This window comes from Petaurus breviceps, unplaced genomic scaffold, assembly GCF_028583685.1.
Source record: "Petaurus breviceps papuanus isolate PSGF00001 unplaced genomic scaffold, PetGlider_PUasm1.0 38, whole genome shotgun sequence".
NCBI classification, from domain to species: Eukaryota; Metazoa; Chordata; class Mammalia; order Diprotodontia; family Petauridae; genus Petaurus; species Petaurus breviceps.
This window is the reverse complement of record NW_027186304.1, coordinates 92,238,620-92,382,798: the sequence shown is the minus strand read 5'-3', so window position 1 is coordinate 92,382,798 and position 144,179 is coordinate 92,238,620. Positions and strand designations below refer to the sequence as shown.

The 144,179-nt window shown below is 37.4% G+C and overlaps 2 protein-coding genes across 6 annotated transcripts in view; both read right to left on the bottom strand.

Moving 5' to 3' along the window:
• Positions 1–6,207, bottom strand: part of ZC2HC1A (zinc finger C2HC-type containing 1A) — a 153,287-nt gene extending 147,080 nt beyond the window's left edge. Inside the window, exon 1 of one of the 2 annotated variants that reach the window (XM_069100158.1) lies at positions 5,874–6,207. The gene's annotated coding sequence lies outside the window, so the exon portion shown is untranslated. The remainder of the gene's footprint in view (positions 1–5,873) is intronic. The other variant, XM_069100159.1, reaches the window with a different exon arrangement.
• An 18,864-nt stretch (positions 6,208–25,071) lies between these two features.
• PKIA (cAMP-dependent protein kinase inhibitor alpha) lies at positions 25,072–109,389 on the bottom strand. Of its 4 annotated transcripts, none has more exons than XM_069100155.1 (3): positions 109,169–109,389; positions 30,812–30,989; positions 25,072–26,904 (listed from the first exon to the last, which is right to left on the bottom strand). In XM_069100155.1, the coding sequence occupies exons 1-3, from the start codon at positions 109,181–109,183 to the stop codon at positions 26,825–26,827; spliced, it is 273 nt and encodes a 90-aa protein (XP_068956256.1). In that variant the 5' UTR covers positions 109,184–109,389; the 3' UTR covers positions 25,072–26,824. The 4 variants fall into 4 exon arrangements, with proteins under 4 accessions (XP_068956256.1, XP_068956255.1, XP_068956258.1 ...); XM_069100154.1 differs by lacking the exon at positions 109,169–109,389 and adding an exon at positions 108,483–108,625; XM_069100157.1 differs by lacking the exon at positions 109,169–109,389 and adding an exon at positions 108,239–108,393.
• Positions 109,390–144,179: the final 34,790 nt, after the last annotated feature.

Sequence of the window (144,179 nt, the reverse complement as noted above, 5' to 3'; positions counted from 1 at the left end):
TAGGAACTTAGACTGAGAAGTAGGAGACTTGTTAAGACACAACAGCCTGTCCGAGGTGGGATTTTTTACTATATATAAAGGGAAAGTTGGGAAGCCATTTTATGGCTGTCATCTTTTGAAATAGGCCTACCATTGTGCTTAAGGGGGACTAGATTTCTCATTCCCATAGGACTGGAGAATTCCAAAGATTGTATACAGATCTGTTTCATGTAGGAAAGTGTTGAGAGAACCAGCAGCCATATCTACTGCTTTTTTGCTGCAGTATCTGAGGTCTGGGTATTTGTTACTCTAGCTATCTGCCAAAAGATTTATTTGGTGCCTCAAAATATGATTCATACATGAACTACCTTTCATTTCCCCGGCATGCTGACAGACTTACTATAACCACTCATTTGGAAATCATTTGCTACTTTCCAGTCTCTCAAAATAATCCAACCAAAACCAGAAGAATTTTTCATTTCACTTTTATGCTGTACCTTTTAGTACATTTTCTGAGTACCTGCTTTCTCTCATCAGTTAGAACTGGATTTCCCAACTTATGTATGTTTCCAGAGAGCCTGAGAAGCTTGTCAAGGAGAAAGGGGGAATATTTGATAAATAATTATATTGTCCTATTCAAGTATTCTAAAAGAAGTAGTATTAGTGAAAAATATACAGATTTTTTTAAGTCAATAAAAATTTAACAAATTTGTGATGCTAAAAGTGTTGATATGTACTGAATATTTTTCTTTATGAAAATTAATTGATATCTTAAGTTTTTATATTCATATATATGACAAAGTATAGAGTATATTACCTTTCATATTGAAAAAGGACTACACTGAGGGGTGGCAAGGTAGCAGAGTGAGTAAGAGCACTAACCCCAGTGTCAGGATGACCTGGGGATCGAATCCGGGCTCAGACGCTTAGCATCTACCCAGAAACACCTGGCCATGTAACCTTGAGCAAGTTACTTAATCCCAGTTGCTTAGGGGCGGACAGGTGGCTCAGCGAGTAAGAGCACCAGGTCCAGGGTCAGGATGACCTGGGAATAAAATCTGGGCGCAGATACTTAGCACCACACCCAGAAATAACTAGCCGTGTAACCTTGAGCAAGTTACTTAACCCCAATTGCTTAAAAAAAAAAAAAAGGACTATACTGGAAAGAATTTAGTGAAAGTCCAGGGTTAAAAGGACCCAGAAATATTGGTAGCCCTTACATTCGATAGTAAGTTCATAAAGTTAGAGATTTTATCCTATAGCACTAATAATAATAGTAATTCACCTTCATGTTATACTTTACAGTTTATAAAACACTTTTCAGTACTATAGCCTTGCAACATAGGTATTATACATATCATTATCCCCATTTTCCAGATGAGGAAACAAGGTTCAAAGAGATTAAGTGATTTGTCAATAGTAAGCCAGAAAGTAAGAGACAGAGCTAGAACTTTATAGGTCTCTTGGCTATAAGTTCTGTTCTGTTTTTTCTTCTTTGGTTACTGCATACCACCTAACACACTGCTTTGCACAGAGTGGACCCTTAGTAAGTATTTGTTAATATGAGTTCATTGATGTGACTTTGATCAAGTCAAGAATAGCAGTATGTTTGCCTGTTGCCTTAACTCCTATTTTATAATTATCCTGGGAGCTTGAGTTACAAATATAAGGGCAAAAAATCCCTACTTGTAAAGAGCTCACGTTCTAATGGGAGAAATGACAAGTATATATAAAAAATCTTTAGTAGAAATATAATTAAATAACCTTATATGCACCCAAATATTTATTCATTGCAAAAGTTTAGCAAAGAAATAGAAGTGAGGTAGATACTCTTCAAACTGGAAATGACTTCATACGGTGTGAGATATGAATGTAATGAAGTAGTACTGTGCTATAAGAAGTGATAACTATGACTTGTGAACTGATATAAAGGGAAGTAAACAGAATGAGGAAAATGATCTACAAAATGACTATGACGACATAAAAGGAAAGAACAAATGGGGGAAAATAAGTGAGAATGGATGCTGCTAAATTTGAAGACTAAACTTGTCCCCAAAGAAGAGATTTGAGGAAACAACACACACACACACACACACACACACACACACACTCTCTCTCTCTCTCTCTCTCTCTCTCTCTCTCTCTCTCTCTCTCTCTCTCTCTCTCTCACACACACACACACACACACACACGCATACATACACACTTTTTAGCAGATATTGAGGACTGTGATTATGGAAAGGTGCATATGTTGTTGTATGTTATCATTAGGTGAATAGACGACAATTGGAATATATTTTTATTTAGTCTCCCCAGCCTAAAGCTCCTTTTAAAATATAGAGTGATAAATGTCCATCTAAAAGCTCATCCCCTGGGAAGAACCAAGATTTTAAATGAGTCCAGTTCTGGGCAACACATTTTTGAAAGAACATCGACAATAACCAAGTCAATTAATCAATCAATTAATTAACATTTATTGAGCACCAAATTATGCCAGGCACTGTGCTAAATGTTGGGGATACAAAAAGAGGCAAAATATACTCCTTGCCCTCAATCTAATTGGGGAGACAACATGCAGGATAAAATATGAGAATTGGTTCAAGAACCTAAGGGTACTCAGGCTAGATAACAGAAGATTTATGGAGGGGTATGATTACTTTCTTCAAATGAAATTAAATTAAACAAAATGGTTTTTTTTGATACTATATTAAAAGGTGCTGGGTCAAGTGCCAAGAATACAAAGATACAAACAATACAGTCCTTGTTTCAAGGACTTTATAGTTCAATAGAAAAGATATAATGTATGTACAAGTATGATATAACACAGTACACAAAGACAAAGGGAGATGTGTGCAAAAAGTATTATGAAAGGTGAGGGAGCACATAGATCATGGAAGCTCCATGGAAATTGTGGCTCCTGAACTGGAATAATAGGATTTCAAGAGATAGAAATGAGGAAGGAATATTTGAAGGATAATTATTATCAGACTTATGTTGCTTGGCTTCAGATGACAAAAGTTTGATCAATGTGTGGTGAGACCTGTCAGATCATCCACTCTGACTTTAATCAAGTGTGAGAAAGAGGAACATTTATAAAAGTTGCTGTGGTTCCTTATGGCCAAACCATTCTTGGTACAGTTCAGTGTGGGTCATTTTAACTGTAGGGGGTGCACTCTGCAAGGCTATGGGGACCACACAGTTTTATTAATGATTCAATGAAATAGGAAAGAATCTCAGCTAGTGCTAAAAAAAAAAAAGATTCAAGGAACTTTATTTATACAACCATCCTTTTGGGGCTGACTGCCTGACTTTCCTACTCCTTCTCAGGTAGACTTCTCCCCTTTAAGGCTACTCTTAATGTTCATTTTAGGTCACCTGGATAAACAGGTGACTGAGGACAGGGAAAGAATGCAGTGTGTTTTCCACAAGGTCCTAGATCTTCCTAACGCTAGCCCTGCCAAGTGGTAAAGCTATATAAATCAAGCATTGACCTATAGAGCATTAGCTCTGACATTCATCAAGACACCATGTTCAAGTACAATTCCTAAATCACCACAATTGCCTTGAATATCTTTTACACATCTTCCGCAATACCAGTGGAATAGCAAATCTTTTGAAGCAGCCATTTTCTTGGGAAACACAATACCCTAGTTACTTTCTCCACTAAAGCTGTGTCTGTCTGTAGTTGTTGGAATAGAGATTTCCTGCCCAAACTCTATTACTCCTGATTGTCTATTTTTCTTCTTGTGGTAATTTTTAATAAAAGCTATGGCCAAAAACAATATTGCCATTTCTGCATATCAGACCACCTTCTATCCCTGGTGTGAGCTGCAACAAGGGAATGACCTTGGAGCCTGTTCATTGACCTGAATCTGGTATGGATATTAGGACTGGAAGATGCCAAAAGGTGTCTTATTTCTTGTAACAACAGCAGACAACTGTTGGAGCAGCTGGGATACAAGTTTAAAACTTGTTAAGAATAGCTAGAGTATTTTGAATCCCAGCATCATATAGCCACTTGTGGATTTGTTAGGAATAGAAGTCAAGTCAACTCAAGCCCTTGGATTCTTGGAATGAATGGAAACAAATCCTCCTGTCCCCCCTTTCTTTGGAATGTTAATATGTGCAGATTCAAGTATTTTCAAAAGCTCTAAACCCAAGCATTGACGTAAGCATTTGAAAAAGAGAAGCCATTTCAGTAGCAAAGCCGTGTCCAGTTTCTCATCTTTGGGTGAGGCACACATAGCATAAATTCAGTGACATGTGAGAACTAGTCATAGCTGTTATGCTAGCATATCTGTCAGGGTTTCAGGATTGCCAGTACATGGACTGTAATAATGGATGGACATTAATATTTCTACAGTGTGAAGGCATGACTTCGATGGACTTGGCACTGGTGACAGATGAGGGTGACCATGAATTACTAGCATCTGCATTAAAATGATATGATTTTTCAGGCCTTAAACCTAAAAATACAGATCTGAGCTACAGGTATATGAGTTTTGTGCCCTAGAACTTTGGCTCTATCCAAGTTTGTCATTTATCAAGCCAACTAGTGACACTAACAGTCACAGAAAACTGCCATCACTGATTTGTTTTCAATTTTTAAAAATCAGACCATTTTGAGTGCCATGAAAATCTTGGAACACGATACTTACTAGATTGTCATATAAGTCTTCCTCAGTCTAGGCACTGTTTTCTATCTACCCTGCCAGATTGCCTCTACTGTTGAAAATAAAGACTAGAATAATTTACTTGTCTCTGCCAAGTTATAATCTATACCTGGGACTCACTTCATTGAAGCGCTGTCTACAAATTCTGTACCATACTTGGTCTTTTTCTTTTTTTCCTTTTTTTTTTTTAAGCAATCAGGGTTAAGTAACTTGCTCAAGGTTACATGGCCAGGTGTTTCTGGGTGGATGCTAAGTGTCTGAGCCTGGGATTCGATCTCCAAGTGATCCCGACACGGGAACCGGTGCTCTCACTCGCTGTGCTACCTGGCCGCCCCGCATACTTGCTCTTTTTCATCATTTAAATAACTCCTAGAATGCCACCTTCTTCAAGAAGTTTTCACAATCTGTCATGAAGTATTAATAACACTGAAATTCCATTTCTGTAATTTTGAAATAAATGTCTTAATTTAATTCAACAAGCATTTTAAAGTGCCTACTGTGTGCCAAGTATCAAAGATACAAAGATAGAAAAAGACATGACCCCTGCCATTAAATAGCTTATATTTTTCTGGAGGATACAGGATGTATACAGATAAGTAATTACAAGCTGGAGAGGTTGTTAATAGCTGTGGAGGAAGGTGAAAGGAACAGCTTTATGTACTCTAAGTCTATGAACCCATTGTAGCAAGTTATTATGGGGTCTGATCTCACTTGTAAGATACCTCTCAGCATGCTGCTTAATTGGTTGTTGTATTAGTTTTATTTCTCAAGCCATAAGACATTCCAGAGGCATGAATGTATCATTTCTTATTAATTAATACACATATCCTTTTTTCATAAGTACTGAATTAGTTGGCTTGGGTTCTTACCCCAGTTTTTAGATAGCACTTTGAAAATAAACCAGAGAAACCTTTGTTGTCAGTATTAGTTACTCATATAAATTAATTTATAAGTTTTGATATTATTTATTTAATATCAATTTATTTATTATAATTAATATTAATTTATAAATAAAATTAATAATAAAACAAAGCCAACATTTTTGCCAGGAGAACATTTGTAAGCCATAGTCACCTCAGATCCTTTTTATAATAATAGATGTTTTTCTTCACTCCTAACAGCATAATTTCACTATTAAATTTTCTCCAGGTTCTGATGAAAGTCTATTAAGAATTTTCCCATTCTTGTGAAGAATAACAAGTAAATATGAAGATATTTTACCTGCCATAGTAGTCAGGAAACTCTTCTTTGTTCTCTCTGTAGTCATCACACAAAGTATTCTTTCCAGAATAGACACTTATAAGCTGCCAATTTCTCACAGACTCTTCATAGAATTCTTTTTATAATTTTTCTTTATAACCCTAGTCACAATAACCATTTTGAAGAGGAAGAGATTTCTCTTCACATCCTACCTTTCTCATAGATCAGAGATCAAAGATAAAATACCCTCATGACTCCAGAGAAGCATTTCATAACAAGCCGTTTTCAACTGATTTCAAACTCTCATATCTGTCAGCTTTTTGCAATATTTAATTTGAATCTTAAAGATATAATTATGGTATTTATACTCTGTATGGGAGCCTAGTAAAAGAAGTGTTGTACTATGGGAACTAATAAACAGGTGCTGGGATAAAGATGTTAATGTACTTGCATGACACATTACTAAATGACTCACTCATACACTTAGAAAATGGCATATTTTGACCAGATTAGCAACCTGCTATTTCAAAATATGAGATTACTGCCTAAAGTGTGATTAATTTGTTTGTTTCTTAGGGCAGCCAAACCACAGAATATTTGCTGTCTTTTTATAAGAAAAGTGATTTGATCACATAATGATCACATAATTCTGCTTAATGTTTTTGGAGACAAGACCCGTGATTTCATTGATAAAGAAAGAGGTTCTCAAAATTTTAGTCTCAGAGCCCCTTTACACACTTAAAACTTATTGAACACCCCAAGGAACTTTTGCTTATGTGGGTTCTATGTATCAATATTTATCATAAGTTAAAACTGATAATTTTAAAAATATTTATTCATTTAAAAAACAACAGTGAACCCATAACATGTAAATACAAATAGCATATTTTTATTAAAATAATCACATTTATTAAAACAAAAGAAATTATTAATGAGTAAGTAGTATTGGTTTATATATTTTTGCAGATCTCTTTAAATGTCTGGTTTAATTAAGGCAATGGGATTCTCATATCCGCTTCTGAATTCAATCTGTTGCAATATATTGTTTTGGTTGAAGTATGTGAAGAAAATCCAACTTTACACAGATATGTGGTTGAAAAAGTAAGGAGTATATTAGTAGGAAAATAATAACTCTAATATTATTATTAAAACATTTTTGACCACATGGATCTTCCAAAAGGGTCTCAGGGACCCCCAGGAATACAGGTATCACATTTTGAATATTTGTGGTATAGAGAATTCTTGGTGAGGAAATTTCCTACTCTATAAAGAGATAGTTGTTTGGGGGCAACTAAGAAGTTAAACCACTTGCACAAAGTCACATGACCAATATAAGGTCAGAAGCAGGACTTGACTACCTAGTCTTTCTGACTCTGGCACTAGTTTTCTCTCCAGTAGCCTATGTTGCCTCTTCCATTTAATTTTCATGACCTAATTGCTATAATCTTCCCAAGAGATAAACTATGGATTATTTTCTTTGCTGCAGTGCATTTCACAAGCACCATCTCAAAAAAACTGTCAAATTCAAGACTCAGTTACATTCAAACCCAAGTACATTTTCACTTCCTATCTAAATATGATTCAAGCTATATTAAAAAAAAATTCCAAAGGGCGATGCCCACAGGAAATAATTAAATTCATATTTGCAAAATAAAGCCTAAAATTTTAAAATGTTGTTTCTCTTTTTCATCTATAAGAGCAGCACTTCAGAAATTAGCTACCTTCTGATGTCACTAGTTGGAAAAATTTTATTAGTTAATTATCCCTCAGGGAATTGGTATTTCAGCAATATCTCTGGCATTTACATGATAGTAAATAAAATAACTGATGCCATTTTCCCATCAGAGCATGTTTGAAACTACACAGAAGGTTTTAATTTAAAACCAAATAGGGCCCTCATTCACTAAGAATGTCTCAAAGTTTTTGTTTTTCTTTTTTTGTATGGACATGTGATTTCATCAGTACATGTAAGTCCCACTGTAGAAATTTTTTTGGCAATATGTTGTCCACTCAGGACACTGAGAGGTTATGTGACTTGCCCATGGTCATACAGCTAGAATGTTTAAGAGGGAGTGTAGTAGGGGTCTGATACAATCCCTCACTTGGAAGACACTAGGGAGCCTGGTTCCAGAAAATTATGATGGTTTTATAGAAAATCTCTGCTCTCCAATTTGGAGTATAAAGATGTTATGTAACTAATTCTGTTCTGTTAGTCACATGGTTGAGAGGAAACTTTTTAATTGTTTTTAAACCAAAAGCTTTATGTTTGGCTATAGAACTGGAATTAGGGTGAATTTAAAAGGCTCTAGTAAGGGCCTGTCCCTTTATCCCGTTCTTCCATTCCAATGAGAGATACAATCATGAAATGGACAGACCTCTGGCCCTTTCCATCTGATGTCAGTGTGGGACCCATCAATACAGGGCCTTTGTCCTTTGCTTCTGTGTTTATTCCTTCCTATTAGAAGGTTAAAAAAAAGAGAGATTGGACATCAATCAATTAATAAACATTTATTAAATGCTTACTATGTATCAGGTATTGTACTATGACTTTTTTTTTGGTCTTTTGAAGGGCAACTGGGATTGAGTAACTTGCCCAAGGTTACATGGCTAGTTTTTTTGTGTGTGGGTGTTAAGTGTCTGAGGCCAGAACCGAACTCAGGTCATCCTGACTCTGACCCCTGCACTTTACTCACTGCGCCACCTAGCCGCCCCCTGTACTATGACTTTTTAAAAGATCAGAAAGGGGAATCACCAGAATTTGGGATCTAGAGTTTCTATTGGGATTTACTGAAAGCCAGGCTGTGAGGAGTGAAGTCCTAGATGACCTGACTGTCCCAGTTTAGCAGTAGTAGAGATGCAGATTTATCTACCCATTAGACATGCTGTATTTGGAAGTTAATTTGCTATATAGAAACCACATTAAGTCTGTGTTTAATATCTCCAGGGCCTAAGATGGTATATAGGAGAGTGTAATTCTAATTGTTGAAGGGAAATATTTGTACTTCTTGCCGTATCTTCTCAGTATATACATATATATATATATATACATGTATATATATATATATGTATGTATATATATATATATATATATATATATATCTTTGATGCTATCTGGTTAAATGAAACCACAGTACTAAACAGTGTCAGTTATTTGGGCAACACATCAGGATGGAGACTCAAGCATATGGCATTAGGTAAGAGATACTCCAACCTTTCAGCAATGCTTCCAGAACCTGGAAGATTGCCCTTCTCATTCTGGAAGAATGTGGTCAGGACATTGATTTTATAATCTCTATAACTATCTTAAATCCAGTCTACCAGGTTTCCACTGCTTCTCTATTATCTGCATTCAAATATTTTACAAAAGTCCTAGAGCAGATTTTTTAAATTGGAATTTTAAGAGTTCAAATAAAGTTCTTTTTTTATTTGGGTATTTGCTTATAGGCTCTAGAATAGGTAGTCATTCTTACTGAAGAAATCACCCTAGTATTCAACACTAATCTGCTCTAAGACAAGTGATACTTTTAAGTCTCCTAATTAAAGCAGTATCAGTCTGGCCAACTAGACCCTTATAAGCCAGGAGTAGTAAAGCAACCTATGTTTGTGATAATGGACAGTAATAATTATGAACTACAGAATCATATAGAACTTCCAGGCCAATTGGAGAAGCAGAGGTGATATTTGTAGCTAATTAGCCAAGAATCTTTCAAAGGGCTGTCAAGTAGAAAAATGATTATTCTCCTTTCCCTTGACCTCAGAGGGCAGAGCTAGGATTAATAGGGAGTAGGTGGAGAGAGGAAGATTTCAGCTTAGTACAAATAAAAACTTCTTAATAATTTATAACTGTCCAAAAGAGAGCATGCTAAGTTGGGGGCTGGGTAGTGAGCTCCTTATTCTAGAAGTTGTTTAAGTGGTGACTGGATGACCACTTGTTGAAGAAATCATGATAGGGGTCAGGGATTCCTGTTCAGGTATAGGTGGGACTGGATGACCGCTGAAGTCCTTTCTAGCTTTGAGATTCTTTGTTCCAAGGTCAGATTTATTCAATGTTTGTGTGTGTGTGTGTGTGTGTGTGTGTGTGTGTGTGTGTGTGTGTGTGTGCGTGTGTGTTTGTGTGTATGAAAGCTTCAATGGAGGTCAAATTAGTTAATATATCCTGACAGATAAATAATCTGTTGTAATAAAGGAGAAATTGTAGAAATATTGAAAGTCTTCTCCCTCACAGAAGTTCCCCAGCACATTTTATGGACCCTTCTGTGCAGGATTTATGGGAAAACATGAACAAGAATTGCATAGAGTTGAGAAGGTATAGATGGGTTGTGTTCAGCATTGTGCAGGAAATGCCTACTTTGAAGTACTGAACCATGCAGTTTTCAGTGATGCCCATCATAATTGAATTGACTGCTGCTGTTGGCTTTTTTCATTCTCTGACCAATACAAAACCATCTCATCTGTAAAGAACTTTATTTAGTCTAATAAGTTTATTAGGCAAGTTTGAAAACAAGAGGTATAGATTGCATCTACTTACAGAAATAATTATGGCCACCAGGAGGCAGCTATATATTGCTTAATATCATCACAGAATTGTACATGTGTAGGAACCTCTGAATGAAAATTCTAATATCTAATTCTAATCTAATCTAAATCTAAAATTCTAATATTTAAGGAAAATTCTGCCTTTTGCAGATGGTAAAATCAAGGCCTGGAGAGGTTATGAAACTGCCCCTGAATTATACGTACAGTGATATCCTATTTGAAATTTATGAAAGATTTATTTTTAAGTTGGCACAGGGGTGACTAGGTGGCACAGTGGATAGAACACCAGGCCTGGAGTCAGAAAGACCTGAGTTAAAATCTGGCTTCATATACTTATTAGCTGTGTGACCCTGGGCAAGGGCCACTTAACCACTTAGCTGGGCAAGTCACTTAACCCTGCTTGCCTCATTTCCTCATCTGTAGGAGAAAGAAATGGCAAACCTTTGCCATTTCTTAGCAAAAATCTTTGCTAAGAAAACCCCAAATGGAGTTATGGAGAACTGAACATGACTGAACAACAACAAAATGATTTGAATTTCACAAATGATTGAGACATTCATACAGTTTTTTTTTTAAAGAGTTTTATTTTACTACGGGGCAAATTATGTTAAAACTTTCACTAAACCAAATTTTAATGAAGTATTTTGGTTGACAGTATCGTTTTAGTTGAAGGCAAAGCAGAAAACCATTTTCTATTTCAATTTTTATTACTAGAAGTCTTTCTAAAGTAAGTCAGCATACTTTCCTGCTTAGTGAGTAGAATATATTAACTATAACATTTCTCTGATGATTCAGGACTTATATCTACTTTGGGGTCACCATTTTCAACATCATTTAGGACTGACCAATACTATAGGTACAAAAAGAATATGAGATCGGGTTGAAGGTGGAATGATCAATGATGTACTCCTATTTCTTTTTTCTTTTTTTCACCGAAATAATTTTCAACTTGTTTTGTTGTGATTTGCTTGTTTCCCTCTAAATTGAATTGAAAAGCAAAAAAAATCTCAAGTATTGAGGTTATGTTTGGCTTGATTTTAGTTAATCCAGATTTTGTTGTAAATAGTTTGCAGGTAATTATTCAGAGGGAAAAGTTTTATTTTTTTTTCCTCCATGCCCTCTCAGTTATTTCAACAAGTTATATATATTTTTGTTGGCATTTGTTGGTTAAAAACAACAACAACAACAACTAAGATAATATTAAGGCAAAGCCTGCAAAATATTTCTCCGATGCTATTTAGCAATAATGTCATTAACCTATTATAAGCAGATCTCCACCAATAAAATTCTACTGCATTAAGGGTTAGCTGATAGACACTGTGGGCCCTGCCTAGCCCTGCTCAATGCTCCCCTCTGTAACTCTGTAGCTCTCTTCTGCTCAGCACAGCCTTGGACCCCATTGTGAGCCTTTGTTCCTCAGTTGAAGGTGTAGTTTGATAATTCTCCAAATCTGGAAAAAATGACTGCTGCTTCCTAAAAATTATTCCACTTCTTGCAAATATAGTTACATACACACATGCGAACGCACACACACACACACACACACACACCTTCCACAGAAAGACACTGTGTGGGTTGTAGCTTTGCCATTATCATGTGAATATTGTGAAAGACTCCCACGTGACATGAAGGGCAGAGGGTATGCTTTGGGGGATTTCTTGCTTCTCTCTCTCTCTCTTGTTACTTTCATACAGGCAATCTATCACTGCTGACTCTCATTGCAAGCATGCAGGCTTACAAGGACCAAAAAATGATGAGATTTATTTATAGATCATAGCAAACCCATGAAGTTTAGAACAGAGCTTATCATGAACCTGCCCTCTGGCAGACAGTGTGCTGATGGAGATCGCAGGATCCCAAATCTAGAGCTATAAAGGACCTTCTTGATTATTGTATCTAGTTCAACCCCCTCATTTGATAAAGGAGGAAAATTAAGCCCAGAGAGGTTGATTGCCTTGCCTACTATCACATAAGCAGTGTGCACTCCTTCCCACTGTATCACAAATACCATCCATTGTTTTTTAGTAATAACCTGGGTAAGGATCCTGGATGGTGTCTCTAGTTTCTCAGCAGTGAGTCCTATTGAGGTTCTTGCAAGCCTTGGAAGAGGAGGTCCTCATTGGTGCAGCACAGTACAGCTTTTTCTCAGTTTATGGGCTCTGCTCTTCCTTCAGTCCTCCAGTTCTCAGGAGGTAATACTTGTCACTTTCTTCCACAACTCAGTCAGTGGGGCCAAGAAGTATGGTATAGGTCCTTAGGAAGACCTCTCTTCAGAGACTAGAGATATTCCTGAGCTCCCTTGCCATATCTGGAGATACCTACACTCTCTGCATCCATCTTTAATGCAAGCCCAAAAAAGGAATCCTGCTCTGGATGTTCCCTTGAGCCAAAAAGCCCCTGCCAGGTTCTGGCCTTAAATAAACTTGCCTAGAGATCAAGAGCACACTTTCCTTTTCATTTCATAAGCTGGTTTCTGTGCTCAGTAGCTGGTGGGGTAGGCTAAACTTCACCACCTGGCATCTCCTCTCCTGCGGGTCTTGAGTGGTATATTTTCAAGCCACTATCAACATCACTCAGGATCTAGAGATCAGTAGAACTCTTAATTTCTACACTCATTGTTCCTGGGGCCCACTGAGTTGGGGTATTCTAATGACAAAAATTAAGTAAAGTCACTACAATATTTTGTTTTATTTTTTAAATTACAGAGATGATAGGATCATAGATTTTAGAGCAAGAAGAAACTTCTGAAGTCATTAAATCCAACTCGCTCATTTTATAGACAGAAAAAGAGACAGAGTCCTCTTACATTTTATATATATGATTAATAAGTGTCTGAGGGAGGATTCAAACTCAGATCTCCCTGACTCCAAGTCCAGGCCTGTATACACATTCACTTAGAAAACCACATATTAACATTGTTGTTCAGTCGTTTCAACTGTGTCCAACTCTTTGTGACCCCATTTGGGGTTTTCTTGGCAAAGAAACTGGAGGGGTTTGCCTTTTCCTTCTCCCACTCATTTTGTAGATGAGGAAACTGAGGCAAACAGAATTAAATGGCTTGTCCAGAATGGCACAGCTGGTAAGTGTCTGGGGCCAGATTTGAACTCAGGAAAATAAGCCTTTATGACTCAAGATCTGGCACTCTATCCACTGTCCCCCCAGCTGCCCCATATTAACATTATCTATGCTCAGTTCTACTTTATTTGTTTTGTTAAACATTTCCCAACTACATTTTAATCTGGTTTGGGGTTCCTGGGGAGTATTGCAGGCCCCAGTGTGCCGTACTGCTCACATGTTTGACACCTCTGCACTACATGTACAAAGCCCAACTTTGTCAGTATTAAAGTCACTATTTAATTGTTCCCTTTTCTCTTACTATCAGGGAGATGCCCTCTATACTTGGTTTTACCTCATCAGCTCAGGTACCTCATTTCTGTAGCCCAAGGACAGTCTACCTCAGTGCTCTTGGCTTGAATCAATGGCACCTAAGTTCAACCAGACTGACACTTCAATTCCCTATTATACTTTCAGGTTGCCATAAAGGCCTATTTTAAACTTTTATAGTGAAAATCTTGGATTGTATGTGCCATTTATAATATTGTACCTATGGTAGAGTGCCCAATTTTATTTATTCTTGTGTTTTTGTGCAGATTTTATATAGTTATTATGTGAATTCTTCACTCTCCAAGCTTGGTGTAGAATTTTTTTTTGGGGGGGTGTAATTATAGTTATTCATATATAGAATGAACACCACCAGTTGGTGCATTCTCTATCAACAAATCAGAGAAGAACCATAAATCAAATAGTAAAGGTTTTAATTGGGAGAAAATAACAGGGCAAATTGTGATATGGGATAAGAACCAAACTTGTGATTTCACCAGTATGAGGAGCTCCCAAAGGAGGAAATTCCTTCTATCAGTGGAGGTCAGCAACTTTTTTGCAATTTATATTCTTAAGAAAGTTGCCTAGAGCACTGGGAAATTAAATGACTTTCCTGGGGTCACATAGCTAGTATTTGTCAAAAACATAGTTCAACTCAGGTCTTCTTGTCTCTGAGGCCAAATCTCTATACACTATCTATACTGCCTCTCCAGCTAAGAAAATAGCCAGGGAAAATTCATGTAGTGGGATCATTGATTTAGAGGTGAAAAGTGGTTTGCAGATGTGAAAACTGAGGCCCAGAAAGGTTAAGTGACTTGTCATGGACACAATGGTGGGAAGTAGCTGAACTAGGGAGACTTCTCTCAGCTTCATTTTTCTCATTTACATTGAGAGCCTCTCAAAGCAAGTCATGGTGTATCCCCTTTTCTTGAAATAGATGCATATTAGGATATTGTTTGCCAGGGTTTCCAAAGGACCAAATAAAGAACCCCATTCAGGTTCAGTCTGGAACATACAAGAAAATGAGGTACTTGTGGACTGTTTCTGCACATCCAGTTCAATTCTGAAGCTAAGAAGACTAGTCCTAGTATGACTTCAGTTTGGAGAAACTCTAGCTGACAGTGGTGGTTTAGGGCCCTAAAAGATGCAAGTTGATCTAAGAGTTTCTAGAATCCACAAGGCCTCCTGAGGTCAGGGTGAGTTGGTGAGGATACAGCCCTAGTGGGTAGCTCCTGTACCAGAGGTAAGCTGTAGGGAAGAGGCTGTGCAGACCTCTGGGCTTGGCCTTTGTTGTGGGAGAAAATTCAGCCCAAATAATTGAGAGGTTTCTAGGTTGTCCAAGGGGAAGGTTGTGAGGCAACACTGTTAATGTTCTCTAAAATTTCTGTCCTGTGCTCCAATTCCATCAGGCCTTTCATAGTTATAGCTCTGGGTAAGCCTAAAAATAATCTACATATCCTGGGAAGGTTATATTCTTGGTATGGTCACTAGGTTGATGCTATTCAGATTTGTAGTCATCCTAACAATTCCACAACCAAACCAGCTTTGAAAGGGGCAGGCTGGAAGCATCATGTCCTATAACAATCAAGCCATCTGACCCTTTTGGAAGTAGAACACTGACCAGCCCCTGACAGAATAGCTGCTGAGATGGCCTCTCTTCCCCTCACCATGGAATCCTAGACCTTTAAACTCTTATATTCCTAATATGTTTTCAAAGAATGAGCAGTGAAAATAATGGAATACTATTGTGCTATAAAAAATGAGTAGCAGACGGACTTCATAATACCCTGGAGAGACATATAAACTGATGCTGAGTGAGGAGAGCAGAACCAGTAGAACATTGTACACAATTACAGACACATAGGATCTGTGAAGACTAACTTTGATAGACTGGGCTCTTCTCAGCCATGCAAGGTTATAAGACAACTCCAGAAGACTGATGATGGAAAGGGCTATCCACATCCAGAGAAAGAATTACAGAGTCTGAATGCAGATTGAAGCAAACTACTTGCTCTCTCTCTCTTTTTCATTTCGTTTTGTTGCTTCTTTATCATTGTTCATTCCATTGGTTATAATCCTTCTTTACAACTTGACTAATGTTTAATTTGAAGATATTTGTAGAACCTATATCAGATTGCATGCCACCATGGGTGGGGGGAAGGGGCAGGAGAGGAAGGGGGAGAAAATTTGGAACTCAAAAGCTTGTGGAACTGAATGTTGTAAACTACAAGTAAACAGATAAATTTTTAAAAAAAAGAATGAGCAGTGAATCATGCATTCTATACCATGTGTTCCAGTCTCCAAACTAGAATACCAGAGGTCAAATCTGGGAAGAGCTAAGCCATTTGGCCTTGCTCTCTTTGGGGCCATGAAACCTCATCATAACCTCAGTCATTTTCTGTCCTGCCCCTGGCCTGTTGTTCCACTCACCACCTTTGTGAACTCCCAGGCCATGATTCCCTTCTCTGGTCAACATTCCTTCTCTATGTGTTATCTCCCCCACAAAAATTAACTTTCTTGAGGACACTCTTGTTTTTGTATCTGTATCTTCAGCACTTAGCTCAGTGCTGGGCACAGAGTAAATGCTTAAAAATGCTTATTCATAGACACAAAAGAAATGCTTCTTGCAGCTGTTGCACCTGGCACATAGTAGGCACTTAACAAATGTTTGTTGATATAAATGCTTGTTGACTTGAAAACAGGAAAACAAAATAAAATCATATTTAAATGCTTTCTTGCTTTGGTCTACCTTCTCTGATTTTTTTAGTGAAGTCACACAACTTTGTATTATAGTAATAAAAGCCTTTCTAATCCAGAACCTCTTAAACCTTTTTTTTTTTTACTTCATGGACCCCTTTGGATATCTAGTATCTTTCTAGAGGCAACTAAGTGGTACAATAGATACAGCGCTGGTCCTAGGGACAGGAAGATTTGAATTCAAATCCATCCTCAGACATTTCCTAGCTCTGTGTCCCTGGGCAATTTGCTTAACCTTTGTCTCCCTCAGTTTCTTCAGTTCTAAAATGGGTTGTTGGGAGGATCAAATGAGATGATATTTCAAAAATGTTTAGCATGTAGTACATGTGCCTGCCACACATATAGTAGGTATTTGGTAAATGGTCTTCCTTCCTTCCCTCTTTTTTTCCTTTCCTCCCTACCCCCTCCCTCCCTCCCTCCCCCTCCCCTCTCTCCCTCCCTTCCTTCCCAGAATATCTTTAAAGTCATAAAACAAAATACATTAGGTTACAAAGGAAACCAATCTATACTGAAATATTGAAGTCCTCTCTCTGTGTCTCTGCGCCTGCCTCTCTTCTCTCTCTCTCTCTCTCTCTCTCTCTCTCTCTCTCTCTCTCTCTCTCTCTCTCTCTCTCTCTGTCTCTCTCTCTCCCTCCCTCCCTCTCTGCTCAAGGACTTCAGGTTAAGAACTTTTGTTCTAGTCCCTCAATCTATGATGCTGTACAGAATTAGCTCTGGGAGAGGGCCTTTTGTAGTGAGGTTCTTTAGGTCAGAATTGTTTCCATGGAAACAGTTTTGTGCAGTGTTACCAAGCTGTATTTTGATTTCATCACAGGCTCAATAATGAGGATAAAAAAGTCCTCAAAAATAAAATCTTTTCAAATAACATCTTTTTTGAACAATGAAGTGGGGATAAGAAGTACAAACTAAAGAACATAGAAAGTAAATGTATTAAATGTTTGTTGTTATATGATTATTACAACAATGAAATGAACAAAAATGAACAAAATTTAGCACTATGCTAATAAAGAAGTTATTCAACATTCTTTTATTAAGTACCTGTTATATAGTAAGCAGTGTGCTGGGTGCTAGGGCTATAAAAGACCCACCTTCAAGAAATTTGAATTCTATGGGGGGAGGGGCAACATGCACATATATAGCTATATTTAAAAATGCAAAGCAGATATAAAGTATAATAATTGGATTGGGCTAGAATGAGGTGAAAATGAAATTTGTTGACTGGCCATACACAAGTAGTCATTAATGGCTTGATAGCAACTTGGAAGGAGGTTTTCAATGGAGTGGATTGGAGATCTGTACCTGGTCCTGAATTATCTAACAATTTTATCAATGACTTGGGGGAAAAAAGGCCTAGATGAGATACTTCTCAAATTTCCAGATGATTCTGAGCTAGAAGGGAAAATTAACACATTGGATGAATTTTAGGATTCAGAAAGATTTCAACAGGTTAACATATTGAAGGCATTTACTATACCTGCCAGAGTTTTCTTGTTTCTGAGAAATACCAGGAGACTGCAAATAGGTGTTCAGCCTAGGACCAGGACCCAAAGCAAAATGATGAAAGAAGTACAGCAGGCAGCACAGGACAATGGAAAGGATTTGGAATCAGAAGACTTGGTTTCAACTCTTGAATTTGTTCCTTATTCTTTGTGTGGCCTTGACTAGGTCATCCTTTCAGTTTCAGTTGCTTCATCCATAAAACGAGAGAGGTCAAATCATCTCTAAAAATCTCCTATGATTCTAGTTTTGTTTTCCTATTCCTTTCTTACCTTATACCAGGGCTTCTAACTTATCCCACTCTTGACCCCTTCAGAGGTTCTTAAACCGTGGGTCTCTACCCCACTGTTCCGACTCATCTCTAACGTGACCTATCCCCACCCCCCTTTAAATAAATATTTTATCTCTTATACCTCTTTAATTTTCATAGTGTTTAAAATAATAGCATAATTTGACAATCTTATCTAAGCTGGGAGAGGGCTCTTTGAGAAGGTTACATAACTATGCACTGTTCTCCTTTCTTCCCAGGTAATGCTTGTATTTTAATAGTGTTTCCATGGAGACAATATTCCTGATCTTGTTAGACCAGATTAATGATGGCAGAACTTCAGACCAGATGGGAGAGAAAGGCGATATCGCAAGGAAGATGATGGGGAGTATTGGATGGGGTTGGTACAGAGGGACGCATGACAACCCTTAAATCACATTTTGTAGGTAGCCACCTACTCCACCTACATATAGAGCTAACCTCATCAAGGGAGCCACACCCTGTTTCCCAGAGCTAAGGCTCAACAAGCAGGCTGTGCCCTGAGCTTGGCATAACAACAATCCTTTGCTCTCTGGATGAACTCACCCTCTAGCAAAGTGTATTGCTTTGACCAGCTCCAGGTGTTCACCAAGGGATTTATGATTTTCATATTAATCAATAACTGTTTAGAGTTGTTGGAGCTTCCCCTATTTCCCAGAGACCTGAGAGTCAGAAGCAGGTGATGTGCTTCAGCCTAAAGTCATCTATCACATCTCTTGGTGTGCTCACAATCCGTTTCTTGTAACTGCCAAGTGAACTGAACCAGGTGCTAACCTCCTATTCTTGCCACACTAACTCTGGTTCTGTACCCCACTGAATGACCCTTATGCAACTTAGAGACTGTTTCCATGGGACCCAAGAATGATTATGTTGTGATCCAGCTCCCTTGTGGTTTTATTGTATAAAATCCCTACCCCTGTCCCATTTGTTTAAGTCCTCCTACTTGGGGGGTGGGGAGGGCATTGCTTGTAAGCATTTTTCTCACTCAGAATTTAACTATATTGCTACTTGATTTCAGACATATCTGTCTTTGGCCTGCTTTGGTTGGCTCTGGCCATTCACAGGTTAGAGGCCAGCTCCAGTCTGGTTAACAATCCCATATCTGCCTTTTCCTCTCTACCTTCACTGCCTTCATTTCCATTCATGTGAATCATGGCTATCATCCATGCCTAGTATCTCCTCATTTGAATCCATTCTACACAATACCACTAGATTAATTAGCTTAATATGCAACCATAACTGTGTCACTCTCTTGTTCAAACATCTTCATTGACCTTCTGTGGCTTCCCAGTAAAATACTATATGCTCAAGGCCTGATTTATCTTTGTAGGCTTATCTTTCTCTGTTTCCTGACTGTTCTATTTTCCAGTCAAACCAGACCTGTCATCTTTCCCTGAGCATAGCTCTTGCTTTCAAACCTTAATCCAGACTATTCAAACACATTGGAACTCCACTTCCTTTACTATTTGTTGAGATCCTATCCCTATTTCTTGGTCCATCTCAAATGGTGCTTCCTCAAAATCAGACTAAATTCTCTGATACATTCCCCTCACTGTATAACATGACTTTGTGCCTCTCTCATGTTGCCAGTCTGCTTTTATTTGCATAGAGTTAAAAAAAGGGATTTCCCTGATCATCTTGAATATTTTACAGGGTGCTGAGCCTTTGGAACCCTGACTGTATGTCACCATTTGGAAATCAACTGATTGATTGGCTTGGATTGTTATAAATTGATTGGGGGCTGAACTCTTTGGCTCAGACTGATGTAGATTGGAGCCACTCATTTGTGCTGCCCCATAAAAAGGAGGACAGTGGAAAAGCTGACCCTTTTGGCCTCTTTCTTACTACAGGTCAAAGACCAGAGGTCTTTGTGTTGGTTTTGGTACTATCCCCCCCACCGCACCCCCCGGGGAAACCTATATATTCACACTATTTCCACCCCTCCCCCCAAACAAATTAAATCTACCCCAGAGGCCACAGGGATTATAAAGCCAGATCTGGAAGGGGATGGAAGCAGCAAGAGTGGTGGTGTGGAATATCCAGGCTTTGCAACCCAAGTCCCTGTATTCTGAATGGCTGAACCCCATCTTGGAGAGTGACAGAGGCATGTAGCAGTAGAGTATTCATTATTACATAAGTGTTTATATGGGAACTGAGGACCTTTCACCCATATCTGTGGAGACTATGGCATGAGCTATACTAGAACTATATTTGCAAATGTCTCATAGGGAGTTGTGGTTGGAGAGAAAGTATTTTTCTGTAAAATGCCTGTCCCTCTTTAGCATTTCTGAGCTGCCCTGTCACATGGAGTGATGATAGATCCAAGAGTTCCAGTCCCCAAACCTGGGTGATCAGAATTTGGTGGGATGGACTAAATCCAGATGGTGCCCTCTCACAGGATTATTGCAGATTCACTCTTCATGATATTCTGAAGATCATCCCATCTGAAGCTCCAGCAATATTTCTGACTGAATCTCTTCTTTCCCATTTTGCTTGGGAGTTGGCTACGACCCAGTTGTGGGGTGGGGGTGGTTGCTATCCTTATAGCCTCCTTTAGCATATGCCTCTCCTCCTAAGTTTTCACTCTTGAGTGCTTTAAATTAAGGCCCCTCCTGACTCCAGGGCCAGTGGTCTAAGAGAGAGAGAGAGAGAGAGAGAGAGAGAGTGTGTGTGTGTGTGTGTGTGTGTGTGTGTGTGTGTGTGTGTGTAAAACATTACCAATCAAGGTCTATTACTTTCAGCATTGGATGTTGGGTCGAACTTAAAAGAAAAAAGCCTTCCCTTACATCCTAATGCTTATAGTACTAGCTTTTCATGACCCTCTTCTCTTTTCCAGCTTTGACACCCAGACTTTTACTCTCTTAAGAGTTGACTCATTGGGTGGCTAGGTGGCGCAGTGAATAGAGCACTGGCCCTGGAGTCAGGAGGACCTGAGTTCAAATGCGGCCTCAGACACTTGACACAAAAATCTAGCCCTGTGACCTTGGGCAAGTCACTTAATCCCAACTGCCCTCCAAAAAGCAAAAAATAAAAACAAGAACAGAAAACAAACAAAAAAAGAGTTGATTCATTAAGAAAAAAAATAAAAGATCCTCAACTTGAGAATGAAACTTTGAAAACATATTATATTTCTTTCGTCTAGGTAGAACCTGTCCTTACTAGAGTTTATATTCTGTTGGTAGAGAAGCCTGCCTTCCCCAGGATTACCTCCATGCCATGAGATGGTACCAGAGAACTTTAGTGAAGAAATTAGAACAGGGGGTGTCATAATCAGAAGTGATACAGGACAGTGTTCCAAACCTATCACTATACTCCAAGTGTGCTTAATGAGAGTGAATTGTTGCTAAAGCATAAAAATGTATTCTAACAGATATTACCTGGTAACCACCCTAGCCAGACCAATTTTCAGAATCATATTGTTGCAAAACAAAATGACTTTCAGCGTTTTTGTTTCTGTATATGCCCAGTTACGAGTTTTGTATTTTGAGGGAGGAGGATTATTTAGGGGGTCTGAACAAAAGTAAAAACGGTAAAACAGTATTGGTGATGTCTTTTGCCAGAGCTCAGTGTTTGGGAGGCTCTGAAGAAAAGTGTAGGACAGGACAGAAGAGATACTAGGTTGCCTACCAAACTGAAGGTCTACAGAGCTGTGGTGCTGACCTCATTGTTGTATGCCTGTGAAACCTGGAGAGTACACCAGCACCATTGCCAGGAAACAGTATTGCTTCCATTTGAATTTTTTAGGAAGATGGTTATGATCATCTGGAAGGATAATGTACTAGACACTAAGGTTCTTTCTCAAAAAAAAAAAACTGTCAACCATTCAAACTCTACTGCAGAGAGCACAACTCCAATGGGTTGGCCACATTGTTAGAATGCCAAATATATGTTTGCCTAAAAGACTATTAAGAGAACTCACACTTGGCAAGTGCTCATGTGGAGGTCAGAAGTGATACAGGACACTGTCAAAGCCTTCTCTGAAGAACTTTGGAATTCATTGCATGATATGGTAGACAAACCCGGCATGGCATGCTCACATCACAGTAGGCACTATGCTCTGTGATCAAAGTAGAATTGCAGTAACTCAAAAGAAAGTGATATGCACAAATTTAGAGACATCACTGAATGTTCACATGGACTTTCTGTGCCTAACCGGTGGTAGAGTCTTTGGAAATACTGTACCTGGAAAGTATACTGCCAAGATAAGAGAACTGATCTAAATCATTCCGTATTTCTCCATTTACTATAACCAATGGTTCTACATTGTGCTGGTTTGTAGAGAACCTGTGTTTTCTTAGTGTTGTTAGGCCAAAATTAGCACAAGCAGGAGGGAATCCATTCATACTTGCAAACAAAAAGTTGCACATCAACTCTTTCTGCACTTTAGTCTTGGCCTGCAGCCTTTTCAAGTTAAGTAATTTTTTATCATGGAGGCAGAGGAGTTCCAAAAACCTGTCTCTGACAGAAGCAGCTAGGAGCTGACAGGTGGTGGCCTGCTCCCTACTTCAAGTAGCAGTATGTTCCTGTGATTCTTATATGTGTTATGTGCTTTCTACCACCTACAAATTAGTTAACAGATCAATTTTAGGAGTTCACACTTACTGGTGTTAATCTAAATAACTGAAACCTTCAATTTCTCCTGATAATTTAAAAATGGGAGGTATACAGAACCCCTAACTCACAGGCTATGCTCAGGCCTTCATTTGCTTCCCAGAATAACTAATCTGCATAGGATGAAGCATCTTTGGGACAGCATGCCTTATGAGAGAAATAAAATTGAGTTGTAAAAACAAAAATCTTGCACCTCAAACACATAAGAACTTGTTAATTGATTGCTCTGAGGACTAAAGAATTCAAATCCACGTGCTGGAATGGTTTGTCAATGAATCAAAATACAACCCTTTGGGAATAACATAAGGTTTTTCTTTTGGCTAAATATGCAGGAAATGAAGGTATTATTAAATTTTTTTTTCTAATTTGGGGTCTAATATTGGATAGGAGTATGGAACAGAAAATACAGGATGGGATCTTGAGGAGATGAGATATCATAATCAGTCTGCAGTGTAAGATTTTTTAAAAAAATTAATGCAACTCAGTGAGTCTGCAATGTTAATTTAAAAAAAAATATGGCACCACATACAATCCTCCCTTCATCCCTATTACAGGCACTTAAGGCTAGTTCTGGATTTTATAACTTGACATATGTAGAGATCTTGAAGTAATTTAAAGGAAAGCAGGGTGCCTAATGTGCACTGTAAGATTGCTGTATAGGCAATCTTAGAAGACTGTCCTCATAAATACATACCCTGGCCCCCTCAATTTGAAAACTGCCCTCTGTGATACTGTCTTTTAGAGGATTTGAACCTTAACTCTAAAAGGGCAGATAATCTGAGTCCAAAGGCTTCTGCTGCTTTCTGATAACCTACTGGCCAAGGGCAGCTGCAAAAGCCCTGGGTGGTAAGCAAGATTTTATAGCAAAAAAAACACTGAGTTCTCCCACTTAAGTTGCTTTTTAGTAGATGGTATGAGAACAGCAGCAGAGCTGAAGATCAGAAGATAGTTGGATATACTCAGGAGACATCCAACACTGAACATGTCCACCAAAGGGTGCGGAAACACAAAGGACTCAGATTCAGCAAGGACATCACTGGATGATTTGTAATATCAGAAGCATGAATTATCCCAGTAACATGTGTGCGCTGGCCATCGTATATCCCCTCCCCACTGGTGGTATGGTAAGCTGTAGGGTGACAAATCTTTCTTGTTTAATTAAATATCTTTTGCTTTGAAGTAACATCTCCATTGGCTGGCTGGTAAAACAGACAACTTTAGTGGGGGATTGTCAGGTATATACAGCATTAGATGGATAATCAATACCTGAAATGTGATTTGAACTTGGTAGCATTTAGGGGTTGGAGCCCTTGGTCTTGGCAACTATACAAAGGTTAAAAATTGTCCCTGTTACTTTCCTCCTTCCATCCTGTCAATATATTGTGACCCTCAGTGGCCCATAACCTTACTAATCTATCCCTGTTAGCTGACTGTTTATATACGTGCTTTAATCTAGATGTAGGCCTATAAAGGTGGCTTATAATAAATAACAGTAGTAATAAATGGTGACCTCACAAATTCCTTTCTATGTATGGAAGTACAGATTATTTATTTGAATTTGAACTTTAGACTTAGCTATCTAGTTTTTGTTATTTCCTTTTTTCATTCACTCATTAAGACCCCCTCTCTTCCCTAGACTGGAAATGTAGTGGCTATTCACAAGCCTGATCAGTCCCCTACTGATCTGTAGGGAAGCTTTGACTTGCTTTTTCTAACCTGGGTTAGTATGGCCTACCATAGGCATGATCATTTCCCCCTATTCCTAGGGGTTCATCATGTTGATGTTAGGCTTATTAACCCAGTTCACTTAGCTCTACAGAAGCTCAGGAACTCCTCAGCTCAAGTGATCCACCAGCCTTAGCCTCCCCAGGAGCAGGGTTTATAGGTATGTACCGCCACACTTGTCCATATTGTGTTGTATGTTTTCCCCAGGTATATGAGGGTTAAAAAAAAAAGATTAGAACTTTGTCGTCACCCCTTCTCCAGTCATTTGGAAAATACCATGAAGAGTAATGTATATATACTTATCTTTTCTGTGACTATACAGAAAGCCTAACTCCCTGACATGCTCATGTTAACAGATGAATTGTCCTTTAGGAAGAGAACTACCTACTATACTCAGCAGTGAAGTGAAGGTTAAATAGATTTTTTTATTGATACAGTACTTCCAGCTGCCTGTCATTTTTTCCAATCATTCATGAACCAGAGTCATACTGCTGGTTTCTTATTTATTACCACTAATAAATGATTGTATAATACTGACCAGAAGGGTTACACATCTCACAGAAAACTTCCATGTGACAAGCACCATGATATGTACTGTAGAAACACAGCAGGGGCCATAAACAGTATTAAAGAAGTTTTGTTAACCCAATAATGATGATTATTACATACCAGAAAGCAATCACACTAGTTATTAGTAAAAGTTTACAAACATTAAAAAGTGCATAATAACATCTGGAGCCATTGAGGCTTGAAAAAAAGACACCACTTTATCTTAACAATTTAAAAATCAAAATGAAACCAAAAAGGAAAAAACCCAAACAAACCCCAAACAGCAGGGCTTTACTTATGTGATTAGTGTCCACATGATTATGATGGGATCATTTCTCCACTTTTTTTCATCTTTACACTGGGAGGTGGATTTTCCCCCAAAAAAATCAAAGCAGTAGCACAAACCTATACTTTAGCAACAGAAAATTAGGTCCTCCAGAAAGACACATTTCCAATTCTTGGAATGACTTTTCCCCTCTCTTTTTCCCTCTCAAAAGCTTAAAAGTGATCCTAAAAACTCAAGTTTTAAAAGCTTCTAAAACTGGGAGAAAAACATGAATTGATATATTGATTCCCAATTCCTGAAGAAACAGCTAGCAAGGGGCAGGCAAAGTGGCTATTTCAAATATGATGGGGGACCACATACATTGCATCAGGATGATATTCACATTAATGAATCCCTTAGGAGGCCTGTGTAAAATGGAACAATGCAACAAAGTGTTGATGAGTTTAGCATTAGGCCAGATCTGACATTTTAATCCATCATGTGTACACCACCACATTATATTTGGGGGAATAATAGAGGGAAGGAGAGTGTGAGGTGAGGTGAAAGGGAGATGGGGGGGAAGGAAAGAGAGAGACGGGGAAAGGGAGGGAGGAAGAGTGGGGGAGAGAGGGAGGGAGGAGAAGTGAGGGAGAGGGAGGGAGGAGGGGGGGAGAGAGGGAGAAGGGGGGGGGGAGAGAGGGAAAGAGGGGGAGAGAGAGAGAGAGAGAGAGAGAGGGTCTTTTCACAAATAAGTGGTAGAAAAATTCACAGTAACATAAAATCTTTTTTTTTCTCCATAAGCAAGGGGGGCAGTGTTGAGCATTTAAATCATATAATACAAAAACATTGTAAATAACAGCTGTAAAACACAAATGCATGGTTCTAAAAACAGTGCTTTCTTTATGATTCTTTTTTACTGGGAGAATAGTTTGGCCAGAGATTTTTTTTTAAGCTCTGAGGATCACTTTAACCTTTTGCAAATAAACACAATTAAATCCTCTGACATTATGAGGGGCCATTTTGCTACAGGAAGAATCATCATCTGTTCGTGCTACTTTCTACAAGCATTTCATCATGGGATCAGGTGAAAGGATCCATCCGATGGAGATGTCCCAAGCTTAGCCATGCCAATTCAACCACTGCTAATGACAGAGGTAGAGAAAAGTCTGTCTGCAGCTGCTTTAGCCTGTGTCCCCATTTTTAATAGGACAATGAGCAGGTTTCAGCAATGCAGAACAGCCATTTTTTCTTTCCTCTCCTCTTACTTATGGAAATACATGCATTCCAGTCAGGCCTTGAAGGGTGAGAACGTCAGCAGCTGTGTCTGTAGGGCCGGGGGAGACATTAGCTATCTTGCTTGGGTGCTCCCCCCTGGTTCTCCCCAGTTTGCTCCGGTGGGTTTTTCTGCCCATCTCCATCTCCTTCTGTAAGAGACAATGATCAAGGGAGAAAGGGACAATTAAAAATGGGGGCAACATTTATTGGCAATTAAGATAAGATACTGATATGACCTTTCCCTCCTCCACCTGAAAGAACACTTTGTATTCCTTGTAAGCGCTTATGTTCCATTTTGCAATGGATATTGTGTCATGTTTTATATTTACTTACTAGAATGCAAGCTTCTGGAGGGCAGGGACTTTTCTCCCCCCAGCCCCAAACACAGTGTACTCTGCACCTAGCAACCTTTTAATTAATGGCTGCTGAACTGAAATGAAAAGCAGCAGAAACCCGGGAAAAACAAAACACACTGTGCTTGGAGATAAACTGAGAAGACTTCAAATCTTCAATTCTAGTCACGGTGCTTTTGCTTGGTAAGCAGCCAATCATGAAGACAATGGCTTAATGTTTCAAGGACTGGCTGGTTCTGATGTTGTGAAATGTACCATGAACTCTGAACATCCTCATTCAAAAAACAAGGCTTTAATTAACTTTCATCTTGGAATGGTCTTTCTTTGTGCATATATATATCATATGGCCTGGGTAAATAAATGGTAAACTGAATATTTACTTTATGAGACACCTAAAGAGCTATCTCCATTTTCCCCAATCTATGGTCATATGTTTTCTAAGCAGATATCAGAAGGCATGTGATGTCTGACTTAATGTCATATTTTTAAAAGCATAAGAAAAAACTACCACCACCACCCATTATCTTTAGGATACAGTGCTAATCCACCAGTGGTAGGATTTCTGTATGGTATCAAGGACAAATGGTTCTTAGTACAGTATTTAAGAATAGAAAGGGGGGCTGGGGGTGGGGTGGGAATTTGCTTGCATAGAATCACCGTATAGGTTTTATTACTTCAAATTTAAAGACAAGTGGCAAACTTAATAGGACACGATCACCTGACAGTTGACCACTGGCTTAAATGAAATGGGCTGTGATTTTAATTCAGCTTCCAAAGGACAAATGCATAGTCACTGGAACAGCCTCCATGGCAACTGGCACCCTCAACAGCAATTTTATCCAATGACTTAGGAGCTTTAGACACTAAATAATTCTCTCTCCAAAGCAAGGACATCATAGTACAGGCTAGAAACTAAAGGACTGTATTGCTCCATATAAAGATTCTATCTTTTCCAGATATTTTGCTGGGATTAAAACTCAAGTCCAGTTTGTGTCAGTTCTATTTTTCAGATGCCTATATATAAAATTTTACCTTTGAAGAGATCCTACTTTGGAAATGATGTTGTGACTACATGCTAAATGATAGAGTTAAGTGGAATGGAAATGAAAAGTGTCCCTGAGCAAGTCACAGTTTCTGAGAGCTCCAGTTTCCTGTTTTGTAAATATGGGGGTAACAGTAGTATTACATTTCTCGTAGTACTCTGGAAACCTTGGAGCAATGGTGTCAAACCCAAATAGAAATGGGGGTAGGGAAGACTAAGCTATACTCAAGGATCCCTGTGGGGACATATTACTTGGTTTTAAAATGTAATGTGATCGGGGCAATGAGGTGACACAGTGAATAGAGTACCAGCCCTGAAGTCAGGAGGACTTGAGTTCAAATTCAGCCTCAGACACTTGACACTTAACTAGCTGTGTGACTGTGGGCAAATTACTTAACCTCAACTACCTTGCCTTCCACTCTCAAAAAAATCAAAACAAACAAAAAACAATGTTATCTATGTTTCATTATCTTTTTATTTATTGTATAAACTATTTCCCAATTACATTCTAGTCTGGTTTGGGCTATATTCTGTACTGTTACCTGCTGAGTTACTATCAATTTGTGAAATCTCCAATTTACTAGTGTTGCAGTCTAAAAGTTCATTTGCAAATGAATTGTTTAAAAATCAGAATGCATTTCTCCCCCCAAAAAACAAGTCACAGACTAGAGAGTTCCCAAGCCAGCTAGCATCTATGCCTAGAATGTTTTCCTTTCTTCCCTTTGCCTCTTAGAATCGTATAACTTCCTTCAATGTTCAGTTCACATGACATCTGTTAATGAGGCCTTTCCTTATACCCCTAAGACCAAAACCTGACTTTCAAATCACCTTGTATTTGTATAGTGTACACTCACATCTATACCTGTTGTCTCCCCTGAAAAAAAAATCTATCTTGAGGGCAAAGACTATTTCATTTTTATCTTTCTATTCCCAGTACTTAGCATAAAGTGGGGGCACATAGTAGGTGCTTAACAAATACTTGTTGAATAAACCTGAAGGATAGCATTCTATAACTTTATTACATCTAGATCTAGAATCTAGTTATAGTGGTATGATAGAACCTTCATAATGCCAACGTGGGTTCCAAAGAAAATGGATAGATGGCAGGTACTTCTGAAAGTAGGTTTGGGGAAGCTCTGTCTTTCAAATGTCAGGTCATGGAATAACTACTGAAAAACTAAGACCTCTCATTCCATTTTTAATTATTTAGGAAGCTTTTTGTCCTCAGTGACTATGAAGCTTTTTGTAACATGGAACAAAATATTCCTTGCTGAAATTTCTGCCCATTACTCCTACTTCTGATCTCTTGGGCCAAGCAGAACAATTGGTCACACAAGCCTTTCATATACTTGAAGACCATTACTGTGCCTACATCATGTGTCTACACATCCCTAGTTCCAACCACTGATCCTCAAATGGCATGCTCTACCATGTTGGTTGCCTATCTGACCTCCACTAAAAAAAAAAAATCATTCCTAAAACACAACACCCTAACCAACCTCTCTAAGTTGGAATGTACTCCCTCCTCACATAAGTCCTCATTTTATTCAAAATTCAGCTAAAGTGCCACCTTTCCACATAAAACCCAACTGCTAATATCTTCCCTAACTACCTTATATTTATATTATATTAATTATATTATATTTATATTATATTACCTTGTCTCTCTGTCTCTCTTTCATACACACGCCCACACACACAGAGTCATTTCCTCTGATAAGATTGTAGCTCCTTGGGAGCAGAAATGGCTTTATTTTGTCTTGGCATCTTTAGTGCATAGCAGAATGTCTGATACATAGTGGATGCTTAATAAATGCCAGGTGATTGAATGATTGACAACACAGATATTTATATAGAAGTGAACATTAATAATGAGTTTAGGTCTTTTCTAGACCTAGAATTCTCTTGAGCCCTACGAAGTTCATATGAATATTGTGTATATTGTATGTAGTTCATCAGGTGGTGAAATGGACGGAATGCTAGGCCTGGAGTCAGGAAGACCAGAGTTTAAATCCAGCCTCAGACTCTAGCTGTGTGACCCTGGGTAAATCATTTAACCTATACCCTCCTCAGTTTCCTTAATGGCAAAAGAGGGATAACAGTACCCATGTCTCAAGGCTGCTGTGAGGATCAAATGAGATAATATTTGTAAAGCACTTCAAACAAGGACTGGATGGAACATACGAAGAACTTAATAAAAGCTGTTCCCTTTCCCCTCTTATGCTGAGGATTCTTTTTCTGGCATGGACTGAACTAGACAGCAGTGATGGTAAGTTCCAGCTTTGAGATGGTGATTCTGGGAATGGAACCTTCCCCCAAAGAGCATGCTGTCTGGATTTCTATTGCTTTCTATATATCTGTATATCTGGAAAGTATATGTGTGTGTGTATATATATCCAGTACATCAATACTGAAAAAATATGAACTCCAAGAATTTAGGTTCTGATGAATTGGATGAAAGGTCAAATCACCGTAATTATATATTCACGTGTTACTTTTCACATTCAACAAAGTTCTGTGAGCCATATTTCAATTATCCCATGATATATGTGTCTGAGTTGGCCTGACAATGACCACCATATTTGACAAATTCCTCAACTTCCCAACTTTTAAAAAAGATTCCTTTCCTTCCTCCCTCAAACACACATGCACATCACTCACCAGGCTTGTTGATATCAAGGTCCGATAGCTTAAGGGAGACATCACTGGTGTTGGTGGTCGAAGAAGTCACGATGATATCGTGGATGGCATTCCTTCTACCGGTTCTTCCCGAAGCAATAAAATCTGCATACGTAGTTTCCACATCCGTCATTGCTAACAAATATCCACATAGCAGTGCCTATAGAAGACAACAGTGAAGATGAGTTGAGTATATAAAAGGCAGTCAGTCACATGTTCAACTATTGTCCTGCAGCAACATTAGCTAAAAAAAAAAAGATTCCTATTTTAGGTCTGTTGTAAGACTTAAGTGCTGTTTGCATATTTGGCCTTTTTGCTAAGGGCTGAATGATTACACCATAAAATTTTTAACCTCCTCTCTGATCTCAGTTTCCTTACCTGTAAAATGAACTAGATGTTTTCAAAATTTCCCTCCAGCTATAGATCTTATGATTCTAAGGAAAAAAATGTACAAAATTTTCAAAGTAATATCTATTTCTTGAGAAAAAAAGTAATAGAATGTGGCAGAAATGGCACCGGACATGGAATTAGAAGGCTGAGGTTACAGTGTCTTGTGCTTAACAACACTGTGATCTTAGAGAAATCCTTTAATCTCTTGGAGATTTCCTCATATGTAAGTGAAATAGTGACAATACCTGCCATAGAGTCAGTAGCAGATCCAGTATTAGATTCCAGTTCTCATGATTCTCATCCTGATGCTCTCTTTCCACTAAACCAGGGGTCAACAAACCTCAGCCTGGAGGCCAAATCTGGCTGGCTTCCTGTTTTTGTAGGCCCTCTGGCTAAGAATGTTCTTTTTAAAAAAAATTTAAATAAAGTTTTATTGTATTAAAAATCTAAGAATCATTTTTACCTCCAGGGCTGCACAAAAAATAGGCAGAAGGTTCTTAGTGTGTTGTAGTTTGCTGACCCGTGCATTAAACCAATTAAACAATGTACTTTTTATCTTAGGATTTGGGCAAGATTGTGAGCCTTGTTCTTACAATTTGTGATTTGTTCACTTGAATGAATTTAAAGAATACTTTTATTACTAATTTATCTAATTTTTTTTGGTCACTGTATTCCCAACCACAACACAATAACTTGCATACAGCAGGGGTTTGATAAATATGCATTGAATGAGTTTAAGACACCACAAATGTGTATCTGGGGCAAATGCACTAGGTTTCTTATACCAGTACTCTCAAGAAGACTAAAAAGGAAAAGGGATATTAGAAAATTATAGGATCATAGGCCTAGAGCTTGGAAGGGACCTCTGAAGCCATCAAATCCAATCTCCTCATTTTATAGATGAAGAAACTGAGACTCAAAGAAATTAAGTGATTTTCCCAAAGTCACTAAATAGTAAATATCATTTTTCTTAGGGGTTTTCCCCTAGGAGTTTTGCTATTACCCAGTGTTCAACAGGCCAACTCTATTGTCAAGGTCCTGAGCCCATAGAACAATGTTATTTCTGTAGCTACTTTATATGGTGATAGTAAGATTTCTTGGCATTTCACAAGATCCTCATATATAGCAGAAAGAAGGAAAACATGTTCCTTAAAGGTAAATGAATTAAACTACAAGAAAGGGGAGAGAAATGCGAAAGCTATCTTGGTGTCTGTTCACATGGTAGATCTAAAGGACAAAACTTTAAAAAGAGATCATATATAGAGAGCTGGAAGGTGCGTCAGAGGTCATCTAAATCCAGGCCCCAACACAGGCTCAGGGAATTTAACCCACTTGCCCAATATCACAGAGGTAAGTAGTCAATCAGTTGATTAGCATTTATTAGGTGGCTCAATGGATGGAATGCCAAGCCTGGGGTCGCGAAGACTCATCTTCTTCCCAAATTCAAATCTAGTCTCAGACACATACTAGCTGTGTAACCCTGGGCAAGTCATTTAACCCTGCTTGCCAAAACTCGAGAAAGAAAAGATAAACCACCCCAGCATTTCTTCCCAGAAAACCCCAAATGGGGTTATGGAGAGTTGGACATAACTGAAAAATGATTTAACAACAACAAATGTGCTAAGCAGAGCCTCAATTTGAACTCCAAACTGGCACCTTTCATGCTGCACCTCAATTTTCCATCCCATGTTGAGATCAAATTTTAGCATAGGAACGAACCCCAAGATCACTTCATCCAGCTCCTGTCCCGTCTCATGTTGAACTATATTATCAGCAGAGGAAGAAACTTAAAGAACATCTTATCCAATTTTCCTATTTTTCAGATGAGTAAAAATGAGGCTCAAAGAGGTTAAGTTCACTTGACCAAAGCCATAGACAATGAGGTGGAGGCAGAGCTGAGTTTAGAACCCAAGTTGGATCCATGTTCAGTGCTATCCATTCATTTTATTTTACTGTAATGCACTCCATTTAGGAAATGTTACATTCTGAACTCTAGTAAGAGTCGCCTCAAAAGTGTGAGGAAAATTCATACCAAAAAACTTGATCCTCTCTCATAAAATGAATGAATAAAGCATTTATCAAAAACTTAATTTGTGCAAAGCATTGTGCTAAGCACTGGGGATACAAGGCGAAAGGCAAGAATAGTCTCTGCTCTCAAAGAGCTTACATTCTAGTGAAGGGGACAACACATATGGAAGTTTTCAGCTCCAAATCAGATGGAAAGATCTCAAGGGCCTCAGGTACAGAGACAAAGCAGATGCTAATGTATTTTCTTAATGTCATTTCCTCTGATAAAATCAGATCAGTTTCTAATCTGGAACCATCTGACAGTACCAAGGATTTTCGTGACAAGAACTTTCTTCTCTGGGTCTCCAGTAGCTGTGAGTCTAGGGTCTGTAGGATACATCTCCACTGGGTCTGCTTCTCAGGATCATGGCTGGGAGCATTGGTCATTGATATTCCCAAGGCCTCTAGAGTCAAGGTCTTGGTCTGTCCCCATCAAGGTCTATGGGAATATGGTGGTCAAATGGTGGTGATGATTTGACTTGTCTGGCACATACTGCTTCCCATTTCTCCATCAAGATGCCTTGTTGATTCAGCTAGGCTGGCTATCCTCTCCTGTACTGCAGTTGGTTGAAAGTTGGTGGGCATGGCTAGCCTCTTCTCTACAGGAGTTGCTTCTCTTAATGATGTCTGTGAGTGTTTGTCTCAGAGTCAGGAAGACTTGGATTCAAGTCTTTAACACAGTGAAGTTGCAGGGCAGGTGTTGATCTCCCTTGCCAGGAGCCCCTTATACTAATGAAATCACAAGTTTGCCTGAATTTACATTATAAATGTGCAGACATATATATACAAACAATTCATGGCCCCAATTTTAAATGAATTCTCTAAGCATAATGGTATGACTGACTCCATCAGGACACAATGGCATTAGTCATACCGTCCGTCCCCCTATTTCTATACTTTTGTGCCCCAAACAAAACAAAAATGCAAATTACTCTCTTCTCACTGACTTATATAATTTTTAGCCCCCAAATACCCAAGTCATAACCTAGAACACCTGCTTCTAAATCAATCTCCTTAATGTAAAATGTCACTATTTTTTCTTCCTTGTATTTGGCATTTCACATCACCCCCAAACCAAGTGAACACCTACTTATATCTGAATTAAAAAATGATTATGAAACAGATAAAGGAACTCAGAATCACAGAATAAGGTAAAGAAAAAGAAACAAAAGGGATAAAGCTTGGGACAATGATAGGCCTCAAAATTACCTACAACTACATATTCCTTTGGCCAAGAATTAGCTTTATAACTAGCTATAACTGCTTCTGAGGCAAATGTGTTTGGGTGTGTAAGGGTAAGTAGAGAATGCGCAGCTGTGGGGCTGAGACCAACCCAACCCCAAATTTCAATGGAATTGGGAGAGGTCAGTGGGAGTAGCCGGATAAACAGGTCTTTCCCCCTTTTGTTTTCATCTTATTCTCTTACATTCATTCTAATGTGTCTTTTGAGACCTTCAAGCTGTTCTAAATAAATGAAAAACAAAACAAAAAAACCCGCACACTCCTCAGACTTTTTTCTTGGTGCATTCCTCCCACATCTTCACATTCACTGAAGCTGGGATTAAATTCTAAACATAACTTTCATGTGCTTTGCCTATATGAGCAATAAGCTAGCTGGTGATACAGAATGGTTGATACCACATAAATCAGCATTATCCATGTGAATGGGGGAAAAAAATGAATCAGAAGGGATAAGCCAAACATTTATATTTGGTTTCAGAACACAGACCACCCCCAACACACGCCTTTTATGCAATGTAGTGATGAATCTCTTCCAACTGAGCTCCACTGTGAATGAGGTGGAGGCACGGACACAGCTAAATCTGTGTTTTTATATACAACATACAGTGAACTTTCCTTTTCATCACCTCTCAAGGCAAAGCATATCAATTATTAGACCAGCACTTATCTTGCTGATGGCTTCCTAGGTGGTCAATTCTTCCCGTTCCCCTCCGTGAAGTACCCTAAAATCATTTCGTTATCTTTCAGTCTTTTATGTACACTTTTCTTCTAAGTTGATGGTGGGCTGGACATGCATGGGACTAATAGTTTCCAAACTATTCCATTTCATTTTTAGTCAAAGAGCTAAATCCCAGTTCTTCTAGTCAACTGTATGATCACCAGAGATCCTGGCATAAGAGTGGCTCCAACTGGGTATTTGGAAGGTGCACTACAAGTATCTAGGTATAAAAATAGCCTTAAGATATTTCATTTCCTGTTGGTTTCACAAAACAATAAATAACTATATTCAGTGAAACCAAAGAAGTGACATAAATAGCCTGAGCTAACAGAAAACCTAGAGGTTTCATTTTAAGAGTAACAATGGACAGTTTTCAGTGTTCCATATAAAAAAACCTGATCCATTCAGGCAAATGAAGTTAAATCTATATGCTAAATTCATATCAGATCTATCCATTTGATTATGTAACTGAAAAAGGAAACCCAAATATGCCTTAAAATGTAAAGTGTTCAAATATATTGAAGAATACATTTCTTTTGTACATAATGAAACAGAAAAGATTACATAAGTACTTATAGTGTGACAGGAACGAGAAAAATTTGCTACTTAAGAATAAAATAATTTTGGATGCAATTTTTCATAAATCACACCTTCCCAAATTATAATCTAAAACTCTGATTAAAATTCAAGATTAAAACAATAAAAAACTTAAATTTTTGTTTTCATTCTATTAAGATGTCCTCCTTCTTCCCCCAAGTCCCATGAACCAACCTGAGAATCTGTGTTGTTCAGGAGTCTCCTTCTGTTTTATGAGGAATTTTTTGTCTCATCTTCATAATTCTAATCCAGTCCTTAACCAGTTTATCCCTTTTTCAGACCCTTACTTTTAATTAGCTGAGAGGAGAGCTTAAGTTTGGATTAGCAGTATCTACATATTACTGTTGTCAAAAGAAGCTAGGAAAAAGGAAGCCTGTAGTTGTCTCCTAAATATAGCACATTGAGTATTTTGGTATAGATGTCTCCAAGACCTTGAGGCCTATGAACGTTCTAAACTGAGTTACTGTAGTGACAGCTGGTCATATGCTAAATGCTGATTGGCTGAAGGCTAATTTTGCTTCAGAAATGGAAACAAATGAAATGAGAGACGCACTTAGAAGGAATGGATAGAATGCAACTAGCCTGCATTAAAAGTTTCTCTAATAAGAAACAGTGTCATGTGTTTTGATCAACAAAATCTCCCCTGCCCCATTATTATATCTTCCAAAGTATTGCTCTTCAACCCTTACTTGAAGTCATATAAGTCATTTTTTCATTGTAGGGAGTCTTTCAAGAATTTACCTTGTTTGTTGTTTGGTCCTGCCTTGTGCTTAGGTATACAACGTTTGATCTAGAATTCAATAACTTTTTTTAAGATGCCAAATCTATACAATATTTTCCAGACAACAAATGAAAATGGTGTGGAATAAAAAAATGGGTGATTATTAAAGTACTTATTGGAACTGTCTTGTAGAATGAGAAACCAGGATAGAATCATAGGACCTAAGAACTGAGAGGGACCCCCGGGATCATCTAGCCCAATCTTTAAAGGCAAGAATCGCTGGTGGTAATCCAGCCTGTACTTGAATGTCTCCCTCCTCATAGAATCTGTGTCATGAGGATCCAACAAGTATGAATACAAAATAGATAAATCACTTTAGAAAAATTCTGTCCAGCAGAAAGATGTTAGCATCTCAGCATAATAAGCTTCTTCAAGTAGAATCTGCTTCCATAGAATTCTAAAGATGACAACTTGACTCTCCTTTAGAATTCTTTGTGGGAAGATTTTCTGTAGATACTGACACCTATAATTGGTGTTTCACCTTCCCCCCAATAAAAAATACCAATATGCTTCTTTTCACCCCTGATTTTGTCTAGACTTTTTAAATATTTCAGCTAAAAAAGGTGCCAGCACTTGACACAGGTAAACAGTTCCCCATCCTCTCTGATTACTCACCAACTGGGCCCCATTCATGACTCTGCTCATGCTGTCTCTCCCATACATCATGTTTTCTCCTGCTCTTCCTACCAATTAATGAATAACCATTACCTCTTTTAAGACCTGGCTCAATGTACTTCTGTTGGATCTCATTTATTTTCAGGAACTTCATACTCTGTGACTGAAGACAAGTTCATGATCCCTTTATAAAAGGGCTAAAATCTTTCAACTGTAAGCTCAGACCCATAAAATAGCAACAGTAAGTATAAATACGTGCCATTTGTATAGTACTTGATAGTACAAATAATTTTATATTCATAACTTGTTTAGTCATTATAGCAACTCTATGAGGATGGGAGCAGCTATTATTATAAATATTTTACAGTTATAGAAACAATTTGAGAGATAGTAGGTACAGCTGGAACTCAAAACTCCATCTTAACCCTCTAAGTCTTACCGGTAATATTTTTCTACCATAGCATCCTGTCTCAAGAGTCAACAGAGGACTCCAAACCTCACTTCAGCAAAGAATACCCAGCTATAGCAGGCATATTTCTCTTTGCTCTGATACCCATTAAATACATAGATGTCTCCAAACATCTTTGGAGGCCAAAATGTTTTAATTAGGACTTTAAAGGTAATCTAGTCCAGTTCTTTTATTTTACAAATAAGAAAATTGAGGAACAAAGAAATGACTTAACTACTAGAGTGTAATTTAGTTAGTAGCTAGTTGCAGAGCCAGGGCCATAATTCAAGTCTCTTACTCTGAGTCTACTAGTCTTAATATTATATTTAAAGAATCTTTCTTTTTCTTTTGGGAGGGGAAAGGCAAGACAATTGGGGTAAAGTGACTTGCCCAAGGTCACATAGCTAGTAAGTGTGTCAGTTGTCTGAGGCAGAATTTGAACTCAGGTCCTCCTGACTTGAGGGCCAGTGCTCTATTAACTGCGCCACCTAGCTACCCCTAAGAATCTTTATTTTTAAGAGAAAAAGGATCATTAAAAAAGACTCTACTTTCTCCTTTTACTGTGAAAATATCAAAAGATCTAAGAGTTGGATGTGATCTCAAGTATAATTTTATCCCATACAATCCAACCATTTTTAAGCACCTATTTATATCCCTAGTAGGAAGCACTATACCTTACACAAAGGCAAAAAGGAAATCTAGCCCCTGTTCTGGTTTAAGTTAGAAAGGGCAGATACCACACTGATACAGTTAAGTATACATTTGAGAAGGAAGGAGAAAGAACTAACAACTAACAATTAAGGGAAAGTCTTTCTTCTCCAAAGAAGTGGAACATGAGTTAAATTTTGAAGGAAGCTAAGAATCCCAAAAGGATATGGGTGAAGGGGAAGTACATTTCAGGCATGGGGGCAGCCTGTGCAGTCACAGAAATGGAAGACTAAATCCTTTTATTAATTTAATAGAGAAACTGCTAATTCCATTAGTGGAGAGAATTTTTATGCCTACATCAATCAAATAACAGGTCTGGACCAAAAAAAAAGATTATAACTAAGATAGCAATAACTTTTTGGTCAGCTGCATCAACAGTGTTTTATATTGATCTTGTATAAATGTCAATTATGATTATTAGTCCTTGCACAGAGCTCACTCATTTTGAATTTAATTTACATGACAACCTTCACATTTCTCTGAAAATGATACTTATCAGATACATTAGCAGTATCAAAATAATACCATACAACATTCCCAGTTCTGTCATTAATTTGCTGTAAATGACTATGGGTATTCATTTCCTCAAATGCAAAATTAAAAGGCTAGAGTAGCTAATCCACAAGGTTCCTAATAGCACGGACATCCTATGAGTCTATATTAAATAGTCTAATGTAATTATCTTAGAATGATTATTTGTAAATTCCAGAATTCTCACATTCATCTGAATGAAGATTATTTCTTACTTTTCTTTGAAAGTTTCCATCATCTATTTAAGGCCTCTTTAGTAATAAACTCACAGAGCTATCTGATGTCTCACTCTTTTAAAGATTTTTTTTTACATCATCTATTTAATATTTCAAAGACTTCTTAAATAATTGATCAGCTAATCCTTGCAACACCCCTGCCAAGTCAGTCAATTAGCAGAAGGAATACTGCTGGTTGGCAAGTGACAAGCAACATTACTTGAACATTACAAATGAAAAAACTAAAGCAGAGAGAGGTTAATCGACTTGACCAATGTCTCACACAGTCAGTGGCAGGTCTGATGTCAGAAGTGAAGTCTGGCTTTATCACCATTATCATTCAAAGAACAGTAAGTACTATAAACACTTGGTACTTTGAGACTGTCTGGGAACGAAGAGATCAAACAGGCCAAAGCCCTCATTTTACAGATGATCGGTGATCTCAAATAGCAGATTTGTTTCACAGTTTATATCACTACTCTAGTATGCTATCATCTAGGTATTTGTTTTGGTCTACAAAGACTCATTAGTTTGATTCCATCATTTTAACAAGGGGACAAAGGGCTGCATAATATGTCTTGGAAGTTCTGAGTGTCTAACACTGGGGATGTTTGAGATGGTTGAGCCTCCTTCAAGAGTTCTGAAATCCTAGAGTATGAGTTTTTTTGAGAACTCTCCCAGAAACACATGTTTTTTTCTCTTGTTTATGTTAAATGTAGTATCTAAAATGACTGTATTTCCTGCGAGTTCATTTGAATTAAACTTCTACTATGTGGCAGAGTGCTATGCTAGGGAGTTAGGATTATAGAGATATAGTACAGTTAGCCCTTGAGTGGCTTACAGTCTAGCAGGTGAAGGTGAGGGGCACATAATGAATATCCAAAAATAAGTATGACGTAAGGTTGTATGTGATAAGAAGCAAAGATGTTATCCAAAATATTAGGAGAAAAGTTGAAAAGAGATAAATTATTTTCAGGTCGGGGGACAGAGAAAGGATTGATGGAGGAAAGAGTACCTAAGCAGAGTTTGGGGGAAGAGAACGCACTTCAACAGGCCAAAAGGAAGAGGGAGAACTTTTCAGGCATGGGAGAGTCTGTGTAGGCAGGGTAATTCATGATGGGATGGTAGAATGGCTAACAATTCACTTTGGCTATAATGCAGATGAAGGGGAATCTTATGAGATAAGGTTCTAATAATGGAGAATTATAGGCTCCCATAGATTTTTGAGCTGAAAAAAACCTTACCTTAACCTTACCTTAGAGGCCATCTGGTCCATCTCCTTCATTTTACAGATGAGGAACTGCAGCCCCAAATGGGGAAGTGACTTGCCTAGTTTCACACAGCTAACAAGTGTCTAAGGTGGGTTCTGAACCTAGGTCCTCCTGATTCTACATCACACCCTCTTATCTACTATACCATGCTACTGTTAGAGGTGGAAGTGACATTAGAGGTTCATCTTGCTTCAACTTCTTTTTTAGATGAAGAAACTCAGGCTTTGAAAGATAAGTAATGTATCCAAGAAGTACCCACAGGTAGGAAAAAACATAAAGAAGATTGGGACCTAGGTCCTCTGACTTCAAATTAAGTGTTCATTCCACTATTTCCACATGCTTACATGGCATAGTGCCTTAAACCTTAGGCAGTGGAGTTTGTATTTGATCTTATAGGCAACAGGGAATTAAGGAGTGATATAGTCAGATCTTAAAGAGAGCTTCGTGGAAATCAAGCAATGACAGCGGCCTTTGAAACAAAAAGAAAAGACGTTGAAATGGTGATAGTAATACTTGCATTGCCTATCACACAGGGTTGTGAGGAAAATATTTGCAAACCTTTAAGTGCTATGTAAGCATTAACTTCCAATAATGTTACCAAGAGGACAGCAAGCAGTTCTAGATACAGGTGGCAGAAAGTTGGTAGAGATGCTGGTCAGGGACTGAGAAACATCTCCAGGGATGGCATGTAGCCAGGGCTATAACTAGGGGGAGCTAAATGGGGCTCTGCCCTTGAGAGAGGAAAATTTGGAGAGTGCTCCTATAGTCCTTTAGCAACAAGGAAACAACATTTGTCATATTTCTTACAGGGTCTCCATTGACTATGTGTTTTCAGTCCCTGTGTTCAGGGTGTTATGGGGTCTCAGGATGTGTATTGCTATTCCTAAGAGCCAGGAATGTTGGCAATTAGTGAGTGAGGCTTGCCTCCCAGGTAGGGGGTACTAAAGGCAAATGGTCCTTTTCCAGAGTATGGATATGTTGGGTGTGGGTGCTTAACCCAAGCTAAGCATACCCTGTCCTCCTGACAGGACATCCTATCCTGCTGACGGATGGTCCAAATTCATCTTTCCAATGAAAAGAAAGGAGCACCATGAACCAGTGTGTCTTCAACCTGCTATGTGCATGGGAAGAGGAGGATATTTGGGTGCTGGATCTGCTTACAGTAAGCACTGCTGCCTTCCTCTTAAAAAGTTGACCTGAGGGCTCATTTGCTGAATGAAGCTTGTTTCCTTCCTCCCTAATAGCAAGAATTCTTATACCATTGAAATCTTCCCAGAATTCAGGTGAACACTGATAGAAAGAAATGAACAGTGTATTATTATTCATTTTATCACCTTACTATTTGCTTTCATCTCCTACTTTAAAACTTGTATTTGGTGCCTCTATCTCTGATTGTTTCTGACTGGTCAGTCATCAGGCTATTACGCATGAGGGCATAAGGCTAGCATCACATCAGCATGGGAGTCCAGAGTAAGAAATTATCCATTGTGTTAACTTCATATAGCAAATTGTCATCAAATCTTTACTATTTCTTCATAAACTGTTATTAAATCTTTCTTCTCCAAAAGGGAAGTTATTATTTCTGGAGATAATTTAACCTGATAACCTAGAAAATTCTCTATCCTGGTGGAGATGTATGTATTCAGGTTGGTGGCTGAAATACAGGTGAAAGTTAGAAGAGATGCTTAAAGCTAGGTGAGTGTACAAACTCTCCAAAGAAGAAAATACAAAAAGAAGCAGGGAAGAGTCAAGAATTCTTGGGGATCATATGGAATTTAGACAGAGGAAAAAGGGAAGAGAAATTAGTAAACAAAGATACAGGGGAAATGGTCAGAATGCAGACCATTGTGTGGACAACATGTGTAGGGCTTGCTGGATCCAGGGGTGGCTTGGAAGCTAGGATGGAATCCACAAGACCAAGCAAGAAGATGAACCAAACCATACCTTCTGGTAGTGAAGCTCAAGAAATCAGTACTATGACAGTCTAGATAAGCACAGGGTGCTAAATTAAGCACAGGTAGAAGTGCTAATTACTCGGCCTATAGCAGCACTACTTGGACTGGATGCCAACCTGGCTCATTCCTTGATCACCTCAGTGGGATATGATGACTCAGCCTGATGGTTGTCTGTGTATTTAAAGAGAAAAGAAAACCAGGAAAATATTTTGTCATGAGAGAAAAAGATGTTTCAAGAAGTGACTGGCCAATTTGCAGTACATGCTACATAAGGTTGGGCAGCCTAACACTAACAAAAGGCTACTGCCAAGCTCTGAAAGAGAGATTCTAACTGTGTAGTAGGGACAGAAGCCAGATTTCAGGAGTCAATAGGGGAATGGATGGATTGAAGTAGAAGCTGTGGGTACAGATGAATTATTTTAAGAGTTTGGCAGTAAAGGGAAGAAGAGAAATTGAATAACAGCTGGGAGTACCAGTATTCCTCGGGAAGCCTTGAGCATATTAAAACATGAAAGGGAAAGATTCCATGGAAAGATATGAAAGGGGATAGAGAGAGGGAGGTGAAGGAGGAAGAGAAAGAGAGAGCAAGCAAAGGAGAGGGAGTAGAAAAGGAGAAAGAGAGGCAAGAGAGACACAGAGAAAGGGACAGATATTAATTCTGGGAACAAAGACCCAGAGGAGGTAGGAAAAGACAGGACATAGCCTACAGGTTAAAGGTTTAGTTTTAGAGAGAAAGAGTGAATCTCTCTCTGAGACCAGAAGAAGGGACAGAAGGATGGATTTAAAGACAATAATGTTCCAAAGTGAAAGAGGTCCAAAAAAAAGAAGAAAAGTGGAGAGTTTTAACCTTCTCTGAAAAGTAGGAGATGAGGTCATCTGCTGATTGTGTGTGTGTGTGTGTGTGTGTGTGTGTGTGTGTGATGGAACAAAGGATTTAAGATTCTAAAGAAAGAAAGAAAAAAAAGGTCTTCTATGGATACCATAGCAGGAACTTATTAAGGATAATACAATCAATAAATACTAAAGAAAGACAAGTTCAAGTCTCATGGCAAGAACCTATATAAGACCAGTTTTTGTTGAACAATATCTTACTCTGCCAGTGATTTTCATTCCAGAAATGGAGAGAGAGGATAATAGGGGTGGCCAAGGACTAGGGATTGGCTAAAATAGGCTAAGAAGCCAAAGTTCAATGGGAAAATAAGAACCTAGGAGGGTGGAAATGGAATGCTGAAACATAGTTTTATGTATAATCTAGGGAATGGAAAGAATCCAGTGTAGCCAAGGTACAGCCAAAGGAATGTGCAGAGTGGGAAGGGAATCACCCTGAGAGAGTCATCTATAAAAGAATGATATGTAAGTTCTATACCTGTGATAAGGGGAACTAGAAAAATGGAAGGATAAGGAAAGAGGTGAGTCAGAGATATCAGATTTTGATCTATGCCTTACAACATCCAAGGTGTGGATGTGTTGGTATAGAGCAAAACGAGGATCCATTCTAGGTATGGGAGGTCAAGGAATCTCAATAAAGATGCTGAAGTGATTGTGGATGATAGTCAGGGATGCTTTATGGGACATAAGTCCTTGAAGTCTTTCAAGAAGATGAAACAATGACCTGAATAGCTTGGTATGTATCTAGATGGATAGCTAAGACTTCAAATTACACACAAATGTCTTCTATTGTTTCAAATGAACTCATTGTCTAGAATTTAGAATATATTACGAAGTAATGAGACTACTGTTCATTCTATAGAACTTCAAGCCTTGGAATAGAAGAATTTTCTGATGGAGGAATTTAATTCTATTAAATATTGTAAATTGTATCATAAAAGGTAATGAGTTAAGTTATTAGAGTTGTAAGCATAGTCAGGAAGCTTCCCATACTGTGAGAAATTCCTATACTCTAGAACAGAAAGAATGAAATATATTAAATTCTCTGAGGGCACTTATTTTTTGTTTTTATGTCCCCAACACCTAGGTCACTGCCTTGCACATTTTTGAGAGGACAAGATCTGTAATTTCATTGGTACATAGGTGGATGGCCTGAACTTAAAATCACTCACAGTGAGGAAAATCCTTCCCAAAATTCAGATTGGTATCTGTTCAGCAATTTACAGGCTCTGAGTGTGCACAGCCTGTGGCCCTGAGAGATTGTGACTTGCTCAGTCACACAGTATGTATAAAGGGCAAAAGTCTCTATCCATTAGCACAGACTGTCTCTATCAATATAAATATTGATGAATAACCCTCTATTAAAATAAGTATATGCAAAATAAATATAAAGCAAATTGTATTTAAACTTTAGCTATTGTAATAATAGCATTTAGCATTTGGGGGATAGCATTTTTCAGCCCTCTTCCAGCTCCAGGATCATGTGCTGTTCAATTCAATCGAAACATTTATTAAATGTGCACTGTGTTTAAGGCATGTAATTGTAAGAGGTGTTATTACTTTTTTTTAAATTGGGGAAAGAAGTCTCTGCATTTGAAGAGTGAATGTGGCTTACTTTTTTGCAATCTCGACTATAAGTGTATTTCTGTAATGCCAATTGCACTTTCTCCAAGATTTCTAGTATGAGATGTTTCCAAATAACAGCTCTTTGGGAGAATGAGTCACATATTGTTGGTGGTAAATAAGTAGTATAATAATCAGGCATGAGGCATATTTGGTATGATCTAACAAAACAATCAGCCACCAAGCATTTAACTGTCAAATATATTCCAACATTGTATTGTGTTAGGTGCTGGTGATATAATCACAAAAACGAAACAGTTCATGTCCCCAGAGCTTACAATCTATCAGGGAAGATAACACATAAACAAATAATAATAATGATAATGTGAAGCACCATGAACATTATTTTATCTGAACCTCATGATGACTTTTTTTTTCCTGAGGTAGATGCTAGTATTATCTTCATTTTACAGATAAAAATGAGGTAAAAAGAGATGAAGGGACTTGGCCCCCCTAACAACCTGACACCTTCCCCTCCACCCCCACCCGGTCCAGTTTCCTAGTTAAACCACCTCCCCAGTTGTGTCCAAGCAGCTACTAAAATCATTAGCTTCCATTGACTTGGTGAATTTTCCTTAATTGATATCTTCTATTGAGGAAAGCCTATCCTTGTAATTTTGACAAGCATTATTCAGTTCTTCCCTATCACTAAATACTGATCCTTCTCATGAACATTTAGAAGCATACCTATTTTACCTTCCAGTGATACTACATGGATTTCTGCTGGGTTGCATTCCAGCATCTCAGTGATGTTGCTTCTAAGATTTTTCTTCCAGTCATTTCTGGTTATTTCTTTTTTATCTTAGCCCCAACAAAGCACAGTATGGGTATGCTGAAAACCAGTTTTAGACTATACAGATGCATTGTGTCTTCTTTTAACACCCACGGTGCTCAGACGGTGACTCACACAGAATAATCATCCTTCTCTCTCTCTCTCCCTTAAATGCTCTTCTCTCCTACCTCCCACCTTCAAGATGCAGCCAATTTTTTTGGGGGGGAAGGTAAAAGGAGGGGGTGACTTTTCACAGAAGTTAGCATCACATTCCACTTGGACTTTTAACGACTACGGGTCCATGAATAAATGTGTACTAGATAATGTGATCAAAGGGGGAAAAAAGAAAATGTAACATTTTCATAATCATCCATCTCTAGCACACTGACAGGAACACTAATAAAATAGTAGCTCTCGAGGCTGAAATACTTGCACAGAATGAAAACCTAGAACTCCCAGAACTAGATGTTATTATATGCTTATAAGATAAGCAACCAGCACAACCACCCTTTTAGATACTGAGGTCTCTGTCTGAGAACTACAAGACTTTAGTTGTAATAATTTTCCTCCCGCTTTCTTTTGCTTTCCCATTTCTATGATGAAACAAAAGTAGGGAAACTAAACACGGGAGGAAAAATCCAGTTGGGTCTAGATGGAAGTGGGTAGGATGGAGGCAGAACACATCTATTTGGAATCGACACTTTTTTCAAGTACCAATAAAGAACATTTCTCAATTGCATATCAAGATAATGCAACTGTATTTAACTGAAATTAGGCAATGGTTTCTTTTTCTTTAAGGATGAAAATGGGTCACCAATTTAAAAAATGCACGTAACTGCACACATCCACGAACCTCTTTGTCTCTTTATCTTCTAAAACAGAAAGCATTTCCCATTCTCCCCTAGTTAAGAACATCTATTTCACTCTAAATATTGCCTGTTGAAAATTCTTTATTAAAACCTTCCAATATGCCTCTTTCCAGCCAAAGGGAGGAACAGGTGCTACGACTGTGTTTTCCACATATTTCTGGTATATATTCTCCAACTACTGATTTATCTTCTTAGTAGATGCCAGTTCCCTACACTGTATTTAAGCAACTCCCTCAATTGTCAAAATGCCAGTGGCATGCCTTCTCTTTTTTCCTTTCCCCATTTGCATATATTGCTACAATTGTGTTTTTGCACACTACTCTATTCTGGACGATTAAGACTTGCTAACTTTCTTTTAAGGAGCTTGCATGAGCTTGAACTCATTTTCTGGGCTCAGACCAAAAGTTCTTATTGACCAGTCAGCAAGCTTTGCTCCAGAAAGAAGGAATCATTTAAGCATGTAATGGAAGATACCCTACTTTTAGCTGCTATGGATTCTACAAACAGGTAGAATCATTTTGTTCACTTTATAGTAATTGACAAATACCTCTCAAAAGGGAGTCAAGAAATCTGTCCTAAAAGGAAAAATCCAAGGATGGGTTAAGGAACAACTAATATGATAGCTATTATTAGGAAAGGGGTACATTGATGGACAAAACATTTCTGTTCCACAGACAAAAAGCCCAGTTGACAAATGAGACCAATAGCTAAGAATCTGCAGTCATTTTAGGTACTGCCTTTAGAACAAAGATCAGTAATGTGCTTCTTGGAGATCTGTTCTAATAGAAACTCATATTTCTAGGATGTCAGAGCCTTTAAAGGGAGCTCTGAAATTAGACACCAGAGAGCTCACACCCCCTCAATGTCAGCCACCAAAGTCATATTACACGTGCCTCTGTCTCTCTGTTCAGGTGATGTACTCAAATTAATAACGTTGTGAACAAAAGCTAAGACGTATATAGCAATACAGACACAGAAGTGACATATACTTAAAACAAATATAATCTAATCCTTTTACCTGTAAAAGTGAAGAAGCTGAGGCCCACAAGAGGCCAAATTCATTTTGGCAGGACTTATTAAGTATTTAGCATGGGTAAGGCACCATGATAGGTGAGAGACACAAAAAGAAAAATTAAATTAAGAACCATTTCTGCTCTCAAGAAAACTTACATTCTACTAGAGGATACAACATATAAATAGTAAAGAAAGAGAAGCCAAACAGAAGGAGAGAACTAGGGAGATCAAGAAGGCTTTGCATAGGGAATGGCACCAAAGGTGAACCCTAAGGAAAGCTAAGAATTCTAGGAGATGGAGGTGAAGAGAGAATATAGCAAAGCCTATACAATGCAAGAAGGTGGGAGATGGAATACCAAGCATGGAGAATGTAAAGGAAGAGAGGTTAGCTGGGTGATTGATGAAGTGAAGAAGAGTACATAAAGTAAGACTGGAAAAGTAGACTATAAATATCGTATTTTATGTTATGGAAAACAGGAAGCCAATGAATATTGTTGGACAGGACTGACATGGTTATACCTAGGTCACTTGGGCAGATGTATAGGACTTAATGGAGCTCATATGGTCAGTTAATAACAAAGCAGGGACCAGAACTCAGATTTTGTACCTGGTCTGGTTCTTTTAAATTAACCTGTAGATTAGACCTCAGATGAAAGGACTTTCATTGGCAAGAGTTTTCCCATGCATAACACAATGTTAATACCCTTGTGAGTAAAGATATCTTCGTATGATCATTTAACAATTGTTTGATAAACATATAATTGACAAAGTATCTTAAAGATCTTAAATTAATCATTCAGTCATGGAGGAATTTAGAATGTTCATCATATAATCAGGTCTCTTTCACTTCTTTTTAAGCATTATTAAATAATGCCTTAAGCAATTCTGGGCTAGAACTACACAGGTGGAAGAAAATGGGCTGAATGAAAGCCTTTGGGAATCTTGAGTTTTCACCCTTTGCCAGAATGCTACAGGGCAAACAATCAGTGAAAGAAGAGCTTAGTAATAAAGAAAACTTGTTTTTACTACTGAATAAATCACAGAGGAAGCACTAGAAAACTCTTAATAGAATTACAATGAAAATAATGCAAAATGCTGTATTTTCTTAACTCCTTTAGGTAACAACTAAATGAATATACAGCAAAAATAAAATCTTGAGTTGAAATTAGTAAGAAACAGTTTATTGAACTACCTGCAGAAATATTTCAGAATTTACCTTTAACCTCCTTCCCAAACTACCTTGTATTTAACTACTTTGAATATATTTATTAACTTTACACTGTATATACTTATGTCTTCACCACTGGAATGAAAGAAGTTTGTGAACAGGGATCATTTCATTCTTTGTACTTATATCCACAGTACCTAACAGAATCTGCCACATAGTAAGTGTCTGATACATACTGATTTAAGTAGCATCCCTGATCTCCTCTCCCCATCTCATTCTACAATTGGGAAAAGCCATGCACCTTCTTAGAGGTTATAGAATTCTGTAAATCTAAGAAAAGTAATAATAGCTTATTTTACATAATACTATAGAACTTCATAGGCAAAGGGTGTTATGGATGGAGTTGTGAACATGAAGTCAGGAAAACCTGAATTCAAACCCTGTCTCTGTCACTTACTAGAGGAGTGACTGTAAACAAGCATTTAATCTAAGTAAACCTCAGGCCCCTCCCTGAGACTAGCTTCTAAATCAAGGGTCCTTTTTGTGTCATAGATACCTGTGTCACAGATCATACCAGCTGGGCAGTGGGTAGAGGAAACAACGTGAAAACCAAGGCAGCAGCCAATTCCCACAATCTTGCTAGAGGAATATGCTTGAGGTACATTATCTAGCAAGAGAGTGGGAAGGTTGACAAGGAAGGAGAGAGGCAAGGAAAGGAGGGAGATGAGATCTAGCTCTAGTCCCTTTTCCATATCACCATCTCATTCTCTACTCCCACTCTTGAGTCTGCCAGCAATCATTCTAAAGAATGGTGATGGAGGGAGGAATGCCTCTAAGCTGAATATTTCCTGGGATCATCTGCTTCATTCACTATACATTGCCTTTATCATCATTCCATTTCCTGCTCTAAGCAACTGATTATTCTTATCAACTACCACTTCCTATCCTATAGATAACAAACCTCCTCTTTTCCCAACTATTGTGATTAAAGATCATCTTCTACGGAGGCAAAGACTCTTTTACTCTGCCACTTCTCCATACACTCACCCCTGTCCTTTTGCCCTCTCCCTGTTTTATTATAAATCAGTCCTACTTTAAGCTTATTAATCAACCAAAAAGCATTTAGTTACCTACTCTCCCATGCCTCACAGTCAGGCACTATGCTAAAACTGAGAGGTGAAAAGACAAAAGCAGGGCAGTCTCTGCTAAGGTAGGAGAAAACATATAAGCATATATAGAATCTACAGATGGTTCTCACTTTATGTAGATTCACAGTATGTAAATTTGACTATGTAAAGAATTCTTAAAGGCATGGGAAGGTAACAGAAACATGTATGAGAAGAGTTTGGAAAAGTGTGTCTGTAGTTCATTCCTGATTTTTGTGAATTTGACAAATATGAATCACATGGCTATTCAGTATCTACGGCATATCTGAATTCAAGTCTCCTTGATTCCAAGTGCAGTGCTGTCGTTCCATAACCTGGCTGCCAATGACAATAGAGGGGTCAGCTGTCTTCCCAGAGTATGGATTTAACACATGACTGAGAAACTCTGAAAGCTTGTCACACCTCATGAGTACTGTCATCTTATGGTGATTCGCATAGGCACAAATGATACTGCCAGAAGGAATCAGAAAACATTGCAAAGGATTATGAAGTCTTGTGCAAGAAAATGACAATCTCAGGGGTGCCCATGGTGTTTCCAGCACTGCTTTAAATGACAGGCAAGAGCTTTAGAAGAGAATGACAGTTTTGGGAAATGAACAAGAAGATGATAAGATGAGTTTTATAAGATGAAATGATATCCAAAAACAGGATGTGGATTTCTAAATCACAGATTAAAATGTAGGAAGGACAGGCTCTTTAGATAAGGCATGAACCTAAAGTAAAGGGATGCTTAAAAAAAGAGAAGAAAAAAGGATTTGCCTGGATTCTTTAAAGTTGACTCCAAAAGGGGTGTAAATTGAAAAAGAAAGGAAAGAGAAAATTTCCCAAGCATATCAACAAAACAAAATATCACAGAGAAAAGAAACAACATGTAGGAAAAATAGTACAGATGCTCAGAAAAATAACAGGAAACAAAAAATCCAAGAAATGATGCAGCAATAAAACCTATCATTTCAAAGTCTTCAAAAGCCTACATCCAAATGCACCAAAGATGTACAAGAAACAAAATGAAATAGAGACCCTAGCTCCAAAGGGCATTTAATTTCTCCAGTGTCACTGAGACTTGGCAGGAAAGTACCTGTGACTGTAATGTGACTCTGGAAGAACCTCATTAAGGTTAATAAACCTTATTAAGAAAGAACAGGATGGATAAAAGTTGGGTAGAGTGTAGTCTCTGTGTATATAAATCCATTTGCACAGCACCTGAGGGAACCAGTGTCTTCCTCATTACAGAAACAAGCTAATCTCATTTCTGGCTTCTGTAACCCTTTTGCCTTGTGCTGCTGAGCTCAGGTTTGGCAAACCTGGCAGGAATGGTGGTTCACTTGGAATACTCATTGATTGTCACTTTCTGGCCTCTATTTATGAGAGACAACCAAGCTAGGCCTGGATTATTGACCCTGAGTGATATAGAAAATGACCTTTTAAAAATTATAAATGGATTAAAAACAGGGCAGATTTAAAATGTATTTAAGTGCCTCATTCCTAGCAAGTAAGGCTTAGGCATTGGGGAAATATCAGGCTGGCTTAATAATAAAATGGCAAGCAGCTAAAAATGGAAAACAGAATCTTTCTCTTATTGCACCTATATTTCTCTCTCTCCAGGATGTTCCCTTACAAGTACTTCATTCAACCTCACTGGGAATTCTGCTCAGTTTTCTAGAGAGGTGGTAGATAATCGATGGCTAGGTCTCTTTAGGCTGACACATTTGACCTAGACATAGGGCCACTATATTTAAAGTGTTTTGAGATATCAAGTTGTGATCAGACATTCCTTTAACCTTGCCTGGAATAGATGGCTATATTTGGATTTCATATTAGATTGGGTCCTGATGACCAAACTCGGGCATACCTAATTTAGAAGTTTAGAAACTTCGGAAAAGTTTGGCCATTAAGGCAGAGATGGAAAAGGATACAGAAAGGGGGCAATAGAGAGAAGATAAGTGGGGATTATTTGAAAATTGGATTGAAGACTGGACCTGGAGTTAGAAAGACCTAATTTCAAATCTACCTTAAGATTCTTACTAGGTGTGACAGGCATATCACTGAATGTGTTTGCTTTAGTTTCTGAACTATAAAATGGAGATGACAGTACCTCCCCTTGAAGGTTTATTGTGAGGATTAAATGATATAATATTTATAAAAAAGCACTTAGCACAGTGTCTGGCATGCAATGGGTGATATATAAATGCTTATTTGCTCCCCCTTTCCAGTATGCATGATGCTTTTAAAGAAGCCTGCCAAAAATCTTTCTCATTATTTTAAGTAGCAATTCATAGAACTATTCCCTTTTTTGTGATGGACTGGCTCCCTCACTCACTACCTAACCATGATATATACAAGGTGTCCCAAAAGTCTCAGTGCAGTTTTAAGCTTTAATAGCTTAATATAGCTTTAAAAGCTTTTAAAAATTTAATTCTAAATTTAATTTTATTTATTTGAAAGCTTTTAATAGCTTAACATAGCTATTACAGCTTTTGAAGCTATTAATATTGCTTTAAACTGCACTAAGTCTTTTGAGATACCCTTGTGGTATACCGTAACCTCTCATTTGTCAAAGTGATGGCTGTGAGGCTCATATACTTTACTCTAAACCTTATCAATCACCAACCTAGGGTCTACTAGGCACAATGCTTAAGGAAGTATTAGATATAACTGCTGATAAGAGCTTCAAGTTTTATTCCTTCTAGAAGGTATCTCCACTTTTATTAAGGGATTACCAAAGAAATGCAGCTAATGGTAGAATTAGAGTGCCTGAGGGAAGGTAAAGGTGATTGGGGGGAAGGTGGAAGGGTGCAGGGGAGGGATGTGTTGGTAGTGCTAAGAATGGAGGCAGAAGCTCCTTCCTGATGTAGTTCAAATAATATCAATAGATAGTACTTACTTAGGGCTTACGGTTTGTGAAGTGCTTTAACATGTTATTTCACTTGATCTTCACAACAACCTTGTTACGGCCAGGTAATAGTAAATTCCTTTGCTGCATTTGTAAACTACTCATTGGCTTTAAGGACTTTGCCTCAGTCCAAGAAGAGCCAATCAGAAAGCTTCCAGGACCTAATTCTAGGTTTTATGTAGTTCCGTAAAACCATCTTTCCATAACAGGAGTGAATATCACATGCTTGCTGGGCCAAATCAAACTAAAATAACTGGAAGTAGGGAAACAATAATACAGAAATTGGGCTATTTTCACATGTCTTTCTATCAGGATGTTTTCCTGGTCCAGAGGTGCAGGCAATTATTAGTTCCCTACTCCCTGAACCCTTCAGTCTGAGGCAGTTAAAGCATTCCAATTACGGCTCTCCTTCCTGAAAGTATATTTAATTTATTTATCTACTTAAATGTATACCATTAGGATAAGGCAAGTTCCTTGAGAGCAGGGGCTGTTTTTGACCTTATCTTCATTTCCTTTGTTCCTAAAAGAATGCTCTGAACATACTAATAAATACATGCTGAGTTTAATTGAATTGATATATTTAATTGTTGGTCATTTTTAAAAAATTAGTAAGACAATATTTATAATAATATATTAAAACAATAGCTGGCATTTATAAACTTTTAGGCTTGCAAAGCAAACACACCTGCTATATGCCATATACATGATCTCATTTTATTTGCTTGCTAGTGTCTAACACACAGTAGTCATGTAGTAAATACAGTTTAAAACTAGAGCATTTTGTCTTAGGATAAAATTTTGTTTTAAATCTGATTTTCATTGAACACTGGACCGAAGTAAAAATTTTACATTCTGTACAAACTTTCTAAGTTAACATAATGCAGTAAATTTTTAGTGTAAACACTTCATTCTCATTCACACCCCATCTGTTTTTTTCCTATGTATTCTCTGCTGCAAAGGCATATCTCATCCTTCCTAATAGACTCCTACAGTTATTATGCATGTTTGTAAGTTGTCACAATTGAGAGGTGTGATGAAATCAGAGGGAAAACTATTATACCATCAAAAGCTTTAATGAGACAGAAATGAGTTTCAAATGAGAACTGACTTTAAAAGAAAAAAAAAAGTAATTCAAGAAGGAGCCAAAAAATACTTTTTCTTTCTGTTGAATGTTCTTTTGGTTTGCTCTGGTGTGAAAAATGCCTATTTATATTTATTCTCATTTACATTTTCATGATTAATTTAAAATAAAAATGCAATAGCAGACTCAGAATTATAAAACAGTTTTGACTTCAACCAGTAATGGGATTTCTATTCAAATTCTCTTTGCTTGAGCTATAATAAGACAATGACTCACTTATCATATTCATAAGATTCTCCTTTAGTTTTAAAATAATAAATATATAAGATCTTGCAATTCATTTGCACTAAACAGGATACGTGAAGTGCTGTTATATTTACTATCTCAATAAAAATTGAATACAACAAATAAAAGCAGAAAGTCAAAATTGTGTGAGTTATCAGAAATGTTTGGAAGCATAAGCCCCCAAATGTTCACCTTTCCACTATTTCATTATCTTCTCTCAGAGAGGCAAATTTATATGGCCTAGCCAATTGAAAAACTAGAAAGAGGAAATTTTAGGAATGTGATTTAGACCTGGTAGAAACTACTTCCATCATGGAGCCTAAACTGCTAATTACAGATAAATAAACTACAAATTACAGAAAAGTAAACTAAGGCAAGAGAAGGTTAGGTAATTATCATCACAAGGTCATACAGTAAATAACTGAGCCAGGATTCAGAACTTATGTTCTGAAATTCCAAAATCCAGTGTTGTTGCAATACTATATTGTCAAACATATGCATATGGGATTACTAAAGGATTCCTCTTAACATGCTAGCAATGTACATTTGTGATAAATTTAGACTGAACACCTGTTGATGACTGCAACAGGGAAGAGTGATAGGAATTAGGGTCTTGTTTACAATTCTATTTTTAAGTCTAAATAAATTGTTCACTTGGAATAGGTTAGTCCATCTTGATTTTGGTCATTAGTAACAATGAATAAATTAAACTGTAAGACAGTAAGTGTTTGGTCATTACCTATAACATAACACTTTCAAAAAAGTTGCATTAAATTATTTAAGCAGATATAGAATCATAAAATTACAGAATGGATTATTAACAGGACTGAACATTTAAAGAGAGAGAAAGTGAATACTAAATGGCACATGGGTTCATTAAGAAGCCATTAATTTGATTTCCTCTTTTTATCGAATTTCTACATTGGTTAATGGAGAAAAGATGGACAAATGTAGTATTGGACCAATGGACTCAATTCAATTCAACAAGCATTTGATATGTATGTATCAAGTGAATCATGTACTTTGCTAGGGATTGAGGATACAAAGACAGGGCAAAAGAACCTTTCTGCTCACACAGGCAGTTTATATTCTATTGGAAATATATTGTATTGCATTCCTCCCATCAATACTTCTGACTTTACGGATGTCAAAACCATCCCTCACTGTGAACCCACCACCTCTCTGTCAGAAGAGCCAACGTCAGTTCTTTTCCAAATCAATATATAAAAAGTGTTCTTTGTTTTACCTGAGCTCCAACTGCTTTTAGGTTTAGAATTGATGGCAGCTCATCTGATGGTTGAATCTTCACCAATGTCACTTAGCTACCTCTTAGAAGACTCTACCTCCATCCCTCTCCCAGTACAGGACTGTGTTTTTTTTAAGATTCTGGTCAAAATTCAACTCTTCTAAGAAGCTTTTCATGACTAATTTCATGTAACTGATTACTTAATAATCCTATTTCTCTTCAGAATATCAGCATATACTGTAATCATTTTTTTCATGTAAACATGTACCAAGCAACATTTTACATTAATGCATTATGTTCTACTTGCCCAAGTTAGAAAGAAATATTTTAGGGTCCTGGTCTTCTTGGACAGACAAGGGCAGCACCTTGTATGCAGCAGAGAGTATATAGTGACTGACTCTGGATTGGTCTCTGAATTCTTCCCCTGATCTGCTATGTTGATTTGTCATTAATACTCTATTGTTGTTGTAAGACTGCCTTGAGGACATTCATCAAGTCTTCCCTTGGCCTATCTATAAGCTGGCTCATTACCATCTGTTCCAGTACTGCTTTCTATGCTGTGCCTATCCTCTATCACAAAATCTCTGCATACAACATATCTTCCAAATAGACATGTGTGGCTACAAAATGACAAGCCTAGCTCACCAGGAATAATTAGATTAGGTTTTATATAAAATCACTGGATTTAGAAATGAATGGGGTCTTAGTAATCATCTAAATCTTAGTCCCCTTGGTGGGGCAGTGAATAGAGCACTGGGCTGTGGAGTCAGGAGGACCTGAGTTCAAATCAGATCTCAGACACTTAACACTAAACTAGGTGTGTGACCTTAGGCAAGTCACTTAACCCCAATTGCCCCCTCCCCCCCCCAAAAAAGGAAAGAAAATAAAGAGTCCCTCATTCTATAGATAAGGTAACAAACTCTGAGAAGTGATGACTTGCCCAAAGCCATGTGGGCTGTTTAAGTATCAAAAGTGGAACTCAAACTTTCTTGGGGGTCTTCTGACACCAAAATCCTGCTCTCTATACTATGCTAACTTTCTGCAATGCCAAACATTTCTTCCAAAGATGGATGTACATGGGGACATTTCTCCAATGGAGAAATTCAGTGTGAAGCCTAGCAGCACATAGGAGGTGTTTAATAAATATCTGTTGACTGTTAGCATATCTACCTCTAGCTATATATTTTATTTATATTTTCACTATAACTAGAGAAACTGAGGTTCAGAGATAAAAAGGGCTCTCTTTGTACACACATATACAACTTGTGAGAGTATATATACACATACTATCAACCTCACAGTTATTGAAAGCACTCTGGTAAACCTCAAAACATAGAAATATTGAGCTTTATTACCATAAAATCCACTCTGATGTCATGTCATGATATAGAAGTGATCCTAACTCATTAAATTAATTAAACTAAATTCTGCCAAGGCTTTGAATCAAGCCCAATGACATAGTATGAGATTCTGTCCCCTAAAGATCAGCCTAGAGATTTCTGTCTGAAGTAAGATATAAAGGCATCAAGTAATTGTAATTTATGTCAGTTAAGGAAAGAACCATATTGGTTTTATGATACACCTTTCAATTACTGAAATACAGAAAGGAGATGTAGGAAGCTTATTAACTTTTGAAAATTAAGGCCAAAGTTGACTTTTGCAAAGACAGTGCATGGTAATCACCAGTAATCTAGTCTTTTGGCCAACTTCTTACACAGATTGGTGCATTAATCCCTCTGTAGTCTATGATCAGTAATTAAATAACAAAAAAGGTAAATGATACCAATATAAGATTAGCAAATAGTATATGCTAAAAATTATATACCATATTCCTTTAAAAAAAATCCTCCTTAAACACAAAAAAGGACCTTTTCATCTCTCTTTGTAATCTTTTCATTGTAGCTAGAAAAAAAACGAACAGCTTTAAAAAAAATAAGATCTTTTCTACTGTGTGAGCAACCCTCTAATCACATTCAGAATTGTTAAGAACAATTTCTTAAATCAAACCATCTGACAGGCTGAGTAATTTTAAGTGCTTAATGCCATGGTACCTTAAAGACCAGAATACAGAATAAAAAGAAATTGATTCTTGCATTTTGAAAATCATTAGCAGAGATCAAAAACCTTACATCAGTATTTTTTTCAGTCTTTTTAGAAAAATACCTCTTAATGACTCACAATTTCCTATATAATTCTTTTTGTTCTGTGCATATGCATATGAAAAGGCTTCTGTTTGGTGAAGATTAAGTTCATGCTAAGAAAAAAAGTTAAAAATCAATAGTGCCTCTGAACTGATACACCATGATTATTTGTTTGGTGTGGAAAAAGTACTGTTTTGTATTAGCTTTATCTGTGGTGTTTTATCAATGGATGAAGCATCAAGTCTACCATCCATTCTCAGAATAAACAAGATAAAAATATAATAGAATTAATAGATCTGATTAGTCTCAGATCATTTAAATTTACATAACTGCTAAATAGCTCATATCTATTTAGTAATAAAAATATAGTTCTGCCTTGAGTCAAAACATTTTTCACAATATCAGTTTCTTGTCAATTAAAAAAAAAACCATTAGCTTAAACACTGAATTTAGATCTTCTATGGGTATGGTCCCCTTATAGGCCAGAGCCATGTAATTTCAATAGTGTTCATGATATTTGGAAGAAGTAAATTTGCCCCAAGATTCACAGTAAAAAGAAGTGACTCATCTTTAACATTAAATGTTGTTGTTTATATTCTCAGAGAGAACCAGTAAACCCTTGGATTCGGCAGAATTTTAATAATTTACCTATGTAACAGTAGCCATTTGTGTACACACCCTCTTTGACCAGTCATAGGAAACTTAATTGCTAAGTCTGGCTTCTTTGCCTCTTCCCCAATACAGGATGCTTTTAGCCCCAGTACTTCTAGGGCATTTAGTTTGTATGTAGGGCACAAAGTGCAATTTTAATATTACCATAGGTAAAATTTAGCAAGAAATGTGCCATCAGATACAAATGAAGTTACAACATACTTTTGAGTCAAGAAATGATGTCTAAATAAACTTGAGGGTTTTTTTTTAAACTTTCAGGTAAGGTCTCTTCCAACTTTGAGAGTCTGTATTAGTAGGAATGATTGGAGTACAATTTTGATTAATGAAAGGGGCCAGGAAATCCTGGATATCTGAAAGTGAATGAGAGAGAAAAGAGATACCACCAAGGAAGAAAAAGATACAGTTAAATTAAACTTTACTTTTTTGTCTAGTTGATCATTTTTGCTTAGGGAAAATTGAGGTCAGTTTATTAGAAGATCAAAAATAATGGCTCAACAATTTGGAACTATGCCCAAAGGGCTATAAAAATGTGCATAGCCTTTGACCCAGCAGTATCATTTCTAGGGCCGTAGCTGAAAGAGATCATAAAAATGGGAAAAAGACCCTTATGTACAAAAATATTTATAGCAGCTCTTTTTGTGGTGGTAAAAAATTGGAAATCAAGGAGATGCCCATCAATTGTAGAATGGCTAAACAAGTTGTGGTATGTGAATGTAATGGAATACTTTTGTGCTATAAGAAATGAGGAGCAGACAGACTTCATAATAACCTGGAGGGATTTATATAAACTGATGCTGAGTGGGGGGAGCAGAACCAGGAGAACACTGTATACAATTTGAGACACATAGGATCTGTGATGACTAATTTTGATAGACTGGGCTCCTCTCACCAATGCAAGGCTATAAGATAACTCCAAAAGACTCATGATGGAAAGGGCTATCCACATCCAGAGAAAGAATTTCAGAGTCTGAATGCAGATTGAAGCAAACTATTTGCTCTCTCTTTTTTGTTTTGTTTTTTCTTTCTCATTGTTCATTCCATTGGTTATAATTCTATACTACATAACTATTGTGAAAATATATTTAACGTGAAGGTATATGTAGAACCTTTATAGGAATACATGCTGTTTGGGGAGAAATGGGGGAGGAGAATGAGGGGGAGAAAATTTGGAACTCAAAAAGTTGTAGAACTGAATGTTGTAAATTTAAAATAAATTTAAAAGGAAAAAATAACGCTCAAGTTTGAGGATGATAGCAGGAGATGAGAGAAAAAGTATTAAACTAGCTATACTAATGTACTGGGAAATTAGAGGAGAATGATGTGATTAAATAACTATGGAAAAGATGTAGAGGACAGTATATATAGATAGAAGAGGAAGAGGATAGCTTACATAGATTGCTTGAACTTCAAAAGATGAATCAACGGTCATTAAGGCAGAAAAAAGGTCTAGAAGAGGCTGTGGGGAACATGACTCTCTGAGTCAGAAGTGTGAAGAATGTCCTATAGGGCAGAAGGGTGCAAGGGATGAGATATCCTTTGGAAGAGGGCCAAATTTCTGTTAAAGTCAAGAGGTGAAAGGAATATTAATCTCAGAGTTTAAGAATAAGGATATAGGGGAGTTTGTATTGCAGCAGGAGGGCACAGGAGTCTGGGCTACAGGACAGACATGATAAGTAGAAAGCCTGGGGACAGGCCAAGCTGATTAGAAAACAAACAAGAGGCTTGAGAGGCTTATTTGCAGTAAGGTGAAAATACTGGGTGAGGGAGATTGGGAAGCCAGCACAATAGGAGGTAAATTAGTATGGCATACCCTTTAGTACAACCTGTCCAGTAGAGAACTCAACAATTTCATGTATTCCCCAACTCAAGAATATTCAACAGATGAACGTTTTTTTAATTATGACTCCAAGAGCTTGTCCCTGAGTGTGCAATTGTCCTCCCACTTTTCCAGGTGAAAGCTGACTTTCCTTTACCCATGCAGAACAGCAAAACAAACAAACAAAAAAAACAACAGATAACAAAAGGTCGTTAAGTACAATCTTTAGATACACTGCTCTCATTTTTTCTTAATGGGAATGGGTCCTCCACATACATTCAGTTCAGATGAATTGTGTTGGTAGTGAACAGGCTGTATTGCTAAAGAGATTGTCTAAACATTTAATGCTAAAATAGGTTATAAGACAGATTGGCTAAGAGTGGGCTTCAGAAAGAGTAAGATGGTTGGATAGAGCTGAGAGTCTAGAAGATAGCATAGGTATCACACTTATAGCTTAGGCAAAACAAGTGAACAAAGGAGAGTGGAGAATCAGGAGGTAGAATGTGTGGTCTGCTCTACAGAAAAAACCTAACCAGTAGAATACTTGCAAAGCTTGTCTTCTCGGCAATGCTGATGAACACATTGCTCAAGAAGCTAGAAATGCCATCTATAATGGATGTAATTTCTAAGCATATAAAAAGGCCAGAGACTAGCTCTGCTTGCAAGACATTCATTTACATTTGGAGTTGCAGTCACCTTGTTGTGATAGTACATTCTCTACCAGTCTACTAAGGGATATGCAAAAGTGCCAGATGAAGTGTGATCAAAAACAGTGGATTTGCTGAAATGACACCTACACATTACGTGTGCACCTGAAATTCAGCTTTCAGAGGAAGAAGTCAGCAGGCAAGTTACATGCTCTGCCACATGGAAGAACTTTGAGGTTGATGATGAAGTTACTCTGTTGAGAATTTATAAAATACTGGTAAAGAAAATCTAGTATTTTTTAAATAACTGAACAAAACTGTTGTGCTTAAATGGACTTTTGGTATCAAAACAGTCAATTCAGTAAAAAAATTATATTACAAAATAATTGCATATAAATATAAAATAATCATATCAGAAAACAACAATGTATTGGTTTAATAATGAGGTAGCTACATGGCACTTAGAGTCCTGGACTTGGGGTCAGAGAGACCTGTGATAGTAATGGCAATTAAAGATTCCCCTGTATTGGCTTGGTTTTCAAATTGATTGTGTTAAAACCCAGAGCTTGTTAATCCCACCTGTGTGATGGACTTGTTGATGTGAAAAGAGAGTTCTGAACTGGGAGGAGCTGGTGACATAGATTTGGAGAGACAAGGGAGAGGCGGAAGAACTTTTTTGGAAGCAGCACCTCGTGGAGAGAGAGAGAGAGACTTAAGAGAATTGCTGGTGGCCGCTTTGAATTGCCCTGGACTTTTGAGACCTGCCCCCTGAGCTGCCAAGGACTGAGGAGACATGGCTGTTTTGCTGGTACTTTGTCTGTCTGTTTTGATGTTCTTTTGCCAGATTTGTCCACTGGTGAAAGACAGTCCTGTTGTTGAAGAAGTCCTGGAACCTGGCTTTTGGTTAAGAAGCCCTGAGACTGTCCTGCAGACAGAGAGTGAATACTGTCCACTGGTGAAGGACAGTGCTGTTGTTGCAGGGGTCTGGAGACTGTCCTGCAGACAGAGTGAATACTGTCCACTGGTGAGGGACAGTGCTGTTGTTGCAGGGGTCTGGGAACCTTTCTGTTGGTTCGGAAGCCCTGAGGAAGGATTTTCTTGTTGTATATTTACAGAAATCCTGGGAGAGGGTTTTGCTAATGTTTTCAGGGGTTCTAGGACTGTTCTACAGACAGAGGATGAATTGATGAAGGGACTGGCAATGTATCTTGTGGCCTTGCTGAGCCTTGTCTCCCCAGGAACTAAGATTGCTGAGAACTTGCCTCGTGTCAAGATGAAGAAAAGACCTCCATTTGGGTATTAAGTGCTGTGTTTAAACTTGATGTAACTCTGGGGTAGATTCAATTGAGATCCAGGGGTGGGGAACTTTTGACCTTTTGGTGCTCTGTGATTGACAAATGAAGGCACTTTACTTATGTTTGGAAACTAATCTCCATTTGAGAAGAGGGGCTTTGTGGTGGACTAAATGAAGGTATAGCCTAGGGGTGGAGAAGTATTTAGACCAGGAACTATGTAATTGATTGAATGATTGGAAGGTCCTGGGGTGGGGTAGTCCTTGGAGATTATTTAATCACATTTAGTAAATGATGTATTTTGAATGATGTCATGTTTTGACCTTCTCTGTTCTTGGTTTGTCACTGAATAAAATGGAGAGCACCTATGCTGGTATTCTGAACCTTGGGAAGTTGCCTTTCCTTGGCATTACATTACAAGACCTGAATTCAAAATTGACCTCAAACACTTATTAGCTGTGCTAAACAAGTCACTTGACTTCTGTCTGTCTAAATTTCCTCATCTATAATATGGGGATAACAATAGTATCTACCTTCTAGGACTGTTGTGGGTATAAAATGCAACATTATTTGTAAAGTGCTTTGTAACCCTTAGGGGACATATAAATGCTAGCTACCTATTATTATTTATTCTCATTTGATTTGTCATGGAATTTATGTGGACTCATGCTGATTTTAGAAATAAAATTAAAGTATTTCAGAATTTCAAAGGTAATGTATTTAAATGTGTATCTGAGTGAGAATGTTTTCTAAAATACCCCAGAAGAGGTTACTGAGACTTTGGCGGCTCCTGTAAGATAAAATATAAACTCCTCTTCCTTTTAAAGCTCTTCAAAATGTAGCTCCAGCCTGCCTATCCAGGGGTATAGTTATGATCCAGGGATGGGGGACCTATGACCTCATGGCTACAAGTGACCCTGTAGGTCCTCAAGTGCAGCCTTTGACGGAATCCACACTTCACAGAACAAATCACCTTAATAAAAGAATTTGTTCTGTAAAACTTGGACTCAAGTCAAAAGGTCATACCCGAGGGACCTAGAAGGCCACAGGTTCCTCACCCGTTTCTATTCCCTCTATATTCCAGTCTATAACTAACCTCCTTACTGTTCTTGGTGCACAGCATTCTATCTCCTCTCTCTATGCCTGTGCATAAGAATTCCTCCAAGCCTTGCACACAGTCTTTTCTTACCTCCACTTAGAATTCCAGGTATCCTTCAAAAAAGCTCAGTCCAAATGCCACCTCTTAGAGAAGCGCTTCTAAATCTGAGGTCTGTAAATCTGCTTTTGTGAAAATATATATGCATCTATTTTTACAAGTATATATCAATATAATTGGTCTTCTTTATTATTTGACTATGTACTTTATGAATTTAAAATATTGCTCTCAAAAGTGGTCTCCAACATACACATGAACATTTGTCCTAGAGGAAGCCTAGCTTGACCTCTACTCCAATCTGCTAGTCTGCTCTCTCTAGAACTAATTTTGTCTCTATTTGCATTTTAATTTTTAAGAATATATTTAAATATATATTTTTAAATGTTATATATTAGTAGCGATATCTATGTACATATCAATGTATACATATATTTGTACATGTTTGTGTGTATATACACGTGTATACACAAGATGCTCATATACAGATTCCACAAGCACAAAGCAAGCTCCTTGAGCATGGGGATTGTTTTTCATTATGTCTGAGTGCCTAGACCAGAGCTTAGCAGTCACTTGATAAATACTTGCTTAGTTTTTGTTGCAAAGACTTTCAAGTGGGGAGAGGCAGCACTTTTAACTTCTTAAGTAACCTATTCCCCTTTTTGGTTGCTCTAATTAGGAAATTTTCCTTCTATCAACTTCTAAAGCTGCTTACAACTCTAAATCTATGATCCTATCATCTGAAGCCTACATTTGCCTCTGCAAAACAGAATGTTAGATTCTAATCTCCTTTCCTTTAAATACAATTATTACATCTTCTTTCATTCTCCCATCCTTAGTCTTCTTTTCTATAAGCTAAACAGCCCCAGTTCCTTCAGCCAGTCCTCACATGGCATGATCTTGACATGCACTGTCATCCTGGTTGTCTTCCTCTGGTCATTCTACAGCCTATCAACATTCCATCTGAATGTGGTACCCACATAATAAAATATAGCCTCAACAGGGGAGAACACAGTGAGGTTATCACATCCCTAGTCCTAAACACTAACTATTCCTTTCTTATTGCCATCTAACATTTTAGCTAAGAGATCGTCCAGTCCAACTAACCCATTATGAAGATGTGCAAACTGAGGCCCAAGAAGAGTTAGTCCTCTGCCAAAGGTTGCAAAGCTCGCTAGTGGCACAGCTGTGGCCAGACAGGATGCAGGTCACAAGAAAATCCATCCAGTAGCCTTTTCACTTTGCCATGCTAAAGTATGGGATTAAACCAATCAATACAAAAACAGTCATGGTCTTTAACCTCTTCTTCCCCATGCTACTAGCATAAGAATGAAGTCCATTCTCTTGTCCAACATTTTACAATAATCAGAAGTCCACTAAGCAGTTGAGTCAATACATTAAATCTAATAACTTACATATAAAAGTGCAAAATAATAGCGAAGGTTCAAGGAAACACTAACAATACTACAAAATACAAGAAAAACCTTTACTTGGTGTTTAATTGCCTATGTTTTGTCTTCTCAGCCCTGTTGGGGCTGTCCCATCCTTGTAAGTTTCCTAGTACTTGTCACAGAAGAGAAGTCAGCAAAGTGAGCAGGGCCCTACCATTCTTGAAAGAACTGAAGGGTTATGGGATTTAGGACTAATTTTTCTACATTGTTTCTTGGAACATCCTAGAGCAAGGCTCAGCTTAAGTGCTACCTCCCTTCAAGAGGACTTACCTGATTCTTCCTTTCCCAGTTTTCAATATAGCTGGTCTCCTTTATTAAATTGTTTCTTATGCATTTAAAAATATTTTTCTGAGAAGGCATCCCCAATATAAAAATGTTAAGAACCTCTATCTTAGAGGAAGCCTAGTTCAATCAACACCAGGTTGCCAATGACCTCCTTATCGAATTTTGCCTGTATAATATTTTGTACTTCATTTCCTAGTGGACCCTCCCCATTACCAATTGCTTTGTATTTATTTTGAAAATATCCTAAATTTATTTCTCTGTGAAGATGCTGTATTCCTCTAGTAGAATGTAAGCTCCTCAAAGGCCAGGACTGTTTTTTTTTTTTTTTGTTCATGCATTCCTTATGTACAGCACAGTGGCAGGTACCTCAGGGTGCTTTAAGAAATGCTTACTTGGGGCGGCCAGGTAGCACAGTGAGTAAGAGCACCGGCTCCAGAGTTGGCAGGATCGAATTCTGGCTCAGACACTTAGCACCCACCCAGAAATAACTGGCCATGGAACCTTGAGCAAGTTACTTAACCCCGATTGCTTTAAAAAAAAAAAAAAAGAAAGAAATGCTTACTCATGATTGACATGACAGCTTGAGAGCAGGGTACTTGTTATTACACAAATATTTTTATTGATGAAATATTCACTGAATTCTTCCAAGTACCCCTCTCTCTTTCTAGGTTTTCTGTGCTATCAAATATATCACCATGACAACATAAAATTCCCTCTATGTATTCCAGCTGACCCATGACTACTGAAGAATCCATTTAAGCAGAACAGGCAATACAGGCACACTGGGGATGCAGCTTCCTCTGTATCCTGCTATACCATAGAAAACATTCAATGTTTAAATACAACAGTGTTGCAAAAGTTAATGCATGTAAAATGAAGATCTATACTTACATTAATAAGCTTCTTTCCCTATATACTTTATTGTCTTTCCACACAGCTCTGGAGAAGATAATTTTGCATTTTCATGGTTTCATTTGTGTTCCTCTCCTTTGTTCCTAGGCTGGTTAATGCTAAGACCGCCAGATTCTGTTGCTAGGCAACCCTGCAGCCTCTCTGGGGTTTCATGATGCACTAATAATTCTCCGCGGTGCACCCTGTTTAAATGCAGTCCCTGCTGCCTTTGTACAAGAGGTCAGTAGGGAATTCTTCACATTAACATATACTTCTGGAGTAAAGTTAGAAAAAAAAATTAAAAGGATATTTGGAGAGGGAAAGAGGGTTGGAGCAAAGCCAGCAGCCACTAGTCAGAAAAATAAATGAAAGCTCTCTCTGCTCCCATCACTGTATTATAGTCATACTTTTCTGGAGGGATAGCATCAGACAGATGAAAATAAAACTGAATACTCTGCAGACAAAAAAAAAGGAAAGGGACAAATAGGCCTTCCTGTCTTTTCTAAAAATCAACAAAACAGGGGCGACTAGGTGGCGCAGTGAATGGAGCACTAGCTCTGGAGTCAGGAGGACCTTACTTCAAATTTGGCCTCAGATACTTAACACTTACTAGTTGTGTGACCTTGGGCAAGTCACTTAACCCTAATTGCCCTGCCTTCCTTTCTCCAAAAAGCAAAATAAATAAATAAAGTGTGTGTGTATATATCTCAACAAACTTTTGGCTCCCAAATGTGAGGAAGAGGAGGTTGCAGTGTGCCAGTTTAATGAGAAGTTATATACAAGCCTAAAATGAGTACATAATTTATTTTTAAGTACTAAACCAAAATTCCTATTTTAATTAAAATTCTAGTCAATTCTGCCTAAACTCCCTATGACATCTCTGAATAGGCCAAAAACAATACAAACTTCTAAGCAGAATCTGGAAGACCATATATTAGGCGAGCTATAGAAGGTGTTCATGCTTCAACTAACAATTGGCTTAATTCATTTCAACAAGAATTTATTGATGCAGCTAACTGGGCACAGCAGATGGAGTCCTGGACTTGATGTTAAGAAAAACTGAGTTCAACTACAGCTTCAGATCCTGTTTGCCTCAATCTCCTCATTGATAAAATGAGTTCTTTTGGACTTTGATGACTTGTAGAGTTTCTTCTGGCTTTAAAATTATGATCCTATGCCCTATTCAATATAAAAGCACAGCTCCAGGTTCAAAGTAAAAAATAAAACAGCCCGGGAAGGGGGAAACAAAATGATCATGGCATAAAATGCACATAAAAAATATGTACAGACTAAATGAAAAGTCATTTTTTTGGTCAGGGTTAAGAACTCAGGAGATTAGGAAAGTCTTCTCACAGATGTCCGTTTGGGTCCCTCAAACTCTGAGATGCAATAATCTTTGAACAGTTCCTGTCCCTTGAGGCCTTACATAATTATTTCCTTTATTCATGTATTAAACTGTGAGCTTCTTGAGAACAGGGAATGCCTTTTGCCTTTCTTTATATGTCCTGTGCTTATCACAGTGTCCAGAACCTAGCAGGTACTTAGTAAATTCTGCTTCAGGTTGATGTTAGAAGAAATGCAAGAGGAATGCTAGATCTTATCTAGTACTTAGTAGGACTATTAAACTCCACCCAAAAACATTTCTCCCCTTAAATACCCAGTTAACATAAATGTCCTCCATTATTCAACAATCAAATAGAGAAAAAGCTACAAATACTTAAGAATCAGAATACTGGGAACCAACATGCAGGCCAGCAGTGTGACTGATAGGGATATGAAGGGTCAGTCTGAAAGGATATAATGGTTCCCTCTCTAATGGTGATGTCAATAAATTAGAAATTTAACTTATTAACCCATCTTGGTCCATTCAGACACAAATTCACCTCAATCTTTCTTCATGACCTAATATTATATGTGGGGTAATGAGTTCCACTAAGATCACTACTTAATGTGTAAAATAGTATTTCCTTTAATTTATTCCAAAATAAGTTACTGCCTTGATTTACTCTTTTAGCATTTTGTGAAATAGTTTGTATGTTTACCCTATCTGTATATTCCAAGATCTTAAAATCTTTATAATTTTCCTTTCTCAGTTTTTATCTTCCCAGTCCTGGGATTCTTAACCAGAATCTGTGAAATAAAAAAAATAACTTCCCAACATTTTGATAATTTTATTTCAATATAATGGGTTTCTTTTTTAATCCTATCCCTTTTATTATATGGAGCTAAAATAGTATTATGAAAAGGGACCTACAAACATCTCTAGACTGCCAAAGGGATACACACAAAAAAAGTTAATAACTTCCATCAAAGACTTAAAGACATTTTATCTCTTGTCATTTTTCTTTATCTATTAAGGCAGTATGGTGTTGTGGATAGAGAACCAATGTCAGCCAGTAAGACTTAGATTCAAGACCTGTCTCTGACACATACTGGCAGTATGACCCTGGGTAAATAGTTCAGCACCTTTCAGCACCTCAGGGTACTTTTCTGTAAGGGTAGAATTCCTCATTGGTTCCACACAAAAAATGTTAATACTCCCAATGAAAAAAGATAATTTATTTTAATTTTTTTTTCTTTTGGAGGGGAAAAGGTAGGACAACTGGGGTTAAGTGACTTGTCCAAGGTCACATGGCTAGTTTTTGTATTAAGTGTCTGAGGCCACATTTGAACTCAGGTCTTCCTGACTGCTGCTCTATTCACTGTGCCACCTAGCCACCCCAAAAATTTCTTTAAATTGCCTTTCAAGTTATATGTGCCTGTGAAGGTGAGCATTTGGTTTTTTTAATGGCTTTGGACACTTAACTTTTCCATCACAGTCCTACTTAGATAGATGTCTCATTGTGGTACCGAAGTCTCTCTAGGTACCTGGAAGCTATGCCGATGGTGCAAACTCTGGCAGGTCCTACCAAGCTACAAAGACTTTGAGTAAGAGCTGGTAACAGATTGTGGGAGGCTCATCACCATTACATTTGCCATGACAATTCATGAAACTAACAGGTGGGGAGAGCGTTGTGTGTGTGAATATATATGGAGTAGCAGTCTGTACTGGTGGTGGGTGTACCTATACAGATGAAACAGCAATTCTTTTGAATTACTTAAGAAATTAGTTAATTTTAACTTCTGTAAAATGCAAAAAACTAAACTTCACACTTCATTGACCTCAAACTGACTACTGATTTGCCTTGATTATTCTTTAAAGGTACTCATAGTGAAGGCTGAGAGACATTATGTAACTAAGTCAAGTGAAGGAGAATACGTGATTCATGCCACATTTCAGCCACCAAGTTAAAACATAAGATGCACAGATGTATAATTTTGACAAGTTTTTTTTAGAATATTATCAATCATTTCCCAGTAGTCATAATGATGGATATTGGGCGTGCTTGAAATTATTGTTTTCCTTAATTCTGGATTGTTCTTCTTTATCATTTTACTCACTCTTCTATGGATTACCACAAATAAAAACCTAGGTTCAGATGTAACAGTTTTCTATAAACATCTGGGGACTTATTTCCCTCTTCCTTTTTTTTTTTCCAGGTAAGACCTGACATTTTTAGGCTACAGAAATATTAGGCTATGATGTGGTGGGAAGTCTATCCTGACTCCAAAAACATTCTTGGCTATACTATCCAGTGATTATTATCTTCTAAATATAATTCTTATAACTGTAATGAGGGTATATTCACATGTCCATATTGAGGCTCATCTGTTTTTCTTTCTCTGCCTATCCATACTCTTTGTAAAATCTCTCTCTAGCTTGGGGCCCATCTGTTTGGCATTTTAAAACTGAAAAGAGCTAAGTATCAACAGAAAAACTTGGGAGATTTTGGTGTTCAGTTTCTGCCCCCTGCACCTACCTTTCCAAATCATTTACAAAACGTAACCATGGGATTTTCGTGGTCCCAAGTAAAAAGTTTTAAGTCATCAGATTAGGAAGACAAATGGTAATTTTTATGAAGTACTTCTGCCAGTTAAATATTTCCCCTCTGAGTAACATCTTTATCAGCGATTTAAATACTTGAATATTTATCAAATGTGCAGAAGCCATGAAATAGGTAGGTAGAATTAATTCTAATTTAACAGATTCAGGATCTGAAAGAGTATTAATAGGCTAGAATGAGCCAAATCTAATGGATGAAATGTATAGGGATGGATGTAAAATAATTTACAAGTCATACAGCAGTGTCTCATATCATGGTATTGGTAGTGACTCTGAAGATTCTCTGAATTTGTAAAGGCTTTGAGCACAGTTCCAGCATCAACAGCCTAGTTAAACATGCAGTCTTAATGGTAATTAACTGGGGTACCAAGCTGGCCACTGGGTATAAAATCTCTTGCCATGGTGACCAACAGAAAGGGAGCGGGGAGAGGTAAAATTTCCTTTGGACTCCTCCAAAACTAACTGTGTTAAGTGCAGGAAGAAAACAAAACTGAGATTTTAGATGAACTGAAAACTCAAGCTAGTGATATGGCAACCAAAAAAAGTGAAAATGATATTAATCTTTAGTGGATTGGTGATTTCATTATGTGGGTGTTCAAATGAAAAAGAGAAAATTTAGGAGTGAAATAAGGTGGGTTCATATAGCTGGAAGGAACCTTAGTAGCCATCAAGTACAACTCTGACTTTACAAATGAGGAAACTGAGGCTTAGCTTAAGTGATTTGCCAGGAGTCACACCAACAGTACATGTCTAATATAGGATTTGAACTCAAGACTCCAGGTCAGCACACTGCCCTTTTATTTCTTTGCTTTAATTATGAGAAAAGTTTTTTGGCTTATTATATTGATAAGAACCTGAGGGTCATTTTACTGAAGAAAAAAAAAAGCTGTCTCTTAGATCTATCATCTTTCTGAATCACTGGCCAATGAAGCTTCTTGGACACACTAAAAAACCATAAAACCATAAAAATGAGAAGGCAAATGTTCTAGCTGGGAAACAGAGGCATTAATTAACTAGCATTTTATTGGTGTTGAAAGATAGTTTTTTTTGGGGGGGGGGGGAATAGGGGACAGTATGACTGGGAGTTGCCATTATTTGTGTTGACAGTTGATAGCAACCTTCCCCTGGGCAACAAACTCTTGATTTCTTCACCAAAATGTTTTCCTTTTCCTTAGGATCCACAGAGATCCTTTCTAGCCCCATTTGCATTTTGACATTAATTCCAGTTCTTCAAATGACTTAATTATATGTAATCTGCAACTTAAAAGTAGGCTACCTCTGCCTTCATTCAAGTTACTGATAAAAATGTTAACTATGTGGGCAGCTAGATTGTACAGTGGATAGAGCACTGGCCCTGGAGTCAGGAAGAGCCAAGTTCAAATCTGGACTCAGATACATACTAGTTGTGTGACCCTTGGGCAAGTCACTTAACCCCACATATCTAAAACAAAAGTTAAATATGATAGGGGTGCCCTAGGTACTCCAACAGAGTCCTCCTTCCAAATGACATGAAATCATTTGATGACTACTACACTTTGGGTTCATCATTTTTTTTTTAAAGCAATTGGGGTTAAGTAACTTCCTCAAGGTTACACGGCCAGTTATTTCTGGGTGTGGTGCTGAGTATCTGAGCCCCGATTTGATCCAGGTCATCCCGACACTGGAGCCTGTGCTCTTACTCACTGAGCCACCTGGCCGCCCCTAAGCAATTGGGGTTAAGTAACTTGCTCAAGGTTACACGGCCAGGTGTTTCTGGGTGGGTGCTATGTGTCTGAGCTCGGGATTCGATCTCCAGGTCTTCTCAACACTGGAGCCGGTGCTCTTACTTACTGTGCTACCTGGCCGCCCCTGGGTTCATCATTTCTAATTCCATCTAAGTGTATAATGTACTATTTTTTAGTCCTCATTCCATCCCCCTGCCATTTTGTCCCTAAGAATAACACAAGAGGTTGGCAAAGACTTTGCTAAAATCTAGATAAGAAATATTTTTAGTATTCTCTGATCTAGTGCCATGCTGGCTTCTCTGTGATTGTTACTTGCTTTTCTATCTTTTTATTAATCACCCTTTGAATATCAGGAAAAATTAAAAAGGTCATATTGGAGTACAACTCTGTACCTTAGCTCTTCAAAGTCTACATGTGTTTTTACTTATTGAGGGAAGGGGTTTTAACATGAAGGCTATGCATTCTGTTCCTCATCTTTTGGAAACAATGTCATTTGAAGAAAAGGAATTTAAGAATTCACTATAATCCCAAATTTAGGAGTCACAGAATACTAGAGCTAAAATGCACTTTAATATTCACGTGGTCCATAGGAAACTTTTTTTAATAAATTACTTAATTTTCTTTTTCTTTTTTTTTTTTAAAGCAGTTGGGTGGGGTTAAGTAACTTGCCCAAGGTTACACGGCCAGTTTGTGTGTGTGTGTGTGTGTGTGTGTGTGTGTGTGTGTGTGTGTGTGTGAAATATCTGGGGCCAGAAGTGATCCTGGGTCCTCCCAACTCCGGGGCCGGCGCTTTTACTCACTGCACCAACTAGCTGCCCCTTAATTTTATTTTTCAACTTTCACTTTCATTAATTTTAAATTTTCTTGCACTCCCTCCCCAAGACAGAGTGCACTCCAACATAGTCTGTACATTTACGTTCTTATTAAACATATTTTCACATTAGTCATGTGAACAATTAATTAGTGTTAATTAATTAAAAATAATTAGTCATAATGAACAATTAGAACGAGTGGGAGGGACCATGATAAAGAAAAAAAAAACTAAAATAAAATAAACAAAAAAAGAGAGCAAAGAGGATGCTTCAATCCACATTCAGACTCCATATTTCTTTCGTGGATGTGGATGTCATTTTCTATCATGAGTCTTTTGGAGCTGGTTTAGGTCTTTTGCATTGCTGAGAAAAGCTAAGTTTTATCAAAGTCAGTCATCGCACAATGTGGCTGTTACTGTGTACAATGTCCTCCTGGTTCTGCTTACTTCAGTCAGCATGAGTTCATATAAGTCTTTCCATGTTTTTCTGAAGTCTGCTTGCTCACTATTTCTTGTAACACAAAAATATTCCATTGCATTTATATACCACAACTTGTTCAGCCAATCCCCAATTGATGGGCATCCCCTCAATTTCTAGTTCTTGGTTACCACAAAAAGAGCTGCTATAAATATTTCTGTATATGTAGGTACTTTTCCTATTTTTTGGATCTCTTTGGGATACAGCCCTAGAAGTGGTATTGCTGGATCAAAGGGAATGCACATTTTTACAACTATGGACAACTATTTCCAACACATTTACTCAACATGTTACCTGAATATTTCTAGATAATTACCATTAAGACCTCTGTTGACAGAGAACTCATTACTATTATAATAGATAATTTTAAGTATAACTAATTAGTAGGGATTGTTCTAATATAATTCAATAGCATCACATTTTATATGAGATCATTAGGATGAATGATTATTCATTTTTTATTATTATTTTGAAAATATACCGTGTTTCCCCGATAATAAGACACTGTCTTAATTTTTTTTGGACAGAAAAACACCAGAGGGCTTATTTTCAGGGGAGGGCTTATTTTAATGAACATTGACAGCAATTTTAATAAACAGGTAAATGTGAACAAAAAAATGTACCTTTATTCAATAAGCAAATCACTGGGGAAGAACAGGATGACGCGCTCACTGCTGCAGCTCTAATTGGATGCAGCTCGGAGCACGGCGTGCGTTCGGGGGGGGGGGTGGTGCGTACAGAGGGTACCGTAATGTAGCGTGTAGCGCAGGGGATCACCTTCACTACAGTAGCAATCTCAATAGGGCTTATTTTAGAGGAATCTTACACAGTAAGGGGAGGGCTTATTTTCGGGATAGGTCTTATTATCGGGGAAACACGGTATGTCATAGAGTGGATAGACGGTTCCAAACTAGATAGATTAGCTGGGCATTAACATCAAGAAAGCGTAGTATAATATAAGGCAGAGGTTGGATTTGAAGACAGAGCATTTGGGTTTGAATCCTGTCTCTGCCAATCCACAAGTGTTTATTTAGCGCCTCCTATGTGCCAGACAATAGGCTAAGTGTTTCAGTTACAAGGACAGCGAATGAAACTGTGTAGTCAAAATCTTGAGCAAGTCAACTTGCCCAAATCAACCTCTTTGGACCTTGTCTATAAAATGGGACTCTGTGAAATGAGGGAACTGAACTAGACCTCTAGCTTTAAATCTGTTTATTTAAGAAGTTGAGGAAATCAATCAATAGCTTATTTATTAAGCCCCTATTATATGCAAGGCACTGGAAATACAAATATAAAGAATGAAAAAAATCCCTATTCACAAATAGGTTACATTCTAATGAGATAACAAACATATAAATACGTGTGTGTGTTGCATAAACACAAATTATCTCCAAAATTGCTAATGACAAGGTAGTTTGGGAAAACAGTAAGATCAAGACATTGAAACCTAAACTACCTACCTCTAGTAATTGAACAAAAAACCCCCATAGCAAGGATGGATTACTTGCAATCACTAAAAGATGTCTTGTAGATAAGCTTCAATGTCATATGTAGATATTCTACTGAAAGGATTTTAAAAAAGTAGCCAAAAGAAAATGTAATCAACGCCAAGTAAGTGAGGAATGTGGAAATTATACAACAGGTTTTGAAAGCATGTTCAGAACACCGTATGAGGATCAACTTTGATAAGATTTGGCTCTTCTCAGCAATGCAATGATCTAAGACAATTCTTTAAAAGACTGCTGATGGAAAATACTATCCAGATCCTGAGAAAGATCTATGGAGTCTGAATGCAGATCTAAGCATACTAGTTTTGCTCTTTCTTTCCCCCTTTCTCCTGGTTTTTCTCTTTTGTTCTGATTCTTCCTTTACAATATTACTAATGTGGAAATGTTGAATATGATTGTACATGTGAAGGAGGAAGAGGAAGGAGAAAAACTTGGAACTCAAAAGAAGTGAATGTTGAAGACTATCGTTATATGTAATTGTAAGAAATAATATGCTGTTAAGTGGGGGGAAAAAAGAAAGCATGCCTAGGTGAAGAAAGTATAGACATATGTAACTTAAAGAGGGGGTCATCCTGGAGACTTGGAAAAAGATTAAGATTAGTGAAGATGAAATAACTGTGCCCTGACCAACTGACACAAGTTTAGATACCCTCCCATCATATTTTTACCTGTCAACACAAATTCAGTGCTATCTAACCATCAGAACTTTTATCCATTCAACTGAAAGTTTTGACAAAAGGATGTTCGAAGATGGTCCACAGATTAATGACTAAGGAGGTAAACAATGAAAAAAAGTTTGAAGAGGCAGCTGTCATTAAAAAAAAACCTGAATTTTTCATCCATATTATCATAGTCCATAAATAACTACTACCCTTTCTTAGGCAAAGGATTTTGATTTTCTTCCTTCTCTGTCCATCTCTGCCTGGTCTCCTGACCCAAACTTAAGTATAATCTATCTAGAATGTTGCTTTGTTGCTTCTATTCCCCTATACCAACCTTCGAAAATATTACCTATTTCTCAAGACTCAGATTAAATGCTGCTGCTCTTTGGGCAGGCATGCAATGATTCTCTCCCCTAGCCACCAATAGCCTCTCACAGGGCTCCCACAGCACTGGATATCTTTTATAACATTTAACTCTTTCTAAACTGTTTAGGTGATTGTATACCTGCTTTCTTTCTGAATATGCCTTGAGAGAGCATACTATTTTTATACTCCCTACAGAGCCTAGCACAGAGTAAACAATCATTAAAATTTTGCTGATATTTTTGTTAGAATCTCTTGAGGGTAGAATAAAGGATGAAGATGTGCTTTATATTTTAATCAGTTTCAAGAGACTTTTAAATTCTCCAAATTCACATGAATAAAGGCCTTAATGCATCCTTCAGAAATTGTCTGGCAAATGATATTTTTAAAAAGACAGATCTCAAATCTAGAAGCAGTTCTAAGAATCACAAGATACTTTTGAATGTCTCTCATAACCTACCCTCACTTAATCTTGTCTTTCTCTTGTCCAATTCCCCCTTTAAGTCTTCCACAGGTGACCCACCAAACAGCCAGGGTCTTCATATAAGTACCAAGTGTAGCACCTGGAAGATGCTCCTCAATATTAAAAATCAAGTGAAACACAAGTTCAAATTTCCTTGAGACAACATATCTAGACATAAGTCATCCAAATCAGTCCCCTAAAGCCTTATTATCACAACCTCTTAATTATGACCTCCCTACTTCCAATTTCTCTCTCCAACCACACAACTGCCAAAATAATTTTGCTAAAATTGCTGAAGAATCTTCAGTGATTACCCATTTTCTATAAAACAGAATACAAATTCAACGTCAGAGTCTGCCTTTAGCCTTCCTTTTCAGGCTTACTGCATATCTCTCCTTCACGTACTCTGTGTTCCAGCTAATTTGGCTTACTGCTACCTGGACTTGCCAACCCACTTCCTCACTGTGGCTCATGCTGGAACCTTCCCCCTTGCCTTAGAATCCCTTGCTTCTTTCTTCTAACGTTCAACTCATGTGGCATCTCATAACATGCTATGAAAGGTTAAGATCAAGGAAATAGACATTTAATCTGAAAAACTCAAGATTTGGGAGGAGGGCCTACATAGCTGTTTCTAAGAAGGTGAAAAGCAGCCCTGTGCTTTTTTTAACTTGGTTCCAGAGCACAAAACTAGGAGCACAGGACAGAAGTTGTAGATAAATTTCAGACATGCTGAAACCAAACGTTAACAATTAGAGCTGTCTAAATGTGGACATGAGTTGCCTTAGGAGATAATGAATTTCTAAACATTGGGGGTCTTTAGGTGAAGGCTTTATAACCACTTCCACAGATAGTGAAAAAGGGATCCATGTTCCTATGCACCAGAAAACATCTGAAGTTTCTTTTAATTTGTTAGCATGAGACAAATGACTTAGTCCAAGTTTTAACTGAGTGAAGAAACAAGCATTCTTTCTTGAAATTCCATTCAAAATAATCCAACAGGATTTAACAAGAGTTTTGCAGTTACTGGAAAGTATAAAATTCCTGCCATGAGCCTGAATTCTTGGTTTATTAACTATAAATCAGTTTATTGTGAATAAACTTTCTTGGTTAGGCCATCCCAATCAGTTATTAATCAACTGTCTGGACTATCACCTAATTACTCTTTAGCCTTAAAATCAGATGCACAGAAAGGCATGCTGAATGACCCTGCTGAAAATCCTAGTGTTAGTATGCCAAGAGTATTTTTGAAAAAAAAAAAAAAAAACAACCCATGACTTAAACTGCTACTGTCCTCCACCCATTTTCTTCTAAAAAGAAATGAATAGAGTAGCATTTTAGTCTCATTGCTCATATTAACACAGTGGAGTCATAGTTATTTTGGAATCAGGATCACAGTATTAAAAGAACTTAATTTTTTAAACCAAACAAGCCTTTTCTCTGCGGTTTGCTTTTTCTCAAATTTGCTATTTTTTTTACTTATTCCCATCCTCCCCACTGCCCAAGTACTATGGTACCTTAATTTATCTAATCTGAAAGTTTAAATTTAGAACACAGATCCAGAGCTTACTATAATGATCCTCAGACCCTTCTTTGGGGCCCATGTTATATAAAATTTCTGGGGGTGATGACCCCAAAAGAATGACAACATTAAGGATAACCGCCAGCAATTCAATACTATTGACCTGTGATCTATAGTGTCATTCTCTAGTAGGGTGAATAAAAAGCACCCTTGGTACTTTTGCGGAGGAAATAGAGTACAGTACTTGGAGTCAATGAGACCAGAGTCTTCTTCAAGTTCCATCTCTGCTATTTCTGAGCTTGGCAACCAGGAGCAAGTTGTATAACATCCCTGGGCTTCAACATCTACAACTAGAGGACTGCATTGAAGTCCAAATAAGAGAACATATACACACTATACGTCTGTTTTCATTATTGTGGTGATTGTTATTTTTATGCACTGGATCTGTGACTTGGTGTGAGAAATCTCCCTCTACAATTGCAAATCTGCAACTATTCTCTAATGATCTTAGACTACTTATTGGCTGGGCACTAAGTGACTTGCTTAGATCACATAGTCACATGTGTGCCTGTCAAAAGATAGTTCACAAACTACTATGCAACATTCTATTGTTGCTATTTGGCTAAATTTAAGGCAGGTTCTTTCAGTTCTTAGGCACTCATTTTAAAAACTGAATCATCCACCAAGTTTAAGGCAACTTTAGCATCATGGAAAACAGACCAGGAAATGTTTTTTTCTGAAAAGGTTATGGTATGTGTTTAACATACATTGAGAACTAGGAGAATGAAGTCCTACCTTGGAGTAATTATTACACACTCATCCCAGTGAGAAACCTTGATGCAAACTTGAACCCACACAGAGTTTAATTTTGTGCTCACTGTGCAATGCTGCCCACACAGCAGCACTAAGAACTACCTATTGAGGCATTAGGCCTGACAGGTGGTTTGCTTTTTTTTTTTCCCCCAATTTTAAATGCAGATTCGTCTTATGACAGCAAATGAAGCTTAAGCCAGAGCTAGGACTTCATGTACTAATGAAAAAATATTATGCTTCAGGCAGCTGGGTATTTATGAAGAACACTGTGCTTTGCATGAGTTTACTTCAAACTGAAAAAGGGGAGGGGGAACCTCATTAAAATTTCAGCACAAATTTAATTATTGTCAATCACTCCCTTCTCAAGCCATATGGCAGCATTTCCTATGCAATCATTTAGGAAGACAGGAATGTGTGCCATCTAGAAGCAGTTTTCCAAAAGGAAAACAAAGAAACAGCTTACAGTACAGGCACAAATGCTAAATTAGCAGTTTCACTGTATTAAACAAAGCCTGTGGATCTTACTCACTGACTATTCAGGAAGAAAATTCATTGTATAAACAAAGCGATCCATGGAGCTATTATTGTGGACCAGTAGAAGATTCTGCAAAGAGATTAAAAAAAAGAAGAAACCACACACAACTTACAATTTACATTTGTAGAGTTCAGCTTTTACTGGTTACATGCTACCTTCCCATGTATTATCTCATTTGATCTTCATGCCAACCCTGAGGAGGCACAGGAGTGTCAAGAACTATCGTCCTTATTTTAAAGGCTCATAGGACTATAGATTTAGTAGTAATTATCATCTATTACAACTCTTCATTTTGCAAATAAGGAAACTGAAGTCCAGAGCAGTTAAGGCATTTGTCAAAGGTCACGGTCAGTCAACGGCAGAGTTAGAAACTGAACTCAGGTCTCATCACCCTAATGTAAGGATTTTGTCCATTCCACTCCCTTTCCTTAAAACAAACAAAAAAATTAAACTATTGTAGAAGCAGTCTTTAAGACTGGACAAAATGAAGCCTACCAATATGCCTCTTCTGCTCCCAAGAATCTGATTGTACCACAGAATGCTTTTAGGGGAGTAATGTTTAATAAAATTAAAAGGGTTGGTTGGGTCCAAGTTGTAAAGGGCTGTAAATGCCAACCAGAGAAGTTTATATTTGATCTTTGAAGGGAACAGGGAGCAAGTGGAATTTACTGAATAGGGGGAATAACTTAGATCTGAGATGAAGGAAAATACTAATGCAACTGTGTGGAGAATAGATATGACTGGTGAGAAATGTGATGCAGGGAAACTAATTGGGAGGCTATTGCAATAGTTTAGGACCAAAGATGATGAAGGCCTGAACTAATAAGGTGATAGCTGTGTGAATAAAGGAGACAGATGTAAGTGATGATGTGGAGAAAAAAGCTCTATGATTTAACAAGGGAGTGGATATGTGAAGTGGAGGAGGATAAAGGCTTGATGAAGCTAGCCGACTGGGAGGATGGTGATACCACTTAGAGATAAAGGGAAGTCTGGGACGGGGTGAGCTGGGGATGGAAGGGGAAAGGAAGACAACAAATCTAATTAAGTTTAAAGAGGCTTATCTCCAGGAGATTGGACACTAGCTGATGAATTTTTTGGCCACAACAACTAATCAAATTGTCTGCAGTCTACATCAGTACACAGAGTACTCATGCAAAAGACACTATGGAGATACCAAAGTTGAAAACACAAAGTGCATGCTTTAATACTTCACTAGCTATTCTCTTTCTTCTCAGGAATCATCAGAAGAAGAGAAAACAACAGACAGTGTGGGTTACTCAGAGCAGAGGATTAGCAGCATAGAAGGCCAAGCAGTTGAGAAATTCTGGGCTATTGGTAAATGCATTATTGAAGTGGCTGGTTATGGCGTCCAGGATAGGTAAGAAAGTAAATAATGGATTAGGGGGAAAGGAAGAGATTAAAGAATAGAAGACCATGATGGGGACAAGGGAATAGAAGGCAAAGAGAAGGGAATTTGAGTTAGGGTCTTGGGGGTAGTTCCATTCTTAGTGATTATGAGTTTTAGAATGTCTATGTCAGTGAGTGGTTTGGAGAAGGAAGTCACTAAGAGGAATTGTGCGATCAGAGTGCGAGCTGTATACTGAAGCTGCTGAGAAGGATCCCATGGTCCTAAAGGGTAAAAAGGACCACAAAGCAGATGCAGAGGTAATCATATCCTGTAATTAATAGGAATATAGATTTGGAGCTGGTAGGGAGCTAAGCCCCTCTTTTTATATGAGGTAACTGAGGTGCAGGAGGCAAAGTCAGTTGTTCAAAGTCACACAAGGCATAAGCATGAAACACAGGATTTAAACCTAGGTCCTCTGACTCCAAAGCCAAGTGTTATTTCTACTTACTTTTCTAGTGTGTTCTCCACCCAGGGCAATGGCCATCTTTCAGAGTACTTTATAAAAAGACAATGCTTAGGGGCGGCTAGGTGGCACAGTGAATAGAGCACCGGCCCTGCAGTCAGGAGGACCTGAGTTCAAATCTGGCCTCAGACATTTGACACACTAGCCATGTGACCTTGGGCAAGTCACTTGATCCCAATTGCCTTGCCTTCCCCCTTCCAAAAAAGAAAGGAAAAAAAAAAGATGATGCTTCTGGAATGAACAATTTCCTCAGATTCCCATCACCAGTTTCTGCTGTACAAATGAATGGTACCTTTTCCCCTATAGAACAAAGGAAAAGGATAATATAATTAAACTTAATTAAGACATCTAGAGGACAGAAAGAAATCTAGTAAGACCTATACAAACTAATGGGAGGCAAAGGAACGGAGAACCAGAGGACCATAGTACAGGCTGACCAGAGAACAAAGGAAAAATGTATACTTTGATTAGCTAGGGATACGTGGTCAAAAAAGGAAAGTGAAACCAGACAGTGAAGGAATAATTAAAAAGCTGCCATAGACATTTAAAGATTTAAATTCATTTACTCAAATGCAACAGATGGAAAAATTGTTAAATTGGTTTTGTGAGTAGATAGTGAAGGAATGAAGTTTCTTACACAAATCTTACAATAAACTGATGAAAGCAGCCTACAAGATAAATCACCCTACCCATCTTCCTCAAGGTCATAAACTCAGATTCAGAGTTGGGAAGAGGCCTGGAGAATAATCTAGTCCAATTCCCCTTATTTTATACATGAAGACACTAAGACGCAGATCGGGCAAGTGACTGGCTCAATGTCATGTTATTGTGGCTATATAATATACATGAAAGTTTTAGTAGTAATTATTTAGAAAATAACCTATATCCAAACTTGGGGAAACTGCATGATTTCATCAGCGAAAAGAGCTCCCTCAGAGATAGAGATCTAAACCCATCCATGGCTTAGTAGCTGAGACCCTAGGAAATGACCTGAAACACAAAGAGGTTAATGAACTTACCCAGAGTTATGTAATCAGCCAAGAAGCAGGATCTGAATAAAATTCCTGCTGACTCTAGGTAGCTATATCAGGGAAAAAAAGTATATTTTAAATCATTTGTTTAAAAAGAAAAGTTTTGGGAGCTGGAATGGAGCATAGGTATCATTTAACTGAAAACAACTACTTCATTTCACAGATGATGAAAATTAAGCCATAGGAGGGCCCTGCCCAAGGTTACATAGGGGCTAAGTGGCAGTGTCAGAATTCGGACTCAGGGCCTCATCTTTCAAATACAGATTCTTTCACTACACATGTTACCTCTTCAGGTTTTATTATTTCCTATCTATCTTTCATGATATTTCTAATCCAGGCCACTTTAGCTCTTACGTAGAGTGAATTCAATTACTGGGAATCTTCATATGATGGATTTTTATTTCAAAGAGGAAATCACCTAACAATCCTCACAAAATTAGCAAATAACTAGGATCTGAAACAAGTGAGATGCTATAAAGAAAAGATGACACTGATAGAGTGGGGGATGGTGACCAATTATTTTACATACATATTCTCACTGGAGTCTCAGAAGAAACCTGTATAGTAGGTAAAAAAAAAAATTCATTTTTTTGGATGAGAAAGCAATCAGAAAAGTTAAGTAATTTGCCTAAGGTAGCCAAGTTATTTAGCAGCAGAAAGCAGTCAGTCCAGTCCATAAGCATTTATTAAGCACCTGCTACATGCCAGGCACTGTGAACTGGGGATAGAAATTAAGGATTGTTGGGTTTTTTTTTTTCCTGAAACCTAGTCCATTACTCTTTCACTATACCATAAATGTAGACAGGGCAAGAACAGCTGAGTCAGAAGGAATGGAATGTCAATCTTTATCCAGAAAGAAAAGCTTCCTTTTCGAAGAAGCAATTAAATCTTTTTTTTTTTTAGATACTTCAAAATAAAGGCAGCTCTCACAGTAAGGCTTTACACTGAAATGTTAGAGATCACTCAGTGAATAAGCAATGTATTATTTTTCATTATTAAATTTATTTAGTTGCTAATACACGATTGGTTCTTTGTCCCATACATCACAACAGCTGTTTTCCATGTTCTCTTCTCTCCCCAGTACTCCACCAACATTCTCCCTGCCCTCCCCATACTCTATACCTTACCAAGTTTAATAAGGTTCAATTCCTCCAATATTCTGCCCATTCATTTGTTGCTTGCCAACTTAACAGCAACAAAATTAAACTTGATTCATTAAAACTAATTATTGGGGGCAGCTAGGTGGTGCAGTGAATAGAGCACTGGCCCTGGAGTCAGGAGGACCTAAGTTCAAATCCGGCCTCAGACACTTAACACAAAAACTAGCTGTATGACTTTGGGCAAATCACTTAACCCCAATTGCCCTACCCTCCAAAAAAAAAAGCAAACAAACAAACAAACAAATAAATAAATAAAACATTGTTAGCATTCTCCACTCCATTTCTTGCTATTCTTCCACTGTCACTGTAGAAGTGGCAAGGTGCTACACTGGGCTCAAAACATTTTTAAAAATTAATTCCTTTGCTCCACCTGTTTCCATGGCAAAAGATTTCACTGCCAGATGGCCAGTGACGAGCCTCTAAAGCTGTCTATGGTTATGTGCTTACTATAAAACTTTTTTCTGAGAGTGGAAGGTTGTTTTTTCAACTTCATGCTTCAAGAGACAAATCTGACTGCATGTCATAAATTTGATAGGTCATTTCATCCTATGAATGACTAATGCAGGAATTCTGTAAAACAGGTACTTTGCATTTTCTACTTAAATAGTACTTTCTGTCCCAAATGTCAAAATACTCAACAAGCAATCAAAATAAATATCTCTCACTAGATTTCCTAACACTTTTTGGAGTAGGCAGTCAACACATTATCATCTGTTTATCCATAATTCTAGGACCAACATAGTTTAAGTAGTCTGCCCAATGTTCACAAGAGTTATTGACTAAGTAGGAAATAAAATTTTGGTTCCTTATCTTCTATCCTAACTAATCACCCATCCTGCCTTTTCTAGGACTTTATTCACTTCAACATTCCCCACCCAGACTTCTATCATTACAAAACCTTAAGAAGCAATGAATCAGACTTCAACTGAGGCAAATTTCAAAAGCAGTTTTTTTTGAAGTTCCTTTAAGCTGTTTCTGGTAGTATCTGACTTTTGAAGATGAATGGCCATTGAGGTATATACTTCAATTCCTATCACCTGTGGCTATTTGGGTTGTTCCAGTGACTGAGAGTGGTGGAACACAGGCACTTTCAGTACTTACAGAACCTGTCTTGGGGAGGCAGAGGGAGAAGTAGTGACGGTATGGGGTAAATCTAACCTTTCAATATAGACTAGAATCTAGACCAACTATTTGAGTGAGTGCTTAGTAATAACACATATTCCTACTGATTCAATTTCATTCAATTTAACAAGCATTTACTATGTGTTTAATAGAGGGTGCTCTAAAAATCTTAGTGGAATTTCAAACTTGAAGAACTTAAAACTTTTCAGCTGTTGAAACTCTCCAGTATTTTTTAGGATATGTGTACTGGATAAGCTCTGGATGCTTGAGATATAAAGACAAAAACAAGTAAAATATCCCATACCCTCAAAGAGCTTACATTTTACTGGAGTGATATGATAAGCACCCAAATGAATGCTGGTGCTAAGATATCAAGATCCCCATGAGACTGAGGCAGTCTTGGGATTCTGATTATCTTGTGATAAGAATCTCCCACTGACCCAAGGAAACACCCTTTCCAGCCATTTCTCTTCTTAGATCACTCCTGATCCCAAGGCCAATATAAAATGTTATTAGCTGCTTAGGAGGCATGCAGTAACAATGAACATTTAGATTGAGCCTACTGTATGTCAGGAACAGTGCCAAGCACTTCAGAAATATTTCATTTGATCCTTACAACAACCCTGGGAGGAAGGTGCTATTATTATCCTTATTTTACACTTGAGGACACTTAAGACAGATAGAGGTTAAGAGACCTGCACAGAGTCACACATAGAACTCAGGTCTTCCTCACTTAGGCTCAGCTCTTCACTCACTGTGGCACCTAGCTGCCTGTATAGTTATATGAGGATGAGAATTTTTTAAAGTGCCAATTATAATACATGATGTTTCCAAAAATAACGATTTGCTATGGGTCTAGGATTTAAAAAAAATCAGAAAATATACAGTACAGTAGTCAAAATCTGCTATTATGTAAAGCATCTTAAAGTCAAGCTGAAATCCATGCAAGTAAGTGTGGGATCAGAGGATCTTAGATTTAGATCAGGCAGAGTCTACTACCTTCATCTTACAGACATGGAAACTGAGGCATAGATGGGCCAAAGGACTTGTACAAGGTCAAATAGCAAGTGGCAGAACTAGGATTCAAATGGTGTTTTGTTTTGGGGAAGAGGTGCCAGAGGCAAGGTGGATGGGAAATATGTAAGGGGGAGAAAAATAGGACATAATTTTTTAACATTAAAAAAAAATTACAACTTCTGGGAGTGGATCCAAGATGGTGGAATAGAGAAAGCAATCAGCTGAGTTCTTCCAACATTCCCCGCTAAACATCCTTAAATCACATACCTCAAATCAAATTCTGTAGCAACAGAGCCAACAAAAGCTAAGACATTCTTCTAGCCCAAGACAACTTAAGAGGTCATAAATAGAGATTTATAAAAGAGGGGCAGAGGCTATTCTGGAGCTTGTGTGTATGAAATACCAGTGGTGGGACTAGGTGGTGGTAAGAGAAATATCAGTGGCTTCCAGAGCTCTCAAGCCAGAAATAGTAAGGGAACCTGGGACCTGATCAGAAAGAGATTCCTAGAGACTCCTGAATTAGCATTGGATGTAGGACTAGACACTGTTTGGTAACTCCATTCCCTGCCTATAGCCACTTCTGGGCTATAGTTCAAGGGCGGAGAGGGTCACCTTTGGTCATGAGGGATCAGAAGCCCTGAGAAACAGTTATTAGTCTGGTCACAAGGGATCTGGGACCTGGAGGAACAGTATCACTTTATTTCCCAAGGAATCAAGGCCCTTTCTGGAAAATTAGATGCACACATAGCACATGAATAGTTAAATCTATTAGGTCTTTTAATTTTTCTACCTGTAAAACAAATATCTTCAATGACTAACTCTTGTTACATATCAACGATGAATCAGCCTGTTAATATCAGTAAGGTGTCCAGAAAAACAACCACCAAATTTTTTTGTAAAATCTCTTAATTGTAACGGAGTAGAAATAATGGAAACTTTACTTATAATCTGTCTGCGTCCAAAAAGGATTTGAGGCAAATGATGGAAGAAGATGAATTCTCTAAGCTGCCATTTTGGTCTTTCTAATGCCAACAGATGGTAAAAATACCTAGCAAAACAAATGAACAGTGTTCAGGAGTAGTCATAAGTAACTACAGTGCATGGGGAATTCAGCTTACAAAAAGATGATTCATTCTGTGAGCAAGAAGCAAAAATTGCAAAGTTCCCTTACCCCCTTGCTATTATATAGACTGGTGGGAGGTAAGAAAAGGGGAATGAGATAGGATTCAGTCCAATTTAAAGATCGGGTTATAGTGGTGATGTATTAAAGACTCAATAAAGCAAGGTAATCTTTGTATATGACTCATCTTAATCATGATCAACAGAAACTTATGAAAGTACTAAAATGTTCTTGTGGAGAGGCAGTTACAACCATATATACAATTTACAGTGGTTTTCATAATTCTCTATGAAGGAATCTGTCATACTGACACAGGTAGGATGAGACAAATGTCAATTGTTTGGTTGCCATATATGCAGTGTTCAGGGGTGGTATTATGGGAAGATATTAGAAATGCATCTAAGCAAAAACGTTCACTCAACCTAAGGGACATAATTTTGAAAATGTTAAAACCACAGCAACCCAAATTATATAATACATGTATGTAGATTATCATATTTAATAGGTATATTCTATCATCATTACCACCATTCTGATGATCAGCATCATCTCTTCACTGATTGATCACTCATCTATGTAGAGCCTTTGAGAATAAAAACTTAAAAAGTAGTGAGATATGGTCCCTATCTTTGCAAAATAGTAGATAGCATAAATATACAATTGTAAAAACACAAATTTAACAATTGACAGGGAAGATAAAAGGGGGAGAAAATAAATTTTTAATGGAAAAAATAGTAAGACAAAAAGAAATGCTTACTCAAAACATGAAATTAAATGTACAGTTTGAGAAAAACCTGTCTAAATTGATGCAAAACAAAGTAAGCAGAACCAAGAGAATAATGTTCATAAAAACAACAATGTAAAACAAAACAAAAAACTTTGAAAAACTTAGTAAGTCTTATCAATGCAATAGTCAACCACAATTCCAGAGGTCCTGTGATGAAGAATGCTAACCATCTCCTGACAAAGAGGCAATATATTTAAGATGCTGAAGGAATCATAAATTTCTGGACATGATCAGTGTAGGAATTGGTTTTTGGTTTTGTTTCTGCTTGACTGTGAATGTGTTAAGGTTTATTTTTTTTCTCAATGGAGGCAAAGATGGGAAAGAGAGAAAAGTGTTTCTTAATTTTAAAAATTAAATAAATATCAATGACAAATGTATTTGTGAATAACTGTGGCCAAGGTAAAGAATTTAGACTACAGCTTCACAGTTACTGGTAATTGTCTGTCAGACCCCTCATTTCTTTATGTGGTTAGCAATGAACCACTAAGATTATTTGGCCTGAACCTAAGACAGTGGTGCCCAATAAACAGGGCAAAAGATTTCAAAATCTTTTAAGACAACCACCTTAGTTAGTTGCTGCCACATCTTCTTTCACATTTACTAGATTTCTCCTTTTCTCTGTAGTTGGACAGAATTCCCAATGGGGAGCTTTACTCTCCTATTTATCTCAAGGTCTTTACTGTTAGGGAAAGACAAACAGCTAGAATACCTGAGTATACCATTCGGTGCCGCCCATACATAACGCCAATGGAATTCTCTTTGACTGGCTAGGTCTGCTTACTTTAGAAACTCAGTTCCAGCTCCCTTTGTTTAACTCAATATAAAGTCTCAGAGTACCCAATATCTACTCTTCTGACTTTCATCTAGGTAGCATAGTAGATAAAGCGTTGGTTCTGGAATCAGGGAGACTTGAGCTCAAATCCATCCTTGGACACTTCCTAGATGTGAGAATATAATGATAAAATATTTGTAAAGCACTTAGCACAAGACCTGGCACAGAGTAGATGTCATATAAATGCTTATTCCTTTCCTTCCTACCTCATATACCCAGGATTAGCTTGCAAAGTTCTGGGCAAGGTTTGTTTGCTCCTGGGGATGATCACATTTGTTGACTCAGTACCAGAAACAGTACTAAAACCCAGGTGGCACGGAGTCAGGTGGGACAAATACACCCTCATTGTCTTTTGCTTGTATGTTATTTTATTTGATCCTGTAGGTGATGTTATCGTCCTCATTTTACAGCTGAGGAAACTGTAGCCTGCAAAGGTTAAGTGACCTGCCCTGGGTCACACAAAAAGTGTCTGAGGTTTTATTTGAAGTCAAGTCTTTCTAATTCTGGGCCCAACATTCTATTCACTGCACCATTAACAGTCTTTGTTCAGGCTTCCCACAGAGGATGTTCTGAATTTTTACCCCCTTTTTGCCTGTGGTATTAGTCCTTTGGAAAAGGACTGCTATAAATGAAAACCTGACATATTTTCCTTAATAAAGGATCAAGGCTTCTTTGCAAAACAAAAGATTCTCTGAGTAAGAATGATGGCACTACTTATAATGAAAAAACCTCCTGTTAAGTTTTTACTCAGATAGTCTGTGGCAATGGTAGGATAAAGACCAGTGTGATTATGACTTTTTTTCTTTTCTTTTTTTTTTGTCAAGCCCCTCCAAAATTGAGATTTGTAAGTCTCTGTAATTTTTGTTAGTATTTTGTAAGTATTCTCTGAGAACTGTTTTTAATTTTAAAATCCAGCTATTAAGTTCTTCAAAACAGAACCCCATTTCTTTTCTGGCTTTTGCTTTCTAGGCAAGTAAGTTATCTGGAGATTTCTAGTGGCTCACAAATGACAGTTGTAATATTCTAACCCATTTCCAAATCATCCTTTTTTGGGGGGTGTGGGGAAAGACAAGTTTAATAGTGATGCTTATAGCTATTACTTATTATTATTATTATGATGTTATATAGTATAACATTATAAATATTATTAATAGCTTACAGCTATTAATAAAGTGGATCAGGGGCGGCTAGGTGGCACAGTGAATAGAACACCAGCCCTGGGGTCAGGAGGACCTGAGTTCAAATTCGGCCTCAGACACAAAAAACTAGCCATGTGACCTTGGGCAAGTCACTTAACCCCAACTGCCCGACCTTCCCCCCCTCCAAAAAAAAGCAAAAAAATTAAAAAATAAAGTGGATCAGATGGACCTCCTCAGTTGGGTCAGTGATCCAAATGGTCCAAAGTCATCCTTTAAGTTTTAAACATGTTTTTCACCTCACAAACAGTGCCCCTAAGTCATTGGCATTTCTTAGCCAGCCTTCCTAAAAGGGCAAAAATTTATTTGTTTCAAAGAAAAAAATTAGGCCTGATTTGTCATCTTAGCTGTGCCACTGACTTACATGACTTTGGGCAAGTCACTTTATTTCTTAGCGTCCCTGTTTCCTAAATCGTGAAAAAGGACAATTTGAACTAGATGATCCCTTTGAAGTCCTTTCTAGTTCTGAAAATTTAATGTCTAAAATTGTCAATGTCAAACCAATTATTCTGATGTGTAGCCAGTCTGAAAATTAGATGTATAGGATACAGTCTCCTCAGTATATTCATGTGTTAAAAACATGTTCCTCCTATCCAGAGTACAGAGACAGAGCCTCATAATCTTTTGATATAATTTGGAGTTTTACAGTGCTTAGCACAGTATTTTGCACATAGTAGGCACTATACTTATTCCCTTCCCTTCACCACTGACAAAAAAAAGAAAAGGAGTATTATCCTAGAACTGAAAAACAGTAATTGCCCTGCCCCTTGAAGGATCCGTTCAAAAACATACTTAGATTTTGTGGATCACTCTCTTCCTGGATAAAGGCTGGAAAATTTAGCACAAAGGACAAAAAGCAAACCACATAATGAAGGATAACTCATAAAATCAGATCAGTGATTCAAATAGCACTAAAAGGACTACTTTTGGAATTGACATGTAACTATCCAGGATCAATTATTTCTGATAGATTGAGCTTTCAAAGTCTCAAATAGGAAATTAGCTGTGAAATTAAGAACAGCAAAGACATGCAAAAGCAATCAACTTTAAAATTTAACCCAAACTACTTAAGAACAGGTTAGCTTGACTTGATTTAAGATTATTAACCTAATATAATTTTTTGTTAAATCTTCCCAACTTACTGATTCATGAACAAATTATTCAGGTCTCTAAATAACTAATTTAGAAATTTCCTCACTCTATCCTTTTCTCTACTTTTGGTCTTCATGCTGTTCTTTGACATTCTATGTAAATCCTAGAATTATCTGTTAATTCCTTTTAACTCAGTGAATTGCTAGGGCAGTTCTCATTTTAGGGAACAATAAGAATCTTAGCTCTCATATAATTGTAAAATGCCATTAAATGGTCATTTGGAGTTATAAACCTAAGACATATCAATGATTTACTAGAAAATAAAATTATGGACTGGTTCTCCTTATTTCATTTTCTGGTCATGTGTTATGGCTCATTTATATTACCTTAAAATCACAAAAGCTTTGGTGCTACAAGGTTCATTAGAGAACATCTGAGCAAGCTTCTTCCTTTCATGGATAAGGAAACTGGAGCCCTGTTGGTAATGTAACTTCCCAGTTGCTAGTTAGAGTCAAAGCCTATATTGGAACTCAGTTCCCTAAATTCTTAGTTCACAATTCTTTTCACTATCATATGACACTGTTGAATGGTTAAGAAATAAATTATTTACTGTCAACCATTTTTGCTAAAAATCATATTTAGTGCAGTGATTTCTGGGTTTTGAACATTTAGAGTACCTTATAGCTTTTTTTCTGAAATTTTTTTTTTTCAAAAACAAGCATTTCTCTCCCACCTCAAAACAAACAAAAAACTTGTAACAAAAATAGACAAGTGAAAGCAATCTCCTAGTGGCCATGTATAAAAATTGTGTCATCCTATATACTTTAGTATATCACCTGTCAGCTATCATTCTTTGTCAATCCTATGAAAAATCAGTTAAATCTTTCTAAGATGTTCATTTTACAATATTGCTATTAAATAGTATAAATTGTTCTCCTAGTCTTAACTCACTTCACTTTGGATTAGTTCATATGAGCCTTTCCAAATGCCTCTGAAACTAATCATTTCATTATTTCTTAGGGAATGATAGATTGTATTCCATTATATTCATATAGCCTAATTTGTTCAGCCATTTCCCAATAGATGAGCACTACCCATAGTTTCCAGTTCTTTACCACCACAAAAAGAGTTGCTATAGATTTGTATGCATGGGTCATTTTCCATTCATCTTTTTGGAGGTACAGGTCTAATGGTAGTATCGTTGAGTCAAAAGCTATACAGTTTAGTAACTTTTGGGGGAGTATTATTTCAAATTTCATTCCAAAGTGGCTAAACTAATTCAGTTTCATCAAATATTAATGTATGTTTTCCCCCAGTTCCTCCAACAATTATCATTTTTTTCTTTTTGTCAACATAAAGTGTCTTTGTTTTAATTTGAATTTTTCTAATTGATAAGTTTGAGATTTTAAGAAATTAGGAATTGATAGCTTATCTTTTTAGTATTTGTCAACTGGGGAATGACTCATATCAGTTTCTGATATATCTTAAAAATGAAACCTTTATCAAAAAAACTTGCTGCAAAAAAATGCCTAGTGAAATGTTCCCCTTATAATTTTAGCTGCATTCATTTTGTTTGTGCAAAACTGTTCAAATTTTATGTAATCCAAATTGTCTATGTTTTTTTCTTCTGTGATCCTCTAAAGCCCATGTTTGGTCATTAACTCTTCCCCTTTAGAATCTTAGATCTGAAATGTAATTTCTTTTTTGCTCTTTAATTTGCTTAGTCTAAATCATGTATTTATTTGGAGCACATCCTGGTATATTGTGTGAGGTGTTGATCTGAACCCAGTTTCTGCCAAACTTCTCTCAATCTTTTCCAGCACTTTCTCAGACTTAGGAATCATTATCTTAGTAGTTGGGCCTTTGGGTTTAGTGACTACTAGGTTTGTTTCCTTTTTGTAAATTGTGTACTTAATATTTTCCCAGTGATCAGCCTCTCTCTTTCTTAAATCATATACCATATCATTTCAATGATTACTGTTTTGTGGTATAGTTTGCCGTAGACTGCTTTCCCTTCTACTTATTTTTTTTTTCAATTTTCCCCTTGAGATTCTTGACCACTTTTCTTCTTACACATGTATTCCATTATTTTTTCTAGCATTGTAAAGTAACACTTTGGTTCTGTGAATGCCATGGTTCTAAATAAGTATATTAATTTTAAGTAGCTTCATCATTTTTATATTGGCTCATTCTATTCATGAGCAATTGCTATTTCACTAATTATTTAGTGCTTTCTTGACATAAAAATTGTTGTAATTATATTTATGTAGTTCCTGTGTTTATCACAGTAGACAAACTCCCAAGTATTTTATACATTTCCTAGTTGATTTAAATGGAATTTACCTCTTCTTGTTAGGTTTTGATGGATATATACAGGAAAGTTGATGACTTATGTGAATTTATTTTATAACGTGCAACTTAGCTTAAGTTACTAAATTAATTTTAGATGAGTCTAGGATTCTCAAAGTATATCATGACACCTGCAAAAAGATAAGAATATTTCCTCTTTACTCATATTTATGCCCTCTATTTCTTTTTTCCTCTCACTGCCACAGCTAGCTAGCAGTTCTAGCACCATAGCAAACATAGCAGGCCTGCACAAATCCTTTTGACATGCAACACAAGTGGTCTGAAGGCTATGCAGGCCTGAAACAGTTTGCTGTAGTGACAATGGAATTTTTGTTTTACCCATGAACTTAATAGTGAAAGATTTTAGTTTATCTCCATTACATATAATTCTGGCTTTTTGTTGCAGATATTTGTTGTTTACCATAGCTTAATGTATGTTTTCTAGAATTACCTAATGATTTCTGAAGGAAATATGTGGATTTGCTGCTAACCTCATTTTAAACCCAGATCTGCCTGACATCAGATATATAATAAAACACTTGGGTTTTATTACTGGGGGACAGTCATTCCTGTATTTATGACCTATTTTATACTACAAAGAGGGCTGTGATCTAATACCTGACTTTATAAGATAGCTGGTAAGAAATGTAGTAATGCACTCAACCATTATCATTGCTTCTTTGAAGGATATGATTCTAGTTCTTCATGGATCTACTTAAAGAGTTCCTGTGTTTCTCAGTTATAAGCTAGGTCCCTGCTTCTTCACATTTATCCTATTAATCTCATCACTACAAGGTTCCTTATCCTAAATCTTATAACTACAAAGTTCCTAAATTAAATACAAAACACAAATGAACATGTTGCTCCCCCTTCTATGTAATGTCCTTGAGGGCAAGCAGTGTTTTGCTTTTGTCTTTGAATTCTTAGTGCACAGAACATAGTAGACACTTTAAGAAATGCTTGTTTGATTGAACTGACAGTCTATAACCCCTACATTTTCTAGCAGATTGTCTTTAATTATCTAGTGGCCAAGTTTCTGGAGATAAGTACAGTCTTTGAGGAGATGGTATATGTGTAGGTCCAAACTTTATGATTTCATCCGCGTAAGAGACTCTGTGAGAAATTTCCCTCTACGAATGCAGAGAAGTATTTGTTCTAGTCTTAGAGAGCGGCCTGAGGCAATAATTGGTTTAACAACTTGTTAAGGGTTACAAAGTAGGCCTCAGAGGTGAGCCTAGAGCCTGTGATTTCTAGAGTCAGAAGCAATTTTATCCACACTATGCCATGCTACCTCATATTAAGAATCCAACAGTCCAAGTATTCCAATGACTAATATCCTTTTTTTTTTAACCTAAGTCGCCATTTGGGAGTATAGCAGTAAGAAAGAGGAAAGAAAATCCGACAGACTGCAGTTGGTATTTTTAGTCCTACAAAAATTATAGTCAGTATGTTCTTTGAACTGTGACAAAGGAAATAAGACTTCATTCTTCCAAAAATCCTGAGTTTGCTGTAAGAGATTTATCACTTTTTAGTTATTTTATAAGCACGGAAAGAAGCAAAGATCTTGCAATGCCATGATTTGGTCTATGGTGATACCACCCTGACCATACCCAATCTTGTCTGATCTCAGAAGCTAAGAAGGGTCAGGCCTGGTTAGTGCTTGGATGGGAGACCACCTGGGGATACCTGTTGTGTAGACTTAATGGAGGTAGCTAGGTGGTTCAGTAAGTAGAGCACTGAGCTGAGAGCCAGGAAGAGCTGATTTCAAATCTAGTCTCAAGACACTAGCTGTACTACCCTGGTTAAGTCACTTAAGCTCTGTTTGCCTCAATCCACTGGAAAAAATAAATGGCAAACCAATCTGTTATCTTTGCCAAGAAAACCTCTTAAACTAATATTGGTGTGCTATGATCCATAGGGTCATGAAGAGTCAGACAAGACTGAACCAACGACAGAATTCCATGATTTAATATATAAAAATGGAGAGATTTAATGACCTAATGTAACAGTTCAAAATGGGCAAGTCTCTATTCTGAATGCTGAACTCCATGCAAATGAGGGCCTGTATATCATGTTATTTTTGTATTGCTCTGGAAAGCTACCACACAAAGCTTTGAGTATGTAGTAGAACTGCACACTAGCTAGACATATGAAAAACAGTGATGCAAATCGTAATAGTTTAGAATCTAGATCTAAATCTGACTTAGGAGGAAAACAAATGGAATATGTAGTCATTTTTCAGAATATGGGTACATTTCCATTTGGGAGAGAATTCAACTTCTTCCCCACAGACTCTCTTTTACTGGCTCATACTGTCAGTTAAAAAGAAATCAAAGGAAATTACATACATATAAAAACATGTACATGAACATGTTAACATTGCCAGGGTTTTTAGAGAATAAAATCATGCACAAAGACCTTGGAAAAGAAACACTCAAATAATAAGTTTCTTTCAACTGGAACTGCTTTGGAAAGTCCCCTTCCTACTTGTATGTACTTTAAGAATTTAATTTTTCTTTAGCCTAGAATTTTAAGGAAGAAGAGCTTCAGTGATATTTACAGGACTTACTTTTAATATAAAAAGCAGCACATACTTTTGTGTTCCAATCCTTGCAAAACAGGAAGAGACCAAGAAGCTAAGCCTGAAGATATTTGACACAGACTAACTAATGAATTCAGAATTCAGAAGGATTAGCAGTAATTTTGGCTTAGACCTCTAGAGCAAACTCACTTCCAACCACTCCACTCAATTCTGATCTATAACAATACAATTATACCATTCTTAGGCTGAAAATGAACAAACTCTGCCCATCACAATATATTATACTAAATTCAGCAAGATGTCTTGAATAGGATTTGGCTATACCATTAAACTATAACTGCAGCATTACCATGACTTAGATGTTGAACAAACATCCAAACACAAAATCATGTTCCATCCCATTCTCTACAGTTTAAATCACTATTTTCTTCATGTCATGCCTCTAAAGGAAACTCATAGATGGATAAAAAAAAATTGTGTCCCTTCAATAACAATTACTGTGTATGAGTTAACTATACATACTACAAATCCAACACAAGGTACCAGTGCATCTTTTATTTTTATTTTTTTGCTTTTTGAAGGGGGAAAGGCAGGGCAATTGGGGTTAAGTGATTTGCCCAGGGTCACACGACTAGTTAAGTGTCTGAGGCCGCATTTGAACTCAGGTCCTCTTGACTCCAGGGCCAGTGCTCTATTCACTGTGCCACCTAGCCGCCCCACCATCTCTTTTGTACAAAGGAGATAACTTTAAAACTTTACATGGCTAATAGTTCCTTGCAATGAACACACATCAATCAATTTGATAACGCAATGTACATATGTGACAGTGGCATAACTTTAGAGGGCCACTCTTAGGGCTGGGAAGAACTAAGTACAAATCTTGCCTTTGACACATAAATTTGCTATATAACCGTGAGTAAGTCACTTAACCCAGGCAATTCTCTAAGGATATAAATTGTAAAGGAGTCATTGATTTTCACTGGTTGAGGACCATACCTTAAGTTTCATCCATATATGAAATTTTGGGATGTCAAAAGATCCCCCCCCAAATTATGAATCCGTTATGAAAAATAAAATTTACATGCAATATACTTTCATAGGTCAGTATAAGGAATTATTCATTCCCTTTTCTGAAAAATCTAGCAATGCACCTTAGTCAATAGGATACTTAACATCTGAATACATAAAATTACCTTTTCAGGTCTCTCCTTTGATCTATTGGCATAGCATGTCACACCAATGGAAAACTAAAATCTCTTTGAAGACTGACTTCGGAGGGCTTCCCAGTAACATATTATCAATAGCTCCAACTGTTTCCAAATGCTTTTTGCTAGAGGATATGAATGTCAAAGGACCTTTGTAAAATAAGGCTATTGTCTGCTAAAAAACATCTCCACCTGCATAGCTGAGAAGTGAATGCCTCCCAAGATTAAAAGGAGAGCATTTCATAATGCACCTTTTTCCCCCCAAAGAAATCAATACAATCTATACTCTTATTATACCTCAGTAATACCATTTCTGGAAATAAATTAGCAGGCAGAAAGAGAAAGATTTGGCTGGTGAATCTAAGACAAATTAAAATATATATGTATTCATGAATGTATGTATGTGAATATGTATGTGTGAATACATACACACACACACACACACATATATATATATATGTATTAAACTGATTGCTTCCGGATCACATGATTATTCAAGGAAAAGTTAAAAACAGCAATTATGTTTCCTGACTCTTACTCCCATATACCAGGTCAAAATCTGGCAACTTTGCATTACAGAGATTGCCAATCTACCACTGCTTTTCCAGCAAGACAGAAGGTGGTACAGACTTGCCCAAAGACTTAACAATTCAACCCTAACACTGACTGAGCCATTGACTATGCAGTAGGCCCATATCACACTATTGTAGACACTGAGGAAAATATAAATATTAGCAGGATAAGGTATCTCTTCCTGACAATCAGAATGCTTCCTATGTTAGGGAGGAAGAGGTAGGGATTATTAGTTTAATAGTTATTAAATGGAAGAAATCTAAGAAAAAAGGAAGGATAATGGTAAGAACTTAGACAAAAGGCTGTGTGAGGGATATCATTGGACACATGATTATGATAAAGGGAACTAGCAGGGAGTAAAAGCAGCAGACAGAATACAAAAATGTGAGAAGAACCTAATTGTTGAAAAAGTTTTCAAAGTGATAGGATTGCATTTGTTCTGGAAAAATGACAAAAACCTATGTAACTAGAAATAATTAAAAGCTATTTATCATTCTAATACAATGGGGAAAAAAACAAGTTTGGAGATTATTTCAAATTGTTTTGGTATTTCCCATGTTTATCTCATCACTAATGGCATACTTCTGTACCAATTCAGTTTGCTTCTGATTCTGTACATTTCCAGGAATTAAAAAAAAAAAAGATCCATTTAGCCAGCCATTCAGCTTTAGCAGTGGCGCCCTTTCTTAGTGCATTAAAGCTTTCCTAATGAAATGAAAACCTTTGGGAAAAAAACAGATTCAATGGGATGCCTTTATCAAACTATCTATTCAGTTTTTAGATTCACTTGTGGTAAAATAACGACTTTTGAAAGATAGAGATCCACATTGATATATTGGTTTGTTCTCTCTGGAAACTAAATGCAAAGTGGAGGTAGGAGGTCAAGTTCCATTTGAACAGATACAGAATTTGCTTTGTTTCCTCTTTCACTAGGTTCCCTCGATCAGTGAAATAGGATAAAAAAAAAGTTCAAGGAAGGCTACTTAATATTTTAATTAAAAAACCTGCACTTTTTATTGCCAACTTCTCAGAAAAAATGCTAAAGCAGTTAAATCACTGTAAGTCAAGCAGCAAGGTTGCCTCCACTAGCTTTTATCACCTACTTGGCCAAGGGCAGGGGAATTCTTTAACTTACAAAGAACCACCTGTTCTATACAAACTCCTTTTAAGTCCCACCTTGCACTATACTAAGGCTCAGTTTTAAGGAAGACTCCAAATGGAAGAGGGCAGTCTGGGAAAGGGTTAAGGAAAAGATCAGTGTGGTGGAGTCCTAGCATGGGATTCACTCTGCAAAATCTTTTGGGGGCCAGAGCTTTAGTCCTGTCCTGAAACATACCATAATTGTCCTAAGGTGTAAGCCTGCTCATGTCATTCCCCTTTCCCTACTTCATAAACTTCAATAGCTACTAATTCTCTTATAGGACCAAATATAAATTAATTTAGCAATTAAAGCTCTTCACAATATAGCCCCTTTCCTATCCTTCTAAAACATCACTACCCACCACCCATTTTGTAGTCTAACCACACTGGCTTACTTGCAGTTTCTCAGGGATAACATTCCATTTCTGCGCCTCTGCACTGGCTGACCCTCATGGCTGGAATGATCAGAAACCGTCCCTAAGGCTACCTTCTACATAGTCTGTACCAATGTGTACATGAAATCTCTCCTCTTTTAAAATGTAAGCACTTTGAAGGCATACCCTTTGTATTTCTGCTGCTTAGCACAGGGTCTAGCATATATTAAGCACCTAATAAGGTTTCCTGATTTTTATAATATAAATAGGCATTGTGGATGTATAATCAAAGGAAGAATACCCTGACTTTACTTTCAAATCTAAGTTACTTCGGCAAAGTAGCTAATTCTAAATAGTGCTTCAGTTTTCAAAGCACTGATAGGCTGCATTTTTAGTCCCTAGTACTTTTTTTTTACTAATCTTATTTACATTTCCAATTTCTCTAATATAGAAATGAAAAAAAGTTAAAAAACAGTTTGATATATAACCTAAAGGGAGGTTTTTAAGCAAACTGGATGACTCCTTGGTGAATCAGTTAGATGTCACAGTGGACAATATTCAAAGACTAGAGTCAGGAAGACCTGAATTTAAATCAGGCCTCAGACATTTACTAAGACCCTTAACCACTCTCTGACTCAGTTTCTCCATCTATGAAATGGGATGATAACAGCACTTATCTCCCAGAGTTTTTGTAAGGTTCAAATGAGGAATTTGTTAAGTACTTATTTGAGTACAGGTGAAGTACTTAAAACCATGTCTGGCACTTTAATAAAATGCTTGTTTCTCTTCCTCATAGAGCTAATTCTTTGGATATTGGCTGGACCAGAAAACCACTGAGATTCTAAAACTGATTTAACATTATATAATTATCTTATGGATTCACTTATGTATTGGATAACTTTTGTTATGAAAATTGGTGGGGACTGTAGGTAAGGATGGGAATTCTGATCCCTGGATGTCTCAAATAGTTAACATTAGCCCTATTACATTCCAACAAAGCACAATTCTGAGGTGACCATTCATTACATTACATTGCACTACTCTATTTTCTTACTGGCCAAGAGAGAGAAATGTGGATGAATAATGCTTTGTCATGATGTGTTTCTTGCAAAAGTGTCATAAAAAAAAAGTTCTAATGGGTCCACTACAAAATATACAAAGAATATCTTATTCTCCAATAAGTATTACTTTTTAACAAAGAATTCATGGCAGAATTTGCTTTTACAAGACTCAAATCTGTCTCCAGGAAAGGTTAGTTTAGAAATCTGATTGTCCTTAAAATAGTACTGGATTTGGGCAAGTCTGACAAGTTTTCCTAAATGGTTAAATTAGGTGTCAGGCTCACGTCTAACATTATTTCTGCTGGTCCCAGCAGTATCAAATTTAGAAAATGGGTAAATCACTAGGTGCAATTAAGCTCTAAATACCCAAGTTGGTTGTTTTTGGTATATTTTAATTATTGAAGAAACAAAGTGTGATAGATCATACAGGGAGAATCAAATGCCCAAGAAAAATTTTTGTGTTATTCTCAACCATACTCTAATATACATGGGAAAGGAACCAAAATAACAGCTTGTGCACATGCACACATATAGTATATACCAATATAGTACATTGTTAAAGCTGGTGTTAGGTTATTGTTCATCCAAGAGATGGGAGGGCTTAGCAATTTTTTGTCTTTTTTTGATAAAAGTTAACTTTTATCAGGAAATGATCAAGTCAAAAGCAAAATATATATAATGGAGAATGAGTTGTGTGTGTGTGTGTGTGTGTATGTTTTCTGGGAAACAGAGAACATCTCTTGAAATACTCTAGTGACTTGTTAAAATCAGCTTAATAAGCTTTAATTTTCTAAATGTTTACTGGGGGAAAAACTGGCCATAAGACAGGCCTTATCCCTGCCTTCATTAGCACAAATAGCAGATACGCGAACATGTCAAGACCCTCTTCTCTACTAACAAAAAAGGACCAGCTGTTCTCACCTCAGGAGGCTTAACATCTTATAGCTCTACCTCTTCCTAGAATGTCTGAAATGGTTTTAGACTTTGGCTTCCATAGGACAGATCTATTTACAAATAGGGTTGGGATCATTCTAAATTCTGGATGAAGTAGGACTGGGACTCTTTCGTTTAGGACTTGCGTTCTAGCACCTAGCACAGTACCTTGGCCATATTAAGGCCCCTATTATGTGCAGGCTGAACTGAACTAGATGAGAAAAATCAGCTAAGAATATGATGATATGTGACTTGACAACTGGGACAAAACTGTCATGTTGAGTTGGATAATTTGTCCAAATTGGAGCTACAGTAAAATCTGCTATAGTAGAAGTTCTATATCTGGAAACCAAAGATACCCAAGAAATGCATGAATTTGGATGGAGGAAAATTTACATTTTAATTTTTACTAACCTTTTAAGTGAAATTAAACATTTCTTGCCCCCCCCCAAAAAAAGCCACCACACACATTGTTGGTACAGTATTTGACTGCTAACAGTATGGTAGAATAGAATGAGTAGGTTCTAGAGTTTGAGAACCTAGGTTGAAATCCTGCCTCTGGCACACAAGTTATTTAACCTCCCTTCAGTGTCCTTATCTGGAAAATAGGTATGTTTGATTAGATGGCTACTATAAACTCCCAATTGTGAATTACATCATTTCTTAAAATGGGTATTAAATGATGGCTTTGGCCTTTCAAACCTTTTGTAAGTTAAAGGAGAAAGACAAGAATTCTGCTTTGTAGAGAACTTAAAAAGGTGTCCCCAAATTTTCATTTAGAAAGGCATTTTAAAAAATACTTTTGAAAATATTTCAATGACATCTGATTTCATAGGTGTAAAATTCATGTAGACCAAACTATAACATTATAGAAAGTATTCAAGGGTTGTTATGCTTGACAACACTAACACCTTGCAATCAATTTTTTAATAAGGCTCTTTTGAAATTAACTAGGTTACTTCTTGGAGAAAAGACATATTGCCAGTTCCCAAGTCTATAATCCAAGCCTGTTCATCTTGAGAGCTGCCACAACTGGTGATGAACCTTGGAGTTGCCAGCAACCCCAATAGCTATTGGCAATTTAATATTAGGAATTTTTTTAAAGCATCTAAATACATACCATCATCATTTTAGAAAATGGTGAGCGTAGAGCATCCTATAATTATCTTCATTTTGGAAAAATTTCATATTGACTATTTTTCATCTGACATAACCTTTATGGCAGAAAGGATAAAGTACTGAGACACCAGAGTAAAGCTATTCAGATATTCTTGTGCAAACACCCTTCTGTATTTTCAAATAACTTTGAGGGCTGGCCATACTTTAATATCCTTTATATGGGTACACTGAATTGGAAAAACCATAAAACTTGACCTTTTAGAGTTTGAGATACAGAGAACTTTCTGGAATACTCCATTCTAACTCTTGCTTTGACTAGACATCATGAAATTTTCATGGTTTCCTAGAGCACAGCCAAAGAATTACCTTATGTAATAGGTCTGTAAGGACATCTGAGAAAGATGAAAATATATGTAGAATTCAATGGCTCATGATAAACTGACAAGAATTGAAAGTATTCTCATGTTGCTACTTTATCATTAAGATATTATTTATCAGGAGGACACTTACTGGGACAAAACTGTCATGTTGGGTTGGATAATTTGTCCAAATTAGAGCTACAGTAAAATCTGCTATAGTAGAAGTTCTATATCTGGAAACCAAAGATACCCAAGAAATCCATGAATTTGGATGGAAGAAAATTTACATTTTAATTTTTTACTAACCTTCTAAGTGAAATTAAACATTTCTTGCCCCCCCCCCCTAAAAAAAGCCACCACACACACTGTTGGTACAGTATTTGACTGCTAACAGTATGGTAGAATAGAATGAGTAGGTTCTAGAGTTTGAGAACCTACGTTGAAATCCTGCCTCTAGCACACAAGTTATTTAACCTCCCTTCAGTGTCCTTATCTGGAAAATAAAAGCTGTGTGACCTTGGGCAAGTCACTTAACCTCAATTGCCTTGCTTTCCCCGCTCCAAAAAAAAAAAGGATATTATTTATCATTATGAAAGAGACTGCTCTGCATGTATATGTGTGTTCATTTGTTTTAAACAGCTTTGATGGAGGAAGCTAGATGTTACAGTGAATTGAGCACTGGGCTTTAAGAGTCAGGAAAACCAAAGTTCAAATTTTGGTTCAGTTAGTAGCTGTGTAATCCTGGTGCAAATTACTTAACCTCTCAGCTTCAGTTCTGTAATCTATAAAATTAGCCTGATAGAAAGACCTACTTCCCAGAGGTTTTATGAGGTTCAAATAAGAGAACAGGTACAATGCATTAAGAATTATATAAATGCTGGTGTCATTATTTTCTATTAAAAAGCCAACTTGATGGAAGCAATAGTAATAATAGGTCTGAACGATTAGGAAGGGCATAGAACAGCATAAATGTAACTTGCTGAAATTGCTCCATGTTCCCAAAATTTCCCTTTCAGCCTATATAACTAAAATGGTCATTCCTGTAGTGCAAAGGATACCCAAACACTGAGGTCTATATGGAAAGAGGTTTGAGCTGCCCTTGTAGTTTATATTTTAAAAGGAAAAAAAAATACTCTTCTATATGTACCCTCATCACCCACATTGGCACATATATCATACTTTTTTATGCTTTCTCTCTCTACATTCATTTCATGAAATATTGTTTACCCCTTCCCCCCATCAGTTCCTACCCCTCCATTCTTTTTTACCTGTTGAAATCCTATCTGTTGATGTCTACTCCAAATATTACTTCCACCATGAAGTCTTACCTGATCTTCAGTTGCCAGAAGTGATCTCCTTCCTCTGAATTTCTATTGCTCCTTGTCCAAAACACTCACAAGACATTTGTCACACATAGCCTTGTATTTATTTGTATGCTTTTTATTGCACATCCCTAAGAATTCTACCACATAAATACTTGCGGACAGGGATGGCTTTCGTTCATTTTAATAGCCCCATAATCTAGCATAATGCCAACCATATAATAGATATTCAGTAAATATTTGACTGAATGAAAGTAATCTCTAATAGGTAGAAAATCCATAAGACAGAAGTAGATAAAACTTTTCAAGGTCCCTCTTTCCCCCCTAAATCCCCAAAGCAAAGACTTTTACTAGAATAGCATAGTAAAAGAATTTGTCCTGGAACCTTCCTATTGCCATAAATTTAGAGCGTGACTTCCCACAAATATTAGCCCCCAACCCAGTGTCTTTTGATTATTCCAGATACTCTCACCCCATTTTCTTACTTCTGCTTAATCCCATAAATACATACTCAAGCAAGAATAAAAGGAGTTAGTAATATAGCACTTAAAAAGGGGGGGGGAGGGCTTGACTCCTCTTATAAAATGTGAATAAACTTCATTAATTTTCTTCAAATTTTGGGATTTAAGAAAGGTCCCCTTCATAGCAGTCATCAGTAAAAGAGCACTAGACTGAAGTCAGGAAGTATCTGGATTCCAATCCTGAATTTAGTGGCTGTATGACTACAGGCAGGTCACCTAATCTTTGAATCTGTTGCCTCATCTGTAAAATAGGAATAATAAAGGACTACCTAGATTATAAGGTTGCTGGGAGGTAAGTGCTTTTTAAACCTTGAAGATCTATAAACATGACCACTTCTCTCAAATGGCTATGGCTTTGAACAAATCACTTAAGTACTCATCTAAAATGAATGTCAGAACAGCATCTCTAAAGATCCATTCCCTTCCAAATCTAAAATCTTATGTTTTCAGGGACCTAGGAGAATATGCAGTCCAATAACATTATTTTATAGATGAGGAAAAACAAAGGATCAGAAGAGAATAGCTGTCATTGGTATGGTGCTATATGTGTGTGTGTATTTGTAGGTATATATATATATATATATATATGAATGTATGTGTGTATTTATAGGTATATATATATATAGAGAGAGAGAGAGATTTTTTATATATAGGATCATTTTAGTTCTGTCTCATGTGATATATAAGGCCTTCAGCTGAGTATGGCAAGGGAATACAAGAGGGGAAACTTTGCTGATTATATAATTGGAAGACTGCCATTTCAAAAATAACCCCCCACCCAGACCCAGAGAAATATCAAAGAATCACAAGGGTATAAGACAAGCATACCACCCAAAATAAACCTTCCCTTGGCTTCTGATAGTCTCAACAGTCTCAATCTGGGAAATGCCCAAGTCAAAAAAATGATGACTGTTCTTTAAAAAAAAATTATCTCATTTAGCAACATAATCTAATCTATGGGTTTACAAAATTTTTTGTAAATTATCTTTAAAAAAAAATCCTTCCCATCAATAAGCATTTATTGAGTGCCTATGCAAAGTACCAATGAATAATATGTATAAAACATGCACCTTACCTCAAAATGCTTAAAATCTATTGCAGGAGAGAAGACTAATTCACAGGTACAAGCAGCAAACAATACAAGATAATAATTAGGTGCTAAATAATGTGACAAAGACTAGATCAATAAACATCAAGTGCCTACTTGTGATGCAAGAAACTGTTCATAGTCAGCATGGCAGGAAAAGCTTCATGGAAACACTAATTTGATTTCTCCCACCCTCATCTTTCCAGCCCCAGCCAGCAATACATGACCATAAATACAAATTTTTGGCATATAGGCCCTTGTAGTAATTCAAAATAAAGTAAAGACAACTGGGTTGATAGCACAGAATGGAGTAAGAAAAAAGATACCAGAGACTTTCTTCCATTTAGCAAATCTGAATCTTTCCAGTTGAAATTCCAGTTGTTTCTTCTATGCTCAATTCTCAGTGGTGTTTGAAGACAAAGCTATATTGGTCTGAATGGAGGCCACACCCCTAAAATGAGAACTTTTTGAAAGGAAAGAAAATATAGGTAGATATTGAAAATTAACACCAGTTACAAATCTGCCTCTGGTTTTATACAAGTCAAATTTAAATTCATATATTCATAACATATATCAGGTACCTGTAATGCACAGAGTTCTGAGCTTTACACTGGAGATACAAAGAATAAAAAAGTGAGCTAGTCTTTGCCCTCAAGGAGCTTACATTATATTGGGGGATACAACATGTACATAGATAAGGAAATTCAAGGTAACTTGAGAGGGAAAATGCAGAATTCACATTTGGAATTAAGTAGTAAGTGAATTACCAATCCTTTTATTTATCAAATAAATTGAAATTTCTTTTCCACTCTTAACTCAGCTTATTTCAATACCATTTAGCAACATTAATGGAAGTACTAAAGGATAATCTGACTTTGAACAGATCATTTTGATTCTTACTCTTGTACTCTTTAATTTCTTGACATCATTTACAAATTTAAAATTAGATCATGAAAATACTGTCATACTTATCTGTGATTTCACAGGTTTAGGTCCATAACTGAAAAACTTCATACAACACATAACTTAAGTACCATATCAACAACCTGCCTGCTGATCCTTTTGTAGTCTTTACTAACACTGTTTTATCTCTACCACTATTTTTGAAGACCACTGTTAGGTCTAACAATAAATTAAATTTTATCACTGCCCTCGGACTCTTAGCATCAAAAAGTACAGAAGTGGTTAAACTAATATTTTTTTTTGTCTCCCATGATCTGAATTCAGACCCATTTCTCAAGAATGGACAATATTTAAGAGATGTGCATTAATGAATTCTATTAAATGTAGAAAAATATTAATTTCACTCCCAAACCAATATTAGGTTTCTTTCCTTCTTGTCAAGTGGTTTCATGACCCCATCAATGCCATTCTTTTTCTTCCTCCCATCCCAAATACCTGTAAAATGACTACCACCAGTGCTGATGCCTATAAAACCAGCAAATTAAATTTATTTCTCGTTGAAGGGTCACATTTTCTTTAGGAAGTTATTTCTACAAGGACAAACCCCCTACCTCAGTACTATACACACACACACACACACATACATGTAATATACACACACACATAAATTGTTAAGATCAAAACACAAACGCAAAGACTTCACAAATCTGAGGGTTAGATTTCTGAAGATTCTGGATGTCACAGTTTACCACCTGAGAAAAAGTCTTCAGGAAATACCACCACAAGACAAATTGTTAGGAAGGTAGGGACGAAGACTAGCAAAGAATGGCAGGCTTCTATTGCCTTCTCTAACCTCTATTTTTAGTTATGCTTTTATTTCTTTAAGCATTTTAGGAGTCAAAATCCTCAAAGCAATAATATGCATATATAATATACATCAAGTGCTACTTAGATTCTATTATTTGCCCATCAAAATGAACTGATTCCCAAAACACATTAAACTTCCACTAGAAAGAATATATGCACCAAAATTCTATTAATATCTTTTAACTTTTCAGGATATGAAAATCCTTTAGGACAGCTCACATGGGACTGCTGTCACTCTTGGTTCTCTAAGTGCAGATGTGATCCTCTAAATTTTCACTTGCAAATAGATATAAAAAGGGGAAAAAGTTTCTCCAAGATATCTTTTCTGGTTAAACACGCAATAAGATTTACTAGATTTAACAAAGTAGGGTTTTTTGTTTGTTTATTTTAAAGTCAAATACACATCAGGAAGCTAGTGAAGAAAACAAAATAATTTTGCTCTATTTTCTCTAATATTTGTTAAAATAAAATTGCACAACTGTTGAAAGTCTCTTGTATTCCAAATTTAAAGATAACAGAGCTAGTTCAAGCAGAATACAACTCCCTGAACACATATTAATTAGCATAAAGCAAATCTTACTGTCTGTAAAGTGGCACATTTTTAAATCTTTTTACAGCAACATCTATTTTGAAGCATTTTTAACCAAATGTTTGTCACAGAGAGGCAATGAAGGCAGGGAATAAATAGGGCAGGGTAGAAACCTTTTAATTTAGTCTGTAAAAATTATAAAGAAATAACAGGAATCCCCAGGTTAAAGAGGAGACATCCTTAAGTACTTTGCATTTTAACATAGATTGGAATGCCTCAAAAGAGAAAGCACAAAGACTAGCCCCCCAAAAGAAAAGATGATGCAGTGAAAACAAGGGCTGAAGGAATACAAAAACCATGATGCCTGAATGCTTTTTATGTACCACATTTAATGAAGTTTAAAGGGGAATCCTGGGTTGACACAGTTGCTTCCCTGGAAAGGCTTTCCCATAAAGCTAACAGATGGGGAGGGAGGAGAAGGGCAGGGGATGTTGAGAAATAAAGGAACAGGGTGAGATTCTGATTGAGTCACTGTCTATACCCAGGGGACCAAATATCTTGGTAACACTGCATATGCAATACCCCCACTCAATTCAGTCCTGGCAGCTGCAGTGATTACAACTGAGCTGTGAAAAACCATGTTTGTAGTGGGCTAAAAAGCAGGGTTTTCCTCACCACTGCCTCTGAAAGCGCCATGCAGACAACAGCTGCACAAGGTTGTCTCTTTCAAAAGGAGAGAGAGCTCGCAATTAACCACGTACTGCAATGCCCTTCCTAGGTCCTTGAAACAATTAGATGTAGAAAAAGTATGTAAGCAGGAAAATATAGATCCATAGGCTGCAGAGAAAGAAAATCTGTCTGGGTTACAACCACCCCGGACAAAGTCTATCAAAAGAAATTACTGACGTGGAGGAGAAAGACACTGTACAGCTACAGCAGGCGCTTAATAAATACTTGTTGACTGACATACTTCAGTCAAAAACAATCACACGGAAAAGTGGAACGCACGTTTCAAAGGCATTGGGCGCAATATATTCTTCAAATAGGAAATCTTAAAGAATCGATGGAGGGAGCTTTGGTTTAGAAAATAGGTACAGAGCAGATACCCGCTATCTAGGGTAGAAGGGGGGAGGGGGGAGAGGAGAGAGGGAGTTCAAATGGCTTTTCCTAGTTGGGAATGCAACACACTGCTTGAGGAACCTGCTGCTCTTACAGATACCGCATATCGAAGGGGCGGGAGGACGCAGGCAGAAGAAAGCCTCCAAGGATTCAAAGCCCTAGACCCTCCCTTTTCCAGCTTCTCCAAAGGCAGAGAAAACGTTGCTAATTTTTCAATTAAAAAAAAAAATCCTTCTCCCTCGCCTACAGCTCTCAAATCAACCCTTTGCAAAAATAAATAATCAAATAAAAACCCGATCCCAGCCAGTCCTTGCTCCTGCCTCGATTTCCGCAGTGCAGGGCACCCCCGTAGTGGAAGCCGCAGCCGCCCCTCGGGCAAACCACTTTCCTATTAATACAGAGCTCAGCGGCAGCAGCGGCTGCAGCACCATGCAGCCGCAACCCCCCCTTCCCTCCCAGCTCTCTTACCTTCCCCAAGACCCACTCAGTGCATTTTCCTCCTCCCACGGCTCCCGGAGACCTGCTGCAGCAAGTCACTCCCCGGCTCCAGCGGGGACTGGGGGGTGGGGTAGGGTGGGGAATCTGATCGATGTCCTAGCGCCCCCCCCCCCCTCCCCCCGAACCCCCCCCCCCCCAACCTTACTGTCACCCCACCCCCCTTCTCCCTCTTTCCCTCCTCCCGTGCTCCAGCTGCGGCAGCTGCTCCACTCACCCAGCTCGGGCTGTGCATGAAGTCATCTCCCCCCGCCACCTCCCCCCTCCTCACTCCATTCCTCGGCATGGATCACCACACTCAGCTGCCAGCCACAGGGGGGAGACCAAACCTCTCCAGTCCCCCGGGAGCGCGCTCCCCAGGAGAGCCTGCGCACTCCGACGTGGTTTGCCCCCAATTTATACCCCCTTAAAAATAAAGCTGCAGGACTGGACAAGATAGGGCGACGGCAGAGAAAGATTTCTCTCAATAAAGAAACATTTTTCTTCCCGAGTCCTCCCCTGGCATTCCCGATGGATGGATAGCTCCATCAGGCAAGAGTTTGGCTGGTCCTGGGCTCCCTCTCTCGTACCTCGATCTTTATTAATATTATGGGTTTTTTTTTTTTCGCCACTTGGATTTTGAAATTAAGCGTTCTTTTCAGGCCTTTTCGATAAATGCACAAAACAAGCATCTGATTCCAAATGTATTTATAAAGAAAAGGTCCAAATACTCTCCTCCTACGCCCCCCCCAGAACCCCAAACCCATACCCACTCCCATTTCTCACCCCACTATTCCAAACCTTCCATTTACAACCCCCCCCCACTCCATCCCAAATCCTCTTCTCACCCTCAACAACTAAAACAATAAAAACAAAAACAAACAAAAAAAAAAAGGAGAAAAAACCAGTTCCCAAGCCACTCACGGTAGCGAAATCCATCCTGCAACAGCCAGGCGTGAGTCTGCTGCTGGTAACTGCAGAGCCGCAAAGAGGCGGGGAACAGAACAGAGAGGGAGCAACCTGGAGAGCTGCCCTAAGCAGAATGGGACGTGCTTCTCCAGCAAGAGGGGGACCTGCAGAAGCAGGGTGGGGCCTTTTTGCAGCCTGACAAGCCGCAAGTGATGGGAGTTTCCCCTGCTGGTGTCCCTAGCATTTGGCAGCCCAGAGGTCTGCACCACTTCCCTCCCAGCTGAACATTCGCGAAGCTTAGAGCCGCAGAGGAGAGGGCAGGGGGAGAGAGGAGGGGTAATGGACCGGGTGGGGGTAGCTAGCCCCTTTGTCAAGGGGGTGGGTGGAGTTAAGAATTGATTGTTTGCATAGATGAGCCTTTGCTCTCAGTAAACTGCAGCAGAAGCAGCCAATTCTTCCAAGTTAATGGGGTGTATCACCAAACACCAACAGCATGGAGCTGGGGGGCACAGGGAGAAAACCTGTGGGGATAGTTTTGCCCCAACCTTTACAAATAAAAGAGAACTAAAGGCAGAAAGTACCTTTCCCATTTCCATCAGCTATTGGCAGGATTGCAGGTACACTGGGTCATTGGTTACCAAGGATTTGATGGGGAAATGAGTAGGGGTCTCTAATTCTACGTTAGATTTGCTTTGGTGAGGCTTCATATGGAGTCATCTGTCACTGGATCAAATTGGCTTTCCCCCTTAGATTGCAGCCTGAGCAAAATCTAGGAAGAAACAATAAAAAGGGAAGTCTGATTTTTTTTTAAACCCACAAATTAGTAAAATTACTGGGAATCAATTAACCAACTTCTGCTGAAAACCTATGTATACCCAATTACAAAAGCCTCTTTAAATGAACGGTGATTTCAGTAACTGAGGAATAGTCAGGGTTAGTGGCTGGACCATACCAATAAGAGTTTTTTTAAATGACGACACAATCCAAATGAATGCATAGGTTTAGTGCTGTGCCAATTAAACCACTCAAGAGATACTTTACAGAGATTGACAAAATAATGGCAAAAAGGCTATTTAATATAAGAAAGGTGTTACTAAAAATCGAAAGCTAGTATTACTTATAATTACGACGGAAAGTACTAGAAGCTTTCGTCATTGCAGGGGAAAACTGATTTCAGAGGACTGCAGAAGGACCAGCTGATAAATACCTCCTCCACATAGCTGACTAATACCTGAAATGCAAAAAAAATAAATAAATAAAAATTGGAGAATCACAAAAACTCGGAATTAGAAGGGACCTTAGAGGTCCAAAATGCCAGATCAGGAATTATTTTTACACCATTTCAGTCATCCAACCTCAGTATGGAGCTAATTAATCCTGGGAACCCACTCCCACCTGAAATAAACTTCTGGGATTTGAAAAGGCACTCTTTAGCAGAAGCTTAAGGCTGGTGAATCTTTTTAAAATGAAAACATCCCTTTGAAGAGAATACACAAAATCCCACTTTATGTCTTTATTATATCTCAGTGTAAATGTATTGACCACACAATCTTCTAGTTAATTTAGATCACAGAAACAACATTAAAGCCCTGGGTGTCTGAAAAGGGGAGGAAAGGAATTCTCTGCCTGGGGCAACAGCAGTAAGATTCTTTTTATTATAGAAATAGGAATACACTATCAGGGTGTTTTAAGCAAAAAGGCCATGATTTTTTGTTGGATACTGTAGACTCATACTTAATGTAAAGTTTGTATTAAATCTATGGTTTAATTTGTACAACTTTGGGCTTGGGACTTCCCAGGTAAGCTTCTAGAACAAGTAGGCTATATTTGCTGATGAATAAAGTATCCACAAAATGCATTTCATTACATCCATATGCTCCTTAAACTTTTGTAATCTGTCCCTTGGTCCCATGGCTGTACTGAAGCCATTCTCTCCAAGATCTCCAATGATCTCTGAAATGTTAAAGCATACTCTTCATACTCCTTGACCTTTCCTTATTGAGTCTTAACTCAAACAAATGTTTCACCTTTGTAGGAGCTGGTGAGGCCCTAAAACTTTCTCCAGGAGAAACTGAGTCATCAAGACCTTGGAAGAGTAATTGCTCAAGTACCTTCTTAAGGTGGGAATGAACTGATAATTGTATTTTCATTTTTCTGGTAAACTTATTGTAATATGTACATGTATTTTCTTAATTTCTCCTAAGATTTTATTAGCCTTTTGTTATTCCAGAAATTTTTTTTATCATTATTTTGTCTTAGCTCAATAAACTACCCCCTTGGTACTTTGGTTGGTATAACACTAAATTTATACATTGATTTAAGTAGTATTGTTGTTTTTATTAGATTGACATGCTCCAACTATGAGCAATAAGTATCCTTCCATTTATTTATCATCCTTTATTTTTAAAGGGTTCTTTGCAATTGTTTTTGTCTAACTCTTGAGCATACCGAGATAGATCTACTCCTAGATATTTTATGCATTGATTTATGTTATTTTGAATAGGACTACCTTTTCTATTATTTTTCCCTATATTGTGCATACTATATAGAAATACTCTTTACTTTTATGGATTTATTTTGTATCCTACTACCTTACTGTTAGTATTTATTATCCTTCAGTTTTTTTGTCATTCTTTATTCCTTTAAAGAATGTTTTGTAAGTATATATAGGTAGAATATGCCTTAATATATTGAGTCACCGATATTTTATGTATTTTCAATGGAATTTCCTATTTTACCATTTCTTTTTTCATATGATTATAGCTTTAGGTGTATGTACATATGTATTTTTAAGTGTGTATGTATTTAAAGATTCTAAGCCTGCTTTGTAGAATTTTTACCACACTTTGCTAAAAAGCTCTTTCTACATCTATTGATATAATCATTTAGTTTGGAATGTTTTTTGCTTTGTTGTTTTCTCAATATTGAACCATTCTTGCATCCCCATTATAAATTCAATTTGGTCAAAATGAATAGTTATTTGTTATGTTATTGTCTTTTTCTAGTACTTATTTAAAAATTTGCAAACAGCGTTCAACACCTGTGAGTCTCCAAATAGGGCTGAATAGTAGTAGCACACATGTTAAATTCTAATTCTAGTAATAGAGAATGCTAAGAAAATGATACTTTGTTTTTGCTTCAACAAATGTAGACCCATCTTTAAATGTATTCAAAACTTTTTTTTAGCCTCAAAAGGGGAGGATTTCCAATTATTTGTCATCCTTTATTTTTAAAGGGTGCTTTACGATTAATATGTCTTAAGCATACCCTAATAGATCTGCTCCTAGATATTTTATGCATTGGTTAATGTTATTTTGAATAAGACTGCCTTTTTCTATTATTTTCTCCTAAATTTTGTCATATTCACATGTGTATTGTGTTTTATACAAAGAAATACTTTTTTATTTTTATGCATTTATTTTATATCCTATGATTGTAGTCCTCAAATATTTGAAGGCTTATTATTATTTGGAGGTATGTCCAGTAGTCCAGGAGAAGATTGGTAAAGGCCTGGGCAAGGGTGGTTGTAGTGAGTGGCAAGAAGGGTATTGGTTGTGGTGGGTGGGTCATAGATTTAGAGTTGCAAGGTCTCATAGAGGTTATCATGCCCAACCAACTCACCCTGTCCACTCTACCCCCCACTTCACTTTACAAATGAGGAAACTGACTCCCAGAGATAAGTAAGAGAGGAGAATGGAAGATGATGACAAAATTGCAGATCTAGGTGACCAGAAAGGTGGTAACACCCTCAATCGAAATAGTGGAGGTAAGAAGAAGAGAAAATTTGGGGAGGAGGAAGAGATAATTAAATTTTAGACAATGTTAAATTTAAGATGAACTTATTAGGGAGGTCAGTTGGAAATGTCTGAGAGCTAGTGATGCCAGTCTGTAACCCAGGCAAGACACTAAGAACAGGTGGATAGATGCAGGAGTTAGCTGCCTCTCCCAGATTTACATGATGTCCTTTCGTGACTTCTTTTCCTCTTCAAAACTGCCCTTGATTTGACTTTACTGGCTTATAAAATTGGGGAAGAGGATGTCCAACATGATTTGCCCTAGTCCCCACATCTCTGTAGGGATTTCCCAGATTTTGAAATATGATCACCAGAATTTCAAAAAAGCTAAAGCTATGCATATACTTCGGCTTTCTGTGAGAAGAGTCTGGGGCTATAGATGTTTCTTGTCTACTTCCAGAACACATTCATCATTACCTTGATTTTGGGTTAGGGGGTGTGGGACTGGAACAGTTTAAATTTTATTACTTAGAATAATTAATGAAACACTCACTTAGATTGTGAATACTTCAGGGTCAAACCTTTGATGAGATCAGCACTTTAAAATTCTTGGTCAGGGCCTGCATATTAATGTACATATATAGATGAAATTCCTAGCACTAGACTTACTTACTCTTTTAGTTTAAGGAATTCTTTCCAAAAGTCTCCATTAAAATGCAAATGTAAATAGTGTCCATTAGCTAACATTGGATCATAGATTTAGAGTTGGAAGGGCTTATAGAGGTCATAATGCCAAATCAATTCCCTCCCCCCTTTTCCATTACAAATGAGGATACTGACTCCCAGAGGGAAGTGCTTTTACCCAAGGACACTGAGTTTTTAAGTGGTTGAGTTCACATTCAAACACAAGTCCTCCGTTCAACAAAATGGGCAATTATTAAGCACCCTACTATGTATCAGGTGCTATGCTGGGGACACAAAGAAAGTCAAGAGCACTCCCTGTTTTCAAGAAGCTCATTACAACTATGTGCAGACAAGATATATACAAACTATATTGCAGATGATCTCAGAGGGAAATGCTAATGCTTAATTATTAATGCCAATTTAAGGGGAAATCAGGAAAGATTCCTTGCAGAAGCTAAGATTTTAGCTGAAACTTGAAGAAAACCAGGCAAGTCAGGAGGTGGAGACTAGGGAGAACATTCCAGGCATGGGGTCAATAAGTGGAAATTCATGGAGTAGGGAGATGGAATGTCTTATTCTGGGAACAACAACGCGATAAAGAGTGGACTTAAAGTGGTCTATTACCTATTGATGGAATGGGGAATCTTCCCTTTTCCTACCTCTTACCACTCCAAGAGTACTTACCTCCACAAATATAAGGGTACTTATTGCCTTAGATGAGAGATATAAAAAGTGATATGACATATATGTCCTCAAGACAATACTTAACCTTTTTCACAATTTAAGGTCTCAGAGTAAATGGTAAAATATCTGCTGTTGAATTTCACTTGATCATTCATGGCTTAAAAAAAAAAAACTTTAATTTTCCTGATAATAGACCTGATTTCATAAAGAGGTCAGGCTCTACCTCTTCTTCCTCATGTTGGTGCATTGAAAAAAAGTTTAATTGATCTGTTTTGTTTTCTCATCATAAAATTTACTTAAGATTACTCTTAATTAGTGAGATGGCTCTTGTATCAAAGTAAAACCTTATCTGAAAATGCATGCACCATGAAGCAGGGAATGAGTAGAATAGAGTAGGTAGGATGGATGATGAAGAAAAAGAAACCCTTTCTGGAGAGGGGAACAAAGATTAAATTTAATAAACAAGACTAGTTGAAGGAGAGGAGAGGAACAGGGAATGCACTTGACTAACTGGGGAAAAAAAAGAGGGAAGAATTAACCAGATCAAAGCTGTAAACAAAAAGGAAAATTAATAAGCAAAAATTCCCCAAAGGGAAAAGGATACTAAAAAGAAGGGAAAATCTAGGAAGAGGAAAGGACTTTAAATAGAGTTAATAAAATAGGTTAAGATAAAGTAACTGGAGGAACATAGTATTGTATTTATAGCAGAAGTAGTGAAAAATATAACTTGAAAAAAAAAATAGTATTACAGACAAATGGAGGACAAGTAGAAACCTGACTCTCCTAACTTTAAATATGAATGGATTAAAAAATTCAGTAAATTGAAAAAGAGTGACAGATTAAATAAGAAAACAAAACCCTCTGTTGCTTGCAAAAAACATTTAAAAAACAAAGACACGCAAAATAAAACTGAGGGAATGGGAAAGAAAATTTACTATGCATCAAGTGAATCCAAAAAAGCTGGAGTTGGAATCATTCTATCAGATAAAGCAAAAGCAAATATTCACAAATAAAAAGGGATCTACAAGGAAGCTGCATTACCCTGAAAGGAAGCATAGACAACAAATCAGTATCAGTAATAAACTTATGCACTTTGAAAACTTATGCTACAAAAAGATATAAACAGTAACACAATAGTGACAGGAAACTTTTAAATTTCTCTCTCAATTTTGAATAAATCTAGCAAAAAGATAAAAGTAAAAATATGGGAACTGAAAAAATTGCTGGAGAAGCTAGAGTTAAAATATTTGTGTCTTATAAAATGAGATTTCAAAAGAATATACATATTTCTCAGTACCACGTGAAACTTTGACAAAAATTGACCATGTATTATGACACAGAGATGTTGCAAAAAATATAAAAAGGAAAGATATTTAATACATCCTTTACAGACCATAGCACAATAAAAATAGTTGTTGGTTTTGGGACCACAAACAAAATTATACAGATGAAAATAGAGATTTAACAATGAAATTTTAAATAGTGAGTGAATTACAGTACAAATCTTAGAAATAATAACCATGTGAAAGAAAATGATGATGAAAAAAACACATCAAAATGTCTGGGACATAGCTAATGCATTCCTCAGAGGAAAACCCATATCCCTACAAATATATTTTACTTTTTGTAGGGCAATTGGGGTTAAGTGACTTGCCTAAAGTCACATGGCTAGTAATTGTGCCAAGTGTCTGAGGTCGCATTTGAACTCAGGTCCTCCTGACTCCAGGGCTGGTGCTCTATTCACTGCACCACCTAGCCACCCTACAAATATATTTTAACCAAGTAGAAAAAAGAGAGTATCAATGAACTGAATATGCATTTATAAAAAATTAGAAAGCAAACAAACTAATCTAAAATAAGCACCAGAGTGGGTATACTAAAAAATACAAGGGTAATAGAGAAATCAGAAACCAAAAAAAGATAATCCAAAAGCTGGTTCTTCAAAAAGAATAATAAAATTGATAAACCTTTAACTAATCTCATTAAAAAGAAAATGGCAAAATATCAAATCAATAAGACAACCAATGAGGAAGGTGAAATTAAAAGAAAACTGGAAGAATAATTAGAATGTATTATACAGTTATATATTAACAAAACTGAAAACACGAAATAATTTTGGAGGAATACCTTCAAAAATACAATACTCAAAGTATCAGAAGACGAGATAGAGATAGTAAATAACCCAATTACAGAAACAGAAATGAATCTACAGAAACTACTAAAGGGGCAAAAATCTTCTGGTTCAGATTCACAGGAGAATTCTATTAAACTTTAAAAGATAAATGAGTACCCATACTTCACAAATTATTCTCAAAAATTTTGAAATTGAGAAAGAAATCATCCTACCAGAATTCTTTTATGAGATAAATATAATCCTAATACCAGTGATAGACAAAAAAACAACAGCAACTCTATAACTCCATAAACAAATATCATTAATGAACATTGACTCAAAAAGTTGAACAAAATCTTGTCAAACAGACTGCAGTGATTTATCCAAGAAATCATTCATTATGACCAAGTAGAATTTATGGCAGGGATGCATAGATGGTTCAATATTAGGGGGAAAACTCAACAAAATTTATCGTATTAGAAACTAGAACATCCAGAACCACATGATCATTTCAATAAATGCAAAAACCAAAAACAATCTTTGACACAGTACAGCACTGTTTTTTGCTAAAAATCCTACAAGGTATAGACATAGAGGGATCTTTTAAAAGTATCATAAAAAGCATCTTTCTAAACCCAAAAGCAAGTGTCATATGCAATGAGGATACACTAGGAAGTTTTTCAGTAAATTGAAGCCAGAAGGTTCATTCTCCCAATTATTATTTGATATAGTTCTTGAAATTCTAGCAACAACAATAAGATGAGAAAGAAATTAAAAGATAATAACAGGTAAAAAGGAAATAAAACTATCTCTATTTGCTGGTGATTTGATAGTATACTTTGAAAATCCTTGAATATCAGCAAAGATATAAATTGAGACAATAGCTTCAGCAAAGTTGTAAACTACCAAATAGCAATAGTCAATGTTGGAGGGTTCAAGGAATGATAGAAAGATAATACATATTTGGTGAAACTGTGAAATTGTACAAACTATTTGGAAAGCAATTTAGAATCATGCAAATAATGTGATAAAAATGTTCATTTGATCCAGATACTCCATTACTAGGCTTATAAACCCAAGGAAGCTATTGATAAGAAGAAAGTCCTCATATAGGCTACCCAAGTCTTTATATCAGCATTTTATATGATTGCAAAGAATTGGAAACAAAGTAAATGCCCATTAATTGAAGATAGCTACATGAATTGTAGTACATGAATGTAATGGAATATTACAATGTAAGAAATTATGTATATGACTATAGAGCAGCATGGAAAGATCTACATGAATTGATAGAGAGGAGTGAGCAGAGCCCAGAAAACAATGTATATACTATTTACCATAATGTAAATAGAAAGAATAACCACACACCAAAAAAATAAAAAATAAATAGCAAAATTTTAAAGATCAAGTATGACTCAAATGAAGAGAGATGAAAGGATACCCTCAACCCACCTTTTTGTGGAGGTGGAAAGTTCACAGGTATCCCACATTTGCACATGATTTTGATCTTTTTAAAGGTATCAATCAGTTGTCCCAACTACTACCCCCCTTCATAAAATAGTTTATCATATTGTTGTTTCATGGTGTGTAGTGGGGTTGTCTCAAAGAATTCAGTCTCAGACCACTTCCAATCCAAGTGAAGGCATTTATTGGGAGTTACTGCTTTCATGAAGCAGTCTGGGCTCTGAGAGGAGCCAGCAACTTCATAAGACAAGAGAGGCAATTTTTTAGTATGGTGCTGATTGCACAACAGAAATTATGAATATTAAAAGGGCAGGAAGGGTTTGTCAAAGGATTAGATAATTGGGAGGGCTTTGTTAAGGGATTAGATAATAGGGGAAGGGTCCCAGCTTTGGTGGAACTGTGCATGAGATACCCACAATGCATATAAAAAACTCATGGGGGGGCATTCATATATGATAGTGATATTATAAGCTTCTCCATGTCATAAACTCAACTAAAGCACAGCTGTTGCTATTACTGTGCAGGTACCTACTTGGGGAAAGTCCCTTCTATCATTTTGGCATCCACATCTTACTCAGGCATCCTGGTAGTGCTTTTTTCTGATTGGCTGGCTATTGTGGTCCAGTCTGAGATTAGATGGATATGGTTGTGATTGAGTTCATAGACATACCTGCTGTTTCTGTGGGAAATATGAGGAATGGGTCTGGGGGCAGTGGCTAGCTAGAGGTAGTGGCTAGCATTCCATCAGGGACATGCCTGATGTTCTAGTGAGACAGTGAGGCATATATAGAGAAGTTAGGATATTAAGTGGGGGAAGTAATGGCTAGGTAGGGGTAGTAGTCCTGCTTTTCAGTGAGGTCTATGATGGAATCTGGGGGCCTGTGGTATGGTTAAAGCCAGATTTTGTGGTTAAATCAAGACATGTTTGCTGTTTACTGAGGCCCATAAGGAAGTTAGAATATTGTGACTGGGGGCAGCTTTATTAGGATTCCATCAATATGGGATGTCTCTCTGAGAGAAGGGGTGGAAAGATACTGAGAAAACTATGATCATGTAAGAAACAGATCAATAAAAACTTGTTTTTTTTAAAGTATATGATCCATTTCATATTTATACCATTACCCCCACTCTTTTTTAAAAGAATTAACAGAAATCAGTTTTCTTTTTCTCATATCCCCCACTTTATTGAAAAGAAAACTTGATTTCTTATAACAAATATGTAATTAAGAATGTGTATACAAGAATGTGTGTGTGTGTCTCATTCTGTAGTCTGAATCTTTCATATCTCTTTAATGAACAGTATATTTCCTTATCAATCCTCTGGAATAATGAATGGTCATAGTTCTTACAGCTTTCAGATTTGTTTATTTTTACAGTGGCGTAATTATAAAAAATATTTTCCTGGTTCTGCTCATTGCATTCTATTTTTCACTGGAAATTCTAGAAAATATTCTGCCAGCTGATACAACAAATCCCAGTCTGCTGGGGTCAAGACTGCTCTTTTGAGATCAGGATGCTTCTCTCTCCTCTTCTATGCTTACTTGCAGGATAGTAGAGTGATTGTAGTGGGAGAACTAGAGTCTTTTTGAAATTTCCTCTTAGCTATGATTTTGCCCTCTTACCCGTTCTATTAATTAACCTATAAATTGTTTTTCATTTTTATGGAGTAGAGGAGACTATATAGGAACAGAGTAAAATTTTGATTTGATACTCCTTTGCTTGTCAAGATACCTACTCGGTTTTTTTTTTTTGCTATCTGAATTAAGTAAAATGCCTCAGTTATTCTTCCATTGCCCTTCTCTAACATGGTTTATTCATGTTAATCTAATGTTGATTATGCTAGTGTATATGCATGCCCTAACTCTGAATGGTCTTGGAAATTTTTACACAAGGTTTTAAGGCAGTGAAATAGCTCAGGACAAAATGCATCCCTACAACTTTGGACTGTAACTGCCATTTGTTTAGGATATTGACTACTCAAGAGAGAGTTCATAAACTTGAGACTTCTGTGTCTGTTCCAATAAAATGATCAAAATATGGGGTAATGTTAAGTCATTTTTAGTCACTTCTGATTCTCTGTGATCTCATGTGGGGTTTTCTTGGCAAAGATAACTGTAGTGGTTTGCATGTGCTTTTCCAACTCACTTTACAGATGAAGAACTGAGGCAAACAGGGTTAAATGACTTGTCCAGGGTCACTCAGCTACTAAGTATCTGAGGCCAGATTTGAACTGACGAAAATGAGACTTCTTGACTCTAGACTCAGCACTCTATCCACTATGCCACCTGGGTGATACCAAGCACCAATTATTAATTACATTCAAATAACAAAAATGCTGATGAGCATGTTGCTGTGAATAATTAAAGTGGAGGTGGGAATCATATCTTCTGAATAGTACCAGTTGATTGTTAAGGTGAACTTATCTGATCCTTCTTCCTGGCAGTCCATAGCAACTGTCTCTCTCAAATCTGACACTTTATTTTGCAACTCTAATGTACGTGTGACATTGCATATTTTTGATATGTCTTTGTCTTTTCTCCCTACTAGACTGTGAGTGTCATAAAGGTGGGTGAATCTTCCTAGGACCTAGTACATTCCTCTCACATCTGAAGCTCTTAGGACTTGTTGAATGAATGGGTCTGATGGAATCTCTTAGGATGGAAGAAATTCACATTGGTTTCCTACTCCTCTCAGTGCCTCTAGGACTTAGTTTGTGCCATTCATGTTGACTCTTAATCTTATTCTGTCTTGTATTGTTACCTCAGTGTTTCCTGTGAATGCACTCTCTTTCCTAGAGGAGTTGTAAACTTTGGGTAGGCAGGAAATGTATCATAATCCTTTAAATCCTCCACAATACTTAGAAGAGTTCTGAGCACAAAATAGGCAATTAAACCATACTAGTTGAATTGACTTTTATAAAAGAGAGCCAGATAGAAACACTTGAGAAAACAGGGAAACCATTTTACATGTGTTTCACATTTGTGTCTCTGAAGTGCTTTGTTAATTAGTGTGGGTTAAGCCTCTACCTAATTGTCTCCTTTCAGTTATGTGATGTAATGTGTCCTATCGGACATACCATTCTTAAATTATCTAAAGATAAGCATAAAAGCATGTGGCATATGCTTTCAAATCACAAAGGAGGCTAGGAATTAGGAGAGGGTCACAGGGGTCTACAAGTAGGCAACAAACAAATCTGAATTTGCCAGATGGAAAAAGAATCTCAAAAGCTCACTGAGGAGAATCATTCCTTCAGATTTAGAATGGAACAAAGGGAAGCTAGTGACTTTATGAGAAATCAAGATGCTGTTAAACAGATCCAAACAAATGAAAGAATAGAAGACAATGTGAAATATCTCATGGGAAAAACCACTGACCTGGAAAATAGATCCAGTAGAGATAATTTAAAAATTATTGGACTACCTGAAAGCCATGATCAAAGAAAGAACCTAGAAATCATCCTCCAAGAAATTTTCAAGGAAAACTGCCCTGATGTTTTAGAACCAAAAGGCAAAACAGAGGTTGAAAGAATTCACCAATTACCTCCTGAAAAAGATACCAAAAAGAAAACTCCTAGGAATATTATAGCCAAGTTCTGGAATTCCCAGATCAAGGAGAGAATATTACAAGCAGCCAGGGAGAAACAATTTGAATATTGTGGAAACACAATCAGGATAACCCAGGATCTGGAAGCTTCTGCACTGAGGAATTGAAGGGCCTGGAACATGATATTCCAGAGTTCAAAGGAGCTGGGATTAAAACCAAGAATCACCTACCCAGCAAAACTGAGCATCATGTTTCAGGGGAAAATATGGTCATTCAGTGGAATAGAGGACTTTCAAGTATTCTTGAAGAAAAAGCCAGAGTTGAATAGAAAATTTGACATTCAGATACAAGAAGCAAGAGAAGCATGAGAAGGTAAACAGGGAAAAGAAATCATAAGGAACTTATCAAAGTTGAACTATTTACATTCTACATGGAAAAATGATAATTGTAACTGATGAAACTTTTCTCAGTATGAAAATAGTTGAAGGGAATAGAAATAGAAAAAAAAAATATATATAGTCTTTATTGGAGGGCATATAGGTATATGAATACATATGTGAATGTGTATATATACATATATATATATATATATATGTTTACAGGTATACATAGAGAGGGCACAGGACCAATTTAATAGGAAGATGATACTTAAAAGGTGAAATTAAGAGATGAGAGAGGAATATAATGAGAGGAGATGGGGAGAGACAGAATGGGGCAAACTATCTCATATAGAAGAGGCAAGGGAAAATGGGTACAATGGAGGGGAAGAACAGGAAGGCACAAGGGAATGGGTCAACCTTATACTCATTGAATTTGGCTCAGGGAGGGAATGACATACACATTAAATAGGGTATCTCGCCCTACAGGAGGGTAGGGGGGCAGGGCATGAGAAGGGGGAGATGATGGAAGGGAGAGCTGCCTGGGTGGGAAGGGAGTTGGAAGCATACACTTTTGAAAAGGGACAGGACCAAAGTAGAGAACAGATCAAGTGGGAGATGGGATAGAAGAGAGGGAAATATAATAAGTCTTCTACAATATATCTACTATGGTAATGTTTTGCATTAGTTACACATGTACAGCCTATATTGAATTGCTTATCTTCCCAGTAAGGGTGGGTGACAAGGGAGGAAGGGAATGAATCTGGAATTCAAAGTTTTAAAACCAAACATTAAAAAAAACATATATATATATGTATATATATACACTATTATTAATGCTTTTTACATGTAATTGGGAAATAAGAGGAAGGGATATCCTGGGGGACAGCTATTTTGGGGAGATGGGTAGGGGAAAAACAGGGAGAAAATTTGTAACCCAAAATCTGGCGGAAATGAATGAAGTAAACCAGAAGTTAATAAAGCATTTCGGAAAAAAAATAATTCTGTGGCTCTCACATCAGAATATTCTTACAATAAAAGAATCATTAATTTAATTGCTAAATCAATAGATTGGTTCTAAAGTAATATGCCAAAGATTGGCAATTCAACTTCCATCCTTCTATCTTCATTAGTTTTCTTTCTCAGTTTTTCTGAACTCTGATGTCCAATTAATAAATCATATCTGAGGACCCACTCATAGTGTTATTTACTGACAGCCTAGTTTAGGCATTTGTTTTTCCTTTAGGTTTTTTAAGAAATAGATTTTAGATTTTTAAAGAAAAAATTGCAGTGGATTGAGCGCTAGTTTTAAGACTCAGATCATAGTTCAAATCCTGCCTCAGACACTTACTAGCTATGTGACCTTGGGCAAGTCATTTAAACTTTTGCCTCAGTTTTCTCCACTGTAAAATGAGGATAAAAATAGCACCTGTTTTCTAAGGTTGTTATGAGGAACAAATGACATGATATTTGTAAAGTGCTTTTCTTAGTTTCTGGCCCCTAAAAGGTGGTTAATAAATGCTTGTTTCCTTCCTTAAGAACAATGAGTTTATTTTCCTGTCATATATATTATCAGAAAAATGCATTCCCTTGTTAGTCTTTCAGTCAAATATTAACTGAGTGACTACTGTCCTCTGTTCTTTTATTGTAGGGGTTCTTAAACTGGGATACGTGAACTTTATAAAATATATAACTTTATTTCAGAATAATGACTTTCTTTTTAAACTCTATGTATTTTATTTTACACATTTTAAAATGTTTTTCAGGGGGTTGAGGGGGGTTGATAGGCTTTACCAGACAGTCAAAGGTAGAAAACTCCTATTTTACTGCCTTTGGGAAGGAAAAATAAACAGTGATTTATTATTTTTGTTGCATATTCTTGTCATTTCATTTATTCAACAAAATATATTTAGCACCTGCTGTGTACTTTTAGGCACTGTCCTAGGTACTGGTGAAGAGACTTCAATGAACCTGGTATCTTAACCACTCACCATGCGGATCACAATCCATCTCCTCCTTCTTCTTACCCTCTGCATTAACCACATTTTCCCCCCAGTTTGTCCAACATCCTGGGGCCTCCTAGGCCTTTTCACATTACATGGAAACCCATGTATATTTTGGCTTTTATCTCTTATACTCTCCATGATTCCTTTTCCCTTTATCCCTCTCTCTGCTTATATTATAGTACACAGTTTTTCCTATACAGGTCTTTCTTGGTAATTTGTTGCAGTTTTCTTGTGACCAATATACCCCTCTTTGGGTAACTCTTAATTATGCTATTCTGTGACTCAAGATGATATATCATCCTCTGAAATATGCCGTTGTTAAAAAGATCGTCTTCTGTTTCACAAAGATGTTTGGTGTCCTTGAGTAATAAGCATTCTTTATCAACCTATTTTTTCTTTGGATAAGCTAGCTGAACTCTTTTGAGTTCATGAGATTTGGGTTTTTTTTTTAGTTTTATGTTTATTGAGTTACAAGATTCTGAATCTTATTTAGGAGACTCTGTAGTATTCTGGAGAATACTGTATTCAACCCAATGGCACATGCAAACAGAAACATCAGACACCTTATATATAGGGAATCCCTCTTCCATTTGAATTCAGTCCTCAATGTATTCTATGCCAGTGGAAAAAACCTTTAATAAACATATGTTGCTTCTTTTTTTTAATGCTGAAATTTGTACATTGGTAGTAAAAACTTCTACAGCTTAGGGTCATTTATGTGGCATGATGAAGAATCAGATGGAAATTTTAATGGGGAGGAGGATATCATTTCAGGTCTGAAGATATTTCTCTGTAAAAGACATAACAAAACCATTTAAAATGGTATAGTTCTGTTGTGTCTTATGTTTGTCTGCAGGCCATTGCTCATCCCCAAGTGCCCAGGTTGTAACGAATTCTCCACCAAAATTTTAGAAAACTTGACTGTTTACCCATTGCTGGATGAAGAGCAGAATCCAACAGTGCAGCCTCTCTGCTCTGAGGCACTGTGAAGAAACAATCTATGGCAAGCCTTCAGTCAATTTGTAATTGGTCTTGGTCAAGACTTGGTCATGTCAATATAGTCCTAAGTAAATACTAGCTATCTTATCACTACCTCCTCCTCAGTAAAAGAAAAGGGATGGGGAATGGAAACCTCACTGAGAGGCTTGAACAATAGCAGGGGCTGAATACTGAAAAGTATTCCCATTACCTAAGTTAGAAAGCCACAGAAATACCCTATTAATTAGAAGTGAGATTTAGAAAACAGAGTTACAGGAAAGTCCCTTTCAATTATACTTCTGACTCTTCAGATTTTGTCCCCATCATTTAGCTGCCTTCTTACTCTGGAAATTCTTTAGCACCTGGGGCCTTCTTACCTCAGAACATCCCTCTACTCTACCATGCTGGCCCCCAGTGGTGAATTCTTTCTTCAGAGGGCAGGTGGTCCTCCATTTTGGGGATGGCCCCAGACCAACCATGCTTCCTTTTGTTATTCACTTCCTGTCTGTGTTTCTGAGTTACCTGGGCCTTGTCACCATGTCCCCATGAAGGTATGTCTTACTCTTATCCACCTATTATATATTGTCTTTCCCTGTTAGAATATAAGCTTCTCGAGAGCAGACTTTCTGTTTGCTTGGATTTTGTAACTCTACGTTTTAGTACAACGTCTGCCATATTATTAAGCTTACTATATGCTTGTTGTCTAGGTGTCTAAGCACAAGTAAGTAGAAAACTCTTAGAGAGGTGACTATGGTTAATGGTTAGAAGAGACCATTAGCAATGGGTTAGTCCAATGGGAATAAATCAAATTTGTCGGACAAAGTATTATTATTCAGGGGAGTCTTTAAAAAATGTATATGGAAAAACTGCTATGGAGAAATAACATTTTTAGGTTGAGAAATTTCCTATTAATAATTTTAGGTCTCAGGCAAAGTTCTAATCTATGAGTAGGATCATTGTTACCAGGGAAATTGTGATCTGGGCTAGAATCTTATTACCAGATACAATACACTCTATATGCTGGGAGCCTTCTTGGACTACCAAAGGATTTTTAATAAAACAACATATCATAAATCTAGTTGCTTTATGTAAGTCATATTATACTGATGATAACATGTATCAGTGTATTCATTTCCCTTTTAAAATTACATTCAATTTAAGAGATACTTGAAATAGGAAATTGAACTAGACCTAGACTGCCTTAATTTTAATGACTTGTGGTTTGCACTATCTCCTTAAACATGATGCCAATGGAAATCATTTAGGTCTTCTTCTAAAATCTGTCAACATACTTTTTATTAGTGTTAACAATTTAAGTTCTCCTACTTATCCAAGTAAAAATGGTAGAAGGGAGATTTTTTTTAAAGAAATGGACATTGAAAGCAGAGGTTCTTAAGAGGGAGAGGTTACCTATGAACTTGGTTTCTCAGAAATATTTTGATAACTGTGTTTCAATATATTTGGTTTCCTTTGTAATCCTATTTATTTTACTTTTTACATTTAAAAATATTAATCTGAGGAGTCCATCCACTTAACCAGGCTGCCAAAGGGGTCCCTGACACTAAAAAGGTTAAGAATTCCTAATTTAGAAGATGTTTCTGAGGTAGCCCAATGAGATTCCTCTGAATCCTTTTTTGTGTCTCCTTAATGAGGTAGTAAATTCCCATGACAAGTTAAGTCTCTAATAAGGTGACAATTTACCTAGTTCAGCTATTTCCTTTCCCCTTTAACACCACTAGGTAGAGATGATTGATAATATGTGGCCAATTCATATATCTGACCTATACCCTGGGACTTGGCCTCAAAAGGAGAGTTGGATAAACACACACACACACACAAATACACATGTGAAAGGAGCTATATCTAGGGACTCAGACTCATTTCACTGAAGGGGAAGCCTGCTCATTCACAAGACTCTTCAGGGTATTGTGTGACCCCAGAGATGGCATCAGATTGGAGACAATGATGGAGGGGTAAATGAGAAATTTCCATTTTAAGCCAGGAACCACAGGCATTGAACTGACTGTAGTGTTGGACCAGTAGAAGATCAATGGAGGAGTTTCAAGACTATTAGAGGAATTCCTGAACCAAACCTCCAGGACTTTTGGGAGGAAGCTGTGCAGCAAAAGGAGGAGCTGAAGCCAAATTACAGCAAGAGACCGACAGAGTCACCATGTGGAGGAGCAAACCCACACTGGTCCTGAATCATGATATATAGACTTTGAAAGGAATAGACTGGACCCTTGAAAGCCCAAGTCCTTTTCTTCAATTGGAAGGCCTAAGCCCAGGGCTATACTAAAAATCTGATAGGGGCAGCTAGGTGGTACTGGCTATAAATCACTGGCCCTGGAGTGAGGAGGACCTGAGTTCAAATCCAGCCTTAGACACTTGATGACACCTACTAGCTGTGTGACCTTGGGCAAGTCACTTAACCCCAATTGCCTTGCCTTCCTCCTTCCCCACCCCAAAAAAAAAATCTGATGGGCATTACACATGCCTCTAGCAATTAGCACAATTCTTGACCATAGTAGGCACTAAAATGCTTCCAAGGGCCAGAATGATGGAGGAAATGAGTGCTAAAGGAGAGTGAGTTGTTGTAGTTGTTTCTAGGCTCATTTGCAAGTCCTTTGTATTTGTTTTATTGTGTTAAAGCTTATTCTATATTCAATGATGTTCTGTATTAACCTCCCTGTTTGAAAGGGAACTGAAGAGTCTTTACCTTTTTTATGGAGATCTATGCATGAAAAGATTCTGATGTTCTCAGTGGAAACGTTTGGTGGGAGAGTAATCCTAAAGGAGAAAAGTGTAAAGTTACAAGACTGAGCCCAGGGGTGGAGCTAAGATGGCAGAGTTGAGGCAGGAACTTGGTGTGAGCTTCTGCTCTAACCACTTCCAATACCTGTAAAATATGACTCTAAACAAATTTTAGAGCTACAGAACCCACAAAGTGACAGAGAAACAAACCTCCCGCTGAAGGCAGCCTGGCAGGCCAACAGAAGGGCTCTAACACACCAGACTGGGAGCCAAGCACAGTCCCACATGAGCCACACAGGCCCAGATGAGGGGCAGCCCAACCACTAGCACAGACCTGCCACAGCAGACTTCAGAAGAGTGCATCACCAGCAGCTGTGGCAGTTTCCAGACTTCTCAACCCATAAACGCCAAAGAGAAAGTAAAAAGTCAGAGTTCCCTCTGTTGGAACCAGGTGACAGAAGAGTATGGTCCAGGCCCTGCCCTGGGGACAAGAGGTGAAGGAGGCTCAGTGACTGTAGCTGCTGCCCCATGGCTGCCCTCAGAGCTCCCGGCCTGCATATCACAGGGGGACCAAGTGACCATTCACAGGGTAATTGCTCTTACTTTGACCTGCTTGTATCTGGATCACAGTCTTGGGTAGTGTAGTGCCAATGCTATTTAATAGCACCCCCAATCATGATAGAGACCGTGACTATAACTATTGCATGATGTTCGATCGCAAAATATGTCACTCTCCAGATAGAGGATAAAGTTGAAGAATTTATTTAGACACCAGAAAATCAAATCCCAAAACCAGTAAGCCAAAGTACCAAAGATATTCAGAGGCCATAATAATGCTAAGAGCTACAGCATCCTTTAGCCTTCCCACAAACCAATACAAGATCAATATTTACTCACAAAATTCTCTATCTCTTTGCCTAAGCTCTTTCTCTGTCCCCAACTGTCTGCAAATGTCAGACTTGTTCTCTACCAGCTTCTCTGTGGATTCTGCTTATCCTCAGCAAACTCCTTCCATTGCAGGCTCCATGTGACTACATTCAACTTATCAGGGGGAAGAGTTTATCTTCACAGCAGGGGAGGTCTTCAAACTCACCCCCTAGGTCTTTTAAGGCACAGGGACGATCTTCAGATTCCCATTTCCATTACAGGTGGTGGTCCTGGGGTATGTGGCCAGTGTGCCAGAGCTTAGGGTGTCTGTAGAGAGAGTGCCCTTCTCATAGCTCTGACAACATTTGTGAAAACCCCAGCAATTTGGGACACAGCTCTCTCCACTCTGGAAGCAGAGTTCTACCATGGCAAAGAGCTCAAAAGTCAAGTAATTGGCTGTCAAGATGAGCAAGCAGAGGAAGCGCAATCAGACCATAGAATCCTTTTTTTGGGACAAAAAGGATCAAAACTTGGAACCAGAAGAAGTCAATGAAGTCAAAACTCTGGCATCAAAAGCTTCCAAGAAAAATATGAATTGGTTATAGGCCATGGAGGGGCTCAAGAAGGATTTTGAAAATCAAGTAAGAAAAGTGGAGGAAAAATTGGGAAGAGAAATGAGAATGATGCAAGAAAATCATGAAAAGCAAGTCAACAGCCTGCTAAAGGAGACCCCCCAAAAATACTGAAGAAAATAATACCTTAAGGGGCGGCTAGGTGGCACAGTGAATAGAGCACCAGCCCTGGAGTCAGGAGGACCTGAGTTCAAATTCAGCCTCAGACACTTAACACAAATACTAGCTGTATGACCTTGGGCAAGTCACTTAACCCAGTTGCCTTCCAAAAAAAAGCAAAAAGAAAAAAAAGAAAATAACATCTTAGAAAATAAGACTAACTCAAATGGCAAAAGAGGCCCAAAAAGCCTATGAGGAGAAGAATGCCTTAAAAAGATGAATTTGCCAGATGGAAAAGGAATTTCAAAAATTCCTAAAGAGAGTTTTTGAAGAGAATAATTCCTTCAAAATTAGATTGGAGCAAATAGAAGCTAATGACTTTATGAGAAATCAAGATACTATAAAACAGATCCAAACAAATGAAAAAATAGAAGGCAATGTGAAATATCTCATTGGAAAAACCACTGATGTGGAAAACAGATCCAGGAGAGATAATTAAAAAATTACTGGACTATCTAAAAGCCATGATCAAAAAAAGAACCTAGAAATCATCCTTCAAGAAATTCTTAAGGAAAATTCTAGAACCAGAGGGCAAAATAGAAATTGAAAGAATTCACCTTTTGCCTCTTGAAAAAGATCTCCAAAAGAAAACTTCTAGGAATATCAGAGCCAATCAAGTTCCCAGGTCAAGGAGAAAATGTTACAAGCTGTCAGGAAGAAACAATTTGAGTATTAGGGAATCACAATCAGGATAATACAAGAACTTGCAGCTTCTACATTAAGGAATTGAAGGTCTTGGAATATGATATTCCAGAGCTCAAAGGAGCTAGGATTAAAACCAAGAATCACCTACCCAGCAAAACTGACTATAATGCTTCAGGGAAAAATGTGATCATTCAATGAAATAGAGGACTTTCCAGTATTCTTTGAAAAAACCATAGCTGAACAGAAAGTTTGACTTTCATTTACTAGAAACAAGAGAAGCATGAGAAGGTAAACAGGAAAAAGAAATCATAAGGAACTTATTAAAGTTGAACTATTTACATTCCTACATGGAAAAAACAATAATTGTAACTCATGAGACTTTTCTCAGTATGAGGATAGTTGAAGGGAATATATGAATATATATATATGTGTGTATAAATACATATGTGAATGTATATATATATGTGTGTGTGTACATGTATACATAGACAGAGGGCATAGAAAAAAAGAAGAAAAAAATAGATTGAGACTGACACTGAAAGGGTTTTGGTTTTTCAACCAACATTTATGAAGGGGCAGAGAATGATTAAGCATTAAGGAAAACTAATTTGCACAACTTCCCTCCTCTCCCCCCATCAGAATATTTCGAAGTAGCTCTGTCCTTCATAGTCAGTGGGCTAAGTCAGGCTTTCTTTTTTTGAAGAGGAGACCAGATTTGGCTTTAGTACCTGTTAACAGGATTTTATTGGAAACTCAGTTCTGTTATTGATTCTCTGAGTATTAGAATTATATGAGCAAAGGCCCTTAGAAGTATCACAGAAACCTCAGAGAAATTTTAGTCCATATCTTTCCTTCTACAGATGATGAAGCTGAAACCCAATATTTTCATTCCTTTATTTTCTCATCTGTAAATTATAGATCATTTAGTAACATAAGCATTAAAAATCATCTAGTCTGATCTCATGACTTTATACATTAGCAAGGTGAGGCCCAGAAAGATGAAATGCCTTGCCAAAGTCAGATAAGTTAGTTAATGGCAGAACTGAAAATAGAAGCCAGGTGTGTAGACTCAACTCTCAACATATTTTCTACTACACTGTTTTTGATTGGCTAATCTTAATAAAAGGCAGCTGAATGGGGGCATTGTATTGATGGTCAGGAAGTCAGAGGTTGGAAGGGAATGAAAGTCGGCAGGCCTGAGCCTCTCCACAAAATGGAGGCCACAGGAGGAACTCAGCAATAGGATAAAGGAGGAGAAATGGTTGGAGTAGGTACTTTCCAGGGTGAGAGGTCTACAGGACTGTACAGATACTATAAGGTCAGAAGGCCCAAGGAATTGAGAGAAGTTCCCAAGTGAAACTGCTGCTGAAACATGGTGGCAAGGTACCTTTTGCTTCAAGTTCTTCTCAGTCTCCAAAGATGCTAATGCCTTTTTCTTCAAGGTTACTGTTTCCCTTTGGAACAGTAGCCCTGAGGGTCTTCCCCTCCTAGATTGCTTTTTTTTTTTCTAATTAAAGGGGCCATCCCTGGACTCACTTCTTAAAGAGATCTATTCACTGAATGGGTGTTACCTCATTATAAGTGAGTATGTAAAAAGCCCTTAACCTAAAAGGGCCAGTGTCTCCCATTGCATCCTGGGTCATCTCCAGTCATCCTGATGAAAATCTTTCACTGGATCCAGATGGCTCTGGAGGAGAAAGTGAGGCTGGTGACCTTGCAGCCCTTCCCCACTCAAATCAAAGTCAACTACAAGTCATGTCATAATTTCCCTGATGACACGGTCATCTTTGAAAACATAGGACAAACACAACACAACAACCTCACATAAGTTTTGTATGTGTATTGTATATACTCACATATGCAGATAATATCTTTCAGGTTAGACCAAAACCTTGAGGGCAAGGAGTATTTTGCCTTTGTCTAAATATCCCCCATATTTACTTGTCACACAAGTCTGGACACAGACTGTGTTTAACAAGTACTTGTTAATTAATCAGTCATAGAATTTTGCAGTTGTAAGGGTCATCATGAAACAATCCAACTCTTAACCAAACCAGAATCTCTACTCTATAAGTGGTCCTTTAACCTCTACTTGATGACCTTCATTGTGACCTAAGTCATAGAGCAAGAGATCATAGATAGCTCTAAATTTATTTCTTTGCAGCCTTCACTCATTGTTTATGGTTCTTCTCTCAAATACAGTAAAATGTAAGTCCTATTCTACATGACAACCCTTTAAGTGCTTGAAGACAGTTATCATCCACCTCTTTCCCCACAACTTTTAGTTTTTTCTTTTCCTGGATAACAATTTAGAGTTTCTCAGCATTGACCCAAATTCCCCTCTACTAACTTGTCTGAGTGTTGAGGCCTTTGAATCTGAACAGTGTCTTTGCTCAATGTAAGTCTGATGAAGTTACTTGCTGAGAAGAGGACAGTGTCTAGAACAATGAGCTTGGGAAAGGTAAAGGCTAGACCCAAGTATAGTGACTTCTTGTGGTCTACTTGTGGTAGTGTCTAAACAGGTTCCTCTCATCCCTTAATGACATAGGTTTTGTCCAACCCCAGTGGTCTAAGAGACTAGAGACCTGGAAATAGGTTCTGAGTAATCAGCACAACAGTGTTGGGTCAACAGGAAAGGACCGATGGTGGGAAGCATATTTACAGCAAGGACATCATAGAAAAATTAGCAGAATTACTAATGAATACAGGTGTGACTTTAATGAGAAGGCAAAATGAATAATTGAAGAAAACAACTGTGTTAATGGACAGGTACTTTGGGTAGCGAGATGGTACAGTGGATAGAGTACTTTACTTGGAACCAAAAAGACTCATCTTCCAGAGTTCAAATCTGACCTCAGACACTCACTTAGCTGTGTGATCCTAGGCAAATCACTTAACCTCGGTATCTGATCTGTAAAATGAACTGGGGGAGGAAATGGCAAACCATTTTAGTATCTTTGCCAAGAAAACTCCATATGGGGTCACAAAGAGTCAGGCAAGACTCAGCAGCAAAGAGAAGATGGTGAAAGAATTATAACACATTCTACAGGGCTCCCTGAAATGTCAGTGGAGTAACTCCAAGAACTGTGAGAATGGTTAGGAAAGCAATATAAGATTCTCTGAAGATATGAAAAAAAAAATAAGGAGAGAAAACAGTCTCATGAGAAAAAGATTTTTTAACGAGAGAAAGATTTTCCAAATCATTGTGTTTTCTGAAAAGAGAATAGTGGATTAGAAGCTTCCAAATACAAAAGTAGATGGAAAATTAACTGGAGTACATTAAAATGAAATCATAATTCTCTTGAAAGAATCCATAAGAGTGCTATAAAATAATATTGAACTTGAAGATAAGATATGAAAAGATTATATTAAAAAAACCATGAAGAAGAAAACTTGAATACTGTGTTTCAAGAAATCATGCAGTAAAATTGTCCACATGTGGATAGCTATCTCAGTCTCTTTTTAAGGGCTGATCTTGATTAGTGGGCTCTGTAACATTCTGAAGCAAAATGGTCAACCTACAATCAGTACAATATCCTTGGCCAACTTGATCATTTGAAGAAGTTCTTTGTTAATAGGGAATTTTTCTTCTGTTCAGACAGATTTCATACAGGATATTCTCCATGGCACTGGTAAACCCTTCTCCTTTTTATACCTTCATACTTTATTTAATGTTGCTAATAAATAAACAAATTTATCCATTCCATCATATCTGTTGTGGAATCTCATATGATCTTCAAATATTAATACACATATCCTGTTTGAGGTGAGCCTTCAAGCCATCATTTTGTTCTCCTGAATCAAATACTTTGTTTTAATCCCTGGTTTCCTTACTTTCTTCAAGTTGCAACTAAATTTCCACCTTTTACAAGAATCCTTTCCTGATCCCCCTTAATTATAGTACCTTCTCTCTTGATTTATCCATTTTATTCTGTATACATCTTGTCTGTACATGACTTGTTTGCATGTTTTCTCCCTCATTAGACTGTGAACTCCTTGAGAGCCTAGACTATTTTTTGTATCCTTGTAGACCTTTTTTTTGTATCCTCAGCATTTAGCACAGGATCTGGAACATAGTAGGCATTTAGAAAAATACTTTGACTTGTAATCAACAAACACAATAGGATCATATGTCTATATCAGACAATTATATGATTTTGAAATTGTAATGTGATTTGCAGTAACAAATCATAAAAAATTCTGGGGGCATATTACAAAAGTCTATATATATAATCTAGTTTTCCAGGCATGGTTTATCTGAACTACAATTCTGCATTTCTTGTGTTTCCTCCCTGTATTTCCATGACAGACAGCCTGGAATGCTCTTGCTGGATAGCTTCTATAGTTTGATGTACTTCACATGAACATATGTTGTATCTTGCATAAACATCCAGTCCCAAGACTATCTAGATTTTCAGTTCTTTTAGTAACATTTGAATCCACTGATTCTGGTGTATGAAGTTGTTTTGATTTTTTGTTCTTTTTCCAAAGAAGGTTTATAGAGATTTTTGAGTTAAGTATCAAAGGAGTGTAGGAGTACAAATAAGAGAAAATCACATCCTAAAAATAGTTACAGAATTTTCCAGTTTCTTTCTTCTCTTTCATCAGTTGTGTTGCAGGAACACATTACAATTGGCCTATAACCTTCTCTACCCTCCTTCTTTTCACATTGTCATTCCCTTACTGTGCTTAAACATAACTCTGTTTTAAATGCTTGATCCTTTTTATGAATATGTGTTTGGTCTCCTGCTTTTTAACATGAATATTTGCATAGAAATTTAAACTTGTTTCAATATATTTTCTAACAAGTAGCTGTAAATTTATTTATGTGTATCTAAATAAATTCTTTTTTTGGGGGGGAAGGCAAGGGAATTGGGGTTAAGTGACTTGCCCAAGGTCATACATCTGGTAAGGGTGTCAAGTGTCTGAGACCGGATTTGAACTCAGGTCCTCCTGACTCCAGAACTGATGTTCTATTCACTGCACCACCTAAATAAATTCTTAACATATGAACATGAAATTACATAAACCAACCTGGTATGACCTTTCCTTCTATACAACTTATAAAGATATATCTTGTATTCAGATCTCATAAAGAGAATAGAAGAAAGGAATAGGCCTGTGATTTAATTAGTATAAGAAACTCTTGGGTGAGAAATTCCCAATACCCTTTCTAGGTGCCTCTTCTGAAATATTTAAACTTAGAATGTTGTCTAGAGTATTGTGAGGTTAAGTGACTTGTCCAGCTGTAGTCATACAGCCAATATATGTCAGAATCAGAAGGCTAAACCTAGCTCTTCTTGTTAGATAGGTTCCCAGTGCACCATGCCACGCTGGCTCCCCTTGTCAATAAAATAGAAAAGTGTGAGCATTAGTGATTGGTTTATGGAACATATGTAATACATCCTGAAACACTAAGGAAATTTATTAAGCTCCATATAAATGGTTAAATTGAATCTCATGTTTCTTGTTTCTGTGCCAAATGTACATGGTCATTAAAGTTAAAAAAAAAAAAAAGGTCAGGAAAACCGAAGTTCAAATTCGGCCTCATCTACTTAGTAGCTGTGTCATACTAGGCAATTCACTTCACCTCTGTTTGCCTCAGTTTTCTCATCTGTAAAATAAAGTAAAATATAGAATTTGTTGGGCTTATGTAATTGAGATTGAATCCATTGTGTTTGTCATGAGTCTTAACTATCATTTAACAAAGATTTTCTTTAACTACCTCAGGAAGTAGAATTATTCATGAGTTATAGGTAAGAAAATACAACTATAGTTTGGTAACTTATTCAGGGAATTAGGTGGCAGAATCATGGTTAGAATAAACATATCTTGATTCATGGTACTAGATTAGATATTGACTCACTAAGCTAGAAACAGCTGCTCATTTAATGGGAATTTATTTTCAAAATAATTATTTTAAAATACATTTACTTACAAATGTGCTAATAAAGAAGGTATGCCTTTCTTTTAAGAATTTTTTATGCTGACCTGAGGGAAAGAACTAGATATGACATAAGAAAGAATTAGAAAGAATTATGAGTGATACAAACTCAAAATATAAACCTTTGCACTTTAAAATTTAGAGTCTACAAAGAAAAAGAGCTACCAAAAAAAAAAAAAAAAGGAATACACTACAGTTATCTTCCTGAATTCCATTAAGGATTTTGCCTTAGAGTGAGAACCCAATTTAGATAGGATTGGCCTAAGTAGGCAGAGTTTTGAACTTCTTATCCTAATGCACTTTCTTAACATTTGGCATGGCTACCAGAAGCCCTTGTCACAGCTGATAAAAATATTTTCCATGCCAAATAGTAATAGGAATGCTTTTCAATTTATATTCATTTCATCCCCTTTTCCTGACAGAAGGTCCTGGCTTATGGTGCAGAGGGAAGTGGGAAATAGAAGATTGCAGGATAGAGAAGAGACAAGACTTGTTAGAAACCTGATCTACATATAGGAAGAGGGTATAACAAAAAGGAACAGTTAAGAGGCGGCATAGTTGTAGTGTGATACCAACTCTGCAGCATATTTAATTTTGGTTCATTATAGACAATCTTCTGCTTTGAGTCTTATTACAGCAACACATTTGATTTTGCTGAAAGGGAAATTCCATGTTCCACCTCATCCCCCATTGATTGGCTAGGTTGTATGAGCAAGTTCAAACAGGTGAACTTGCAATGACTGACTGGCTGTTGCCCTAAGGGAGCTTCTACAAAGGCAAGTTAAACTATATCAATAAATGGATAAAATGCAGTATTGGAAATAACCACCTGGGTACCACTACAACCCTTAGGTGAATTGTAAAAACAGTTCCTAGCACCAGCAGCCTAGTGGAGGCACTCAGCCATTGAGTACCAGCCTGCACAATGCTTGGCATTGAAGCCAAACTCAGACAGTGGTACAGGCTCAGAATTATTGGATAGGGAGGCATCTTCCCCTGGGAAATGGGTGCACTCACCTTCTAGCACAACATAAGTGATATAATTTAAGTGCCATGTGGAATGTATTCTTATTGTTAGCTTGGTGGCACAGTGGATAGTATGCTGGACCTGGGGTCAGGAAAACCCATGTTCAAATTTGGCCTTATATACTTAGTAGCTGTGTCATACTAGGCAATTCACTTCACCTCTGCTTGCCTCAGTTTTCTCATCTGTAAAATGGAATAATAAGAACACCTAGCTCTCAGGGTTGTTATGAAGATAAAATGAGATATTTGTAAAGTAACTTGCAAACTTTAAAGTGCTAGATAAATGATAGCTAACATTAATTGTCCTAATGTATCCTATTCTGTGAGTACTGATAAATTCTCAAACACCATATAGGTTATATGCATTTTTTGTTCTATTATGATGTGCCTTTGTAACTCCTTAGTTATATATTTGTAGTCTTTACTGTAAGCCTGTATGCATATATCTTTTGGAGTCCTTCATGTTCTTTGAAGTGGAAGATGATTCTCTTGTGTTAATCTTTATATCATAGACGAGTAAATTTTTGAACTGAGTCAAATGACATCATAGAAAGAGTTTTGTGATAGGGTTGATCGTTTTCCACCATGCTTCCCGCTCCCATATAGGTTAGGCTACTTGTTTTCCTTTAAAAAAGCAAGAAAGGGGAGCAGCTAGGTGGTGCAGTGAATAAAGCACCAGCCCTGGAGTCAGGAGGTCTCAGACATTTAACACTTACTGTCTGTATGACCTTGGGCAAGTCACTTAACCCCAATTACCCTGCCTTCCCCCCTCCAAAAAAAAAGCAAGAAAGCTATTCTAGAGTATTGAGAGGCCCAATGGACTAAGGTTCCAACCAGGTAGCCATTGACACAGCTTGCTGGTATCCTTAGACCTGGTGACCTTTGTCAGGATCTCTGTGCCAAGATGATCCCTCTCTTTTTACTATTATGAGACACCATGTTTTCCAGAGCTGAGACCCAGCAAGCAAGCTATGCCTTGAGCTTCATGTAACAATAATCCTTTGCACTCACCCTCTCAGTCACCACAAAATCCCAGAGTTGTTTCACAGCAGCTCTATGTGGTCCCTGAGCACCGATAGTACTCATGTTCTAGTCATGAAGCCCTACCATGAATCAAACTTGTCTCAGTGTGGTTGTTATTGTCAGGGTCATTATCCTCCATTGTTGTCCTCCATCGTCAGGGTTATAGCTCACTGCATAGTGACTCACATGCCATAGCCACTAGTATGTGTATTGAGATTTGTCCACCCTAAGGAAAGGTCTCCTATAAGAGGGGGACCCTGCACATGTGTCTATGTCCTCTCCTCTAGTGGAATAAAAGAAAGCTTTTTGCTTATGACCATTGTTATTTCTTTGGGCTTATTTTGTTTTATTTTACTTTTTAGAGTTAATTCTTAGTGGTTTTGATAACCAGTGTTAGCTCTCTGTTTTTTTTTTTTTAATTTAGAATTAACAGCAGTTGCAGAGCTACTGTGGCTCTTTGATCATTTGGGCAGTGCTGACACCTTAGACTAGGCCTTCCTGGTGGGCCTACTCATGTGGAGGAGAGATAGGTCTATATGAGCTAGGTGCTGTGTCCTTATTGAGTGTTCCTTCTGTGCTTTAGCTAAATGAACCTCTTTGCTGACTCTCTCTTTCTACTATCTGAGCTAAACATTCCTGGAAACTGGCCTGAATCAGGCTTCCCCATCACAAACTTGAATTCAGCCTCTATCACTTTAGCAACTGTATGGAATGTATAGGTCATTTAGCCCCTCTGACTCAAGTTTTTTATAATAATGCCTCTAGTATCTACCTCACAGGGCTGTTGTGAGGATCACAGTCACAAACGTGTTAAGTATGTCGAAAAGCTTAAAACATACGCATATGTCAGCAGTCTTCCATATGATTAAGTACTAGAAAATTGGATTTCCACATACTGGGCTTTGTTGTAGACAATAGCTAAGGGCAGACATTATTTATATTTTGACATTGATAAGTATCTGCTAACTGTGAATCATAGAAACCAAAACTAATGAGCAAAAAACAAGTCCTGGAAGTTCTGCTAGAAATAAAACTTTAGCCCTCAGAGACAGTCCCAGGCTCCATAAGCATGTTCAGCAAAATGGAGGTTGTCAGAATATATGACAGCCACAACCACATAAATGAACAACCAAAAAAAGAGGAGAGGATCTCATTTCTAGCAAGTGTGGAGGGCACAGAGAATGTTTTTAATGACCTCCAGAGATTGTGCTTTGACTGTTTTCATCAATGACAAATAACTATAGCACAGAAGAAGAATGTGGGTTGATCTCCTAAGTATGAGAGAAGAAATTGCCGAAATTTATTGAAAGTGCTGGAAATTACTCTTAGATTTAGCATAGGAAATGAAGTGATCCTTGGAATAATGGAAGAAGTGTTATAGAATGGGGAAAGCTTGGTTATACAACAGTTCCCATTGAAAGGGCCCATGGAGGTTTCTGTGAACTGCCAATTCAATATGAGTCAGCAGTGTGACCTGGCAATCCGAAAAGGTAATCCCAGCAGTCATAAATAATGTTAATAGAAACATAGTGTACCTAACCAAATTGGTGATAAACCCTGCTGCTTTCTATTCGACTACATGTGGAATATTGTGTTCAGTCCTATGCAATGATCATAGCTAATAGATTTAGAGCTGAAAGGGACCTTTGAATCCATATAGCCCAATCAGTATATTAGTTTCATTTTCTAGATGAAGAATTTAGGCCTAGAGAAGTTGAGACTTCCGCAAGGCACTTACTAGCAGTGTGTGACCTTGGGCAAGTCACTTAACCCCAATAGCCCAGCCCTCTGCCCTCCAAAAAGAAAAAAACAGACTTGCTCAAGGATACTCTGATGTTAAGTTGGAGAACTGGAACTTGAACTCTCTTCTTGGACTGTATCAGATTGCCTCTCAAGACACTGATAAACTAGAATGTGTTCAGATGAGAATTACTAATTTGGTTAACAATATTAAAAACTCAAAATGATGCTCTATAAAGATGAATTGATGGAACTAAGGACATTTAAACTTCAGAAAAGAATACTTCAAAGGATCATAAAATCTGATTTCAATTATGTTTTTTTGTTTTTTGTTGTTGTTATTCTTTGTTTTAAGTTTATTGATACATTTTGCTTTGATATAATCTACATTTCTCAATAAACACCCAAACTCCCTTAGAAACACATTTCCTAAAATAAGTTGATTTATCAGTTAATAACAGGAAGATGAGGTATATACTTTAACTTTGACAGTATGGGACTAATGGTGCAGCTGGGAGGCCCAGTGCATAGAATGCCAGGCCTGGAGTCAGGAAGACTGATCTTCCTGAGTTCAAATCTGGCCTTAGAAATTTACTAGCTGTATGACCCTGGGCAAGACATTTAACTCTACCTCAGTTCCTTATCTGTAAAATGAGCTGTAGAAGGAAATGGCAAACCATTCCAGTATCTTTTCTAAGAAAATCCCAAATGGGATCATGAAGAATCAGACATGACTGAAAAAACAACTCAACAGGTGGGACTTAATGCTGACCAGTGTTTTTTATCAGAGGTTTGATGCTTTTCCATGTTGACTTTGTTTATGTTGTTCTAGTCATTATGTATATTGTTCTTTAGGCTCCAAATAACTTTATAATTTTCTCTGAATTCTTCATATTTGTCACTCAGAGGATAATGATATTCTATGACACTGAATAATATATTAGGTGTAGTGGAGAGGTCACTTAATTTGGAGACAGAGGACTCAAGTTTGAATCTTGACTATACTATGTACTCTCTGTTTGACCTTTAGCATTTAAATCAGAGGTGAGGACCCTCTAGGTCCACAAGAGTGGACCTTTGAATCTGTGTGGCCTCAAGGCTACAGGTTCTTCACTCCTGAAACCCTTTTGGACTTCAGTGTTATTGCCTGTGAAAGAAAGGAGTTGGCTCACATGACTGCTCAGGTACCATCTAGTTCTGGATTTATGGTAAAAAGGATTATTAATTTGTTCATCCATCCAGTAATCACTGGGGATATGTTATTCCCATTTTTAATTGTCACATAATGCTGATGTGAGCATTTTTGTTCATATACTTCTTTTTCTTGCTGAAAATAACTTCCTTGCAATCTAGTCTCAGTGAGGACAAAGGGAATGAGAAGTTTAATAACTTTTTACTGACTTTCAGTTGGTTTGCTGAATGGCTGAACTGATCACAACCCCATCAGTAGTGAATTAGAGTGTTTGTCTTCCCATAGCTTTGCCAACAATGACTTTTCCCATCCCTTAGCATCTTTGCTAGTTTTTATGAGAATTAGATGATAACTCAGGGATGTTTCAATGTAGATTTCTTTAACTATTGTATCATGTGGAATAGGAATTAGCCTTAGAAGAAGTAGCATTGTACAATGGAAACAGGGATAGATTTGGAGCTGAATGGAGTTAGAATTTGATTCTGGTCATTTCCGTATACTAGTTATGTAACCTGAGGCAACCTAAACTTTCTTTGCCTCTGTTTCCTCATCTGTAAAATGAGATGATTGGATTAGATAATATCTAAGATTCTTTCTGTCTCTAAATATATGATCCTTTGTTCATTCTGCTTGTCTAACAGCCAGAATTTGGATAGCTAGAATTATCAGAAAGGTAGATCTCAGTTCAGTGGAAGAAAACACTCTCTGACACTTTACAGCTAGTCAAAAGTGGAATGGACTGCCTAATAAAGTAGTGAGTCCGTCATCCCTGCGGTTTTTCAAGCAGGCCTCGGATGATCATTTTTTTTTTTAAGCAATCGGGGTTAAGTAACTTGCTCAAGGTTACACAGCCAGTATATTATTTCTGGGTGCGGTGCTAAGTATCTGAGCCCGGATTTGATCCAGGTCATCCCAACACTGGAGCCAGTGCTCTTACTTGCTGAGCCACCTGGCCGCCCCTAAGCAATTGGGGTTAAGTAACTTGCTCAAGGTTACACGGCCAGGTGTTTCTGGGTGGGTGCTAAGTGTCTGAGCTTGGGAGTCGATCTCCAGGTCTTCTCAACACTGGAGCCGGTGCTCTTACTCGCTGTGCTACCTGGCATCCTCGGATGATCACTTCTAAGAGGTATTGTAGAGGGAATTTCTGTTCAGGTACAGTATACACTAGGGCACTAGATAGTGCAGTGAATAGAATGCCAGGCCTGGAATCAGGAGTACCTGAATTCAAATCTAGACTCAAACACTTACTAGTTGTGTGACCCTGGGCCAATCATTTAACCCTCTTTCCTTGTCTATAAAATGGTGTGGAGAAGAAAGGGACAAAAACACTCCAGTATTTTTGCCAAGAAAACCCTAAATGGGGTCACAGAGCCAGACAAGACTGAAAAAGACTAAAAGACAGCAACAACAGCAGTATGGACTAACCTTTTAGCTCCTTGTTGACTTTGAGATTCCCATATTCTGAACTTGGGAGTCTTAAGTAATTTCCTTAATTCTCCTTCTCAAACTTGTTATACAATGAATGTTTAAGATAACACTGTAAGTATTTGACTGTCAGGCCAAATGTCTTGGGTTGACACACTACAGCATCAGAACTAAGACAAGAAGGAGATAGGGAATGGCTAGAACTGTTTGGAATAAGATAAGATAAAGGTCTTAGGTAAATTAATTAGAACTGTGTGGAATGTGACAAGCTAAAGGGTTTTGACAACAAAACTTGAAGCAGTTGCTGAATCCCCAAAGATATATGCATTCTAGCCCTTAGGAGCTGACACCAATTAGGAATGGCTTGTTTCTTGGGGGAGGGAAATAGAATAATTATACACTAGTATTACATAAAAGGGATCTAGGCTAAAGGGATGTTGTAGTCCTCCTACCAAGGATTTATTTGGCATTTCAGCTATGAATCCTGATCCTCCTAAACTTGGTCCCTATAATTTATAAATGGAAAGAAACCTAGATTATTAAAATCTTTTGATTTGCAGCAGTTCTGTTTGACTGGTACCAATTGTTGATCCACATTGTACGTTTCTCGTGGGGCACAGGAATGGCTCTGCCAATTTTGTCAGCCAAAAAATTTAGCACTCTTGCAGAAAATGTACCCACACTAAATGAATTTTTATTTCTTACTATTTTTACAATGGGATTGAATTAACTTCATGGAGCTGAATAAATTCACAAAAATGTAGAAGGGAAGTGAAGATGTTACAAAAGAGAGCATGAGGTGTGCAAAGACAGAATAGGAAATGTATGACATGGGACAAGAAGGGAGATCCCAGCTAATTGCTATTGGCATGTCATTTATTCAAGATTAATAGGACAGCTTTGAGAGGTGTGTTTTGAAGTGAGAGAGGCTGGGCCTAAAGGCAAGTAATTTTTGTTGTTGCTGGGACTTAAAGGATTCCTTGAAAGATGGGAGGATATTTATCCCAGAGAAGAAAAAATCTTCAATGGAAGGGCGTGACAGTAGTGTTCAGGTATTTGATAAGCTGTCATGTAGAAGAGAGAATTGGGGGGCACCTAGGTGGCACAGTGAGTAAAGTGCCAGCCCCTCAAGGAGGACCTGAGTTCGGTTCCAGTCTCAGACACTTAACACCGACACAAAAAAAGCACTAGCCATGTAACCTTGGGCAAGTTACTCAACCCCAATTGCCCTCCAAAAAGTGCAAAAAAAAAAAAAGAAGAGAATTTTGTTGTTCAGTCATTTTTCGGTTATGTCTGACTGTTTGTGACCCCATTTGGCATTTTCTCAATAAAAATATAGGAGTGATTTGCCATTTTCTTCTCCAGTTCATTTCATAGATGAGAAATAGAGGCAAATAGGGTTATGTGACTTGCCTAGGGTCAGAGTGGCATTTGAACTCGGAAAAATGAATCTTTCTGATAAAAAAAAACAGTGTTCTAACCACTGTGCAACCTAACAGCCTGAAAAGGCAAGCAATACAAATTGTTATATCTTTGCCTCAGATTAGGTCACCAAGGATGACTTTATGTGTGGGCTAAATGGCAGCCTTTCTACAAAGTTTGAGGTTGCTTATTACTACCACTGCCATCACCAGAAATGTGAAGTTCTATTTTGGGGTTACACAGTTAGTAGTATAACCTTTCCTTTTAACTCCTGTACTTTTCCAAATGACAAAATTTTTGCTAGCTGTTGCTTTTGGTACACTTGTCATAAGTTCATCAAAAGTTATTTCACTACAGGTACAAAGATTTATATAGACCCAAACTTTGTATAGGAATGAAGTACATAGAAGCATCATAGAGCCCAGCTTTATCTAGTATAAGAAAAATCTTGCTAAGTGATTCCTCAGTTCTGAATGACTATTAAGTCACCTAAGTTTCAGCCTGGTCTACATCCTTCATACCCCAACAGATTTTGGAGTTATTATTATTCTTTATTTCTACCTAATCTGTATTCTTGGAATAAACCAGAGTGTTTTCTAAGAGCTCTTGTCCAG

Bases quoted from the DNA above. Each gene is read 5' to 3' on its own strand.
- PKIA (XM_069100154.1), bottom strand. From the start codon at position 108,551: ATGCCGAGGAATGGAGTGAGGAGGGGGGAGGTGGCGGGGGGAGATGAC. The intron at 30,990-108,482 runs GTGAGTGGAGCA...TGTCTTCTATAG, and splicing joins TCATGCACAGCCCGAGCTGG to GCACTGCTATGTGGATATTT. The intron at 26,905-30,811 runs GTGAGTGATGTG...TGTCTCTTACAG, and splicing joins CCTTGATATCAACAAGCCTG to AAGGAGATGGAGATGGGCAG.